Source organism: Vombatus ursinus, unplaced genomic scaffold (genome assembly GCF_900497805.2).
Source record: "Vombatus ursinus unplaced genomic scaffold, bare-nosed wombat genome assembly UNPS02014779.1, whole genome shotgun sequence".
In the NCBI taxonomy this organism is placed as follows: domain Eukaryota; kingdom Metazoa; phylum Chordata; class Mammalia; order Diprotodontia; family Vombatidae; genus Vombatus; species Vombatus ursinus.
The window spans coordinates 13,596,560-13,740,738 of NW_020954557.1; the positions used below are offsets into that span (position 1 = coordinate 13,596,560).

A 144,179-nucleotide genomic window follows, 5' to 3' on the forward strand; every position below is an offset into this window, starting at 1 on the left:
TTAATCCATAAACTTTGTAGCAATTTGCCAGTTTCAAGTGCAGTAGTTTTTTTTCACTGATTCTTCCTCAATTAAATCAGAATACTTCCTTTTTAAAAAAACAAATTAACCACTAGGTTGTAAAAAATATTTTTTACACTATATTAAGAAGTTAAATAGTCTCTTTGGTCAAGAGTAATGCAAAGCAAGAAATAGTGTAGGTCCCAAAGTGAACATAGGCTTAAAATGGGGAATAGCAACATGAGATTTGGAAAGAAAAGCCGATTGGCATTTACTTGATAAGTGGGATCAACATTATGAATACTGTATCTGCTCCTTCTGCCAAAGCTTCTAGGTCAAATGGACCCCGTTCTTCACCTGGGACAGATGTACAAAAAGAAGAATAAGACTTTGAAAAAAAAAATATATATATATATACATATATATGTATATATATCATCAACCAGCTATACACGAGGACCAAAATGCTTCAGTGTCTAAAATGGAAGATAAATTTTTTTTTCCTTCAAAATGGAAGTAAGAAATGATGTAGCTTTTCTAAAAAGTTAAAATGTAAACTTTTTGAGTCTTGGTTGTATTTTACATTTCTTATGACACAGATTTATAGTTGATGGCTTACCATTTGTAACCAATGATGTGTTGACCACAATTTATTTTTTTGCCAAACCAGAGAAAATGTTCATATATACTTTTGATGTAAATGTGTTTATATTTATTTGATGTGAAGCAAAAGCCCAGGAATTTTCTCCGTAGTTATGTTTTAATTGTTGTGTCTTATCTGGCCTATCAAAGAAAAAAATAGCAGGAAAAAAAAATTGACTCTGGGCTAGCCAGAATGCCTGGGGTCCCTATGCCCAGATATCCATTGTTAAGGTTTCCAGGCTAACCTCAGGTTCTTCCACATCTATTAGGAGGGGATATAGAATGTAGAGTCATTCCATTGCTCGCATCCCCTCTCACTGTAGCTTGCAGGGCATTGCTATCTCTCAGTAAGGAAGGCCAAACTCCAGGTGGGTATACTTTAGACACAGTCCTTGAGAGAAGAGAATAGAAATGGATGTTGATGTATGTCAACATTATCCAGAAATGAAAGGTTCAAAAGTGATCCTACTAACCACAAGATTACACATAGTCCCAATAAAAGGATCCTAGCAGGAAAACTATGACTTAGGCTGTTGGCTCGTGCTTTGAGAGAAGTTAAAATCACCAGTCTACATGCTTAGTTTTCCACTTGAGCCAAGAAAAAGGAAAGAAATACTTCTTGAGGGGCTGTACCTTTGATATTTCTTTCTTTTTCTAGTTTAGTCCTGGAAATTTCTATTTTATAATAATCATGAGCATTTTTTAAAAACAGTGTTCTATGAGATCTAAGCAAACTATAGATACTATATTGTGTTTTTCAATAACTGTAAAATACCTTAATCTTTTAGCATCTTAGAGGAGTTAAAAAATTGGAACTCACTTTACTCATCATGAATGAGAACTTGTTCCAAGGACTTGTAGAATTGGTATTAATTTCATTGAAAAAGTTCAATGACACTTTTCTAGAACTCTGAGGAAAAGAAGATGTTTTCTCCTTTTTCCTCCTTAACGTTAGTACTGTATTCCTTTTTTGAAAAGAATGATTTAAAAAAAAAAGAAGTTGCTAACTAGCAATAACTACCTTATCTTTATTAAAGCACTGAAAATAAGGGGGAACCAGCTTTGAAGGAGAGCTGTATACTGTGGTGTCTTTTTCTAGAAGTGACTGGAAATCTCACTAAAATGGTATTTGGTTTGGAATGAAAGGAAGTGGCCTTTTAAGCAGGAAATGAAATGTCTTCTTTTAGAGGGCTAGTGTTGAATTTTTCTATAGAAGAGCAGAGAGAACAGGTAATATTGCAGCAAACCACAGTGATTCAACCTAATCACAGTGGAACTGTATTTTACCTTTCTACTCTATTAAATTGTAAGGAGAACAAAGGAACAAAATTGAAATATGCTTACCAGGAACTGACCATTAAATTTATTTTTTCCTTTTCTTGAGTTGTTTTTGGTGACTACAAAATTTGCTTTATTTAGGACATAAGTAAAGATTGCATTTAGTTTTTGTATCTTCTAAATCTACTGCTAGAAAGAAAATCATTTTTTCAACAAGGCTCACTAAGAAAAAAGGGTTTTTTAAAATACATTTTCAGATTCCTACATCATGGTGTTTATTGCTCTTACTTAAACATTTTTTAAGACTGTATTTTAACCAGAGACATGGGGATTTTTTGCATTGCACATAACTCTTCTTGTTCACCAGTGTCTGCCTATCTTTGATAATATGTTACTATCTCCAAATTGCCTAAAACCTGTTCTGATTCTACAGCAAATAGCTCAGGGGATTTCTATTTATCACTACTAAAAGGGCACCATAGTATGTTTGGTACTTTATGCAGTAAACAGCTGCTTGACTTGTTATTTTATTACTAAATTAGAGCAAGAACATCAAATGAATTGCTGCAGTAGTTATTCTTTGTACTGTTGAGAAACTTGGTTAGCTCTCTGTTGGTTTGGTTTAAGAACTTGCGTCTTTTTTGGTCGTGTAATATGAAGTTAGAGTGCCTTTTTATATTTGTGTATTCTGAAAATGTTTTGTGAAATTTATTGTATTTTTTCCATTTGAGTGTTATCAAAGCAATATAATACCAGTCAGTTTTTATTTCAAACTTTCTTTGAATGTATAAAGTCTTTTTCCCCCATTCCCTTTCACTTGCTTTGAATTTAAAATGAATATGCTAAATTTCCATAGGAATGATGTATGATTTTTTTTTGCAGTGCTAAAAATGCTTTCTTCATACAGAAACTGTAAACCATAGATCAGTGTTAGTGGGAAAAAGCATTTTAAAATAGTGACAATCTGAGCGTGTGTATAAAATGTAATTCTATGCGTTTCTTATGCAGTGATCTAAATATTCAAAGCCAATATCTTATGTTTGGTAGTTTTGTCGACATATTTTATGCTTTAGCATGTGCAATATATCTTTACAAAGCACGATGATATGAATCTGGTGCCAGTGTTATATTTTGCATAACATATTTGTAACAGCAGAAATTATTAGTTGATGGTTTCAGTGGGGTTTTGTCTGTAATGTTTTATTATGTAAATTGGAGTTGAATGACTTCAGTAAATGTCATAACTGTAAAAATGAGGAAAAAAACTTAATTCATTGAATGACTGATCCAATCTGAATCTTCTCAAGCACAGTTTAATATCTTTTTCAACTACTGAATGCTCTATTAATGTAATGAAATACATAACTGTAAACTATTGAAATGCATTCAGATGGTTATTTTTACAAATAAAAACGGTACAAATATTGTTGTGATTTGAGTATGACTTTTATTTTTCCAGATTATGTTGAATTAAACATTTGTCCAAAATACTCGTGCATGCTATATATTCTGCATATTTAGATAAATACTACATGTAAAATATAGTTTATATATTTTCCTATAAAAGATAGAGATTTAAATATACATACATATTCATTATGCATACACACATATATGCATATGTATGTATATATACACTTATACACACCACCTACCTAATTTACTGATTTTCTCCTTAGAAATATGTAATGGCAGCTTTGCACAAGTTATATTAGAAGAAGCAGAATTTATCATCATCTAGATCTGTAGAGACCACACAGATGTGAAAAAATAGTCAGACAATGTAAGCTGTCTCAATCAATCAATCAACAAGCATTTATTAAGAATTATATATGCCAGACACTATACTAAGCACTGGGGATACAGCTAATGTGAATAATGAATCCTACAAAATGGTCATATGTATTTGAATTTGCCCTGTTTAAAGTTATAATTATGTAAAATATAGTCATTGGTTCTAGCCCAGTGGAAATATGAAGCTCAAATGTGAATAATATGACTTCTTCATTGGTTTCATTATTTGCACTAATACAATACAAAGCAAAGTAAGAACAAGGTCCTCCCCCAAGAAGCTCACATTCAACGGGAGAGACAAAAGATATACAGTGTAAATGGGAAGTAATCAGAGAGAAGGCACTGTTTAGTAGGTGAATCAGTGAGGATCTAGAATAGGCCTCTTGCAAAAAGTACATTTTTAGTAGAACTATATTTTTTCCCATTACATGTAAAGATAATTTTCAACATTAATTTTTATAAAATTTTGAGTTCCAAAATTTTCTCCGTCTCTCCTTCCCCTTTTCCTTTCCCAAGATGGCAAGCAATCTGATACAGATTCTACATGTGCAATCATGTTAAACATTTCCACATTAGTTATGTTGTGAAAGAAGAAACAGAACAAAAGGGAAAATTCATAAAAAAAAAATCTGAAAGTAGTATGCTTCAATCTACATTCAGACTCCATAGTTCTTTCTCTGGATGTAGATAGCATTTTCTATCATGAGTCTTTTGGAATTGTCTTGGATCGTTGTATTGCCGAAAAGAGGTAAATCTATCATAGTTGATCATTGCACAATGTTGCTATTACTATGTACAATGTTCTCCTGGTTCTGCTTGCTTTATTCAGCATCAGTTCATGTAAATCTTTCCAAGTTTTCTGAAATCCACTTGTTCATCATTTCTTGTAGCACAATAGTATTCCATTACATTCATATACCACAACTTATTCAGCTATTCCCCAATTGATGGGAATTCCCTCAATTTCCATTTCTTTGCCACCACAAAAAGAGCTGCTATAAATACAAAAGAGTACATTTTTAATTGATTCTTGAAGGAAGCCAAGAAGCAGAAGTGAGGAGGGAATGCATTCCACATATGGGGGATTGCTTCTGAATTTGGGAAATAGTATCATGTGCCAGGAAGAGGAAGACCAGTGTGAACTGGGTGGTAGTGTGTACAGGGAGGTAAAATGTAATAAGACTGGAAAGATAGAAATGAATCAGTTTGTGAAGGGCTTTAAAAGCCAGCTCCCCTTTTTTAATCTGGATTCTGATCTGAAAGGAGTCACAGAGTTCTTCAGTAGGGGAGTGACATGGTAAGACTCATGCTTTAGGAGGTAGCCTGGAGTGGAAAGAGACTTGAAACAAGAAATTTTGTCTGAGACTTAACAGAGCTAAAGACTGCATCTACTAACACTTTCTAAAACTAAAGTACTCTATCAGTCTGCACTTGACTTGGCATGTATTACTATGATGAAAGGCCTTGAGTTTTATGAGTGAAAGTTTCCTCAGATGCAAAAATAGCCACTTATGGCACAAGCCAACCTATACGGTAGAGGATGGGGGCATTTTAAAATGAGACAAACTGATACAGAAATGTTCAACAACATAATTATTTTGATAGACACTAGTCCTCTTCTCCGTGTTGAAGAGAGTATCGCTATACTATGTGGAAACACTATATCTGAGGTTGTTTTTGACAGGCTCAATTTAGAAAAAAATAAAAAAGGAAAACACTTTTCCTGTTAATAGCTCAGGAGAATAGCTCCGAGTTTGCTATTACGACCAGGAAAGTCCACCCTTCACTGGGCCATTCTGATGAACGAGGCATTCAATCGCATGGTGCAATTTGAGGTAAGTTGACTTCATGGTTTCCAAGGTAGCCTTAGCTCAGGCAATTATTTACATGGTGATTTGCACTTGCTATGTGCCAAGTATTATGTTAAGCACTGGGGATACAGAGTACTTGCTTTCAAAGAATTCACATTCTAATTGGGGGAGACAACACATAAAAGAAAGTTCCACTGAGGGAATGGGATTAAAAGTTCTAGACCTGAGATGGATCTTGGACATTATCTAATCCAGATGTGTCAAACTTGCAAAACTCTCCAGTGTAGCCCAATCCATATTAAAATGTAATTGGGAAATGTTTAACAAAATAAATCAAAATATAATACAACACAGTTAATGTTAATTTGCTCTAGTCTAAGTCAGTATGTGGCTCCCACATTATCTGTTCCTTTTGAATCTGACATCATTGAATCCAACCCTGTCATTTTACATATGAAGAGGCTCAGAGTTTAAGTGATTTGTCCAAGATCACCCAGGTGTAAATAGCACAGCCAGGATTTGAACTACATTTTTCTCTTTTTTTAATTTTTTACATTTTTTTTAATTAAAAATCTATGTTTTTCCCTACCACCTCTCCCTCAACTGGAAAAAAAGAAAAAGAAAACCCTTGTAATAAATATGCGTAGATCTAGGAAAACGAATTCCTACATTGGTCGTGTCCAAAACCTTTGTTTCATTGTGTACACTGAGTCCATCACTTCTCTGTCAGGATGTGGGACTTCTGTGTTTCTCTCCATAAAGACATTAGTCTAGTTACTTGTTCATATAGTGGGGGGGGGGCAGACTTTGTAATGAATTTGCTTCATCTGAGAGAGCAGCCTACTGTTTTCTCCTTTTATAATTCAGGGAGACCCTGAGAAGTCCTAAAGAAATTGCTATCATCAAATTAAAAAAAAAAACTTGAAGTAGTTTTAAAATACATAAGCATTTAATATTTCCTGTTCTGTTTCTGCTTCAAATCCTCTTCTACACAACTGCCAAACTGATATTCATCTATGATCATGTCATTCCCCAGCTCAAAGTGCTGGCTGTGGCTACCTTTTTCCTTTAGTATAAAATACAAACTCTTTTGTTTGTCATTTAAATCCCTTCATGGAATGGCTTCAACCTTCCTTTCAAAGCTTATCACACATTATTCTAATTCACGCACTCCATGATCCATCCAAATTGGCCTTCTTGATAATACATAATATTCTGCCACCTATTGCCATGCCTTTGCACAGGCTGTGCACTCTGCATAGAATTCATTCCTTTCCCACTTATGTCTTTTGGAACCCTTAGCTTCCTTCAAAGCTTAGCTCAAGCATCACTTTCTCCAAGAGGGCTTTTCTGATTCACCCCTACACATACACCCCAGCTGCTAGTGCCTCCCTTTCTCAAAAAAAAAAATGCCTTGTATTTACTTTGTATGTAATAGTTAATAGCAAACATTTATATGGCACTTTAAGGTTTGCAAAGCATGTTACAAATAACCAATTTTATCCTAACCACAACTCTGGAAAGGTAGGTGCTGTTATTATCTCCATTTGACAGATGAGGAAACTGAGGCAGACAGGTCAAGTGACTTGCCAAAAGTCACACATTCAATAAGTGTCTGAGGATAGATTTGACCCCCAAATCATTATCCCCCCTTTCTCAAGAAGTTCAGTACCTCACAAGTTTCCTTTCCACCCAAACTCCTACCCTCATGTTCTTCATATGCCCCTTCTACATATATTCTGCTATTCCTTCAACCAACAACCTACCAGGTCCTCAATGTATTTAATTTTCATGTCCTACTCCTCCACTCCACTTCATCTACAAAAGAATGCTCACACCCTCAATCTTGCCACCTCCCATAAGAGTTCCAGTTTCATAATCAAGAACTATGAAATTCTTTATCTAACCATTGCCTCTTATCATTCCATCTCCTTTGTGTATTTCCTTCTCCTAAATTAATTATTCATCCTCACCATGTTCTCTAGTTCCTCCACTGCTCATTATTTTCCCAGGCCATCACCCCTGGTCTGGCTTCATTCTCCTCTCTTCTCAGTATCTATCCTATTGTCAATCAGTTCTCTCCTCTTTTACTAGTCTCTGATAAAAAAAAAAATGTGGCCTTTCCTCTTTCCAAGGCCAAGTCCTCTACATGTCTGCTAAATCCTAACCCTTTATTTTTTCCAGCAGACCGCCTTCACAATCATCCTTTCTTGTACCCTGTAACTACCAGGAAACCCAAGGGCTCCATCATGGGCCTTATTCTCTCAATATACTTCGTCTTGGTGACCTCCTGGGTTTAATTAACTCTATGCTAATGGCTTCAAATCTACATATCCTGTCTTAATCTCTCCCTTGATTTCTAGTATTGCATCTCCAACTGTCTCAAGATGTCAAGATAGATGTCTCAAAATTAGTATGTTCAAAGCAGAAATCATTTTTTTCTCCAAAAATCCACCCCTCTTTTGGAGTTCCCTATTTCTATCAAGGAAATCAACGTCCAGTTGCCTGGGCTTACAACTGTGGAGTCAACTTTAACTTTCTTATTCCACATATCTAATGAGTAGCTAAATCTCATCATTTCTACCTCTACAACATCTCTAGAATTTGTTCCCTTCTCTAACCACACTGATACTACCTTAGTATAGCCCTTCATCATGTCTTGCCTTCAACCATTGTAACAGTCTTCTAATTGTTCTTCAAGCCTCAAATCTCTCACCTCTACAATCTATAAAGTGCAGTTGGGACCACTGCACAATAAACCCCAGTACTTATAGGATCAGATGCAGGGTTAGAGCTTAAAGCTGCACTAAGATTTTTTGGGGCACACTGTATAACCTTATCTTTTTTGGAATGAAAAGGTTTTCACTGCCTAGCTTCAGCTCACCTTTCCAGAGAGAGAGAGAGAGAGAGAAAGAGAGATCCAGAGAGATTCCCTATGCTTATTCTTTGGTCCAGCCAAACTGGCCTTTTAATCAAATTAACTAGTGATTTATCTATTTTATTGTGGGGTTTTTTCCCATAAAACCAGCTCCTAGTTCAATGGATTTTTTACTTTCAATCTCTCTTGATTTTCAAGATTTCTATTTTGGTGTTTAATTGGGGATATTTAATTTGTTCTTCTAGTTTCTTTTCAGTGGAAGACTCAGTTCATTGATCTGATCTTTCTTTTATTGATATAAATGTTTAGAGATATAAAATATCCCCTAAGTATTGCTTTGGTTGAATCCCACAAATTTTGGTATGTTGTCTCATTATTGTCATCATCTTTAGTGAAATTGATTGTTCCTATAATTTGTTCTTCAATTCATTCTTTAGGATTAGATTGTTTAGTTTCCAATTAATTTTTAATATATGCTTCCAAGGACCTCTATTAAAGGTAAATTTTATTGTGTTATGGTCTGAAAAGGATGCATTTAATATTTCTGCCTTTCTGCATTTGGTTGTGAGGTTTTTATGTCTTAATACATAGCCAGTTTTTGTGAAGGTGCCATGCATAGTGGAGAAAAAGATGCATTTCTTTTTATTCCCATTCAGTTTGCTCCAGAGGTCTGTTATATCTAACTTATCTAAAATTCTATTTATCTCCTTAACTTCTTTCTTATTTATTTTATAGTTAGATTTATCTAATTCTGAGAGGGGCTAGTTCTGGAGGCTTGTAAGTTTTCAGTGCTTCCAAAGTAGTGTGATCTGGGGAGAGGTGTGATCTGGGGAGAGGTGTGGTCACGTCTCTGCTCTGGTCCTTACCCAGGTAGGGCCCCTGCTCTTTCAGAACCACAACTCTTCTCCTCTCCAGAATTGTGACTCACATCCAGGTAGGATCCCTGCTCCCTTGCCACCAAAGGTGCTCTTCTCTATCCTGGAACTGCAACCCAGAATTGGGTAATGGGCAATGGAGTTGCCAAATAGCACAGGGTCCTCCACTCAGTGCTAGCACAGTGGTCCCCTGGAATCTCTTTCTGACCAGACATTCAACCCTTTTACCATCTCTGGATGAGAGCTCTCAGTATCATTGCTACTGCTGTTGGTGCTGCCACCTACATACTAGCCTTTTAAAAAAGGCTGTTCCTTACAAACAACATTCCATCTCTTTTGCCCAGGCATCAGCTCAAGTGCAACCTTCTACACAAAACTTTTCCTTATTCCCCAACTTGTCATACCACCCAGAACTTTGTATTTCTTTTTATATTTATTTTTACTGCCAAAGATCATTCCATGCCAGAGAAAATAAAGTAAAATAAGACTTCAGGAGCTCAGTCTTCTGTCCAACATATGTTAAGCATGATGCCAGCCACCCTAAGTAGTGGTCCTATCCTTTCCTTAATTCTATTTTCCCTAACATAGCTTTAAAACTCCCTTGTTGTTGCTCCTACCTTTACTTAGCAATCTCAATTCATTCTGAACTTTAGTGTTCCTGACACTTCTTATAAAAGCAGGTCAAACTTATATATTCACTCTCTATTACCTGCCTTGGTTTCTGTATTCTGTATATGTCTTTAAAAAAAACTAAGGTAATTGATAATTTCCCTAGTCTTCCATGCCAGTCACATTAGACAATTCTTCCCTTTTCTTTCCCATTGATAATTTTTCGATTTTTGTCTTCAGACATTCATTCTTGAGAGGGTATCATCTCTCTTGGTCTGACTATGTTAATTCATAGGATCCTACCTATTATTGATACCTTTCCTAAACCCACTGAAGTCAGTTCTTCCAAAATGTAGGGTACATGTCAAATTATTCATCCAATGTCCAGTTTTCCTCTGCTCTAAATTAAAAGATAGAGTGGTTACTTTTCTCCAAGTTTCCATCATTTCCAGACAGCTAGGTAGCATAATAGATAGTGTGTTGGACCTGGAGTTAGGAAGAACTGAGTTCAAATCCTGATTTGAATCACTTATCTGTTGTGTAATCCTTGACAAGTCACTAAACCTCTCTTAGCTTCAGTTTTCTCATCTGTAAAATGAGGATAATAATAATATCTACCTCACAGGGCTGTTGTGAGGATCAATGAGATAATATACGTAAAGTGCTTTGAAAACCTTAAACCACCATACTAGCTATTATTACCATGCTTGGTATTAGTTGTTCTGTTTGTGGCAAGGAAAGACCTGCAGAGATGAGATAATTAAATTTCTCTTATATAATATCATGCCTCGTTCAAGGCTTAGACACTTCATCTATTTCATCTTTCTGCTTGGGTTGTCTATAGTCTACTCCAAAATCAATATAATTTGTTCTTGACTTGCTTAGTCTTCACCCAGGGGTTCTTAGTCTGCAGCCTTTGAACTTTTAAAAAATATTTTAATAACCGTCTTTCAATAGAATTTATTTCCTTTGAAATCATATGTATTGTATTTTATGCATTTAAAAAATTATTCTGAGAAAGGGTCCATAGGCTTCACCAGACTACTAGAGGGGACCATGACACATATACACAAACACAAAAGGTCAGAATTCCTGCACCAAAACCTCTCCCTCTCTGGTTCCTGCACCTCCTCATGTAAGATTTTAATTTTCAGTGCTACTCCACAACCGTTTACTTATTCTGTTTGTTTTGATTAACATATACCCTTCCAGTGCAATATTTTAGTTATAGGTATCATTCTACCATTTCAACATCCATGAGGTCAAATATGTCACCTCACATTAGGCTCTCTAGTACACATTGTTTGCTATACTTTCAGCTTTTGCATACAGATACTTGAGGCTCCTTTCTGAGACTTTTTCTCTTGTTAATTTCTGGAAGCTCATACTGCTTTTCTTTCATCAGTACAGCTTCTCACTGGCATATCTAGCTTAATGCATAGACATAGTTTTCTCCCTCTCCTGCTATTTTCAATTTAAAGTCATTTTAACTAAAGGTAAGACTGAAGGCAAATGCATTTTTACTAGGCCTTTTTAGATACATATCCTCTATCCTTGGCAAGAAGTCTGTCTTTCCCATATTTTAAGCCATGATCCAGAAGGCTAAATACTATTCTCAGATATATTTTTTCTTAAGTAATTGCTTACTTCCCAAATCTACAATGCAATAATCTCTTCAGTGATGTAGTAGTCAAAAAAAAGCTAATGTAATCTTGGGCTGCTACATCGAGAGATAGTTTCCAGGAATAATAAGGTAATATTCTCAATGTACTCTACCCACCACAGACACCATGGGGAATATTGTATTCAGTTCTGGGTGCCACATTTTAAGGAAGAAATGTCTTTTTTATAAGATAAAGTTACAGAAGAGAGGAGCCAAGATGATGAAGGCCCTTGAGTTCATTACATATAAAGATCCTTTGAAAGATGTGGGGACATTTAGCCTGGAGAAGAGAAGACTCAGGGAAGACATGCTAGCTTTCATCAAGTATTTTAAAGTCTGTCTTGTGTAATTATTAAATATACTCTAATTGGCCCTGAAGGGCCAGACTAAAAGCACTAGGTGAAAGTGTCAAAGAGATAAATTTAGGCTTGGTGTGTGGAAAAACTTTAAAACCATTAGAGCTAGCTAAAAGTGGAATGGATTACCTTAAGAAGTGATGTCTCCTTTCCTTGAAATTCTTCAGGCAGAAGCTAGACGATCACTTGTCACATGTGTCTAGCATATAGTATGTACTTAATAAATATTTATTTATTGATTGATTTCTTTCTGGTATGAATTAAATTAGATGGCCACTGAAGTTCCTTCCAACTCTATCTGTGATCCTGTAGTTCTTCAAAACCTTTGCCTTTAGTTGGCAACAGTGAGGAAAACACCACCTATATTTCTGAGATTTCCCTTTTTTTGCCTGAGACTTTATTATCTCCAGAAATGCTTTCTATCAAATGCTCTCTGGCAGATTACACTCTCATTTATGCCTTCATGAATCAATAGAAGTAGATAATAATTATCTGGTTTGATTTTATCAAAAGTCAAACTTTTGTAAAAGAAGTATTGGGTAGATTCTTGGTTACATCCTGAATACATGACCTGGAAAAATAACAGACCTCTCTTTTGCTATTATCAGAGCAACAAATAAACGCTTCAGTAATCCTCAGTAGAGAGACTCTAGTACCCTCTCTGCCCATTGGCAAATATTCTTCTTACTCTTATCTGATGGTCTCTCATCTGTTAGCAAGTATCTTCCTAGGAAGATAATAATCTGCTTCTTCCTTAGGGGATCATTGTCCTTTCTCCCATAGAAAAGCTTTTTATCCCAGTCTATCCTGTATCTGACTTATGGTGTCTCTATTTTCCTCTGATCAAGTCTAATTTCCCTTTTAAAGACCAAGCCTATTACTCAGGCATGTGAGCTAAGCCATAAACTGGAGGTGATGCCAGAAAAAAGGGCAATAAGAACGTGGCACATGCAGAATTCTCTCCCTGTCTTGGGAATTATCAAGAAGATATCCTAGGGCATACCTATGCACACCCACTACATTTAACCCTGGTATTTTTCCTAGCCAAACTACTCTAGTCAGTCAAAATTGACCACTTCAAAGCCTCTAGTGCTTTTCAGGTGTAGTACTTTTTTTCCATTTTTGTTCTTGTATCCTTTTGTCTTTGTATCTTCTTATGTGTTGTCTTCCCTCATTAGAATGTAGGGACTATCTTTTTGCTTGTGTTTGTATTCTCAGTGCTTAACATAGCATCTGGCACAGAGTAAGTACTTAATTATGCACGTTGAGTGGAATTGAATTACTTTAGGTAATCATGAGTTCAGGACCAGCTTTTTGTCTCAGCTAAAGTTCTGTTCCAGGAAAAATGAAAATGGTCAGCTTTGGACAGAATTCAAATAATCACATTCATTTGTGCTAAATACAAACAGGCCTTGGCTACTACACAGTGGCAGGTTTTTGGACCATATGGTTTAACCTAAAAGTATTGTAGGTCTTTCCAGGAAACGTAACAGATGGGCAGAAAGTACAGTGTGACTAAAAGGATTATGTTGAGTGAATAACTGTTGCAGTAATAGAAGAAACATGAAATATTGAGTCCTTCATGAAGGACTGAAGACTGTTCACTTCCTGGAAGTGGAAACCTAGTGAAAGGAGAAATAAAATCTTGACCAATTGCCAAAATTAATACCTGTATTTCCCTCAGATTTCTGTTTTTGGCTAAAATTATACAATTATTTATTCATTTTTAAGAAACCAGGATGTCTTATTTTTAGGTTCTTCTTTTGGGAATATAGGATTTTTCATCACTTTATTACTATTGTCAAAATTCTAGTTAAATTTCACTTGTTTATAGTTACTTGTTAAATTGATTAATATCCTGGCCCACTTTATTCACAAGGACTCATTCATTAGCATGTAAATTTCCCTGAGACTGCTGGCCTGATTAGGTTTTGGACATCTCAATTTAAAAAGCTTATAAAAGGGCCATTTGGTGCCATCTGGACTGTTTGATTTGTGATGCCATAATTATCAACTAGAAATAAGATTGAAACTATAGATTTTGAAACTTTCCATAGGGTGTATTACATTATGTATTAAAAGAAAACACACATATATTTTTATTTGCTACTATCCCTGGAGATACGAAACTTCAATGTTCATTTTATCTACCGCCAGTTCGAGCTCTTAAAGAATTTTTAACATCTTTGTAGAAGATGTGAATTCAGTTTAATTTAAATATTTATTGAGTGCCTGCTCTGTGCAAGATGCTGTATGCAAAGTGCTAGAGATATAACATCAAAAAAGAAAAAGTCTCTTTCACCAAGAAATTTACACTGGATACACTGATGAATGGTAATTTGAGGTGTGAGATAGTGCTTGCAGTGTTGTGGATCAGGGAAGGTTACTTTGAAGAGATTGCACCTGAGCTGAATATTGAAGGAGGATAGGACTGTGGCAGATAGGAATGATTAAGTACATTTCAGGAATGGGGAACAGCTTGTGAGAATGTATGGAGAAGAAAGGTACAAAGTCAAGTTTGGCAAAGAGCTTGTAGTTCAGTTTGACAGGAACATGGAATGCATGAAAGAAAGTAAAATGTTAAAGGTTGAAGAGATAGACGAGTCAAATTGTGAAGTCTTAAAATGTCAGGTATGTAGCTAGCTGGAGTCAAGAAGACAAGATGAGTTCAAATCCTACCTCAGACTCACTAGTTGTGTGACCCAGGAAAGTCACTTAACCTCTCTTGACCTCAGTATCCTCACCTGTAAAATGGGGAAAATAATAACATCCACCTCTCAGGGTTGTTGTGAGGATTGAATGAGATAATATTTATAAAGTGCCTTGAAAAACTCCAAGCACTATTTAAATGCTAGCTGTTATTGTCTATTATTATTATTATTATTATTGTTATTATTTTACTAGGCTTAAGAGTTTATATTATATCTTAAAGGCAATAGGGAGCAACTGAAGGTTTTTGAGCAGAGGAATGGCATAATCAGATAGGTGTCTTAAGGAGAATATTTTGGCAGCTACACAGAGTATGAATTAGACAGGGCAGAGACTGAAAGCATGGAGACCAATTAGGAAAGACTGTATCAGGAAAACCTTTGTGAGGGGTAATGAGGACCTGAACTAGTGTGACAATGTGAGTAGAGAGAAGGGGATATTTATGACTTTTATTTATACTAGGCAACTAACTGGATAAGTGGTGTGAGGAAGACATAAAAGTCAATGATGATGACTGAGATTTTGTACCTGGTGACAGTGAGGACAGTGGTGCTCTCAGCAGGAGGTGGATTTGTCAATGATAATAAATTATCCTAAACCAATATAGTCACGGTCTATGGGAGGAAGGTAGTGGGAGTGAGAGCAACAGGAGCAATGTAAATGGTAAACTGGTCTTCAGTTTGTTTGTTTTTTAATAATTCTGTTATGAGTTTTTTCAATTCTCTTCTTTCTACCCTTGCTAATTTTGTGGTGTATGGCAACTTCTGTTCAACTTGAGGAGTCCCTGAATCAACTTGATGCAATAGATGCAGGGCATGGACCTTTGTCTTAAGGGTACTTTTCATGGAGGTGGCCATGTGTCTTAGCTTCTTGCCTGGAGGATAGAGAAAACTCCTCAGAATGGTCCCCCGTGACAAGGACTGCCTGTGGGTGGGTGGGTGGAACTCGTTGTAGGAGTCTATAAGAACAAACTCTCACTACAATTTTCCTGTTTCTTTTTTTGTACTTTCTCTCCTTTGGACTTCTAGACAGGGGAAATTTTCTTTCCCTGGATCCCCCATCCTCATCTGCAAGAAGACAAAGGCTCAGCTTGTCTAAGAAGCCCATAGCAAGTGGCCTGAAGAGATTTCCTGACTATTTTCTGCCTTTCTCTTTCCTTTTCTAAGCACAGGTAAGAGATTAACTAGAGATCTTGATGGGTATTTCTAGCCTTTGGGGTCACCTGATGGGTAATCTTATCTTCAAGTGTTCTCAAGTTCAAAAGTTTCTGGGTTTGAGATCTGGACACTAGAGAGAAATTTCTTAATGAGAAGTAGATCCTTTATGGGGAACTAGGTGGATCTAGAGTGCTAGACCTCAAGTCAGGAAGAGTCATCTTCTTGACTTCAAATATGGCCTCAGACGCTTCTAAACTGTGTGACCCTGGGCAAGTCATTTAACCTTGTTTGCCTCAGTTTCCTTTTCTGTAAAATGAGCAGGAGAAGGAAATGGCAAACCACTCCTTTGCCAAGAAAACCCCAAATGGGGTCAATAATAGTTGAACACGACTGAAATGACTGAACAACCACAAGACCCTTCACAGATCATTTTGCTGCTGAAGGACTAAAGCCATGCCATAAAGGTCCAGGAGAGCTAGACCTTGCCAGTCTTCGTGGAATTGCAATAAGTTGCTTAGGTGGTAAAAATCCAAGGTGGAAAGAGGCAGTCCCATAAAGTGTTTTTACTATTTTTTTTGAGGTGGGTGGGTAGAGGAAAGGGGATTTCTTGTCCATACAATGAGTTACGTTTATTGAGTTATTTGAATTATGTTTCTGTATTTGTTTGTGGACTCCCTTAAGTCTTTTGCTTCTTATGAATTTTCTATGATGATGGGCAAAATAAAGTGTTTCTCATCCTTAATATCCATATTGCATATTAAGTATTTACATGGGAGTTGGGGAGCCTGTTACCTGGTTTTGAAGAAGCCCTATGCATTAGTTGTAACTAAGCCTGATTCAGAGTTATTTCCTTGGAGTTTTACTTTGGGGTGGCAGCAATAATCTAAAGAGAAAGAAACTGACCCTTTGGAGTCAGGTTCCTAGATCCATCCTGGTATCTATGAACCCAGAGTCCTTGATGGGGCCCTGGGGATGAATGGTAGCTCCATTTTGGGGTGCTTTTCTTTTTTATTTGATGTAGTGAAAGGGAGCAGTGCCTAGGTTACCTCTCACTCTGCCATCTTCCTACGAGCTCTTATAATGTATTAATAACAGGATTATTTCTATGCATTTATAAGAAGAAATGGTGATCTGTAAAAACCCATATCCCTTCATCAAGAACAGGTTGTGTCAGACTAACTTCATTTTCATTTTAAACAGGTGGCATATCAGAATACTCTGCTTCAAGAGTTCAATAAAATAAACTCTTATGAAGAGGTTGATTTTGAGCATTAATAAGAAATCATAGCATATCAGAATTATAAGGATCCAAAAATAATTGAAGACCAGCTTGCCAGAGCTCAGAGATCATCTAGTCCAACCTGTACCTAAAAATCCAGTAAAAAATTAATAGTATTTTATTTTTTCCAATTACAGGTAAATTCAAATTTTAACATTCATTTTAAATTATCCCCCCTTCTTAAGATGCTAAGCAATTTGATATAGGTTATATATCTATAATCATGTAAAACATAATTACATATTAGTCATGTTGTGAAAGAAGAAACAGATCAAAAGAAAAAAAAATACCAAAAAAAAGTGAAAATAGGATGCTTCAATCTGCATTCAGACTCCATCAGTTCTTTCTCTGAAAGTGGATAGCACTTTTCATCATGAGTCCTTTGAGATGTCTTAGATTATTGTATTGCTGAGAATAGTTAAGTCATTCATAGTTGATCATCAGTGTACTCCTGGTTCTGCTCACTTCACTTTGCATCGGTTCATGTGAGTCTTTCCAAGTTTTTCTGAAATCATCCTGCTCACCGTTTTATAGCATGATAGTATTCCATTACATTCATGTACCATAACTTGTTCAGTCATTCCCCAACTGATAAACATCCCTTCAATTTCTAATTCTTTGCCATCACGAAAAGAACTGCTATCAATATTTTTGTACAAGTAGGTACTCCCTCTAAACCCTTTTTTGGATCTTTATGGGATACAGACTTAGTGTTTTTGCTGGATCAAAGAGTATGCATAGTTTGATTGCCTTTTATGCATAATTCCAAATTGCTCTCCAGAATGGTTGGATCAGTTCACAACTTCACCAACAGTGTGTTAGTGTCCTAATTTTCCCACATCTTCAATATTTATCATTTTTCTTTTCTGTCATATTAGCTAATCTGATAGGAGTGAAGTGGTACCTCAGAGTTGTCTTAATTTGTATTTTTCTAATCAGTGGTGATTTAGAACATTTTTTCATATGACTATAGACAGCTTTGATTTCTTCATCTGAAAACTACCTTTTCAGATGAAAAAATATCCTTTGACAGTTTGTCTATTGGGAAATGACTTATATTCTTATAAATTTGACTCAGTTCTCTCTCTGTATTTTAGAAATGAGGTCTTTATCAGAGACACTTGCTGTAAAAATTGTTTCCTAGCTTTCTGCTTTCCTTAAAATCTTGGTTGCATTGGTTTTGTTTGTGAAAAACGTTTTTAATTTAATATAATCAAAATTATCTATTTCGTATCTTGTAATGCTCTTTATCTCTTATTTGGTCATAAATACTTCCCTTCTCCATGGTTTTGACAGGTAAACTATTCCTTCTCTCCTAATTTGGTTATGGTATCATCCTTTATGTCTAAATTATATACTCATTTTGATTTTATCTTGGTATAGAGTGTAAGATGTTGGTCTATAGTTTCTGCCATACTGTTTTCCAGTTTTCCCAGCAGTTTTTGTCCCAGAAGCTGGGGTCTTTGGGTGTATCAAGCACTAGATTACTATGGTCATTTACTCTGTGTCTTGTATACCTAGCCTATTCCATTGATCTACCACTTTATTTTTAACCAGTACCAGATAGTTTTGATGATAACTGCTTTATTTAGCTTGAGATCTGGTACAGCTGTACCATCTTACTTTGCATTCCCCCCCCCCAATTTCCTTGATATTATTGACCTTTTGTTATTCTAGATGAATTTTATTATTTTTCTAGCTTTATAAAATAATTTTGGGTAGTTTGATTGATGTGGCACTGAATAAGCAAATTGATTTAGGTAGAATTATCATTTTTATTACATTGACTCAACTTACCCATGAGCAATTAATAGTTTTCTAATTCCTTAGATCTGACTTTATTTGTGTGAGAAGTGTTTTGTAATTGTGTTGATATAGTTCCTGGGTTTGTCTTGGCAGATGGACTCACAAGTGTTTTATACTGTCTAGTTATTTTAAATGGAATTTCTCTATCTCTTTTTGCTGGACTTGGTTGGTAATATATAGAAATGCTAATGATTTATATGGGTTTATTTTATATCCTGCAACTTTGCTAAAGATGTTACTTATTTCAAGTAGTTTTTAGCTGATTTTCTAGGATTCTCTAAGTATACCATCATATCATCTGCAAAGAGTGATAGCTTTGTTTCTTCATTGCCTATTGTAATTCCTTTGATTTCTTTTTTTCTTTTATTGCTATAGCTAACATTTCAAGTACAATTTTGAATAATAGTGGTGATAATGGACATCCTTGCTTCACCCCTGATCTTATTGGGAAGGCTTCCATAGTTTCCCCATTACAGATAATGCTTGCTAATGGCTTTAGATAGAAACTACTTATCATTTTAAGGAAAACTCAATTTATTCCTGTGTTCTCTAGTGTTTTTAATAGGAATGGGTGCTGTATTTTATCAAATGCTTTTTCTGCATATATTGGGTAAATCATATGATTTCTGTTGGTTTTGTTATTTATATGGCGAATTCAGCTGATAGTTTTCCTAATATTGAACCAGCTCTGCATTCCTGGTATAAATCCCACCTGATCATAATATATGATGCTTGTGTTATATTGCTGTAATCTCCTTGCTAATATTTTATTTAAAATTTTTTGCATCAATATTCATTAGGGAAATTGGTCTATAGTTTTCTTTTTCTGTTTTAGTTCTTCCTGGTTTTGGTATCAGCATGATATTTGTGTCATAAAAGGAATTTGATAGCACTTCTTTGCATATTTTTCCAAATAGTTTATACAGTATTGGGATTAATTGTTCTTTAAATGTTTGCTGCAATTCACTTGTGAACCTGTCTGACCCTGGAGACTTTTTCTTCGGGAGTTCTTTGAATTCCTGTTCAATTTCTTTTTCTAAGATGATGTTATTTAAGTATTCTTTTTCCTCTTTTGTTAATCTGGGCAATTCACATTTTTGTAAATATTCATCAATTTCATTTAAATTGTCAGATTTATTGGCATATGATTGGGCAAGATAGTTCCTAATAACTGCTTTAATTTCTTCTTCATTTGTGGTGAATTCACCCTTTTCATTTTTGATGCTGGTAATTTGGTTTTCTCTTTTTTTTAAATCAAATTAACTAATGGTTCATCTATCTTACTGTTGTTTTTCTTTTTTTAATAAAACCAGCTGCTAGTTTCATTTATTAGCTCACTAGTTTTCTCATTTTAAATTTTGTCAATCTCTCCTTTGATTTTCAGGATTTCCAATTTGGTGTTTAATTGTAGGTTTTTAATTTGTTCTCTTTTTAGTGTTTTAGTTGCATGCTCAATTCATTGGTCTGTTATTTTTCAGTTTTATTGATGTAAGAGTCCAGAAATATAAATTTCCTCCTATATACTGTTTTAGCTTCATCCCATAAAATTTGGTATATTGTCTCATTGCTGTCATTCTCTTTAATGAAATTATTGTTTCTATGATTTGTTCTTTGACCCACTCATTCTTTAGGAGTAGATTATTTAGTTTCCAATTAATTCTTAATCTATCTTTCCACTGACCTTTATTGAATAAAATTTTTATTGCATCATTATCTGAAAAAGATGCATTTAATATTTCAGCCATTCTACATCTGATTGTGAGTTTTTTTATGTTCTAATACATGGTTGATTTTTGTGTAGGTGCCATGTACCACTGAAAAAAAGGTAGTCTTTTCTTTACCCAATCAATTTTCTTCAAAGGTCTATCATATGTAACTTTTCTAAAATTATATTCACCCTCTTAACTTTTTTCTTGTTTATTTTGTGGTTAGATCTATCTAGTTCTGAGAAAGGAAGGTTGAGGTCTCCCAATAGTATAGTTTTATTGTCTATTTCTTCCTGTAACTCATTTAACTTCTCCTTTAAGAATTTGGATGCTATACCACGTCATACATATATGTTTAGTATTGATATTATTTTATTGTCTATAGTACCTTTTAGCAAGATGTAGTTTCCTTCCTTATCTCTTTTAATTAGATCTATTTTTGCTTTTGCTTTGTCTGAGACCATGATTGCTAACCCTGCTTTTTTTATTTCAGCTGAGGCACAACAGATTTTGTCCCAGCCCTTTACTTTTATTGTGTGTGTCTCTCTGTTTTAAGTGTTTCTTGTAAATAATATATTGTAAGATTCTGGTTTTTTTGGGTGAGTTTACTTCATTCACACTACAGTTATGATTACTATCCATGTATTTCCTTCCATCCTGTTTTCCTCATTTATCCTTCTCTCTCTCCTTTCACCCTTTCCCTCCTCATCAATGTTTTGCTTCCAACCACTACGTCCCCCAATCTGCCCTTCCTTCTGTCAGTCTCCTCGCCCTTTCCTTAACCACCTCCCCTCTTGCTTCCCTATACAGCAAGATAGATTTCTATACCCAACTGATTGTGTAAATTTTCCCTCTTTGAGCTATTTCCAGTGAGAATAAGGTTCAAACAATGCCCATTGACCCCACCCCATCATACCTTCCATTGCAGTAGGTCCTTTGCACCTCTTCATGTGAGATAATTTACCCCATTCTACCTCTCCTTTCCTCCTGCTCCCAATGTAATCTTCTTTCTCACCCCTTAATTTTTTTATATCATTACATCAAAATCACCTTATACCTTTACCCTGTCTATGGATACTCCTTCTAACTGCCCTAATAGTAATACAGTTCTTAAGAGTTATGAGTATCATCTTCCTATGTAGGAATGTAGAGTTTAACCTTATTGAATCTCTTATGTTCCTCTTTCCTTTTTACCTTTTTATGCTTCTCTTGAGTCTTGTATTTGAAAATAAAATCTTTTGTCCAGCTCTGGTCTTTTTATCAGGAATGCTTAAAAATCCTTTATTTCATTGAATGACAATTTCTCCCTTGAAGGATTATGCTCAGTTTCACTGGGTAGGTGATTCTTGATTGTAATCCTAGCTTCTTTGCCTTCCAGAGAATCCAGTCAAATATAAACTCTTTGAGGGCAGGGACTTATATTTTCATCTTTATAGTCTCGAAAATTAGCACAATGCCTTGCATGAAATAAGGGCTAAATAAATGTTTACCGAATTGAATTGTTGTCTCTGACTTGTGATGATCTATCCAGCAAACATTGTCTGAAGAGCTCCAGTAATGGAGAACTCAGTGTTTCTTTGAACAGCTAACTCCACTTCTAGATAGTTCTAATCATACTAAGGAAAAAATCACAACACTGAGCTGGAACCTCTTTCTGCAATGTCTACCTACTATTCTCAGCTCTGTCCTCTGGGCTCAAGCAGAATAAGTCTAATATCTCCTCTACAAAAAGGCTCTTTAACTAGAAGTTTAACTGGGATTTTTAGTGGATTGTATATTTTATGTGAATCAATATTGTAAAAAGGTAGCCCCCCCCAAAAAACCCCAAAAAACAAAAAAATTGGTCATCAGCTGCATTGAGAGGCACAGAATGAGAGGATAATATGAGATGGGTAAAATGGGAGGGTCTTTGTTATACTCTGCTTAGCTAAAATAATATCTATGATATTGTGTTCAGTTCTGGGTACCACATTTTAGAAAAGACTTTGCAAAACTGTAATGTATCCAAAAGAGAAAAAGGCAGCATGTGGTGGTAATCAAGACAATACTAGATTGTAGTTCAGATGATGTGGGTTTGAATATCACCTCAACCACTTAGTGGTTGGAATCTTTAAACTTATAGCTGGCACTTTTTTTTTTATATTTGAATGACAGTCTGCTTAAGATTATTATGATAAAGGCAAATTTCAGAAGGTTATGACTATTCATTATTAAAACTAGAAAAATTGGGTTCAAAATGGAGCTTGACTTAATTTGATACTCAGAAATACAAAAAGAGTCATTTTGACTCTTTACTCCCTCTTCCTTACCAAATTATGTGACAAATTTTTATTGCTTCTGTCTCTATAACATCTCTCACATCTTCTCCCTTCTTTTTAATCCCTCAGCCTCTATCTCCTAGTTTGGGCCCTTAACAACTCTTACCTAGATTATTAAAATAGCCTTTTAATTGGTCTCTCTGCTACCAGTTTCCCCTCTCACCAATCTATCCCATAGCTGAGAAACTGTTATTCTTAAATATATATTTGATCGTCTGTTCAAAAATCTCCAGTGGCTCCCTGTTGTCTTTAAGATAAAATACAGAGTCCTCAACTTGGCATTTAAAGCCTTCCATTATTAATATAGCTCTTATTTAATTTTCCTCTCATTCACATTACACCTTCATTCACTCTCCATTCTAATCAAGCAAACACACTAGCTATTCCTTGAACACAACCGTCTTCCTTCTACCACCATGCTTCTGCCATATCTGGAATACATTCCTCCCCCTCTTCCATCTGATAAAATCTCCAGCTTCCTTCAAAACCTAGCTTAGGTGCTACTTTCTATGAGATACCTTTCCCAATCCTCTTAATTGTTAGTGCCTTCACCCTCTTGAAATTATTTTGCATTTGCTTATTCAGAGGTCATAAATATTATGAGCTAGGAGTGTTGAGGTCTAGATGTTTAGGGGTGTTGGGACCCCAAAATCACACAACACATGGATCCTGCCTGAAAGAATTCTACCCAAGCCTTCTTTCAGTCAAAGACAATGTTTATTAAAGATCAGCCATATAGGCCAGACTCTTAAGAAATCTGACCTTTTGTGACACTGGTAAGGATGAGTGAATATGAGGAAGTCTCATCCCCTAAATGGCGGCCGGGATGGATCTTATATACAGCCAAGTAGTTTGGGGTGACCAGAGGAAAGGCTGGGAGGAGAATCTTGAAGCTGGGGTGACTGGGGGAGGAATTTAGGGAAGATCTTGAAGCTGGGATGACTGGGGAAAGAGTCCTGGGAGAATTCCTATGGTAGTGTCTGGAAGGGTGAATGGGGCATCTGGGAATAGAAAATGGAGGGCTAGGCTTAATTAGGGTAACAAAGAACTGAGAGATTGGGCCTAGATAGATAAGGAAAGGCCAGTTGAGTGGATTATAGCCTCAGCAACCACTTGAGACTTTTTTGACCAAATAAGTGAGTTCTAGGAAAGTTTAAGGGTTAGGCTCCCAAAGGCTCATAGAATGTAAGTTCCTTAAAGGCAGGGACTGTGTTTTTTTGTTTTTTTTCCTTTGTATCTTTAGCACTTAGCACAGTGCCTTGTTCATGTTAGGTGCTTCATAAATGTTCATTTTATTTATTATGCTACCTGTGTGACCAAGGGCAAGTCACTTCATCTCTATGTGCCTCAGTTTATTTATCTGTAAAATGTAGAGGTTAGACTAGATGATCTAAGACTAGTTCCAACTCCAAATCTATATTCATGATTCATGATTCTCTGTATTCATCACATACATTATCTCTTGCAGCATAATAATATTCCATTACATTCACGTACCACAATTTGTTCAGCCATTCCTCAATTGATGAGTACATACTTTGATTCCAATTCTCAGCCATCACAAAATTGATATAAATATTTTGGTGTATATGAGGACTTTCTTCTTATTGGTAAATGAGGCATTTAAACAAAGGATTGATTAAGACTTGTGTAATGGTGACAGGGAAATTGTACAGGGGATTTTTTTATACAGGTACCAGTTAGGTATGTGAATAACAATTAAGATGCCATTAGGCAGAAACAAATGTGTAATATTACATATGCTGAATATATAATGACATATACGTTAAATTTAAAAATTGAATTAAAATGACAAAAATAAGGAGTATAACTTCTGCAACAGCAAATCCTGGCCTTGAATCTTGGCTGTGCTACTTAATTCCTGAATAGTTTTGGGGAGATAATTTCATTTCAATGGGCCTCTGTTTCTTCACCTAAATCATAGTAATTTAGTCTAATGGATAGTCTAAGGGTATTGCCAAATATGCCTCATATAAGAATGGAAGGGCTGGTCAAATATGCAGGTTTAGTTCAAGCAAGGAGGACCACTACCCCTCCTGGGAGACCAAAGAAGAGCAGAGGAGGGATGAGTGAAAACACAGGTTTTGAAGATCTTTTGGAATCATTTTTCCCAGTCTTTTTTTTTTTTTTTCATAAACCAATCCCTTCTCTTTCCACTTTTGCTGGGGACGTTCAGTGCTTTTTAAGTCAACGTTTTTTCACTCCTGGAGCATGATGTATAGAATCCAGGGGCTTAAAAACAAAACCAAAACCAAAACCGAACACACGCCGTTTATCTGCTCTCCAGACCCTCTCTGCCCCTTTTTGTGTTATTTCAGGTGAGGCTGCCTATGGGAGCCTCGGGAGCCTCGGTCAGACGGCTCGGACCGAGGCGTTTCCTAATTGAACTGAAGGGTTTTAAGCCAGTGGCAGAAGGGGAATCCGGAGTGACACCTGATGGCCTCGAGCCTTTTATTAGCCTTTTACTCTCTTCCCTTTCAACCATCTCTACGCCCTCCTCCATTTTCTCTTCCTCTTCCATCTTTACTCTCCCAGTCCCTCTGGCTTTGAACTCTACCAATCCCCCGCCCCCCCTTCGGGTGGGAATTTTTAAGGAGGGGGAGGGGCGGGAGAAAGGAAAACACACATATACACACACATACACATATACACATACATATACATATACATACACACACACACACACACACACACACACACCCACACACACCCACACCCACACCCCCATATACACACACGCACGCGCGTAACCCCCCATTCCGCGCATGCGTGCTGACGGCAGAACAGCCGCGGGGACGGGCGGGCAGGCAGGCAGACAGACCGACGGGGGGTGGGGGTGGGGGAGGGGGTGTGGGAGCTGCGTGGGCGCGTGCGCAGACGCGCTCCTCCGCCTGGCCTCCGAGCCCAGAGTCACTACGGTGTCCGGGTCTCAGTCAGTCAGTCGGGCGGCCGGGGCTGGGGGCGGCTGCTGTCTGTGCGAGATGGTGTCGCTGGCCAAAGCCTACACGGTGACGTTTTATGGGGTTTTGGCGCTGATGGTGGCCATGGGAATATGGGATGTTTTCTTTGGGTACGAAGAGAACAGGTGCAGCATGAGCTATATGTTCGAGTATCCGGAATACCAGGTGAGTGGGGCTCCGCCCCCACCTCGGCCCCACCGTCCCCCAACCCCGTTTTTCCTCCCCTCACCCCAACATACCCCTTCGCTGTGCTCTGAGGCCCCTCCTTTCACAGCGGGCCCATTCCTGTTTAATGGCGCTTGTTGCTAGGTACTAGCCCCTGCTTCCCGCTCCTCGACCCCTCCCCAACATTGCCCCTGCTCCTTGCCTCTCGATAGTATCCGGATCCCAAGCCCTGGATTCTTTTTGGCATGGCCCTACAGAACGCCCCCCCCCCATTCAAACGTTACCCCAATGTCTCCTGCCCCCCCAACAGGTGCCTGCCAATACCTCGTTATTTTAACTCCTCCTCCCCCCAATATCACGCATGACAGTTTTCCCTTTTCTGTAACCTTGCATAAAATGCTGCATAGAGGAAGGGAGTGTGAATGTAGGTGATCTCAAGGCTGCCTGTTGAAGGCATTGTTTTCCTTCTTTGCAGAAACTGTGTTCTGTGGGATTTGATGCATGACTGAATGTGGGGAGAGGAGGAATATGTTTCTCTTTTGAAGCTTTTTGCACAAATATGTCTTATAAGCTACATCTCTTTTCGTATTTGTGTGTGCTAGTACGTTATTAACAATCCTGACCTGTTACTAGTTGCATGCACCACCTGTTCCACAGTGTGGTTATTTTTCTGTTCAATTCAGACATTTAAGTGCCTACTATGTGCAAAAACAGGTGGAGCTACAATGTAAAAGGGACTAGTCTTTTCCTTTAAGGTGCTTACAACAAAGGCCTTGCCTTGCTTATATCAATTTAGCCACGCCCCCTTCCTCTTCAAGGTGTGTTACATCTCAGTTTCCTCACCAATATGGTGTTCTAGAGCATGGGCTTATTCTTCACAGTAAAATGGTTCACTGGTTCAGTGTTAAAATGATGTCACTGTCCTACTTAATTAATCTGTAATCTTTATCCAAAATATGTTTAGCTTTAATTATGGTAATAATGTAGTCGAAAGAGCATTGGATTTGGAGTCGGAAAACCTAGGTTCTTATCTCAATTTCTTATATTACCTTTGTGACCTTGGGTAAGTCAAAGGCAAAGGTTACTTTCTGTAGTTCTCTTAATTATGTAAAAAAGGAGTTGCACTAGATGATGATCTTTTCTGGTGCTTCCATTGTACAATAATAACTCCTGTAATAATTCCAAGAAAAACACCTCCATATGGCTTCTAAAACTATATTTTGGTAAATCAGGGAGGAATGTAGTACCACACATACTCAGTGAAATGTCATGGGAAAGTAGTATGTTTCTGCTATATGCTTTACTACTACTGTTTACAATTCTATACGCTATTCCATCTGAAGTGGTGATCTGTTTTCTAAGGACTAAATTTGTGGAAATTTACATATGGCTTTTTTTTTAAAATGGTTTTTAATTAGTGACTGGCAAAAGAAATGAAATGGAAACATTTAATGATAAATTTTGCTTGGCCTAAGAGGGCAGAACAAGGAATTTAGGTTTGATTACAGTTGAAATACTGGCATTTTAAGATTGCTTTTTTACATTTTACCAGTTATTTAAATGGTTCTGCTTTATTTTGTCTAACTCAAGGGTTTTTAGATTTTTTTGTGTGTATGTAATAGAAACCTTTGACAATCTGCTGGATTCTGTGGAGCCCTTTTCTAAATAATGTTTTAAAATGCATAAAGAAAATTAATTTTATTGAAATAGTTATTAAAATATTTTTAAAACAAATTTAAAGACTCCATGTTAATAACTCTTGCTCTAATTGAATAATTGCTTTCCATTTTGTATCATTTAATAATTAGGAAGATCTCAATAAACTAAACTATGTTACCTTAATTATCTATGACATGAGTTTGGTTTAAATTGTATTACTGTAGAACAGTGGTAGTTTCCATTTATTTTTAGACTACAGACAATAAATGAAGGTATTTCAGTTGTAATAATGGTAGTAAGCAATTACCCTTTCACAGAATCACAGAATTTTGGAATTGGAAGGACCCTCAATGACCATTTAGTCCAGCCCATAATTGGAAAAAAATCCTATAATGTATCTGACTTGTGGTTATTCAACCTTTACTTGAAGACCCTTATTGTAATGAGGAACTCATTATTTCCTGAGGCAGCTCATTCCATATTTTGTTCACTTTCCTCATTATTAGACCTAAATTTGTTCTTTACACATTCTACCCTTTATTACTTGTTCTGCCCTGTTGGACCAAGCAAAACAAGTACCAACCCACTTGCATATTATATAGACTCTCAGATACTTTAAGACATTGATCATGTATCTTCCTCTTACCCCTAAACTTCTATTTTCTTAGTTATACTTCAGATCCTTCAGCTTGTTCTCTTTTAGTATGAATTTGAGTCTCTTCATCATCTTAATTATTCTCATCTAGATGTGTTCCAGCTTATCAATTTCTATCTTGAAATGTGGTACCCTGAACAGAAAACAGTACTCCAGACTTGCTTTGACAGAACAGAGTACAATCCTTATTTCTGGAATCTGTTCCTCTTTTAATGTAACCCAAGATGGAATTAATTTTTTTTTGCCTTCCATGTTACACTCTTGACTCAAATTGAATTTATACTCTTCTTGTTCATTGTTTTCAAAGGGGATCAATGACATATCATTGGTGATATCTTGACTTGTGTGTGAATTGGATTTAAGTGAGGCAAAGTTGCACAAAGTCACCACCCTCACTTTTCCTGAGTCATCAAAGTTCAGTGGCCAGACAAAAGTCAAAACTACTGTAATGAATGGCCCAGGATACAGGGGATAATCTTGGTGTCTTTGATGCCTGACAGAACTCTAAGTGCTTTATTAGCACTGCTTCAGCCACCGTGATGGCTGTTGGAACAAATTGTCCTCATCTCATTCCACCCAGGAATGTTTTCATGTGCTTGGAATAGACATCCCCCTAACTCACGGACATGTTTGAGGCCTATTGGTTATCCTCAACCTGATTTACCCTGTCTGTGAGATGTTTTACTGGGGTGTGGCCTCTGAGCATCTTCTTGGAACCACAGGTGAAAGCTGCTTCAGACAAACTACTTTCCAACCATGTCTTCCTAGTGGTGTTCTTGTAAAGTCAGTTTTTTTAGCCCAAGGGTAAGACTTTATGTCTAATAAGTTTCATTGTATTATGTTTGACCACTGTTGCAGCTTCTTAAATATTTTTTGAATCATGACAGTTTCACCCAGCATCATCTGCCAGTTTGATAAGCATTGATCAGAGTCATTGATAAAAAATTTTACAAGCGTGGAACTAAGCCTAGGTGTCTGTAGTATCCCACTGGAGGTCTCCTTCTGTAGCTGACATTGACCTATTAATATTTGAATTTTTTGGATTTGGATCTTTGGATTTAACCATCCAACCAGTTTTGACTTCATCTGTTGTTTAGCCTGAAGCTCTATATTTTTCACAAGGACAGCATCAAAGACTTTGTCAAATGTTTTGTAAACAATCTATAGCATTTCCTTGTTATATCAGTTTAATAATCCTGTTTAAAAAAAAGAATAAGTTAGTTTGGTTAACTTGACTCTTTCCAAATAGTCTAGAATTTTTTTCAGGAATTAAATCAAACTCATTGATCTATGGTTTGAAGATATCCTTTCCTCTTTTTTTGCAAATAGGGTTAATATTTATCCTTTTGCAGTCTCAGATTGCATTCTTCCCATTATTCCCTCTCTAATTCTTCACTATAAATGTTATTTACTATATTAGTCATTATTTATTAAAGCATTTATTAAAGGCCTACTATGTACCAGGCACCGTTACATTTTATTTACATCAGTGTTCATTAGGGATATTTGTGTCATGGAAAGAGATAGAAATGATATCTTCTTTTTCATGATTATTATTATTATTATTATTATTGCTAACAGTTTGTGTAATATCAGAATTAATTGATAGAATTCACTTGTGATTCCATCTGGTCTTAGAGTTTTTTTCCTTTGTGAGTTCATTTATTATTTGCTCAGTTTATTTTTTTCAATTGGGTTATTTAAATCATCTATTTCTTCACCTATTATTTGGGTATTTTATATTTTATAAATGTTTATCAGTTTGGTTAGCATATAATTCGGCACAAGAATTTCTAACAATTTCATTTGTATATTTTTTTAATTTAAGGTTTTTTTCATTTCTGATACTATAAATTTGGTTTTCCTCTCTTTTTTAATCAAATTAGTTAATCTCATCTATTTTATTATTTTTAAAAACTAGTTCCTATTTTTATTTATCAATTCAATGGTCATTGTTAATTAGTTGGGGATTTTTGATTTGTTGATCGAGTTGTTTTAAAAGTGTGCCTTATCATTGATTTGTTCTTTTTCTTATTGATAGAAGTATTTAGAAATATAAATTTTGTCCTTATAATTGCTTTAACTGCATCCCATAAGTTTTGGTATATTGTCTTATTATTGCCATTGCCTTTGATGAAATTTTCTTTTGTTTCTGTAATTTAATCTTTGACCCACCAGTTGTTTAGAATGACTTTCTTGGGTTTTCAGTTACCTTTAAATTTTTCTTTAAGTGCCCTTTATTGAATATAATTTTTATTGCATTATGATCAGTAAATAATGTGTATAATATATAATGTATAATTTTTTTAAATATTTTTGGTGAGGTTTTTATGCCTTAGTACAGTCAGTTTTTGTAAAGGTGCCATATGTAGCTTAGAAATATATATTACAGTCCCCCACTATTATAGATTTACTATCTATTTCTCCCCAATTCAGTTAACTCTTCCTTTTAGTATTTAGCTACTATGTTATCAGGTACATGTATGTTAAGCATTAATATTGATTCATTATCTATTGTGGTCTTCAGCATACTATAATTTCCTTGCCTCTTTTTATCTCATCTCTGTTTACTGTAGCTGTATCTAAAATCATTATTGCTACTCTTCCTTTTTTGAGTCCAGCTCAAGTATGATAGATTTTGCTCCTGCCCTTCATTTTAACACTATGTGAGTCTTTGTGTTTCTAGTCAGTTTTTTGTAAATAGCATATTGTCAGATTGAGCTTTCTAATCCATGCTGCCACTATTCCATTTTGTGGATGAATTTATGCTGTTTGCACTCACAGTTTTGTTTTTTAGTTGTGTATTTTCCCCATTCAGTATTCTTGCATTTTTTCTTCTCTTTAATTCTTCCTCCCTATTTACAAATAAGAAGATGATAGAATGAGAGAATTTGCCAGATATTCATGATCTTCTAAATGAAACAGCTTACTTCCTCTCTGTTATAGCTCTTTTTTTCCCTCCTTATCCTTCTCCTCATCTTGGGTTTTTTTTTTTGTTTTTGTTTTTGTACTTCTTTTTCTTTTAATCAACATATTATTTCCTCCAATATTCAAGATAGTTTTGCTTATGACTATTTCCTTACCTTTCCTTCTCTCCCTCTTAATCTGTCTTTTTCTCTTTTGATTTTAATATGTTTCTATATCAGATCATTATGTGGGTATTTACAACTGTATCAATCTTCCTTTATCTAATTCAGATGAAAGTGAGATTCATGGGATACTCATTCTCCCTACTTCTTCCTTCATAGCTATATAATCTTCATCTTACATACCTCTTTTATGCAATAGTGATTTCCCTCCTCTCATTGCTTCTTTCCTACCCATCATCATCTCCTGGTCCCCTGTCCCTTTTATTTTCAATTTTTTCTAAGATCATTAAAAAAGAACAAAACCACTTATAGATCCTTTATCATTTTTACCTTTCTCTCCAATTCCTAAAAATACTAGGCTTATAAGGAAACATTTATCTCCTTATTAACATGTAAATAGTTTATCCTCACATATTCCTGTTCAGTTATATGATTATGTATATTTTACTGTGTTTTCTTAGCACCTGCATTTCCATTTCAAAGTGTCTACCCAGTTCTGGCCTTTTTTATCAGGAACGCCTGGAAATCCCTATTCCATTAAAGGTCCCACTTCTACCCCACTGTAAAATAATAGCACCAGATAGATTCCCCTTGGTTATAAATATTTATTTCCTGAATTTTGTAATATATTACAAGCTTTCTCCTCCTTTAGAGTGTCAGCTGCTGGGTCTTGTGTAATCCTTGTTGTGGTTCCTTAGAATATACTCCTTGGCTACTTGTAATATTTTTTTTCTTTGACCTAGAAGCTTTGGATTTTGGTTGTGAAGTCCCTAGGAATTTTCATTTTGGGGTTTCTTTTTGAAGGTGACCAGTAGATTGTTTCTGTTTTCACATTAACCTTGATTATAATTTTCAGACAGTTCAATTATTCTTCATTTCTCTTTTTGATATTTTTCCCAAGTCAGTTGTTTTTGATATTGTTCTTAGATTTTCTTCTGTTTTTTTTTTTTCATTTTTTCATCTTGTTTGGCTCTTATTTAGTCATTACTTTCTACCTGGTCTATTCTCATTTTCAGGAAATTTAGTTTTTGAGTGAGGTATTCTACTATTCTTTTCTAAGATATCAGTTTTCTTTGCCAAGTAAGTACTATTTATCCAAACCCAAGAGCAATCATTATATATAATGAAGAAAAGCTAGAAGCTTTACCAGTAAGATTGGGAGTAAAGCAAAAGATGCTCATCATCATCACTGCTATTTATCATACTTCTAGAAATGTTGTCTGTAGCAATAAGAAAAAAAGAAATTGAGAGAATAAGCATAGAAGAGGAAACAAAATTATTGATTTTTGTAGGTGATACAATGTTGTACATAGAAAACCCTAGAGAGTCAACCAAAATTTAATTAAAAAGTTAATAACTTTAGCAAAATTGTGGGTTACAACATAAATGCAAATAAATCAGAACCATTCCTGTATACAATCAAGAAAACCCAGTAGGAAGTGCTGGGATGAGAAAGTCTCTTCAAAATATCAACAGAAGCAATAAAATATCAGGGAACATGACTGCCAAGATTCACTTGGGGCTAATTATAAAAAGGAATCTAACCATTTACCCTTTGAAGAAATAAAGAGATCTAAATAATTGGTGAAATATTAATTACTTATGGGTAAGTCTAGTTACATAAGTTTTGAAATGCCAGTACTATCTAAATTCTCAAATCTACCTCTCCTGTCCCAATCTCTCTGCTGACCTACAATCTCACATCTCACAATACCTTTCAGACATTTTGAAATGCATATCCAGTAGACATCTAAAATTCAGTATATCTAAAAGAGAATTCATTATTTTTCACCCTATCTTATCCCCTTGTTATCATCATTCCCTGTTACTATAGAGAGCATTATTATGCTCTTAGTCTTTCAGACTTGCAACCTAGAAATCGTCCTGGATTCCTCATTATCTGTTACTCCCTATGTCCAAGTTGTTGCCAAGGTCTGTCAGTTTCACCTTTGCAGCATCTCTTGAATATGCCTCCTTTTCTCCTCTGACACTAGCACCACTCTCTCTGGTATGGGTCCTTATCACTTCATGTCTGGATTATTGCAGTTGGCTGCTGGAGGATCTGCCTGCCTCACGTGCTTCCCAATCCAATCCATTCTCCATTCAGCTACTTACTAAAGTGATTTTCCTAAAATGCAGATCTGATAATGTTACCCTCCTACTCACTAAACTCTAATGGTTTCCTGTTACCTCCAGGATGACTATGAAAATGGTCTGTTTGGCATTCTAAGCCCTTTATAACTTAGCCCCCTCCTACCTTTCCAGTCTTCTTATACTTTACTCCTCTTCATGTACTCTTCAATCAAGTGACACTGGCCTCCTTGCTGTTCTATAGATAAGACTTTCCATCTCTTGGCTCTGGCTATTCTCTCTGGCTGTCCCTTGTACCTGGAATGCTCTCCCTCCTATACTCAGACTATTGGTTTCCCTGACTTCCTTCAAGTCTCAACTAAAATTCTACCTTCTGCAGGAAGCGTCACCCAACCCCCCTTAATTTCATTTCCTTCTCTCTGTTAAGTATTTCCTACTTATCTTGTATATAGCTTGCTTTGTATATATTGCATGTTGTCTATCCCCCATTAGACTGTGAGTTCCTTGAGAAGAGGGACTATCTTTTTGTATCCCCAGCACTTAGCACAGTATTTGGCACAGAGTAGTAGGTACTTAATAAAGATTTATTGATAGATTAAAAATAATTTTCTTATTTGGTACTGTATCAGTTGAAGTCCTAAAGGATATTTTACATCTAGAAATATAGTAACAAAATTCATATGGAGCCAACTAGTGTTTATTAAGTGCCTACTCTATGTCAGACACTGTGCTAAGTACTGGAGATACAAATAAAGGCAAAAGACAGTTCCTGCTGTCAAGGAGCTCACAGTCTAATAGGAGTGACGTGCAAAAAACTATGTACGAACAAGATATATATAAGATAAAATGGAGATAATTACAGAGGGAAGATACTAGCATTAAGAGGGAACAAAAAAGACTTCTTGCAGGATTTGAATTCAGGTCTTCCTGACTCCAGACCTAGAGTTCTATCCATTGCTCCACCTAACTGCCTACTTAAAATGAAAAAGAGGCATACACTTTTGCAATATGTAGTGTTTCTTCAGAGATTTTTTTTTTAGTTCTTTTTTATATTTGATTGCTATAAGGAGTAGTGAGGACAGATTAATTAAAATACTTCTTAATTGAAAAAATAAAAATAATAAACAAGAATCCCCCCAAAGATAATATAGGACAAAAATGATCACTGTCTATGAATCAGAGAATCTTTATTACATAGAGCTAAACAAATTGTATACCTGAAAACCATAACCAAAAGAAATAAAAAGGAACCTGAATATCTTATTTCAAAAAATCATGCAAGATGACTCAGATTTCTTAGAACCACAGGGCCAAGTGAAAATATAAAGATTCCACCAATTACCTCCTGAAACAAACTCCAAAATAAAAACTCCTAGAAACATGACAGCCAATATCTACAACTTCCAGGTCAAAGAAAAAAATACTACAAACTGCCAAAAGGGACGAGTTTAAGTACTGGAGAAATAAAATTAGGATCACACAAGATTTAACAGCCATCACAATAAAGAGAAAGATATCATGGGATATGATATTTCAAAAGGCAAAAGATCTAGGTTTATAACCAAGACTAGCTTACTCAGTAAAATTTAGTATAATACTAATTTTAGGAAGGAAATGGGCCTTTAATGAAATCATTTCTATGCATTCCTTATGAGAGATTGTGTTTCAGTAGAAACTTTAAAATACAACTACAGAAGTAAAGAGAAATATAAAAAGGCAAATGCAAGTGCAGAACTGAAATATACTTTATAAAGATGCAGTATTTGCTTTCTAATGGGGAATGGTTGGATTATTCAAGCATCCCCTAAGAACCTGATATCAGCAGGTGTCATATAGGGAGTCAGATAAAATAGAGGAACTGAGAGTGATTTTTGTTCTTTTGATGTTAAAAAGAAGAAAACAAAAAGGAGGCTGAAAAGCAATAATAGAGAATAAAATGGGAGGAACAGAAGGGTTTATTTCACGTAATTGGGGGCACAAGTAGAAGTATATACAAATGAGGAAGGATTGGGGGGAGTAGGTGTCACTTGAACCTCACTTTGATCTGATACAGAGTGAAGTGAGTAGAACCAGGAGATACTTTATACTATAACAGCATCATTGTAAAAATGAACCATTTTGAAAGACTTAAGAATGCTGATCAATGCAGTGATCCACCATGATTCCAGAAGACTGATAATTTAGAATTTTGCCCATCTCTTGACAGATGATAGACAAGATATGTAGAGTGAGACACACAATTTTGGAAGTGGACATTGTGGGGTTATAGAAATCATAGAGGAAAGTCAGTCAACTAGCTTTTTTAAGTACCTACTGTGCATCAACACTGTGCTAAGCAGTGGGGATTCAAAGAAGAGCAAAATCTGTTTTTGTTCTCAAGGAGCTCACAGTCTAATGAGGGATACAATATACAAGCAACTATGTTCAAACAAGATGTATATGGGATAAATTGGGAGCAATCTCATAGAGAAGACATTACGGTTAAGGAGGACCAGGAAATGCTTCTTATGAGAAGGTGGGACTTTAGCAGAGATTTGAGGGAAACCAGAAAGTTGAGTGGAGGAAAAAGAGCATTTCAAGCATGAGTAACAGCCAGTGGAAACACTTTGAAATTGGGAGATGAATTATTGTGTGCAAGAAAAAGCAAGGAGGTCAGTGTCACTGGATCTCAGAATACATGGTTGAGTGTAAGGTGTAATATCAGAAAGGTAGGAAGGGACCAGGTTACACAAGGTTTTAAAAGCTATATAGAAGATTTTGTATTTGATCCTTGAGGGGACAGGGAGTCACTGAAGTTTGTTGAATGGGGATAATTGTGCAGCTAGACAGTGCAGTGGATAGAGCACCTGACCTGCAGTCAGGAAGACACAAGTCCAAATCTGGCCTCAGACACAGTAGCTGTTTGACCCTGGGCAAGTCACTTACCCTGTTTGCCTCAGTTTCCTCATATGTAAAATGAGCTGGAGAAGAAAATGGTCACTCCAGTGTCTTTGCCAAGAAAACCCCAAATGGAGTCACGAAGAGTCAGACACAACTGAAAAGACTGAACAACAACAAAGGTAATAACTACCAAAATCTCAATTGGGTGATAAATTTGGATTGAATGAACCTCAAAGGAGGGGAGGTTATTTACTGTATGATAGTGACAGAAGGAGAGTCTAGAAATGACAGTGAGTAGCAAGGTATATTCTCACTCCCACCATGACCAGTGAGTGTAGGATATGAGAGGAGGGTGGCCAGGGATGCAGTGGCATTGTGAGGGAGCCAGGTCACAGAGCCAAAAGATGGAGTGAGTGAGAAGAAAAAGTTTTAAGATCGAAAGCAGATATTTCAGAGAATACAGTGGAAGGGACAAGTAGATTTGGAGTGGAATATTTGAGGTACAGGGTTGACGGGAACAGAGTCCATGCGAAAATATTGGTGATTGGAGAGAGATTCATTTAGGGAAATAGATGATTATACTGTTCGAGGCTTAGTCAGAATTGTTATGGTTTAATCTCTTGGCAGGTGGTTATATATTCCGTGGGTCCCATGAGCCCGAAAGGATCTTACAGTAGGAAGGGGCAGGTGAAGGCATACCTTGAGGGTGTATGGACAGGAGGCAGGAGCTTGCAATTTGAGGTGGGTTTTGTCTGATACTTGCCTCTAGACTACTACAGAAGGCTCTGAGGTGAAGACAGAGGCCAAGCACTCTGACTGGATACTTTACTGCTGCAGGGATTCCTGGGAATGCCCTGGGGCAAAGAGGCCAGAGGACAGTGAGTCATCTGCTTAAAGATTACAGTTAAATCCTTAGAAATTAGTGAAGTTAACAAGAAAGTGTAGAGGAAGAATTAGAGAGCCTAAGACAGAACCTTGGGAAACATCCAGAACCTAGAGTCAGGATAGAGTAAAAGGAGTAGTCATACAAGTAGGAAAAAAAATCTGGAGGAGGAGTGTCATGAAAACCCAGAGAACTGAGAGTATCCAGGAAGAGATGGTGGTTAACAGTGCAAATATAGCAGATAGATTGAGAAGAATGAGGACCGAGAAAAGTCCATCAGATTTGGCAATTAAGGGATCATTGATAACTTTGGCTAGAGTAGTTACAGTTTAGTGATGAAGTAGAAGGCCAGTTTGTAAAGGGTTTAGTGTGAGAAGAAAGTAGAGGTAACTTTTTGGGGGGTGGGGAGAGGGAGGAGTTTGGCTGAGTATGGGAGGAGAGATATAGAAAAACAGCCTGAAGGGAAAGTCGTATCTAGTGTAGGTTTTTTAAGAATTGGAGAGATTTAGGCATGTTTGAAGGAAGTGGGGAAGGAATTATTTGATTGGGAGAGGTGAGAGAGAAAAAGAGAATGATTGAGAATGCAGTTTGTTAGAGAAGACAGGAGGGATGAGATCAAGTACACATGTAGAGAAGTTGACTTTGTCAAGACGAGTTACCTCTTTGTCAAGACTCTAGAGTGGGGAATACTATCAAGTTATTTACAGATGAAAAATAGGAAGAATAGGAAGCTCATGTCAAATGGCTTCAACTTCCTTTGTAAAGTAATAGGCGAAGTCTTTAGCTGAGAGGGAGAGAGAAAAGTAGTGGCAAAGGTTTGAAAAGAGAAAATTTGCTATAGCTTCTGTGGGAGGTGAAATACAGAATCAATCAGGGAGGAATATAAGGACTGCCTTGCTGAAGTGAGGGCCAAATTGAAGTTGACTCAATCAGTACAGTTCAGAGACTTCTCTAGCTACGTTTAACAGCTCATGCATCGCAGCAGGTGGAGGGAGTAAAAAAGAAGTTTAAGATTGAAAACAAGTGAGAATAACCCAGGGCTGAAGTTTGGCAGAATAAGAGAAGGTAAAAGATTCAAAAGTAGAGGGTAGTATAGAATTGAGAGAGCTATTAGGTTGAGAGGGAAGAAAGTGAAGGCTTGAGAAAGAACTGAGGGGTGAAGGGATTGGAGGTCTCCATGAGACTGAAGAACAGGTTTAAGAGGGAGGGATCAATCAAGGCATGGGTTGTGGTCACATAGGAGAATGTCAGAGTTTCTAATTAGGGAAGCAAAACACTTGTGGATAAAGGCAAAATCTAGTTGGGTGACCATCCTTGTGTGTGGCAAAGGTATAGAGTGAAAGAATGGATTTTGGGCTAAGGAATTAGGAAATTAGTAATTGAGGGATTGTGTGGATATTAAAGTCCCCTAATAAAAAGGCAAGAATTGGGGAGGAAAGGAAAATGGTGAGCCAGGTACTAGTTTCCTACCAGATATATCAGCAGTTAGGTGCAGGAGAGGTGGATGAGACTCAAATCATTCAGATTGACCTACCTTTCTTAAAAGCTATATGTCAGTAGAGGAAGATGAAACTATTTGCAAAAATGGAATTTGTGGACAAATTGTGTTCTGTTATCTATGCTGTTACTCTACCTGCACTTCTCTTGACTAGATTATTTAGTGTTGGCTGCATATTTATAGATATTTAAGCCTGTCAGATTTTAAACTGTAGCTGTTGTTTCCTTTAAATATTCTTCCTCATTTATTCACGAACATTTAGTGTGTGCTGTATAGCAACCCAACACAGACTTCTTTCTGCTTTCTAGATTTGGACAATTCTGACTAAGCAAAAAGATTGAGAAGTATTGGTTCTATTTTTAACAATGGTATGGTGTTGTCTTTAGATGGGCAGACTTATTCTATGGAATTACGTTATTATGTTTGAAAATTTGGATCAAGCATTTCATTCTTAAGTATGATGTTGATTGAGGTTTAAAAGAATCAAATCTACTGAAGACCACACTTCAGTACTTTATGATTTCGTGGTAATATTTTCTCTAGTGCTACAGATTACAACTTCTCCCTGGCTTTTCATTCCATGTGATTCTCTTTATGTTCTATAAATCATCCATAACAGATCCACTCAAATTTTTTAAAGTAGCTTTGTGCACAGATATATAGTTATAAAACCTATACGTGTAAAATGAACCTATACAGTTTTAAAACTACCTTATAAAAATAAACAACTTTTTACACAGCAAAATTTGGTATACACCTGGTATCAGAATACTAGATTATATTCACTTTGACATTCTTTTTGGTGTTATCATTAGATTTGATTTGGGTTACTTTAATTTTAAGAAGAAAGAATAAAAGTATCTAACAATTCTTTGGATACCTATTAAATAGTAACACAATCTTGAAATGGCTCAATTTTTAAAATAATTAAGAAATTATAGGGAGTTTTTCCTTTTATTATCAAAATTCTCTGTTTAAAAAAGAGTAATGATTAGTAAAATCAGTGCCAGTTCTGTCATGGGACTGGTGAACAAGGTGAGCCAGATACAGTCTATACCAGTCAAAAATTCCACATTTAGGAATATTTGTTTCAACAGAGATATATCTAATAACTAAAATGAATTAGATAATTTGATGTTAGGAAATATATTCAGACACTTTCTATATTTTCTTCATTCCAGTTTCTTTAATTAACTCTTATTTTGGTTTCAAGAGGACATTGCTAAAGTCAGGTATATGCCTCAGTCTCACAGAACAGTTAACAGCTATCACCTTCTATATAAGTACACTCTGCATATTTGCCTCTTTGATAACTCCAATTTTAAATATGTAGAAAAGCATATGTAAGGTTACTACTGACCCCAAGCCTCTTGGGTGTCCAAGTGATATTATCTTTCGATGTTTTGTGAAAACAATACAACACTGGGGCTGTTTACCTCTTATTCTCTTCTCTTGCTATATAATTGACTTTCTCCACTCATCCATATCTTATACCCCTTCTTCCATAAAAGTCACTGTTGGTAGAATCAATGAATGAATGAATAAATAAGAAACATTTATTTATTTTTATTAAGCATTTGTTAAGTGTGCCAAAGTGCTGAGGAATGAGATTTGTCTCTGCCCTCAAATAGTTTACATTCTAATAAGGAGAGTCAATACACTTGGGGAGTAGTGTTTTAGATTGGGAAGTCACTGGGATGACATAAGAGAGTTGATTTGAAGTAACTATGGCAGTTATAGATTTGATCACAGTTTCCAAGAAGAGGTGGCGAGACTACAGTGTTATGTGCAAAGCCAGCAAGGTGGCAGATGGCAAGAAGAAGAGTGGGATAGAACTTGAAGCATGACTTGGGCTGGCTGGATATATTGGGCTATGGTACACGAGCATTGTATGTGACAAGAAGATGGCTGGGGTAAAATGTAAGCTCCTTGAGGATAAGAATTTTCATTTTTGTCTGTATATTCTCAGAACCTACCATGATATCTTGCACTTGATAGATTAACAAGTGTTTTATTGAACTGAATTAGTAATATGGTATAGATAACTTAAGCTATTTTGTGGTGGTAGATAGTGCCATTTGAGATAAGCAGTGGACTTAGGATTTCATTGGCATAGGGAACTTCTTGATGAGAAGACTATCCACCAGTGCAGGTTGGAATCTTTGCCATTTAGTTGTTTAAGGCATTGAAGTTAAATGACTGCTTCGAGTCACACAGCCAGTTTATGTAAGAAGTGGGAATTGAACACAGTTCTTCATCCATCTGTCTTTATGTTTTTTGAACAGTGCTAGATATATAGGCTATGTTGAAATTTTTCCTGTTTGAAATAATAACCAAGTCAAAATACAGACTTATAAACTGCTCAGGAGCTTAATGATAGCTAATTGTATGTGTGTCTGTGTGTGTACGTGTGTGTACTTGGCCTTTAAAGTCAGAAACAAATGCTAATCTCTTGTGTAAGAAATGTAGGATTTTCTCACAAAGCACGGCTGTAGGGTTAAAATTTATTTGCTGGGCCCATTATAGGACAAAGTATATGAAGTAGAGAGATCATAAATCTGCACTATGAAAAATAACTAGTTTTTCTTTGAATTAGGTAGCAGATACAACATATATTTGGATGAGCATTTGGGGATATGAATTATACTTCAGAAAGGGAAGAAAGGATTAGTGATGCATTATTTTGTTGATTTTGTAATTTACTCTACTTGATTCTATTAGTGCTTTGCTGTGGTAGTTAGTAGATTTTCCAAGTATTCAGTGACCTGAATTCTTTAGAAAAGTTAAAGTTATATGGTTAAAATGTTTCTTTCCACAGAAAATCAACCTTCCTCACAAATTGACCAAACAGTATCCAGCTTATGAGTTGTATTTGTATGGAGAAAGGAGCTATGCCCAAGAAAACAAACATCTCTTGTTGTCAGGGATTCCAGTTCTTTTTCTTCCTGGTAATGCTGGAAGTTATAAACAAGGTAAGACTGTTTTAAGTGAATTTTGAAAAATACTGTATTAAAGAATCTTTTTATTTTTACAATGTGGTTAGTACTATGTTAGCTTTGGGGGTAGAGAATCTATGAAATAAGTATATAGCATCCTGTCTTCAAAAAGTTTACAATCTAGTTGATACAGTGTTTACTTTAAAATTAGGGAATAGGACTAAACAGTGTAATTGTGGAATAAAATATGTAGTACATAGATGCTAATTTCTATGGGAGGTCAAAATGGGGAAAGATTATTGTGGGCTAGAGTTTTCAGGAAAGGCTTCATTCAGCACAATGGGATACAGAATAAGAAGGATTTGGATAGGTGGTGAGGAGTAGGATGAATATTGCAGGTAAAGCAGTTGCATATACCCATACTTGTTCCCTGAACATATTGCCATCCAAAAGCAGAATGGGCTTCTTCTTGGAGTAGAGGCTTCTCTTTCTTGAACTAAAGGCTGAATGACAACTTAACATGAATGTGTTATACAGAGGATTCTTATTTAAGTACAGGTTGAATTTGATAGGCTCTGAGGTCCCTTCCAGCTGATTCTGAAAGGAAGAAATGGGCATATTGTGTTGGGGAGCATTAAAGAGGATGAGCTAACTAGAACTGAGGTTGGTGTTGATAGGGAGATGAAGATGATGATGATAGTGGTGGTGGTAGTGGTGGTGATAACTAATATTTATATAGGGCTTTAAAGTTTGCTTTAAAGTTTAAATATAAATATTACCTCCTTTGATCCTCACAACAACCCTGTGAAGTTGGATGGATAAAATAAGGGGTTATAGAAGGCTTTGAATACTAGGATAAAGAGTATGAACTATTTACCTAAGGGGCAGTGAGAAGATGTTATAGGTTTCTTAGAAATATAAATTCTGTGGTGGAGGCTGTGGTTAAAGCCTCTCAAGCTTGGGTAGGACATTCCAGAACTAATATTCTATTGTGAGAGACAAAGAGAATCCAGGGACTGTTTTCTATGTGTCATTGGACTACTGCATTGGGCACTTTAGGGATGAGGAATTTGTATATCGCTTAATTAGTTTCTATGCCCCTATAGGGCTATTAAGTGATCAACTCACTTTTCTCCCTCAATTCTAAACTGCGAGTAATTTCTCTGAATAGAGAGGACGATGCTGCTGGAATGAAGGCATTCCATTGTTGGTTGTTGCTTGCTACTGTTATGAAATATGCTGTTTATGTATGTTCAGGGCCTAGAGGGCAAGTCATTATTTGGAAAAAGGACTTTGTATTGTAGTAATATTTATCTAAATTATTTTGGACTTTCTTAAAATATTTTCCCCTCTTTTCCATTCCAGTGCGCTCTCTTGGCTCTATAGCACTTAGAAAAGCAGAAGACATTGACTTCAAGTACCACTTTGATTTCTTTAGTATAAACTTCAACGAAGAGCTAGTGGCACTATATGGTGGAAGTCTTAAGAAGCAAACAAAATTTGTTCATGAATGTATTAAAATAATCCTTAAACTCTATGAGGTAAGATGTTATATAGCAGATCTTTATCTTCCTTTTTCTTCATAAAGCAGTATATGTTAGTTAAGTAGTTTATGGGTTTTTTCACTTTGAGATATTATTTATTTCAAAGTTATTAAATTCAGAAAAGTTTAAAAAAGTTGTGTGTGTGCACACATGGGTGCGTGTGTGTGTATGTGTGTACTCAACTGTGGTTTCTGAAATTCAGAATTTACACTACAATTTCTTGTGATGAACTTGAATATTTGTTGGGATGGGGATTTTTGGAAATTAGCAGTTAACAGTTATTACTAAGACATGTTATTGCTAATAATTCATTATATTTATATAGTCCCTGATAGTAGTTTTCTTCACTTTAAAGATAAGCACATTGGCCATTTACCTATGATCACATATCAAATTGCTTATGCATCTGATAACAAAATTTAGGCTTCAGTTTACATGGTTTAGTACTAAAAGCAGCATTTAGTAATAAATATTTGAGTGTCTAGTGAGTTACTGAAGAAGCATACATGGGGCAGCGAGGTGGCGTAGTAGATAGAGCTCTGGCCTTGGAGTCAGGAAGACCTGAGTTCAAATCCGGCCTCAGACCAAACACTTGATACTTACTAGCTGGGTGACCCTGGGCAAGTCACTTAACCCCAACTGCCTAAAAATAAAAAAAAAAAGAAGCATATATAAGATACAGTCTTTGCATGGAAGGCATATATAACAATATAGGAAATTACATAAGTAGTGTGGCTATATAATGATTGATTTTTCATACATATGAAAATCAGTTTAATTACTTTATAGTATTCACACTATATACACATATTAAATAGAGAATAAGACAGTATCTAATGATTTTGTAGTATAGACAGTAGGTTAAATTAGAGAAGGAGATTATAGATGGCTAGAGCCAATAGTGAGAACCATAGAATTGAGACTTTAGATAAGTTTTGAATGTACAGGATTTGGATAGATAGAGTGGGAACAATATGAGGAGTTCAGAATGGGGGATTGGGGAGACAGAATCAATGAATAAGTGATAGATCATTTAGTAGTGATAATAGCTGAGGAAATACAGACCTGCATTGGTAGAGGAAGTTTCCTCACTTCAGAGTTTTCTGTACCAGTGACATTACAGGTCTAGTCCCTTTAAACTGATGCTTTCAAAAGTGCCAAGCCTTACTTATACTTATTTATACTATATTTATACTTTTTATTTTTCACAGGGTCAAGATTTTGCACCAAAAAGTGTTGCAATTGTTGGTCATTCCATGGGTGGCCTTGTTGCAAGAGCATTGCTTACAATAAAGAATTTTAAGCCAGAATTGGTAAATCTTCTAGTTACCCAAGCCACACCTCATACTGCACCTGTATTGTCATTAGATAGCTATCTCAATGGTAAGTGTTTGAATAAAAGTTCTCAACTTATAGATATAAGTTATTGATTGCTAATTTATTTAGATTATATATCTAAAGAAGTACCTGTGGTATGTGTTATGGACCAGAACAGAACAATCTTTTGTTTGCTATTTCAGCAATATGAGTACAGAATGAGCGTTTCTCAAAGTTGTTAATTGTTAAATAGACCAAAATGATTTGTACTAATTTGAATTGTGATATATAAGTCAGATAGAAAGTAGAAATATAGATAATACTCTGCATACTGTATTTTGAGGAATTTTGGAACCGCTTGTGTCTTAGAATGAACTTGAACTTTTTAATGAAGCAGATCTAATTTTTGGAATATGACTACTGGCCTAACTAACTGACAATGATTTTGTTAGGTTTCTATTCATTTTTAAAGCAAGACAATGGTAATTGTACATTGTTGAATACAAATCCATTTGAATTTTCAGTTTAATCACAGGCATTACAAAAATGTTATTGTTATATAACATATTTAAGTCACTTTCTTATTAATTTTTCTCTTTTAGATTTTTACAAAACAGTAAACAACTACTGGCTTCTGAATGCTCAGAACATACAGCTAATCACCCTCTCTATAGCTGGAGGGTTCCGAGATTATCAAGTTCGATCAGGACTGAGTTTCCTAACGACACTAAGTCATCAGACCAAGACTTTATCTGTTGTGGTAATCAGTTTTGTTGATTTTGGGTTTTTCTTCTTAGGCTTTACTGGGTTTCTTCCTGATGGCAGATAGAGGGGAGTAAAATGTAATCAGTCACCAAGTAATTAAATTATTAAGCTTTACTATGTGCCCATCGCTGGAAAGACAAATACAAAGAATAAAACAATCCTTCCCCTCAAGGAACTTACCTTCTAATCAGCAAAACAACAATTACATATATAGGTATATACAGAATAAATCTAAAGAGAAAAATACATGTAAGTATAAGGAAGAGAGGGCACTAGCATGGGGATTAGGAAAGGCTTCATTTAGAAGGGTGGTGCTTGAGATGCTTCTTTAAGGAAGAGAGAGGTTCCATGAGTGGAGGGAAAGTAATCAGGGTTGTGGATGGAATTCATTTTATTCATGCAGATAACTAGAGCAGGGGCATCAGTCAATTAATAAACATTTATTAAGTACCTACTAAGCACTGGCATGAGAATAGGAGATAGAATACTTTGTGCGAAGAGCGGATAGAAGGCCAGTTCGCCTGGATTGTAGGGTTTGGGGGAATAATGTCCATTGAAGCTGGAAAATTAGGTTTGGTCTTTAAAAGCTAAACACAGAAATTTATATTTTTATCCTAGGGGCAATATGAGCTACTGGAGTTTATTAAGTAAGGGCATGAGATGGTCAAATCAATACTTAGGAAAATCACTTCAGTAGCTATGTGGAGGACTGCAGTAGAGAGTGACTTGAGGCAGCAGACCAATTATGAGACTGTTGAAATAATCTAGGCAGAGGTGATGATGGGAAATAACATGTAATTCTCCCTATTGCTTAGACAGTAGCATTGAACATATTTGTAGTATCTCTGTTAGTGTTAAAGATGAGTTGAAAAATATAACTAATAATTTAAAAAGGGCTGCTCCCTATAGTGGAACAACTATTGGGAAATTTATGAACAAATAGTTTCTCTGTTTGCAGAGGCATTATAATCATTTGTTATATTTAATAAGACCTATTTCTTTGATTATAGTGGTCATAATAGGAAAATGTTGACTGACCTTTGTCTCTTCTATGAAATTCATTATGTGTAAAAAATTTAACATACCAGTGAAAATTCATAGGCCATTTATTTACAGGCACCAGCCCTTAATGAAGTTATACTATTATTAATAATAAATGATTAGTCTGGATAATAGAAATGTATTCAGCATTCTTATTAGTGAATTTACAAATTATCCTTCCTTGCTAGGTCATCAGATATTTGGATTTTAGTAAGACACATGTCTTGTCCTGATTGAGTTTAATATCACTTTCAGATTAGTGGAGCTTTTTAGTTATGACCATAACTTCTTGATTCACTACATACTTGGTGGTCTGAATACACTAAATACAACTAGTATAGATTGCTTGCGATGCCAAAATGTTGAACTTGATCTGTATTTTGTTCCAAAAAAACTAATAATTATAAAAGTTAGCCTTCTCAGTCCCCTAGTTAGCCTTCATGGCCTCCTGTCCACTCAGATAGATCCTTGGTCTTCTGTCTATCATTGATAATTATCTGGCTTCTTGCATACTTAAGGACATATCCTTATTTGTATGTCTATTCCGGGTATATCTCCAAATTTAATAGGAGACAGATTTTTTTCAATTTCTCATTCTACACTCTCCAGACACATACTTAGTTTCTTGTCCATTTGGGGACTACTCTGGCCTCTCATTTTACCCCTTTCTGTATCAGTCCTCTTGACTGATTCCATTTATATTTGGCCAATTTACTTAGCCATCTGGTCCCTTGACAAGTGAATGCACACTATATGAAGCAAAATTTTTATTAATCCAAATTGTTTAATGACACAAAAAAACTAATGCAGCAACACTAATAGGATGAAATGCAGAAAAATTGCATAGAGATTGTGATGGTGGATACGTTACAGTCGATAAGTCTTGAGAAAGAAGGAATAGGGATTGTATTAATCATTGAATGAATGGGAAAATATTTATAAAGTGCTTATTATGTGCCAAGCACAGTGGTAAGTGATAGAGATATAAACAAAAAAGCAGAAACAGTTTCTAACCTCAAGGAATTTATATTTTAATAGGCAGAGACAATCCTCATAGGGCACTGGTGGCTGAGGAAGAATATTTTGGTTAAAAAAGTTACAGGGGTGATGTGGAGCCATAGGAGAGTAGATTGACACACCCTTTTAGGAAGAATGACAGAGTTGATTTGATAGTAGTCCCAGAACTGGAAAGGGTGAGTTTGGGGGAAGGATACTTTTGTTGAAGCTTGTGGTTGGTGAAGAGAAGTCTAGGGAATGAAATGAATCATGGCTAGATTCCAGGCCTAGATGTGGTAGACAACTGTCAATCAGAATAGCATGGTTCCACGGCAGGAGTTCTGGGGATGAAAAGGCTAAATCCTCCAGGACTTGGTTTTTGGTCCAAGTACATGGCAGCTGGCAAGGAGATGAAGGAAAGTGTATGAAAAATAGAAGAACAAAATGTGTAGTGCCCAAAAAACAGGAACATAATATTACCATCTATTGCTATTAGTCACTTCCCAGTAGTAGTTCCCATTGGACTACATACTTGTCCTCAAAAATTCTGTTTTCTTTTATTCACTCTCCTTGGCATAAATATTCCATGGAGAGAGAAACTCTTAGCTCAGTTTTTGTGTATCTGTTCTCCTCTTAATTGGTCTCTCTAACCTTTGCCTGAATCAAAAAGCCCATGTACATCCACCAGGACTTTTTCTTATGCTTTCCTGAGCTCCATATGTCATTACCCAAATAAAACCAATGTCTAATAACTTAAGAAAAGAGGCACTTGAATTAGATAGAATTCTCAGTTTCTATATTGTTACTTAAATTCACTCTTCAAATGTAAATGGTCATCCAGTTTGATTGGCTTCCTAATTACAGGAACTAATCTTTTCTCTCTACAAGCTCCTACCTGGGACCTTCCTCTTCTCATTCAGCTCTTAATTCTTTTTGGTTCTTTGTGACAGGACGGACTGGTTAGTAAAAAGGGGAGGTAAGCCTTTGAGATTGTGCTGCTTTTCTTTGCTTCCTCCAAGATCCTCGTTATTATTCCCAAAGTGCAGGTTGCACATATTCTCTCCTTTATTTGTCCCTTGACTTCTTACTTCTTTCTTTTTTTTACCTCAAAGCCATGGAGTCATAGAATCACAGTGCTAAAGCTAGAAGGGATCACAGAGGTCCTCTAGTTCAACACCTCCATTTTCTTATAAATTTTTTAAATAAATTTACAAATAAGGAGAGTGAGGCTAAGAGAAGGATGTTAAGTGACTTGCTCACAGTGATAGAGCTTTCAAGTGTTTGAAGTTGGGAGATGAGAACTCGGGTCTTCTTGACTCCAGGTCCACTGTTCTGTCCACTACACCATACTGCCTTCTAAACCTGTTGAGCTTGAGATACTTGTTGGTGTTGTCCAATAGACGATTAATGTTGAAGGACTGAAGCTCCGTAGGGGGGAAGCTAGAAATAATTCATTAAACCTATGGGAGCTGATGAAGTCAGAGAAAACAGAAGGGGTGGTAGGACAGAGCCTTGGGATGTACCCATGGTTAGTAGATATGACTAGGATGATGAAATAGCCGAAGAGACTGAGAAGGGCAGACATGTAGGAGGAGAGCCAGGTTAGAGTATCAGGTTACCAGTGATAGAAGAGAGAGGTTACAGGAGAAGAGGGTGGTCATCAGTGTCAAGTGCTACAGAGAAGGCAAGAATTGAAGACTCACCATTAGATCTGGAAGTTTAAGAAATCATTTGGTAACTTTTGCACTATGAGGTCTAAGTAATTAACTTTTCCTACAAATTGGATTTATCTTTCATCTTCTAACAAATAAGGAACTACAAATATGTAAATTTTCCAGTTTGGTTTGTCTTTCTGGTCCTGTGTATGTCAGTCACTACCCTCTCTAGCAACCTGTCAGCTAAATGTGTCCTTTGTAACAAATCCAGATCTTTCAGACAGAGAATAAGTTAGATACAACTTCAGCTTTGTAGACCTTTGTCTTAGTCTAAAGATTAATTCTGTGTTGTAGTGCATTTTACACATAGCCCCTTAAAGGCCATTTTTATCTTCCTAATTCATCTCTCTCCTTTTTCTGTTATTGTACCAGTTGCCAATTTGTTACAGAAGAGAACTTTTATTTCTCATTTTTATGAGTGTATTTTCTATTTATAAGCTTTCCCAAAGCAAGCTGGTATGATAAATTGCATTTTTTCCAGCGTGTGATGCTATGCTAGTTAGGAGAAATGGCCTATCACCTTTTGCATGTTTCCATGAATATTCATTTCTGAAATAAACACCAAATATATGATAAATCCTGAATAAATAATGACTGCCTAATGGATCCTGGATGACATTGACAGCTTTTGAGCTCTAAAACAATGAGAACTGACATTTTATAGTATGTTAACATTTACAAAATATTTTATATACGTTGTCTTATTTGCTCCTTGCATCAATTCTGTGAGGTAAGATATAGGTCTTATTATCTCTATTTTACAGTTGAGGAAACGAATTCAACAAGAGTATTACTTGCCCATGGTCACAGAGGATACTGAATTTAACTCAGATCTGTTCTAAACTCTCCATTCAGTGATCTTTCCATTATACCATGCCACCTCTCAGTAGAGACCAGTATTATGGCAGCTGTTTTTACATATTTTGTGTTATTTCTCTTCTGTCACTTCAGAATATTTGCCTTATATCCTTTATGATGGTGATTTGAATGAATAAATAAATGAAAAAAAATGAAGCCCTTACCTGATTCTAGGTGTTGTGATGAGTAATTGGCATACTAATACAAGCAAACGAGACAACCCATGCCCTCAGGAAGCTTACATTCTAATTCTAAGATACCAAAAAAATAGTGGTTTTTTGATTACTGTTTTCAGAGCTGGAGTTGTAAGTGGGGAGGAAGCATGTGGCGACATCACATGGAGATGGTCAGAGAAATTTTTTTTTTATGTCATGTTTGTTATCAAGCTCTGAAATGGCCATCTAATGTAATCTTTGTAACTTCATTAACTTAATTTAACTATGCTAATTTATTTAGTATCTGGTAGGGTTAAGACTTAAAGATAGTATCAGATGCTTACATTTGTGAACAAAATGTGGAGTTTTTGCTTATTCCCTATATGCCTGTCTTTGTTAAATCTCAGAGATCATGGTAGGGGCACTCTGTGATTCTGAAAGCTGCTGTTGCTAATGATACATAGTAGGCAGCTGAAGAAACTCTTCCTGCCCCTCAACCTTTTGTGCTGTTTCTTCCCTTGAACCATTTGTCACAATATACTTATATTATTTTATATGACTCATTTTGAGTAAGCCTTTGTTTTGCTGCATGGGAAGTACTTTGTGAATTCTTTCTTAAGAAATTGAGTCAAAACCAGTGATGAATACTTATTGTGTACATGATGCTAAGAGGGATACTGTGAAAATCTAATTCCCAAATCAGTATGATTGCTTACATTGTACCAGGCACAGCCCTAGGATATGGAATAGAATATTACAGAAAGTCACCTTATCATTCACCATTTTGGTTCCCCCGGCTTCTCAAAGAAGAGGACTGTTAAGATATTGTTAGGAAGAATTTTGAAGGCATTTCCATTTTCTAGGAGATTTAGTGATACCATTTGCAGATCGATTATATTGCTAGCTTAGATCTAGCGCATCAGGTAATCTGGCCAACTGCTCTGCACTATGCACTTCTGTAGTCATTTTACCTTTCTTCATATTTTTGAAATCCTGTTCTTTGAATATCAGTTATATCCATGATGTTTTAGGTGACACTGAGTTGAATTTCTTACTAAAGCCATGTAAGGGATAATTTCTAGTAGTCATTAATTAACTTCAGAAAGTAGTGATTTACAGAAGCTTTGAAATTTTAGAAATAAAGGATCATTGAGCTTCACAGTAGTAACATTTGGGTTAGGTAGATTTTTAAAGCTTATTCTTGAAATGCTCTAATACTGTTAAGTCATATTTTTGCCCTTCTGGCACAGTGAGAAGAATACTGGATTTTAGCATCAGGGAATCTTGTTTGGGGTCCCACTTCTGATCCCACCTCTAGGACCTTAGACAAGTTATTTAACTTATCGAGAGTTCGGTTTCCTCATCTCCAAAGTGAGGGAGGCTGGACTCCATAACCCTTCATGTTCTTTCCAGCTCTTAATCTAAGATCCAGTATTCTGTCTTTGGCGGACTGTAATCTTTCAGAACGGACTAGCATTGTATAGTAAAGTGAATATGTCATTTATATGTGTAAATGTTTTCCTGTAAAACACATTTTGGAGGCTCTGAAAATGTGTTTCTTTTGGAGTCCGAGCTTATTTTTTCTCTCCCTTTAGAGCACAGCAGTACCTAGAACTTGGGCTTCAACAGATCATCTCTCTATAGTTTGGTGAGTAAGATCTATAATTACTAAGGCAGCTGTCATTTTTGCCATTCATATTGTGGGGCCCCCACTTACCATTTGGTGCAGTGAAGTGTTACTTCAGCAAAAGACTTTTTTTTTTAAATTAGCAGCCTGGTAGGTCAGATTTGGAAAAGTTTCATCTCCTGGGTCTCACACCTCTCAACCTTAAAATAGATATGATTACAATCAATATCTATTTACTCTTATATAGTAAATATGATAAAAATTATCAAATCATTTTGTAATTTTTCAGGTGTGTAAGGGAGCAGAATCATTCTGCCCTAATTCTGCTAATTGTAGAGTGGCATACCCTCTGAGAGAATAGAGGTACCAGAGAAAGTGGGGCTCATGCCAGCTTGGATATTAATAGGTTTAATTATGGTTAATTAGGTTAATTGGGAGACTTTACTTACAAGAGGCCAGTTGTCCTGGGTGGCAGCAGGACAAAGTAACATTGTGAATCCCCACACCAACTCCAGGTCAGATATTATATAGAAACAGAACAAAGAAGGTATAGTGCCAGGATGGCCCAGGGCCACATGCAAGTTTTCCCATGGGATAGTTGGAGTTTCTTTTGCTCTTTATATTTACTCAAGATAGTTTGCATTCTCTGTGAGATGCAAAGTAATGTTCCTAGCCTCTGGCTACCACTGTACAAGGTGCTATGTTGTATTTAATAATAATGCTTAAATTGATAGAATTATAGTCATTCCTGAAACCAAAGTCATATGACACAAAGCTTTCCTGTTTTAGATTTTTCATTTATAAAATTTTTTTATCAATTTCTTTAGGTGTAAACAATTGCAGTTGTCTACAATTAGAGCTTTTTTTGACCTTATTGATGATGATACTAAACAGGTAGGTATTAGTTAATAAATTACGTATGTATTTCAGTAAATAATTTTTGATATAATAGACTCCTGTACCTTATTGATTTATGGACTTAATACATAATTTATTTTTACTCTTACAGAAATAATAGCCTTCATGACTAAGTAGGATTAATATCAGAAATGCAAGGCTTAGGAAAAACTATCAAAAATGTACAACTTAATATACAATATGAAGCTTTAATAGCTTTTGGTTAAGTTATTTTTCAGTTGTGTCCAACTCTCTGTGACCCCATTTGGAGTTTTCCTGCTATAGCAAAAATGGAGTGGCTAGGTGGTGCAGTGGTTGGAGTACCAGGCCTGGAGTCAAGAAGACCTGGGTTCAAATTCAGCCTTAGGCACTCACTAGCTGTGTGACCCTAGGCAGATCACTTAATCTTGTTTGCCTCAGTTTCCTCATCTATAAAATGAGCCAAAGAAGGAAATTGCAAACGTCAACCACTCCAATATTTTTGCCAAGAAAGCCCCAGAAAGGGGTCACAAAGAGTCAGACATGACTGAAAAAACAATAGCAAGAATAGAAGGATAGCAGGTTCCTGCTCTTGTGAGACTTAAGAGTGTAGTAATTCTACAAACTACATACTCTTCTCTTCAGACCGTCACTAAAGTGTGGTTGACTTAATACCATGTACATAAACCATGAAAATTGTTGCATTTTTCTTTTCAGATAACTATGAAACCCAAAAAGAAGATGTCTGTTTTGAATCATCACTTTGTAAAGAACCCAGCAAAGCTTTTTGAGGAAACTCCTAATATAGTTGCTGATTTAACAGGTTGGTGATGAGAATAGCATATTTTATATTTTAGTAGAATCTAAGAATAATATCTGGAAATGCCATCATTATAGCCTAACAGAGTTTGGGACCCCATGGTGATTAGACAGATAGAGAGATATATAGATGATGGATAGGTAGGGAAATAGAGAAGTAGTAGGTAGATAGGTAGATAGATAGATGATAGGTAAGTAGGTAGAGAAGTAGATAGGTAAAGATAGATATAGACAGATAGGTGTAGATTGATAGATGATAGATAAGTAGATAAAGATAGATAGATGTAAATAGGTAGGTAGATAGATAGATAGATGGATGATAGAACACTTATCAAGCACTTACTATGTGTCAGGTTCTGTGATTAGCTGTGAAGATACAAAACAAGAAAATAAGATGATCTCTACTTTCAAGGAGCTTACATTCTAATAGGGGAAGATAAAACATTAAGAGGAATTGGGAAAGATGGAAGGAAGGTGAAAAAAAAAACTTCCCACACAGGGCCAAGGCTCCTGTGGGAAGGTGGAACAGATTAGAAAGTGACTGAGTCCCAACCACACTGGACATTCTGTAGATACAGGCTGTCCTGTGCAGGTATTTACCTATAAGGAATCAGGCCTTGGGATGAAGTTATTCTTAAATAGACAAGGGAATCTGATAGGAAGGTAGGGAAAGACCGAAGAGTGAACTTGAAGAATTTAATATATTACAACCTTTAAAAAATTCATAGTGAAACAGTGGCATTCATGCAACTTTTTGTGTATTAGTATAATATATACATGGGACATTACATTAATATAATACATAAGTAAGAAGGCAAAAGAGAAAGAATAGAAGCAGGAAATTAGAAAAAAAATTGTCAGATATAGTGGATGAAAATTTTCTTCTGCTGGCAACAGTATTACAAAATAAGGAAGGTGTTTTCCCAAGAAACTGTGGTTCAAATTTAAGTACCAGCTGAAGAGTGGATTTTCAAAGAAAAATAGAGTTAATAGGATGAACATAATAGGTGTAGATTTAAGTAATGATATAAGAAAAGAGCTCAAGATTCCTACATTTCCAGAGTAGGAGACATTTTCCAAGGTAATAACCATCCTGGGTGAGAAATGACCCTGGGTTTTCATGCAGAAATATATCTTAAGCACTTTAGCTCTGAAGAACATAATGGTGCCTTCTTTAGTATAAATAGAGATACTGTGCATAAATACACAGTTAAAGAGGTTACTAAACTTTAGAGAGTGTGTGAAATCTTTGCAACTAACATTTGTTACAAAAGAGAGTTAATAGAAACTTCAGTTCTTTTCCTGGCTTGATAGTGATTGCTACAAAATTTGATTTTACACAAATACTAAGTTTGAAATTTAAAAAAGAAATCCACCTCAGGGTGCGGAATTGTTTCCATATAAAATTAGATCCACATTCTTACAGTTATTGGTACAGAGCAATGATTTACTAGTAAGTTCTGCCAGATGAATTCTGCAATCTGTTACACACAGAATTTTTCCTCTCAATCCTTTCTGAAGAGCCTAAGAGAACTTGCCAAAGCTCAAGTCTATACCAAATTCAATGCAAAAATTTTGTTTCTGCTTTCAAATTTCATGCTTGTTACTAAGCTATGGCCAAGGGCTGCCAATTGAGTATAATGTTTAAGGTACATTCCTTCCATTTTCAAAAGCCAATTCAGTTCTTTCAACTGGAATTTGTGCTTAAGGAGTTATCATAGCAATTTTTGTTCTCATTTAACCACTGAAACTTTTCCTCTGCCAGCTGATCTGAGCCTTCTTGGAAAATTTTAATCTTGTTATCTTATTACCATATCAAAAGCTTAGCCTGCCAGGGCAGTTTGTCAGAGAAGTATGACCCATATTTGCCAATGCATTAAATACTTGTTTCTCATCCAGTTGAAAAAATTAAGTGAACATTTTGTATACCCCTCTCATGCAGGGCATGTAGCAGTACCAGTGGTAGAAACGGCGAAGTCAGGAGGAATAAGCTTTGGGGAAAGAACACATTGTTTGAGCTACACATGGGACATCCAGGCACCATCTTGGAGGCAGTTCAAGACTTGGGTCTGGAGCTTAGAAGAGAGGTCAGGGGTAGAGAAAACTTATTTGTGAGTCATCTGTGGAAATGAATTACTTAAATCCAGATGAGTTAGTGAAATCATCAAAGTAGAGAGAGGAGAAGAGGATGTCTAGCTAAGGAAGAGGAGCAGGTAAAGAAACAAACACAGAACCAGCAGAGCATGTATGCTGTCTCAGAAGCCAAGAAGAGAAAAATTTTCTAGAAATACACAGTGATCTACCTTCTCTCACTCAAGACAGGTCATTAAATTGGGTGATTAGGAGGACTTTGGTAACCTTTGAGAGAAGTTTCAGTAAACTTGTTCAGACAAGAAGTGAGATTGCAACGGACTGAAGAGAGAGCTGGTAAAATGGAAACTTGGATTATAGGCTATTGTTTTGCCACAGTGTGTCCAGAAATGGAGATATAACTTTGTCTTTCTCTGATCATACTACATTGACAATATTGTGTTTAATTCTGAGCATCACATTTTAGAAAAGAGTACACTGAAAGCATCCAGAATGTGATGGACCTTGAGATCCTGCCAGATAAGGATTGTGTAAAGGAAAAGGGCATATTTAGCCTGGAGAAGACAGTACTTAGGGGAAACATGATAATTGCTTTGTCTTTATATCCCCAGTGGTATCTTACACATAGTAGTCACTTAATATATGTTTTTTAAATTAGAAAAAACATCGGCCACAAAAGGGAAGAAAAGAAATGGGATGGTAACAAAATGATTTAGAACGGACATATTTTTCTTGTTTTATGGAAGAAGGTAAATACTCTTTTTTTCCTTTCTGTTGATAGTTCTACAGTGAGAACAAGATATAGTTATTAAATTATTAATGTAGGTGCTAGTTAGTTATGAGTACATGATGGAAACCCATATTTCCTGTTTTAAAATAGCTTATGTTCAGGAATATAGAGCTTGTTTAATGTCATATTATGAAGAATAAATGTTTCTTCCTGCAGCCAGCAGGAAAGCAGTTAAGATTTTATCATTCAGAAGTGAGAATAATTTTCTCTACTTTAGGAACATCTAAATGGGTTCCAGTGAAAGTAACAAAATGGACATTTATGGCTTTTAATGTAAGTACCTAACCAAATATTTTAGAATGAAGATAACATCTACTTTGTGAGAGTGATTGTATATAGTGATTTTCTTCCTCTCTATTTTTTAGGAGTCTTATGCGATGTATTTTGCATTTCCTCTCTCAAATCACAGAAAAACCTACAGCCATGTATTCTGTCAGAACAGTATGTTGGTAAGAAAATGTCTGTAACTTATTTTTTAAAGTTTAAAATGGCTAAAGATAGTTTATCCTTTAGAGCCAATCATATAACACATAACTGTCAAGAATTTCAGAATTTTTGCTTCACATCTAGGCCTAAACTCAAGCTATGTTTCATTTGACTCCTCAGACTTCTTCTCATTAGGCACCATGCTCCCTTGTGAATAACCCTACCCTCTATCCTTTTCTTAGTTATGGAACCATAATCATATCAACTGTCTTTGCTCATGGAAAAGATATGTCGTTCTTCAGTCTACTCCCTTTTGACTCTACTCACCATCACTATAACTTTTCAAACCAAAAGGTTCTTCCCTGGCAGCTACTCTCCTATATGTGTTATCTTTCTTGCTGGAATGTTAGCTTCTTGAGGGCAGGGATTGCTTTAGTATTTGTATTTGTTCCGTCAGTGTTTAGCACACAGCAAGCGCTTATTAAATGCTGTTTTATTCATTCATTTAAGAATTGCCTTCAGCACTGAGAGCTGTAGTGACAAGGGCACACATCTACTAATGTGTCAGATACAAGACTTCAATGCAGATCTTCGATTCCAAGCCAGGAACTGTATCCACAGCATTCTACTGCCATGTGCACACACAGGCATACATACACGCTTTTTATATCATAAATACATTTTACGATATACGCATACATCTGTATAAGTCTCTCTGTAATTACATGTGTGTTTATATACACACATATGTGTGTGAGATGTGAAATGAAGTGACCCTTCTCTTTGCCAAGGCTAGCACCTCTACACATACTCTTAATTCCATCCTTTCCCAGCAGCTTGTCCCTTCAGTCATTTCCTCCCTCTCTCTAATTCTCAGTCTCCCACCTGGTTCCTGGATCCTTGCTTACTACCTTCAAACATGCCCAAGTTTCTTCCCCGAGCCCATATCTTTTACAAACCTTTAGAGACCCTCTCATTTCTTCAGACTATCATATCCTATCTCTCATTTCTTTTTCAGCCAAATTCCTAGGGGAAAAAAGCAAACTCCGCTTTTATTACCTCCACTTCCTCTCCTTCCCTCAACCTTTTGCCATCTGGCTTCTGCTCTTATCGCTTAGACCAGAGGTTCCCAAACTTATTTGGCCTACCACCCCCTTTTTAAAAAAAATTGCTCAGTGCTCCCCTGGAAATCTACTTTAATCCTTTAATGGTTTTTTTTATAATTTGCATCATTTTAAAAAACATAAAATAATTTATTTAAACAACGATACATCTTAAATTTAATAATTTATTGTAAATTTGTGGATTTTTTTCCTGCATTGAAATTTTGATGATGCATTATTGCATCATGTATCGTTATGTATTGTAAACAAGTCATTACCTGCACATATTCCTGCCCATGCATGCTGGACTTCTCGACAATGTGCGACATGCTCGCCTGCCAACACTTGCTTATTGAAACTGGTCAGTGGACATGACCACTGATCGGTTATAACTTGCATTTTGTTGTGTGTTTATTTGGAAAATAATGTAATCTCTATGATTTTAACTCTGTTACACAACAGATGAAACATGTAAAAACAGTTTTTCAAAATTTTCTTATCTTTTCTTCTTTCCTTATACTTTCACCGCCCCCTTATTTTTATTCAATGCCCTCCAGTTGTACCCAAGGCTATTACCAACCCCACCATTGGTCCAGCACCCTGGGGGCAGTATCTCCCACTTTGGGAGCCTCTGCCTCTTAGGCTGTTCCCTCTAGAGTTACCAGTCGTCTCTTAATTGCCAAATCACAGACTTTTCTCAGGTTTCCTCCTTCTTTATCATTCTGCAGCATTGGGCAGTGTTGACCACCCTCTCTGCCTGCATGTTCTCTCCTCTCTGTGTTTCCATGACATTGCTCTCTCTCATTCTTCTCTTACCTCTCAAATCAGTCCCTTTTAGATGCCTGTTACTTAAAATTAGAGATACTTGTGTTTTACAAATAGTATTTTAGAGGATGAAATTTCAAATATATATTTAATTTTTTTTCTGCTTTTTCACCAGGAAGGAGGCACCTATATTATCATTTTGTTTATTGTCCATAAGCATAACTTAAGTCTAATATATGCCATCAACCAATTTCACCTTTCACATATGAAAAGTGTCCTATTTTCAGTTATTGATTCAACTAATGTGTTAAGTGTAAGGCACTGGGCTAGATGCTGAGGGTTAGGGTTAGGTATTAACTCTTCAAGTTAATAAGACATATAGGTACATAGGTCTAGAACTGGAAGGGACTTCTGAGGCTGCCTCTAATCCAACCCTTATATTTTACTGATGAGAAAAGTGAGGCCTAAGGAAGTTAAGTGACTTGCCGAAGGTCATATGGATATTAAAAGACAGCAGTCAGGATTTGAAAACAAGTCCTTGCTCTCAAAAAGCTTATAATCTAGTTGAATTTTTTGGCTGCATAACTTTTTGCAGGGTGTATTATTTTTGTCTTTGCCTCTGTTCTCATGGTTGACTTACTTATCTTGTTTAGAAAAAGCTACCTCATTATTGATTATCCCAGGCACATCTGCTCTAGTCTGCCAACTGTCTTAGTTTTCCTAGAGGTTCACAATTATATCATACATTCTTTGAAGTTATTCATGCATTTCTTTTATCATTTTTGCTTGTGGTTACTCCACTAAAATTCATTCTAAAACTGAAATAGAATATTCCATTATCTAATCTTCTTAAATTGCTAGCACAGTCATATCCTGTTTTGATGAGTATTGCTTCAGTATTAGTATGCTTGAATATATTTTAGGACCAAATATGACATACTTGCAATATTGATAAAATTTATCAGGAAACTGTATTTAATGCCTTTTGTAGGTTGAGGATGAAAAATTGCTTAGGAGATTAGATGACATTAGAGTAAAGGACACTGTCATCCAGGAATCTGATGTCCCATTAATGCCAAACCTGCCTGCCAACCTTCCACAGCACATCTTTACTCCTACTCCCTCTCACCGCCCCCCCCAGCCATTTACGTCCTTTCTTTGTTAAATCATATAAGATACATAAGTTGTGCTGTTGCTTTAGGCTTCCTGCCCTCCTTGTCTTCTTTCTCCTTCCCAAGGAGGCATCATGGGTGGAATTCTAAGTAACAATATCCTCACCTTTGTTGTGTTGCTTCTCCACTCAGTCTCTAGTGGATGTTAAAAAAGTTGATGTTGCTTTTGTCCTTATTTTAACTTTAATAGTTTATCTTGTTTTGTGTTAACTGACAGGATAGACATAGTTGGATTTATGGCTGTATAAACAGTGTTTCTATGTGGTGAGTATGTTAACTGTATTAGAAATGTATCACTTTGCCTCCATTTAGAGTCACTTAGAGACCAAAATTTGTTTTTCCCCCAACATAATTTAAATATTTAAAACCAGCAGACTTTGTTTTAAAATAATTGAAGGTTACATGTATAGTGGAAGAGTGCCAGACTTGCAGTCACAATGACCTGAGTTTGAGTCTTCGTTCCAACACTTAATATCTATGTGACTTTAGACAAGTCACTTAAAGTCTCTGAACTTCAGTCTTCTTATCTATTAAATGAGGATTATAATAATTTCACTACTTACCTCCGGGGATGTTGGGAGTAATGAGTTTTATAAAACTTAAAATGCTATGTAAATGTTACCAATTACATAATTAATGATGGTTGTATACAGATGTGTTACCAGTTTTAAATTCATGCCATGGTTTATTTGCTAATTCTTTGTTGTTCTTGCTGATTGTTTACCAATTGTTTTTGCTTTTTTTTTGTCACATGCAACTGTTATATTGTTCAGAGTCTCGCTTCAGGTATTTATCTCTTCTGATAACAACCTTGTTATGGTTCATTTATAGTACTCAAGGTGTTGATCTGTCCTGGAAAACTGAACTACTGCCAACAATGAAGGTAAATTATACCTTTTTAATTTTGGTTCTTTCAGAGATATTTTGGTATACTTGTAAATATTTTGAAAAACTGTTGCCATATGTGGTTTTAATCTATCTTGGTATTAAGTACTTCCTGCTATTGTAGAATGTAGCCTTTTAGAAGCATTTTCTTAAGGAATATAAGAAGCAATTTTTTTAGTTTCCTTTTATTATTTTTCCCAGTTCACTGTAAATCTGTTTATATGTCTTCCAAATTTTAATGATTTATTTTTATTTTTTCTGTTAATAAACATTTGAAAAATTAATCTGTCCATCCCACTGCTTCCCCCATAGCAAATTAAAAAAAAAAACACAAAAAAATATTTAAGCCTTCCAATTTGTTAAGCCATTTCCCAATAAGAGGACACCCCCTTAGTTTCCAATTCTTGCTACCCTGAAAAGAGCTGCTTTACATATTTTTGCACATATAGATCCTTTTCCTCGTTCACTGATTTCTTTGAGGTGTAAAATTAGTAGCGATATAGCTGAATCCATTTGGCTTGGATATGAGACCTTTACCAGAGAAACTTGTTGCAAAGATTTTTTTCCCAGTTATGATTGCCTTTTAATTTTTATATTAAGTTTCTAAAAAACTTTTTTTACATTTAAAAATTTATAGTGAGTCAAATTTTTATGTAGTTATTTTAAATTGCATTTAATTACTTACTAATTTAATTTACTTACCATGCTTGCAATGAAATATAAAGAACACAAAGGTAAAGCTCCTTTATTGGTCTTAAATTCCTAAAGGAGACATTCGCGGAATCTTCAATAAACATAATTATTAGGAACTTGGTTTCCAGTTATTTTATCATTATTGATAATTTAAAAATACCATCAAGGAAATTTTATAAAGTACCATATAAAATTTGGATTCTCTGTTATAACTGTAAACAGGAATCATATATATTTAAAGCAAAGTTTTATAATATATATCAAATCTTTATGCGCCTGATTAAGTGAAACTCCTTTCTCATTTGTTTCAGACTTTCATGTTGAAACTCCAAGATTTTCCAAAATTGTCTCATGTTGTTGTTTATGTACCGTCTACTAATGGAAATGAGGTAACGTTTTTAAACCATCTTCAACTTGTCTGTTAATATAAAAATATTAATGGAAATAAGATATTCTCAGTATATTTATGATAGTTTATGTAAAAATTTTAAAATGGACTTTATTAAATTATATTTGATGATTGTATTTATTTTTCCCTTGCTTATTTGCAAATAACAAGATGTGCCCCATGTGTATTTAGAGCACTATTTAGAGTCATTTAAAAGCATTAATGCCAATTTTATTCTGATTCAACTTTGAATAAAAAATCTTGTCCAGGTGGGAACTTTCAGTTGCATTTTTCTGCCTTAGAAAGGTTTGAAAACAAAATTCTCAGTCTTAAAGTCTTACCAGGTTCCCATATAACAGATTCACTGTTTTCTTCTACTTAGCTTAAATCAGAGAGGATTCTTAGGCTGCCTTTATCTAATAATCCTCTTTTACTTTCCTTTTCTTTTTTTTTAGGTTTATGCTCTTTTATTTACTACTACTTCTACTACCACTACTACTAATTATTTTTACAAATACATTTTATTGATATCTTTTGTTTTTTACATTGCCTAAATTTCCCCTTGTATACCTCTTCCTTCCCCATCCTAGTGAGTTGTCTTTTATGGACTATAACAATGAAGAGGAAAAAAATACCACCAAAAGCTACAATTACATTTTTTAAAATCTCACAATATATTCCCATGTCCCACCACTTCCCCCTAAACCTCCACAAGTGTTTTTTCATATCTCTTTTTTGGGCCCAAGCTTGTCATTTGTAACTTTTCAGCACTCATTTTGATTGTTTTGTGGTTGTTCTTTCCATTTCCATCCATAGATATTGTGTTTATTGTTTTCTTGACTTTTCTTACTTCACTTTATATCAGTTCATATAGTCTATGCTTCTCTATATTCATACATGTTTCTCACAGCACAGTAATATTCCCTTATATTCATGTACCACAGTTTCTTTAGTCATTCCCCAACTGACAGGTTGTTCTGACTTCGTTGTCAGTTCTTTATTAAGAAAAAATGCTGATATAAATTATTTTGGTGTGTAAGGAGTCTTTCTTTTTAATCAACAATTTTCTTGGAGTGTATGCATAGCATATACTCTGGGCCAAAAGATAAGAACATTTTAACCCCTTATTTGCTAGTTTTGCTTGATTCCAAATTATTTTCCAGAATAATTTTACTGATTCTCAGGTCCACCAACAGTACATTAGTATGCTTATCCTTCTACAATTCTTCCACATTGGTTGTTTCTCTCTTTTGTCAACTTTGCCATTTTGCTGGATATGAGGTGAAACTTCAGGATTGTTTCAATTTGTGTTACTTTAATTATCATTGATTTGGAGTGTTATTTCATATGGTTATTGATAGCTTGCAGTTTCTCTGTTTAGATTTACTTGTTTATATCCTTTGACTACTTGTGCACTGGGGAATGTAAGATTCCTCTTTTGCAAAATGTGTGTCACTTCAGATAGAATTAAATAGTTTTCTAGCCTTTCCTCAAATTTCAACAATTTTTTCTTTATTTCTTTAGGAAGTTTCTTTAGTTTCTTTCCATTTACTGACTTTCTTTTACCTTACAGTAAGCACTGTTATCCTGAAATATTCCATAATTATAAGACCAACCATATACAACTGAGCTACAATAAGTTTGCCAAAACCTTTTATGGTTTGTGTTCTGTATTCACCAAACACAATAGATGTTTCTTATGAGTGTATAAATCAAGCTACATTTTCCTTTTGACTTAAGACTTTCAGTAAAACAGTGTGTTCATTTAAAACTCATCCTTATTTGTTAGTAGCTCCTAAAGTACTTTTGATATTCTCTCCCTTTCCTCTTTCTGAGCCTGTCTGCCAAATATGTGATTATCTATAAATTAATACTCAAGAATAATAGGCAAACTTGCAATTTAAAGAGACGTTGCTATTACTCCATTTATAATGAACATAACTTTAGTTTATAGGGAAAGTTAAATGAAATGTGTTGTATCAACTTTTCTTAAAAGTAGGCACACCTTTAATAAAAGATTTTTTGCAACTTATGTTGATGTTATGTTGAGACAGTTAATGATCATTGGTGTCATTGATATATTACTTGTTTAGAGGCAGAGTTTTATAAACTTTTACATTTTATTTTGTGACTCTTTGCTTGGTTATCACCTTTACTATAAGTTCAGTTTTACCAGTAAGGTTTTTTTTGTGTGTGTTTTCCCCCCAGTTTGTTGTAGACTGTGAATTTTTTCAATTAGAATTAAGAACTGTACATCTTCCTGTAACTCATCTCTTTTCTTTTGGTAGGTATCTTGTTTCTGCAAATCTTGAAAACTACTTTTATTTGTAACAGATTATCTTTAACAGATTATTTTATATTTTATAGTTTCAAAGTATCTTTTACCTGTGTGCCGGATTCCTTCTGACGAGTAAGAGGCACTGGAGCCTGCTTCCTTGTGTTGTGCTAAAAGATTGTTCGCTGTTTAACTGAGGCAGCATAAAAACTGTTTAAAACAAACATAATAATTATGTCTCTCATGTGTATGGTGCACTTATACAACTTCATTTGATGCTAACATTAGCCTATAAAATAAGTAGGACTGATATTATTCCAATTTACAAATAAGAAAACAGAGGCTCAGAGAAAATGTGATTTGCACAGCTCATAAGTAAGAGCACTTAAGCTTGAGTCCAGATCTCCTCACTGACTTCCTGTTCTCCTTCTACCATACTATACTACCTGTGTAAATATCAGAAGTGGCTGTGAATATGAATGCATATATCATGGTGAGCCAGTCCCCTGAAATGGCCTTTGGAAGAATTGTCTGTCTTCCATAATAATCACATTGATTTGCAAATTACATTAAAAGGTGTGTGTTTGTTTTTTTATCGATTTTGTTTTTACATATGTTCTTGTACTATTTTGCCCCATAATAAAACCTTCATTTTCCTCACAACTTTCCAAGATTTCTCTGAAATGTTCTTTACACTCTATGTGAGAAAAAAAGTGCTAGTTGAAATAAAATCCTGTCTCCAAGTTAGGCCTCATTTCTTAGAAAAATACTAAGACTAACTCTTAATAAGAGTATGGCATTCCATTATATAATTTCCAAAAAAAATGACATGGCAAAATTTTTTAACTTGATAAAATTAATCTGTGTTTGATGTTTTTAAGCATGTGTGTATATGATTGAAAAGTTAGTCTAGCTTATTATTTGCTTTTAAATGAAAAGAGAATAAAACATTAAATTGTTAAGTATAAAGATATTAACCCAAATAAAAATCCTAAAACTTAGATCAAAGAAATCAAGACATTAAAAGGAACAATACAGAGTTGACAGTAGTGTTATATATCCCCTGCAGTAGTTTTTTGACTATGTGAGTAAGAGGCCAAGCGTACAAGTAGGTGATATGTAGGCATTCAGTCCCTCATTATTTCCTCTTGGTATTTTTTAGTTATATGTACAATTTTGCGTTCCTACTAAATTTCATCTTGCTCTTATTGGGCATTTCTCTAATTTGCCAAAGATATCTTTATTCCTTAATTTTAACCTAATTCCTTAATCCTGTTCTCTAAATTGCTAACTACATTTCTAAATTAATGTAATAACCTTTAATATAAATGCTGTCTAGTTGTTTATCCATGCCCTTGGTTTAAAAAAATATTTCTATTGGATTCAGAAGGATGTTGTACAATTCGCCTCCAACCTAGCTCCTCTTTTTCCTAGTGAAAACTTCTTATGATAGTACTCTGAAAGGTTATTGCATTCTCTTAAAGTAATCCAGATTTCACCGGGTGCTAGAATTGGGCATAGGGCAACTAGGAGGTACAGTGGATAGAGTGCTAGGCCTAGAGTCAGGAAAATGTGAGTTCAAATTTGGCTTCAGGCACTTACTAGCTGTGTGACCCTGGACAAGTCACTTAATCCTATTTGCCTCATCTCATCTGCAAAATGAACTGGAGAAAGAAATAGCAAATCACTCCTTTGCTAAGAAAATTCCTAATGGGGTCACAAAGAGTTGGACACAACTGAAAAACAACTGAACAGTGAGTCATTTACTCTATGACTATTTCTCTGTCTTTAAAATGAGGGTAGTAATACTTGCACCCTGTGAATCATTTTTGAACCACTTACACGTTCACCCTATGGTAGTCAAGCCTTTGAGAAGTGTAACCTGTGACATAATCTATCAGACTGTTATCCAGTAAACCTTGATTTTTGTACCAATCTGTGCCTTAGTAATTTTCCTTTACGTATAGCCACTATTGCAATCTCTAAGTCAGTTTTCTGTCTTCGTCCATATACTGTTTGGGCATGTTTGGAGAAGAAGGCATTTCAGGAATGTGATGTGATGGAAGAAAAACTTGATCTAGAATCAGAGAACTTGGTTTCAAATGCCACTTCTGTCTACTTGGTACCTGTGTTATAAGTCACTGAATCTCTCTGGGCCTCAGTTTCCTCATATTTAAAATGAGGGAGTTGGATTAGAGGTATCCAAAAGTAGAATATGTTTCCTTGAGTGGTAATGGATTTCCCTTCCCGAGAGGTGTCCAGGCAGAATTTGGAAGGCTACTTATTAGGTATGTTGTAGAGAAGATTCTTATTCTTTACAGCTTGACCTGGATAACCTCTGAGGTCCCTTACAAGACTTAAGATTTAGTGACAAGATCTCTTTTAAACACTGTGCTTCCATGTTAAGTACTCAGACAAGCTATTTACTGGCATGATGATTGAAAAAAGAAGTTATGGTTAATGGTTATTTTATGTCATGTTTTCCCAATTAGTTGCCAAAGGGCAAATATAAAGCCCTACTGAAACAAGGTTTTATTATTTCTGTTATGTCTCCTAAGTTTGTTTTTTATCTCTCATGAAAGGAAATTATTTTTCCCTGAATTCAAGAAGTGATGTTAATTTCATTTGTTACAGAATTGTAGCTTTTAAAAAAGTCCTTTTTCCATTTTTAAAATTGTTCATTCCAAATATATATTTTGTGTACCACCTCAGTTAATATGGTATGAATAAGTATTTCCCAAACTAATTTGACCATCAAACAGTTGTGGGCTTTGAAGTACAGTGACAGAACCTTAAAATTCTGATTCAGGGACTCTATGAAAATGGAGTTTCTCAGGAATAAAGGAGTTTTGGGAACATTTGAGAGTAAATTAGGCAAAATTAAACTTACTTTTATGTAAAGATTACTGCACATAAATATAATACAGAATTTCACATTAAATACTTTAGAGGGAAAATTTTTTTTCATTGACATTTTGTCATGAAATCCCTTTTTCATAATTTATGCAGCATGAAGATTCCACAGAATATGGTTTGGGAAATGCTGATGTGGAATGCTGAATTGTAAGGACAATTGAGTTTGAGTTCTAGTTCCATTACTTACAAGACTTTTAAGCACTTGGGCAAATCACATCAACTCTCAAGCTTCAGTTTCCCCATCTATAAAATGGGGATAATACTTGCACTGCCCAAGTCAGTGTTGAGAGTCTGGTCAGATAATCGGTATGAAAACTCGCTGAAAATTATAGTGTTATATAAATTAGTATGTTATCATTCCTTCATATCTTTTCAGGAATAAAAGCTAAACTCTTTTGACAATATGAATTCTCCAAGAATTTTATCAAAATATCTTTCATGACTTAAGGAACCTTTAACTTAGAGCCTCTTTATTATATTTTGATTTAAGTATTCCTTTGTCGTAGGTATGTCATCTGATCAAAATTCAAATGTTCCTTTTTTAAAAATAAGAAACATGTAAAACCAATATTCCCACCTGACAGAAGGAAAAAAAAATTTGCCTAGAAGTGTTTAAGAAATGATTTTCTATTGTCATTTGTCTCTTGCATATTATAAGACAGAGGTGTCAGACACATGAGGGCCACATGTGGCCCACAACACTCCTGAGCATGGCTAAACCTGATTAAAATGTAATTGAGAAATATTTAACAAAATGAATAAGAATACAAGAAAACATAGATAATATATTTTAAAATTGAGTCAATATACAGCCTGCAGGGATCCTTCTGTGCAGTTAGGGTCCCTCATTTCTATTTTTTGTTTGATACCACTGTTGTAAGAGGCAAAGGAACAGGGCTCTTTCTGTTTGAAAGACCTCTTCTATTCCAGGCTTTACCACTTATACAGAGAAGTAAATACCTGCCTGCCAGTAGAACCTGTATGACATTAGCTAAGAAGTTTCACTTTCCTAGGTTTCAATTTCATCATCTGTGAAAATGAGAGGTTCCCTTTAGCCCCAGATCCAATGATCTTTTATATTTGTTTCAGTTTTTCTGATTTCCTCTGAGTTCATGATATTTTCTTATAAAGCAAAGCCTTACTTATTAAGACTATTTTGGGGAAAGAATTATCTATATTATAGATTATGTTGAATGAAATAGTGTAGTAGTTTTATTATATTCAAATGCTAATAGTAACGGGAACTAATCAGGTGTTGCCTGGTAGAGGTGCTACTTTAATGAAAATAAAAGTAATTTGAATAATTATCAAAGGACCAACTTAAATACTTTTGGCTTCTGCTTATTTGGCAGATCTTTATATGTAAATGAACACTTTAAAAGTTTTCTCTCTTTTTAAGTAAACATTCCTTTTGCAGTATTATTTTTATGTCTTTTGTGTAGTAGGCTTTTATTTCTTGAGTGATTTATTTGCTTACTAAATAAGCAAATTCTTCTTTTTTAGAAATTGCTCAAAGGGTAAACCATGACTCAACACCTGTTAATACTAACACAAATACCAACTTGGTAATAACTAGGTTAGATTGCTGTTCTCTCATTAGTAACTTGTGTCTTTCTTCACTTTTTTAAAAAATAAATTTTGTTAACTGTGTTGACTTATTATTTTTCAAAGTCTGATTCTTTGGTAATCATTCAAACCAGATTTTAATTAATTCAACAGGGTTAACTTCAAGGCAGATCAAATTAAATTCAAATGGCTTATTCTACACTGTACCACTCCTGAACTTTGGACAGGTAACAATTCTAAGGGAAGAAAAAAGAAAGACTCTATATTTTCTATTTAGGATATGTAAATAAATGAATAAATTTTTCTTTTTTAAATTGTACTTAGATATACCAAGCTTTCAAAATTGATATAAAGAGCAAATGCGCATCAACCAAAGGTAATTTTATTTCCCCTAAAATAAGGTGTACGAGAAGAATCATTTTTTAAGCTTGTTTTGATTTTTTTCTTAAAATACCAGTTTTATATATTTCCTTAAATAAAATTGAAAAATATGTAGGAGATATTTAAACTCTTGTTGGACTGATTTACAGTCACATTAGATATCAATTCTTAGTTTAAGAGTTTGGAGAATACTATGATTTATTAGACTTTTATGATAGCTAAGTTTTAGCTATTTGGCAGTTTTCCAGTCTCTTAGTACTATTGAATTAAATCAACAAGCATTTATTATATTCAAATGTGTTAATTTATAAAATCATCACAATTAGTGATATTTTTATAGTCTTTCATTAGAACTGGTAATATTCTTGATGCTAAAAAAATAATAATTATGATAATGATTAGAGAATGAATATTTTGGCCAAGTAAGACTTGTCAAAATCTTTCATATATTTTATTTAAATGTATTTTGAACTACAGTAGATTATCTTAATCTTGGTGACATGATGATAATTGATGGTACATTTTTCTTACTTTTGTTTCAGTAGAAAAAAATAATGTTTTTAGACTCCATATACCTTGGGCCCATGAAGATTTAATGATTACTTCAAAGTAAGTCTCTGAATAAATTTATCTTGGAATTGGTGTTTTTCAGGTAGCTTATATGCTGTTTTGGTTTACTCACTAAAAATTATATGGACAAACCATATGGTATATCTTGCTAAGTAGTATATTTCATTTTCTCTGGTATTTTACTTCATATTTAATATTGTCAGATATGTTATGGTTAACCTGATTTGGAGAATCATCCACCACTAAGAGGAGAGGAAATTTTTGTTTGTGTATTCCTAGCATCTAGCACAGAGCTTGACAATATAGTAGTTGCTTAAGAATTGTTTGTTGAATGAATAGACGAATGAGATAGTATGTTATAATAGAAAGATATGGAAAAATGGAAAAGTGCTGACCTGGAGTAAAGGATGATCTGTTTTATTATTTTTGTGAGAAGGACTTTTCCAAGCCTTAGTTTGCTCATTTGCAAAAAAAGGGATAATATCTATAATTCCTATCTCATAAGATTGTAGTGAGGATAAAATAAAATAGCGTATTAGAATTCTTTGTAATCCTTGACATGATATAGAAATACCAACTATTACATGATATAGAAATATTACTATTATTATTAATGTGAATTGTTTCCAAACAATCCAGTGAAAATATCCACCTTTCATAAGTCTTCTATTCAGATGTCATCATCAGCTCCACCCTAGCTGTAAGCCTTTTGCTTCTTTTGTTGGGAATATCCATTGCCCTTACTATTTATTTTGTACTGAAGGATGACTGATTCACTTTTCATTTCAGAGCCCCAACTTCTACAGAAGTTTCTTTAAAACTTCATGTTGCACAACCAGAAAATGATAGCCATGCAGCTGTGTTTCATATGTTTACATCATCAGAGTGTCGCTATGAGGTAAATAACATAAATACCTAATTCTTATTACACATAAGGGAAGTTTATTTTGTAATATTTGATATATCTTTATAATTTCTTCAGGTAATTGTCTAAAGCATTGGTGTCAAACTCAAATAGAAACAGATCCTCCTGCAAGCTGCGTATTGACTTATAAAACCACAATTAAAATGTTGTGTTTTCATTTACTTTGTTTTCCAGTTCTCAATTTTGTTTTAATCAGATTCTGGTACATTTGGGAGGCTTGACACCTTCTATTTGACATCTCTGGTCATAATATTATTATAGTCATTATAAATATAAATATATGTATTATTATAATCATTATAGATAAAAGCTCACGTGAAACAGTCCCTTAGGTGTGTTTTTGGCATCCTTAATTTTATTTGTTAATATCATCTTCGTTTTTCCTGGATTAAATAAATAAAAATAAAGTAACAGTCATAAAATGAAATGTAAGAATTTGTAGTGATGTATAGATATAAAGTATTTTTTCAATTGTTCTCAACTCTGTCTGCTTTTAAACTAAATATTTGGTTTCTTTGTGGGAACCCCCTTAGGATGAATTAGAATTGGTGTTAAGTGCCAAGGAATACAATTCATTTCTTCCTTGCTGAATGGTAGATTCTTTAAGAGAAGGGACTTATTCCTTGGTCAAAATAAGGGCAGTGTCAATGGTTCAGTTTAGAAGTCTGACCAAAGGTAAGAGGCATCAATGGTTTTATTAACCCACAGTATATTATAGTCTTGTAAAGAATCTTGAATTCTCAAGATACTTCTGAAATGAAATAATTTTGTAATGTCACATTTTAAGTGTATTCTCTCATAATAACGTTTCATGTTATGAAATACTAACTTAACTAAATTTGAGTTGATAAATATGTGTAAAAAAGAAAAATACTCGATTTTGTTATTTAGATAATTGTACTAGGTACTATAACTAAAACTGCTGTATGCTTTTAAAAGCTTGCCTATCTTTATTTTTTAAAAAACCTGAAAAAATTTTAGGACAGCTGTTACCCTATGTTACTTTTACTCTTCTGAAAAAACTTTCTTTTCTCATTCTTAATAATGTAACATGAATTCATTTTCTATGGAAATACAGGGAGAATTAATAATGAGTTTATTCAAACTCTTATTGTAATCTTTAATCAGCCTAGTGCCATTTCTTTTTTACTTTGAATCTTAGCGGAACACTCTTTATAAAGTTTACTCACAGTTAACAGAATTGTGTGCGATATTTATTCTTGACTTTGGATATTGAACTAACTTGATTAGTTCACAAATGACTATTTTTCCCTATAAAGATTTATATACTTTCTAGATTTAATCGTTCAGTGAGCCATCTGTCATGGTCATGGCTATGGAATAATGTATTATTCGGGTTAACCTAACATAATTATTAATAGAGGCTGATTACCAGATTGGCTACAGGACACTTAATTTTTTGGTCACAGCAACTTTTAAAGACTATCTACTAAGTAATAGAAGAATTATAAACTGCATTACTGGAGAAAGTAACCACACCAGAGAAATTGTAAATCACTGAAGTATCGAAGTACCATATATATCAGATTTTGAATCCCCATTTTCAAAGAATTCAAGTGAAAAAAAGTATGAATACGAGAAGATCCACAATTGTCATGGTATGCATGCATCTCTATAAGTTATAGTAGAGAGTTATCCTAAGGTAAAAGGTTAAATTTTCTGTCCATGGTCACACAGCTGGTATCGTTGGAAGGATTTGAATTGAGTCTTCCTGAGTACAAGTTCGGCACTCTAATCATTACACCACACTACTCTTTGCCCCTGAAATAACCCACATGTAAGCATACAACTTGCTACATACAAGCTCTATTTAAATTCTGATCCTTTAGACTGATAATCCTTCAAGATCTTAGAGTATTTGTAGGGTTTTCTTTAGCTGGAACCATTATGCTCATGAGTCATGAGGATTCTATAGCTGTTTGAGGTATAAATTTAATAGCTCTGGTTGACACAATAAGTAAGAGAGTTTATCATAATAATTTCTTCTCTTTATAAAAATAATCCTGATATGTTATTGAAATATGTTTTTTTTAAATTAGATAACAATTAGGACTTCATTTTTACAAATTCTTGGACAGGTAAGAAATGTTTCTAGTTAATTACAGTTTTTCTTGTGAGTTATATTTATACAAGATGATTTATACTTTTGATATGAATAAGAAGTGAAACCTAATTCCTAAGTGAATTAATAAATTCTTTTACTTTATCAGGTATGTAATATTAGGTATTATAAAGATATTTTTATGTTTATTTGTCATAAAATTTTAAAATATTTTAAAGTAACTTTTTATATATTGTATATTTTGGTGAACAGAAGAGATGAAGAATTTTATTATTTGTAAATGTATTGAATCATCTTGAATTTACTTGTGCTACCCTTATATAATTCCTAGACAAGGAGTAGGGAACCTATTACCTTGAGGCTATATGTGGCCCTCTAGGTCCTGAAGTGTGGCCCTTTGACTGAATCTAGACTTCACAGAACAAATCCCCTTAATAAAAGGATTTGGTCTGTAAAACTTGGACTTAGTCAAAAGGCCACATCCAAAGGCCACTTGTGGCCTCGAGGTGACAGGTTCCCCACCCCTATCCTAGACTAATAGCTTTTGTTACAGTGACAGGTTAACAAAAGAGCAACATTGTAAACTTAACAATACAAATAAACTTAGCATTAATACAATAAGAAAACGTAGGTGATGATGATGCCTAATAAAACATTTTTATTTCCCTCAAGCATGTTACTTGAAGTTTATTTTCCATTGTTTTATTCCTTTTTCACTTGTGCTTTGAAAGCTAGATATAGTAAAATCTTTAAAAGTTGTATGTATTGTGTCTGTTATCCAGAGTGAAAAACTACACAAAAACCACACTTAAATCTGCCGAAGTATATATATTAAGGAACTAAGACTATCTTTTAGCTTTTCTATTTGGTTTAAAAGTTCAAATTAAATATTGCCATTCCATTTGATACCATTCCATGGTATCCAGAAGAGCACTTTGTGAAATAACTGGTCTCATTTCTTTTCCTAGAAGAGTTCAGGGTAACAGATAGGGCTATATCATAGACTGTGTATTCAGAATGATATTAAGAGTCATTATAATGTAGCAGAAATGCCTCAGTAAAGAATATGAGAGCAAATATTAGAAAATTGAGAATTAAAATGTGCATCTTTATATGTGCATCTATGTAGAGAGCCTTTTAATTCATGCTCCTAAGTTTGAAAAATAGCGGCATGGATAGTGATAAAAAAGGTTGTGAATGTCAGTGGAACAAACAATTTTTTAAAATGTTCATAAGAATATCTGTAATTCATTGATGTAATTAACATTGTATCTTTAAAATTAATAGTACCATGCTTTGTCAGGATAGAGGTATAAAGCATTCCATAATTATCATTAAAAAACAATATTACATTGTTTAATCAAGTCTAAACATAGGTACACATGAAGAACAATACAGGTATATTTTGAACTTGTTTGGTCACGGAAAATTTCCTGGAAAAGTTGGGTTTCTGGATCTTAATGAATCATGAAGTCACTCAGTGTACATGAGACAGTATGGGTAAAATGAAGCTGGACCAGATAGAACAGCAAGTAATATAGAATGACTAGGGTAGAAGAAGAGAATGTAAACTTGAGAAAAGGTGAAGGAAGCCAAGTAGAACAGGCTGATTGATGAGATTTTAGTTGATTGACTCGGCTATGATGGGCTCAAGGGAGATGGTGGAAAATTTGTGGGATCTGTGGCAGTTTTCTATATACAGGAAAACACGTCTCCTATAGTGGGAGAATGTTTTACTGGAGAAAAGACTGCTGTTTAGGAAAGCAAATTATAACTATCTGAATGAACTAGAGATTGTGTCGTATAAGGGTATAGAAATCAGAAAGAGTATGTGAAAGATTATAGAGGTTGAATTTCTAGAATTTATCAGCTGTTGAATATTATAGCTATGTTGAAATCACTTTGACTATTTAAACATTTTCTTTTTAGGCTCCCAAAATGAAACTGTTTGTAGTGGGGGTGGGGAACCTGCAGCCTTGAGGCCACATGTGGTCCTCTGGGTCCTCAAGTGCAGTCCTTTGACTGAATCCAAACTTCACAGAATAAATCTTAATAAAAGGATTTGTTCTGTAAAACCCCATGAAGTAAGTGCAGTTATTATCCTCATTTTACAGATGAGGAAACTGAGGCTTAGGAGAGGCTGTGACTTGCCCAAGATCACATAGCTAGTAAGTTTCTTTTTTTTTTTCAGTTCTTATAATGGCTCTTTAATAGTATTTTATTTTTCCTCAATTACATATCAAGACAGTTTTTAGCATTCATTTTTACAAGATTTTGAGTTCCAAATTTTTCTCCCTCCCTCCCCTCTTTTGAAAATGGTAGGCAATTTGAAATAAGTTATACATGTGCTATCATGTAAAGCTTATTTCCACATTAGTCACAGTTGTGAAAGAAGAAACAGATTAAAAGGGAGAAAAAACATGGAAAAGAATGAAGTGGAAAAGTATACTTTGATATGCATTCAGAGTCCATCAGTTCTTTATCTGGATATGTATAGCATTTTCCTTCTTGAGTCCGTTGTACTTGTCTCGGGTCATTGTGTTGCTGAGAAGAGCTGAGTTGTTCATAGTTGATCATCACACAATGTTGCTGATATTATGTAGAGTGTTTTCCTGGTTCTGCTCATTTCACTTTGTAGCAGTTTATACAAGTCTTTCTACGTTTTTCTAAAATCCACCTGTTCATCATTTCTTATTGCACAGTAGTATTCTACTACATTCATATACTACAGCCTGTTCAGTCATTCCCCAATTGTTGGATATCCACTTAATTTCCAACATTTTGCCACCACAAAAAGGACTGCTATTAATATTTTTGCACGTATAGATCCTTTTCCCTTTTTTTTATTATCTCTTTGGGATACAGACCTAGTAGTGGTATTGCTGGATCAAAGGCGAGGCACAGTTTGGTTGCTCTTAGGGCATAGTTCCAAATTGTTCTCCAGAATAGTTGGATCTGTTCACAACTCCACCAACAGTGCATTAGTGTCCCAACTTTCCCACATCCTCTCCAATACTTATATCATTTTTTTATTACATTAGCCAATCTGATAGGTTGAGGTGGTACCTCACAGTTGTTTTAATATGTATTTCTCTAATCAAAAGTTATTTAGAGCATTTCTTCATATGCCTATAGATAGCTTTGATTTCTTCATCTGAAAACTGCCTGTTCATTTCCTTTGACAATTTATCAATTGGGGAATGGCTTGTATTCTTATAAATTTGACTCAATTTTCTATATATTTGAGAAATGAGGCCTTTATCAGAGATACTTGCTGTAAAGATTATTTCCCAACTTTCCGCTTTCCTTTTAATTTTGGTTTGCATTAGTTTTGTTTGTGCAAAAGCTTTTTAATTTAATATAATCAAAATTAACTGTTTTACATTTCATAATGCTCTGTATCTCTTGTTTGGTCATGAACTTGTAACTCACTTAACTTCTTTAAGAATTTGGATGCTATGCCACTTTGTGCATATGTGTTTAGTATTGATATTATTTCATTGTCTATGGTATCTTTTAGCAAGATGTAGTTTCCTTCCTTATCTCTTTTAATTAGGTCTATTTTTGCTTTTGCTTTGTCTGAGATCAGGATTGCTGCCCCTGCTTTTTTTACTTCAGCTGGACCATAATATATTCTGCTCCAGCCTTTTACCTTTATTCTCTGTGTATTTCTCTGCTTCAGATGTGTTTCTTGTAAACAACATGTTTTCAGATTATGGTTTTTGATCCACTCTGCTATGCACTTCCATTTAATGAGAGAGTTTATCCCATTCACATTCACAGTTATGATTACTGTGTATTTCCCTCTATCCTATTTTCCTCCTGTTTATCCTCTCTCTCCTTTCACTCTTTACCTCCTTGACAGTGTTTTGCTCCTGTCTACCACCTTTCCTGGTCTGTCCTCTCTTCTGTCAATCTCCCCTGCTTTTTACTTAATATCCTTCCTTCCTACTTTTCTGTCAGGTAAAATAGATTTCTATATTCAACTGATTGTGTATATTCTTTCTTTGAGCCAGTACTGATGAGAGTAAGTTTCAAGGGATGCCCGTTGCCCCTCTTCCCATTTTTCTCTCCATTGTAATAGGTTTTTTGCACCTCTTCGTGTGAAATAATTTACCCCATTCTACCTCTCCCTTCTGCACCCAATGTACTCCTCTTCCTCATCCCTTAATTATTTTTATGTCATTCCCTCAAATTCACCTTATATCCATACCCATTGTCTGTTTATATTCCTTCTAGCTATGCTATTAGTGGTACAGTTTTTTAAAATTACAAGTATGATCTTCCCATCTAGGGATGTTAAAAGTTTAGCTCCATTAAATCTCTTATGTTTTCTTTTACCTTTTTAGGCTTCTCTTGTATCTTGATATTGGAGATCAAATTTTTTGTTCATTTCTGGTCTTCTCCTTATGAAAACTTGAAATCCTACTATTTCATTGAATGACCATTTTTTTCTTTGAAATATTCTGCTTAATTTTGCCAGGTAGTTGATTCTTGGTTGTAATCCTAGCTCCTTTGCCTTCCAGAATATCATGTTCCATTACCTCTGATCCTTTAATGTTGCAGCTGCTAAATCCTGTATAATCCTGATTGTGGCTTTCTAATATTTAAATTATTTCTTTTTGGCCACTTGCAATATTTTTTTCCTTGATCCGATGGTTCTGTGATTTGGCTATAATGTTCCTTGAAGTTTTTATTTTGAACACCTTTCCTGAGGTGCTCAGTGGATTCTTTCAATGCTTATTTTGCCCTCTGGTTTCAGGATATCAGGGCAATTTTCCTTGATAATTTCTTGAAAGATGTCATCCAGGTCCTCCTTCTGATTGTGGCTTTCAGGTAGTTCAGTGATTCTGACATTGTCTCTCCAAATCAGTTTTCCAGGTCAGTTGCTTTTCCCATATTTTATGTTTTCTTCTATTTTATCATTCTTTTGAATTTGTTTGATTGATTTTTGATGTCTCATAGAGTCACTCGCTTCCTCTTGCCCAATTCTAACTTTTAAGGAGCTGTTTTCAACTCAGTTAGCTTTTGTACCTCCTTTTCCATTTGGCCAGTTGTACTTTTTAAGAAGTTTTTTTCAGTGGATTTTTGTATCTCCTTTTCCATTTGCCCAATTCTACTTTTTAAGGAGTTGTTTTCTTTTTTCCAATCTGTTGACTCTTTTTTCATAATTCTCTTGCATCATTCTCATGTCTTTTCCCAATTTTTCTTCTTCTCTTATATGATTTTTAAGCTCCTTTTTGAGCTTAAAAAGTTATTCCATGAGTTCTTTCTGGGCTTGAGACCACTTCCTGTTTTTTCTTTGGGGTTTTGCCCATGGGCGTTTTGACATTGTTGTCCTCATCTGAGTTTGTGTCTTGATCTTCCCTATCACCATAATAACTTTCTATGGTCAGAGTCTTTTTTTGTTGTTGTTGTTGCTTTTTGCTCATCTTTTTTTTTTCTTTGCCTTTTTTCCTTTCTTTTAAATTTGAGGTCTGCTTCCAGGGTGAAAGGGACACTGTCTCAGGGGTCTTGTGCCAGGGGCTTCAGGGCCTGGCTGTTTACCTGGTGCTGCACTGATGTTGCCCTGGAGCCTGCAGGGAACCCTTGTGTCTGGTGCTGTGGTGAGATGGTGGGGTGGGAGTTGGCTGGCATTGCTAGAGGCAGTAGGGGATCTGGCAACTCACATGGTACTAAGCTAAGGTCCTAGTGCTGGTGTGTAGGCCAGTGGGGTGTTTCTTCTTTTCCCCATGAGGTGGTCTGGCCTGCTGGAGACTGCTTATTTGCCTGGGACTATGGTGAAGCATGTGGTGGTTCTCACAGCTTGAGTCTGCCTGTTAACCTGGCTTTGCTGAGGCAAGTGGGGAGTCCTGGTGTTGGCATTTGCCTGCTCCACCACACTGGGGTTCAAGATCTCCAGCTAGTTTTTTGAGGTAGAGCTTACTGGGATGCTTCCTCTCCTAGGCTGCATTCCCCTTTTACCCACGTGAGACAGACCTTTCTTGCCAATCTTCCAAGTTTCTTGGACTAAAAGATTGTTTCACCCCATCTTTTTGCTGGTTCTGTTGTTCCAGGATTTGTTTTGGGGCCCTATTTGATGGTTGTTCAGAAGTGAATGTGGGAATGTTAACAGTGATTTACTGCTTACTCCACCATCTTGGCTCCCAGAAATCTATAACTTAATTTTTAAAAAAAATTTACTAAATGTCTGGCATATAGGTAGAATGAGAGATTACAACTAGACAGTTCCCTTGCTATATTGGAAGCCATATAATATCAGCAGACCTTGAGGAAGACCCTTAGCACATTAGATGGACCCCCTATTCAGGATAAGAGGATGTGGACAGAAGCATGGTTGCCCAGGATGAGAAGGCATAGATAAGATGGCCTCAACACTGTTGGTAGAAGGACCCACTTTGACATAGCAGATGCATGGAAGTATTGAAATGTGTACTTAGGCATTGCACTCCAAGTGTATGTGTAGAAGTCTTTCAGCATGGAAGCTAACTGTTGTTGTTCAGTCATTTTTCAGTCTTGTCTGATTCTTCATGACCTTTTTTGGGTGTTTTCTTGGCAAAGATACTGAAGTGGTTTGCCATTTTCTTCTCCAGTTCATTTTATAGATGAGAAAACTGAGCAAACAGGGTTAAGTGACTTCCCCAGAATCATGCAGCTAGTAAGTGTCTGAGACCACATTTGAACTCCAGAAGATAAGTCTTCCTTACTCCAGGCTAATCCAGTAAGTTTTGCTAAAAAACAACAAAACTTCGGTAGGCTGTATATTAGATGCCTAAGCTCTAAAATATTCAAAGCCCATTTAGTGAAGTGGATAATGTGGTGGGCCTGGAATCAGGAAGAACTAAGTTTAAATCTGGCCTCAGACACTTATAAGCTGTTTGATCCAGGGCAAGAAACTTACCCTATTGGTGTCTCAGTTTCCTTGACTATAAAATGGGGCATTGGCAGTGATTTCTTTTGGAAGAAACTAACAGAACTTGTTGTTTTAAGCTGATAATATGGAAAAGTATTACAGAGGAAAAAGAGCAATAGAATTAGAGGGGTCAGGAGACCTGGATTCCAGTCCCAGCTCTGCTGTGAGGTATATGACCGTGGGCAGTTGATAATCTGCTGGATCTCAGTTTCCTTGTTATAAAACAAGAGGATTGGACTACATAATCCCTGTAAGTCTGTAGACTGTGTGCTTAGCAAAATTGTAACCAGATCAGCAAGCACATGACGAGTAGACTTGTAAGATCTAATCGTCTGCTATTTCTGGTTACGTTGCTGGACTTTGGGTAAGGTTTGAGTCTATCTGTTCTATGAAAGTACTTTTTTTTTCTCATAAAACTACTGAAATTGAGACTGAGTACCATCATAAGTGGTATGAGGAAGAGTCAGGGAGATGTATTCTGTCAGAATACATACCTTACTTTAAAATAGTTCAGTCTGTTAAATAGCAATGTTCACATTGACAACCAGAATGAAGACTCTTTTTGTACAAATAAAGTTGAACAGAAAAAATTTTTAGATTGTTTTTGTTTTAATACTTATCTATGTTTTTTGAATAGCTAACAGGATAGTTATTAATTTAAAAATCACTCACTTAGGGATTCCCAATTAGAAAACTCCCCATGAAAACCTTTGTTGTAGAACTAGGCCTATTTCCTCATTTCGGCTGCTAAGTATAGTATTCTTTATTTCCTTAAAGGTTCCAAGTCAGCATAGATGAATGTAAGTGCATATCTTGTATCTGTATGTCTTAGTATTTTCCTCAGATGATAAGAGTTATCCAGTGGTTATAAAAAATGTAGACTTTTTCTCATAATTATAGGGGTTTTTTTTTGTCTCTAAGGATCTTTTTTGTCTTGTAATGTTATAATGGAAAATAGCTTCTTCAGTAAGCACCCATATTTCAATATTTACTTCCTACTAAAGTTCTTTATCATAAACATGTTACTGTTGCCCACTAAAACATACCTTTAAAATTTTGATTTAATCATGTTTCTGCTTAGTATTAGAGCTTTAAAAAAAACTTAGACCTTTTTTAAGGCAAAATTGAACCCACTTAATCTGAATACAAATTATTCTCTTACTTTTTTGATTTATCTTATTATTAGCTAGATTTGGATGGATCCGTAGAAAGCACTCCTGAAAAATCCCTATTTAATAGGAGAGTTGTTGCTAAATGCATGAAAAAATGAAGGAATGAATAAATTAAATACTTGTTGAGCACTTATGAAGATCTAGTTTATACAAAAATACTTTTTAAACATTTTGTATCTAATGAGATGAAATTGAACAAAGATTACTTTAAGTTTAAATTTTACACTTAAACTACACATTTACAGTGGAAGAGATAGGCAGCTGATCTTTTGAAAAAGATCTGAAGCTTTTAGTGGACTGCAAGCTCAATATGAACCAATTATGTGACATGGCAGTCCAAAACTATAGAAGTGAGGAGGTCAGATCACATCTGTAGTAATGCATTCAGTTTGGACCACCACATTTTAGAAGGGGCCCCATTTAGGCATCCAGAAGTGGGCAACCAGGACAGTTAAAGGTCCTCAAGTTCATGCTACATGAAGATTAGTTAAAGAACCTGAGCATGTTTATCCTGTAGAAGAAAAGAGTTGGAGGTGCAGGAGTGGGATAGGAGAACATGGTAGTGCATTTAACTATTCAAAGGGTTGTCATATTCTGTTTAGCCCAACGAGACAAAACTAGGAATACTGGGTAAAAGTTGCAAAGACATACATTTCCTTGTTCTAAGGAAATACTTCTTAGCAATTGGAGTTATCCAAAAATGGAATGGTCTTCCTTTTGAGGTAGTGAATTCATACAAAAGCTGAACAAGCACTTCTTACAGAGGATGCCTCTGGAGTCCCTTTCATCTTGGTGATTCCATGATTCTTTTAGGGTAGGAATTTTAACCTGGCACCCATGAACTTGTTTTGAAAAAATATTTTTGACAACTGAATTTCAATATTCATAACTGGTTTCCTTTGTCATGCTTTGTATTTCATATATCTAAAAATATTATTCTGAAAAGTAATCCATAGGTTTCACCAGTTTGCCGAAGGGTCTATGACACAAAATGTATAAGCTCAGATTTATTTTGATGCTGGGCCTCTGTACTGTCTTCACTTACAAATGTTTGTTTTGTAGAGGGGACAATGGGATAAAATTGTCTAAAGCATTATGTTAGATGTCCATGTTTAGGAAGTTTTTCCCAGTTTAAAATATTTTGGTTTTATTCCTGGTCAGTATTTTGCTGGCTCTTTTTTGTTGTTGTTCATCTTTTCTGAGTCTTTGATTTTCCCTTCTCTTTTTCATGTAATAGTTTTTTGTCTTTTTTGCTTTTCTTTTAATAGATCAACTTGCTTGGTGGATGTACTTTAATATGGAACTTAATTTCTAGACCTAAAATATCAGTCTTTGCATGGAAAGTACATCTGCCAATCTAGCAGTTCCCTTCCTTGCATTTTTTTTGTCTCTTTTCTCTTATGTTTCACTCCAGCTGTGGAAGTGTCTTGGAAAGATGTCATTGGGCACTTGTAGACCTCAGTTTAGCTACAGTCAGCATGTTTGCATAATCTGGAACTGTTGTTGGTGGAGCCAACCCAGTAAATGAACTGGATTAGTAGATGTATTATTAATATAAAGACCAGTTCACAGGTAAAACACCAACCTGGTTATTCATTGAACTCTCCTTGGACAGAGATATTTCCCTACATGTAAGAGAGTATAAACACATAGAACCAAACAACAGGAAAGTTTAAAGGTTAGAAGCATTTTTACCTTGATTATCTTTAACAGATATGCCTCTAATAAACTAAAGAGGTCAGTTTATACCTCATTTGGAGTATCTTAAAAGACTTTTTATTCAGAGGACCTGCCTGTGTTTCATTATACACATATGTTTTTATAGATATAAGTGGGGGGGAGCAATACATAATAACAGGATGGGGAAGATACCCATCTTAGGGTCATGAAGAAGTCCACGGTGCAACTAGGTGGGAAAAAATGAGATAGCTGCGCTGGGAACCCACCTTAAATGAAAATCCAGAGAAGCTCACTCCTGTCTACCCTTCACCTTCTCCAGTCAGAGGAAGGGAGGAGCCCCAGGGATAGGGGACATTGAGGTCCTGTACACATCAGGGTTAATGTCCTTTGAGATGAAGAGATTCTGGATATCCTTGAGAATATAAGATAAAGAGAGTCTATCAGTGAAATCCAGGAGAGTGTACTGGGGTGGCAAATAATGAGGGGTTTTTGAAGATGGAGGAGATATGAGCATGTTTTTAGGCAGTAGGAAAGCAGCATGGCAAACTAAGAAGTTCATACCCTTTTCAGTAGGCAGAGATCCATTGAAGATTTTTGAGCAAGATAATAACATGATTAGAGCTGAAAATTATCCTCACCACTTTGTGTAAGCTAAATTTCAAGTGGAGATTAGACTGGAGGCAAGGAGACCAAGTAGAAGATTACTGCCACTAGTTCATCCTAGTGAGGTGAACTTGAAAAGGCTAAATTAGCCTGGTGACACAGTGGGAATAGAAAGGAAAGGATGCATGCAAGCTGCATTTCAGAAGGCAGATCGTCAGGTCTTGGCAATTGATAGATTTGATGGGTTAGGGAGTTGAAGGAATGAGAGATGACTATTTTAGGCCTGTGTGGGAGAATGATACTATTAACAAAAATGAACAAATTAGGAGGGGCAGGTTTAGGGGCAAATGACTCGAAGTTCCAGTGGGACATTCAGGTGAAGATTTTTCAACTGGCGGTTTGAGATATAATACCAGAGCAAAGGAAAAAAGTCAGACTTGGAAATCAAGATCTGGATTTTATCTTCATAAAGATGGTAGTTGAGAATAATGGTGCTCCATGAGTTCTTTTAACCAGATGTGGCAATTAGGTTATTTGGAAGTTAGAGTCAGGATTCAGGGATCAACATGTTAGATGTAGAACCTTACTGACCACCTTGAGAATGTCTATTTTTTGGTCATAAAAGGATCATTGTAAATGATTCAGAACAAACATATCACCTATAGCAAAAAAACAAAAACAAAAACAAAGAACATTCTTCAATTTAAATCAGCATTTATTCAGTACTTACTATATGTCACGCACCGTGCTTTATGCTAGAGATACAAAAACAAAATGAAAGCAGTCACTCGCCTTAAAGAGTTTTCATATTGATGAGGGGGAGTAGTTTTACTTAATCCTCTCAAAAATTTACTAGCTTAATGGTGGTATATGTCACTTAATCTCTCTGAGCATCAATTTCCTCATCTGTAGAAGAGGGTAACAAATACCTGTGGTACATTCCTCATTTGGTTTTGAGGATCAAATGAGGTAATGCATATAAAGTACGTTGCAAACCTCAGAGTAATAGATGAATATTAGTAATAATAGTGGTAGTAAGTGAAGGATATGGGAAAAGCTTAGATGTAATAGTCTCAGAATTTTGAAAAATTGTATGTGTTTTCCTTTGCTAAAAGTGATATGGGATGAGGATGAATGGCCTCAAGAGTCCATAATAATTTTAAAAAACAGTGTATTCATTATCAGGGTGAGGTAAACAAAAATACCCAGAAGGTATAATTTTTGTTTTCTATTTGACAGATATTAAAAACGTACATCTTTCTGAAGAGCTAAAGTATTCTTTGTGAGGGAACTATAAGTAATGGCTTTACATTCAGAAGATGGTGAACTTAACACTTGGAAGAAGAATGTTTTATGATTTTCATTGTCTGTAAACTGAGGCCCAGAGAAGTTATGACTTCTAAGATCACAAAGCTAGTTAATGGCAGAGCCTGGACTAGAATCCAGATCTCCAGACTTTCATTTTAATACTTTTTCTACCAAACTAAACTATCTACTTTTGAGTATTTAAGTGCAAGATTAAGACTGATTTTTAGAAGCTGCTAGGTGGATAGAGCAACGGCTCTAGAGTCAGGAGGACCTGAATTCAAATCTGGCCTCAGACACTTGACACTAGCTGAGTGATCCTAGGCAAGTCACTTAACCCCAATTGCCTCATCAGAAAGAAAGATAGAAAGAAAAAAAGACTAGTTTTTATATAGTAATACTCTGCTTGCCTGATGCACAGACATCTGGCATCCTTACCTGTTATGCAGATCCCTAGAAGTGAGAGAAATCTTTAAGCAGAAATACCTGTGAAAAGAATTGAAAATTAAAGAATGTGAATTGTGATTGTCTAGTTAGTTCCCTGAGCCAATAGTATGTTTTTATTGTTTCACAGTGATTACCAAAACTTTGGTGGCGTTAAAACAATGAAAGGGAAGAAGCAAAAAAAAAGGAAAAAGGGAAATGGTGAGAACAAGCAAAAAAAAAGTCAATCAGCAGGCATTTGTTATGTACCTTCTGTGTGTGTATAGGATTCTAGGGATAAGACTCATTCAGTCAACAATCAACAATATTAAACTCCAATTGTGTGCCAGGTACTATGCTAAGCACTGCGTATATAAAGAATGTTAAATAAAATAGTCCCTGCCTTCTAATGGGTGCAACAGCATAAAAGAAGTAGGTACATACAGCATAAAAGAAAGGTTAGAGAAGATTATTTGGAGGAGAGAGGGACAGAATTGGTGTTAGAGTTGAGTCCAGAGTGAGGACAGTAGGGACAATGAGAAGCAGATCAAGTGACCCATAGAAATACAGCCAGCCACCAAGTGGGAGAAAATACCACCTCTAACAGTATTCTGGTGGGCTCCTACTCTACTGCAGGGATTCTTAACTTTTTTTTGTATCTTAGACTCCTCTGGCAATCTGATCAGGTCTGTGGACACCCTTCTCAGAAAGTTTTTAAATTCAGGAAATAAAATACATAGGATAGGGGGCAGCTAGGTGGCGAAGTGGATGGAGCACTGGCCCTGAATTCAGGAGGACCTGAGTTCAAATCCAGCCTCAGACACACAATACTTACTAGCTGTGTGACCCTGGGCAAGTCACTTAACCCCATTGCCTAGCCCCCCCCCCAAAAAAAATACATAGGATTACAAAGGAAACCAATTATATTGAAATACAGCTATCAAAACAGAAAAAAAAAAAAAAAAAGTTCCCATTATCTCAGGATAATATTTCTAAGAACCTGTCCTCCAGTGAAAGGCAAGAGGGAAAAATTTAGGTTGTATTGTTGAATAGAGTTTTGCTAACTTTAAAATAAAACTGAAAATATCTGCATAAAAATGAAAGGGGTACACCAAGACACCTCAGAATATTAGGTCATATTATTTATTTGTATAGTTTTAGTCACCTAAAGCTACTAAGCATAGATTTTATGCTGTTTATAGCTAAATTTAAACTTTTAGCATGAGATTATTGATAGATAAAAGTGTCCCTATATTTATCCTGAATGTTAGTTGAAAAGGCAAAACGCTTTTGTAAATTAATGCCATTGTTGAGATCTTCAAACTGTTTTTCAAAATATTTTTAATCATATACCTTTATGAGTAAAAAATTTTTGAGCACTCACCCCCGATTTATGCATATTTGTACTGCTATTGCATACATTATTAAAATACGCAGAAAGGGAAATTTTAAAAAAGATGAGATAAAGGTGAAATATTAGTGATACAAACAGCACTGTATTGTACTGAAATATCATTAATATTTTGAAATAATATTGAATATGCTTTATTTTTTGAAAATTTTAGTGTAACACTTTTTATGCTAGTTATATTAAATAATGGTCCAATCATATGGTATTTTGATACTTGGTTTTTAATAGTTAACATAGCTGTAAAAATACACTTCACAAATAATGGAAAAGCTGCATTATTGGTTGTACTTTACTAAATTGTCTTACTTATTTTTCATTCCTATCTATTTAAAAGTTTTTATTGAAATTTGTCCACTAAATTTCCATCTTGCCTGTTGACAAGCAATAGTTCTTGAAACTAATCAGAATTCCTTGCATTTTTATATTTTAAGTAAATAGCTTCAAAACCCATTTTTAAACAGGTTAGAAAATAATGCTTTCAAGTTCAAATGTGTACCTTTGAGAGTTTTTTCTACATTATTTTTGGCAACAAAAGCTTAGTTTTTAAATGCTATGCTATCATAATAGCTTCATACTATTATTAAGTAGGGTTTTTTGGGGGTTTTTTTTAGGCAGTTGGGGTTAAATGACTTGCCCAGGGTCACACATCTAATGTCAAGTGTTTGGTCTGAGGCCAGATTTGAACTCAGGCCCTCCAACTTTAGGGCCGGTGCTCTACTTTAGGGCTGGTGCTCTATCTACTGTGCCACCTACCTGCCCCCATTAGGTAGTTTCTAAATGTACTATGTATACTCAGAGCAAAGGTTCTTTGTTAGGAATACTGGGTATAAATCTGTATTTCAAATAATCTTTTGTAAAAAATATCTTGTAGTAATATTTACATAAATCTTACATGTATTCCAAATAATAATTGCGTTCTCGTTATCTTCAATAGAATTTCTTTATCTTTTCTTCCTGAGTTTTGTTAGTAATATTTTTAGTAATAATTTTTTTGTATTTTACATCCTGCTACTTTATTAAAGCTATTACTTGAAACTATTGCTTTCACTAATCCTCTGGGGTTCTCTCAGTAAATCATCCTATCATCTGCAAAAAGATAATTTTTTTTCTTTTTGTTCTTATTTTATTGCTATAACCAGCATTTCTAGTACTACATCAAATAATAGTGGAGATGATGGAAATCCTTGTTTTACACCTGATTTTTTTTTGAAACATTTTTTAATGTTTATTACAAATAAACTCTTAATAAGCTCTTGGTTTCACATATATACTTTAACCATATACAGCAAAGAATTTCTTATTTTTATGTTTTTAGTGTTTTGGGCATAAATGAATGCTGTATTTTTTCAAAAGTTACTGTTTATACTTTTGCTAATGTAGGACCATATTTACAGTCTGTTGTAAAAACAACTATGAGTCATATTTTTAAAAATTCCAATGATGTTACTATAGTATCTTTGCCAATATTTTATTTTATGTTAGTGATATTAGTATATGTATGTTTTTCTGCTTCCTGTCTTCCTCATTTGACTATCAAGACTATATTTGTCACATAAATGGAGTTTGTTATGATGTTATCTTTCTGGTTTTTTTGAGAACCATTTATATAAAAGTTATTTGTTCTTTTTTATAACTAATATTTATATAGTATTTTAAGATTTGTAAAATGCTTAATATATATTATCTCAGTTGATCTTCACAACTCTGTGAGATATGTGCTATTGTTATCCTCATTTTACAGATTAGGAAACTGAGGCAGAGAAAGGATAAATGACTTACTGAAGGACACATGGCTAGTAAATATCTGAGGCAGGATTCAAGCTTTGATCTTCCTAATTCTAAGTTGAGCTCTGTCTACTGTGTCACCTAACTTTCTTGTTTATTTTTTAAATACTTGATAGAATTCACTTGTAAGTTCATCTTGACCTGGTTTGTTTTGAGGGGTGGAGGATAGGATTTTTGACTTGCTGAGAACTATAACTTTCCTAAATTAAGCTACATTATTTTCTGTTTTGCTAATCTGGGTATCATATCTTTGTAAATTTTCATTTTATTCAGAGGTTTGGAGAAGGAGTCATTTGTAATTGAGTATAGTAGTTTCTGACAGTTTCATTTTTGGGCAGAAGGATGAAAGACCATCTACATTTGTCTTAAGTACTATTCTGAAACATAAAGCACCATGTTGAAAGGACAGGAGGCAGCATCTGTCAGGGTCATCAAAACATCACCACTACCACCTGGACCACCACCTCCACTTTGTTGTTGTTCAGTCATTTCAGTTGCATCCAACTCTTCATGACCTCATTTGATATTTTCTTGACAAGGTACTGCAGTGGTTTGGCTTTTCCTTCTCCAACTCAATTTACAGGTGAGAAAACTGAGGTAAAAAGGGTTAAGTGACTTCCTCAGGCTCACATAGCTAGTAAGTGTCTGAGGCCTGATTTGAGCTCAGAAGATGAGGCTTCTGACTCCAGGCTCGACATTCTGTCCGCCTAGCTGCCCATCCATGTCCCGTTAGTCCACAGTAGAGGTAGTCCAGGGCTGTGAATCCAAAAGCCCTAGTTGTAGCAGGACCCCCAGACATCCTATCCTGCTTTTTGTCCTGCCTCTCCAGCCATTCAAAGGGAGCAGTTCCTGTGGAGAATGGCTCTACCATCCTCGCCACCTAATAACTTGAGTAATTGCTATCAACAGACAGATAAGCCAGGGGCCCTGGGAACAGTAACATTGGCCATGCTTCCAGTCCAGTCCCTGAACCTAACACCCAAGTAAGCAGCTTAAGTCCTGTGAATAAGCGAATCAGCCATCCTTTGCTACCTCTAGGACAAACACGTAGCTCAGATGAAGTTGTATAGCACCTTGAGGGAAGGAGAGGAGGAAACATATGTTAGAAGAATCAAACCATCATTACAGCACCACATGACCCACCACTTTCAGCTACTGGTCACCCACCACCTGTAGGCAAGAACCACATCCCTTGTCTCCTTGGCAATCACAGCCATATAAGACTTGGAAAAGAAAGTTCTTGTCACCAGAATCCTTGGCACTGTGAGATGATTCAGCATCAGAAACATTCTAAATGACATTGAAGAAGATGCTGTGTGGGGCAGCTAGATGGCACAGTGAATAGATCACTGGCCCTGAAGTCAAGAGGACCTGAGTTCAAATCCGGCCTCAGACCAAACACTTGACACTAGCTGTGTGACCCTGGGCAAGTCACTTAACCCCGATTGCTTCACCAAAAAGCAAAAAATTAAAATAAATAAAAAAGAAGAAGATACTGTGCCATGTTTGCCATTGTACTCTAAGTAGTATAGGACTTTTCCATTTGACTTGCCACTGAAATGTAATCTTTCCCATATTTAAAATGTGAGCTCCTTAAGATCAGAGAGCATCTCCATTTTTCTATTTATATTCTTAGCTTTAGATATTGTACCTTACATTGATTGGAACAGTCTGATTCTAGTCTATTCTTTTTCCCACCCAGACTTGAATCTCACTGAATCTTCCTCATTTTTCTTCTTCATTAGCCTTTTATTATCATCATTTGTTTTGCTTGATACATTCTTTCCTTGAATCTACCCTTCCACTCAAACACAAGTTCTCATGCTGTATAACCCAGTCCACACTTCTGTTTATTACATTTCTACCACTATACATTTTTTCTAATTTTCATTGTATCCTAGATAAGATTGAAGTTCAGGATACACCCTCCTATATATATATCTTTATGTTTCATTGACCATTCATGTAGTGCCCTCATAAGAAAAAATAGTACATTTCTTCTCCTTTCTCCTAAACATCCATTTTCCCCTCTATATTAAGTAAGCTCAGCTTGTAGACTAAATTATTTTTGGGATCAAAGCATTTTGTCTTACTTTTTTGGGCACGTGATATTCCAAGCTTTTCTCTCCTTGCTATTTATGTTTCTGACTGAAGTTCCTTAGATTTCTTCTTAGCCACTTGCAATGTTTTCTAACTTGTGATTTCTTAAACATTTTCTCTTGCAACACCTTTTTACCTGAGAAATTTTTACATGGCCCTGGATATCTAGGTATATAAAATAGGTGTACAAATCAAACATTTACTGATAATAAATCATAAATTTATTTTAAGACAATTCTTTGTTGTATGTATATAATTTTACCATTTATTAAAGAAGAAAGCAAATTTGTATACTAATGAGATTGATGTGCTTGTTTATTTTTACATGAAAATTAAATCTTGGTGGAATATTTGATACTGCAGGATGTAAAGCATCTTTACTGTTTTCCAGAGTTGATTGATCTTTTGATTTTATAATTGTCAAAGCTAAGAATACTGCTTTGCATAAATATGTAGTACAAAATGGCAAAATGTTTATGCTATTTTTAAGGCCATTTCAGAAATGGTTGGAAATTCTGTCCTAATCCCAAGCCAAAATTCATTTAATGATTTTGTATATACAGTAAAAACACTGCAATTTGTAACACACAGTAGTCTCGAATCTGAGCCAAAGTGTTTCTGGCAGTGGTCACTGGCGTTGTGTAGCGTGACAGCATCTGCAGTACAAAGTGCACATCTGTGTTCAGAACCAAGGCTGCAGTGAAGTTGCATGGTGCAACACAGGCAGGCGCTGCCAGAGCCCGCGGATTCATTATGCTTTTGATTTTGAATTAATTTTTGGTCACTGCACATTCAGAAACCTTTTACTGTTGCCAAATTTTTCATGACCCCCACAGCAACTCACAGTTTAAGAAGCGCTATTCTAGTTGAGCTAGAACACTCGTGCTTGGCAGTCATAGTTCTGGGCGATTTAACCCAGGATGTTCTTATTTAATGGCATCCTATGAGTTTTGCATAGCTTTTGGTTCTAGTACTTTTGGGCAATTGATTTCTAGAAATAGAATATTCATATTTTTTATTTCATTAGATTTTTCTGGGAGGTCCTTGATTCTTAGTTATTTTTCTAAACACTTTTTCATGTTGATTATAACTCTCATGTATTTCAAATTTGCTTTCTAAATTTTTTTCTAGTATTTCTTGTACTGTTAAATTTTTAAATTCATTTTTTCAGGGATTCTATTGCTAACATTCCCCTTTCGAGTTTAAGAACTCTAATTTCACTCTCTTTAGTCTATTTAGTTTTTTAAATTGTAAGCTTTCCAATTACTTTTGGGGGTTTTGTGGCCATTCCCTTTTCTTTTTTGGAGTTCTGGTTGTAGTTTTTACTTAATTTTCTTCTCTTGAATCTTATTCTAAGAGTATCTTACACAATAGTATTTTTTTTCTTTACTCATTTCTTCACTCTCCACTGTGTTGTGTTCCCCCATCCCTCCCCAGCATTGAGGCTTCTGTTAGAATTTCTCTTTTTCATTATTGTAGTTAGTGGCTTCTTTTAAGCTAATTTGCTTTTCTGACTGTTTTGAGCATCTAAATAACTAGAGCATTGATTAGGCACTTATGTGTCAGACAACATTTCATTCTTATTTTTGGGAACCCTTTCTTTTTAGTTCTAGATGGCACTGGAACATTGCTTCTGAGTGTCTTTCATCTAGTGCTACCTAGGTTATAATCCTTATGAATTAGATTTTGCTCAAGTGGACCTATGAACTTCATCTTAGGTTACCTAAGAATGAAGGAATCTGGTTGAATTGCTGCTGAAAACAAACTTTTGAGGAGCTTCAGATGGGGCGGCTTTTGAAGATTCTTGGTGGGAATCTACCCTACCTTCTAATAATGACAGCCCTCTAGTAGCCTCCCTGTAACCACTGCCACCAGCACGTAGAGCATAGAGCAGGAAATACACATCTTGGGGACCCCATTAGTGTGACCCTCATCTTTTTTCTGCCTTTTTCCCCTTTTTCTGTAGTTTTCTAAAAGGCATTTCTTTCTGTTTTGAAGTGGTAAAGAGGTTCTGCTTAGACAAACCTTGGTCATCTCACTAGGCATCTGAACAGTGTATCAATGTAGTTAGTCTAATTGGGAGTGCTTGCCAAGTTTTACCCTAATAGGAATAAGTAAATAAGGTGTTCCTGGGTTTAAACAGAATGAAAGACTAGATATTATTGATGGATTACTGGCACATTTTTACATAAAACAAAGTTACTGATTGAAAAGCTTAGTTACCTTAGAGTTCTCAAAGTTACTATGTGTATATGTTGCTCATAGAGCACATGCAGATCCATAGAAGCACAAAATAATTTTTTTTCCTGATCAGTTCTACTCTAATTTTGTACCCACAGGGAAGGAATATTTCAGAACCATGGCCTTCTCAAGGATAGCAAAGGTAGTCTGTTTTTAGACAGTTGAAGAGCTGATAGTTATACTGACCAAGATTTAGTATTGCCTGGTAATAGTTCAGCCATCTCTGTCATCCCATATTTGTTGATTCAACTTCTGAGCCAGGGTGTTATTCAGAATATAAAATATTATTAGCAAAGAGATTTTATAAGAAAGTTGATTTCATCAGGTACTTACTAGTAAATAACTTTAAATTTTATAACATTAAGAACATAATTTTAATGTTGCTTGTGCCTAGGATTACGTATAAAGTCAAACATAAAGTCAGGTTCTGGGGAAAAATTAAGGATTGTATTATGTTTTCAGAAGCCTCAGATGATGATGATGGTGATTTTGTAAGTATTAGGTTAAGTCTTTGTGAGAATACAGTAGCACAAATTTTTGAGATGATTATTTTGAAAAAAAAGCTTTCATGTCATATTAATGAACTTTACCAAATGAAGAATACATAAGAGGATTCAGGTGGTAGGGAATTTGTATTTTGAAGCTAAAGATGACCTTGCAAAAAACAATACATATATCTGTCAAAGACATGCATTATATATATGGGAAGCAGGAATACCAAAAGCAATTAAGATAGACTAGCAGATAAAGTGACTTGGATTAGATCTTTGAAAACAGGTTTGCAATACAATCTAGCCCAAATAGATTGGCTTGCTCAAATTATTGGGAAAATTCAGGTAACATTTGTAATATAACACATTGACAACATTTATTGTGTCTAGAGCCATAATAGTAGTTTTCTTTGATGAAAGTGATTGTATGACCATGTTAAAAAAAAGATAATGAAGAATAACATTTTTATTGTACATGAAAGTACATTTTCATCAATAATTTGCATAATTAGAAATACTTTGTGATTTATCTGTTTTCTAGGTAATTCGATTCCATGGTGGAGCTCTTCCTGCTTATATCTTGTCTAGTATCCTCCTTACTTATGGAGGACAATTACAGTCCCTTACTTCAGTAGGTAAGAATGTCCATGAAGATTTTTTTGTGATATTAGTCATGAGATTTGAAGTAAAGAAGTTATTAGTCCATTTTATTTCAATGATATTTCAAATTTTAGAACTTTAAAAATTAGCCACATTAGTAACAGATGATTTTTCTTCGACTTCCTTACTTCTAGTAGTCAATTTTTGAATGGCTAACACATTCTAGAAAAATGTCTAGATATTTGCTCCAGATACTTTAGCCATCAGTCCTGCTGTGAGAGTCAACATGATAGAATACTGGATTTGTAGTCAAAGACTAGGGTTTGAATCCTGGTTCTTCCATTTCCTATCTGTGAGACTTTGGGCAAGTCATTTAAACTTTCTGGTCATAGGTCCCTTCATCTGTAATATGAGGAGAGTAAACTGAGATGACCTTTGAGATCCTCTCTAGCACTTCCTCTCTTATCTTTTGATCCTAAGATCCAGAGTTGTGCTAGTAAAATGCATAGACAAATATATTTAAAGGTTGGAAAATAATTCCCTAACATCACCATCATAACTATTGTCTGAAGTACTGATGATGGTTTTCTGAACTACTTGACCCCCACAAAAATTATTTTTGCTTTGCATATTTTCATTAAGCTGACTACATTTACCTTTCTTCCTGAGAGGATGTATGATGCAAAGGGTGGGGAAAGGGGAGAGGAAAACTGAATTTGGAGTCAGTGTGCGTGGGTGTAAATTGTGGCTCTGCTCTGGCTGGCTCCAGGTATGGCCTTGGGCAAGTCAGTACCCTCTCTTGGCCTGTTTCCTCATGTGTGAAATGAGGGGGTTAGACTAGATGACATTAGAGGTTATCTAGTCCAGCCATCTTGTTTAGTCTTAGTTTGCCTCTTTTAAAATCTATTCTTCCTTGATTTAGAGACAGCTGTGGAATAACAAAAATGGCACCCTACTTGGTATTAAAAGACTTGGATTCAAATTGTGTGTCTGCTCCTTAATAGGTTTATGAGGATGGACAATTATTTAAACTCTCTGGTCCTTGGTTGAGTCATCTGCAAAATGGAGATTATTATACTTAAATTCTTTTCATTAGATTGTTGTAAGGATCAAACGTATGCTTTGTAAATTGTAAAGTGCTAACAAATGTCAACTTTTATTATCATTATTTTGTTCATTTAAAAGACTGAATGAACCAGATAGTCTCTGAAATCAGTTAGTTCTGTATCAAGTGTTACTCTGGCAGTTATAGACATGTACTGTCTCTAAAACTAAAGCTATTTTATTTATTGACAATTCTTTAAAATAACTCATGCTTAATTATAATGAATTCTATTTAAATTTTCTCCCAGGCCATTGTTTAGATTATACAATTATGTTGGATAAAGAAGCCAAACCATACAAAGTTGATCCTTTTGTAATAATTATGAAATTCATGTTGGGGTGAGTTACATTTTTCCATGTGGTTTAATTTTCCTTAATAACGAAAACATCATGTCATTTGGTAAACATCAGTTCCCCATGTTATTTCCCTTTCTTCACAAATTGTCTAAAAACAATTTTTATTATGATTTGAAGTAATTCAAGTTGAGCTTAAAATATCAGATTTTTTCTTTGATTTTTAATTGTACATTTGCCAATATTTATAATTATATTTTATAGTATAAAATAAGAAATTAAAGAATTCTGTTTACTATAGCTTTATTTTTAAAAATAAAGTTCATTATGCCTTTGTTCACAGACAGTTCTGGAAGTTATCTGTCTTCCCCCTTCCAAGTTGAACCTTCCATTTTAACAAAGAATGAGTACAACAGAAACAACTGCTAAAATAACCATTTTTTTCTTTTTTTTGATTTTTTTTTTTTTTTTTTGCTTCTTGATGAGGCAGTCAGGGTAAAGTGACTTGTCCATGGTTACACAGCTATTAAGTGTCAAGTATTTGAGGCTAGATTTGAACTCAGGTCCTCTTGACTCCAAGGCTAGAGCTGTATCCACTGCACCACCTAGCTGCCCCTAAAATAACCATTTCTTTCTTTTTTCTTTTTCTTTTTTTTTTGCTTTTTGATGAGGCAATCAGGGTTAAGTGACTTGTCCATGGTCACACAGCTATTAAGTGTCAAATGTCTGAGGCTGGATTTGAACTCAGGTCCTCCTGACTCCAAGGCCTGAGCTCTATCCACTGCATCACTTAGCTGCCCCTAAAATAACCATTTTGACAATGTATACAGCGTTTTTCCCTTGTCATCTCCTGCCTCTCCCTGAAGGACAGGCTTGTATTTCATTATATGTTCTCTGGGAACATTTTGGTTTTTCAGTTATTTGTTTATACTTCCTCTTAGTAACCTTTGTATTGACGTTGTAGTTTTTGCATATATTACTATTTTGCTTCCTTTTATTTTCCTCTGATATTACTCTGAGTTCCTTGAATTTGTCAGTGCTTGTTGCACAGTTACATTCCATTACATCCAAATATCAGTTTTGCATGTACCATTCATCAGTTGATGAGCACCCACTTTTATTTCCAGTTCTTTGCTACCACAGAGTGCTATAATGAATATCTTAAAACTTTGTTTCTGTAGTTGACTGGTATAGCTTTATTTAATAATAGTAATAACTGCAGCTAAGTGGCACAGTGGTTAGTTAGATTACTGGGCCTGGAGTCAGGAAGACTCATCTTCCTGAGTTCAGATTTGGCCTCAGACACTTACTAGCTAAGTGACCCTGGGCAAGTCACTTAACCTTGTTTGCCTCAGTTTCCTCATCTGTAAAATGAGCTGGATAAAGAAATAGTGAACCGCTGCAATATCTTTGCCAAGAAAACCCCAATTGGGGTCACATAGAATTGGATACAACTGAAATGGCTGAACAACACTTATATGGTGCTTCCTATGTGCCAGGCACTGTGCTGCTAAGCACTTTACAATTATTATCTCATTTAATCCTCATAATAACCCTGGGAGGTAAGTGCTATTGTTAGCCCCATTTGACAGATGATGAAATTGAGGCAAATGGGGTTAAGTGACCTGCCCAGGGTCACACAGCTAGTAAGTGTCTGAGGCAGGATTTGAACTAAGGGCTTTTTGACTCTAGGCCCAGTGCTCTATCCATTGTGCCACCTAGCTACCTCCATGCAGAAAGTGGCATAAGTTGTTTGAGACCTTTTGAATCATCTTGTATTTTCTAGTAGAGCTTATAACAGTTTAAATCTCTTCTGAGATAACTTGACTTTGAAGTTGGATACAGCATAGTGTGGTGCATTTGGAATCCAGCAACATTGGGCTAGATTATTTCAAGGATTCACTACCACCTCTCCATCTATGATCCTAATCCAGTGTAGAATCCCAGATTTTGACTAGTCCTTCAGTCACCAAGGATAGCCTTTTCTTTTCTTTTCTTTTCTTTCTTTCCTTCTTCCGTTCTTCCTTCCTTTCTTTCCTTCCTTCCTTCCTTCCTTTCCTTCCTTCCTTCCTTCCTTCCTTCCTTCCTTCCTTCCTTTCCTTTCTTTCTTTCTTTCTTTCTTTCTTTCTTTCTTTCTTTCTTTCTTTCTTTCTTTCTTTCTTTTCCTTTCTTCCTTCCTTCCCTCCCTTCCTCCCTTGTTTCTCTCCTTCCTTCCTTCCTTCCTTCCTTCCTTCCTTCCTTCCTTCCTTGTTTCTCTCCTTCTTTCCTTCCATCAGGATTAAGTGACTTGCCTAGGGTCACACAGCTAGTAAGTATCTGAGGCCACATTTGAATTCAGAGCCCTAGAGAAGAGTAGTCACTTCCCCCTCCATGATCCTACCTTGATCACCAAAAAATCTGGGGTTTTAGGAAGTGCATTTCATTAGTCCTTTGCTGAAAAACTGAAACTTCAATCCTTGATCCTAGGCAATGCTTTTGGTTTTCTCATTGATCTGTATGTAAGTTCCTTAAGTAACAGGCATTATATTGATATTGTTAATTATTCTCACATTAATATGATGATCTGAATTTATAGAAGGCATTAAAGAAGGACATAATGTTGTCGTATTAATTTCCTGATGTGCCCTACTTCATATGGCCTTATTCATGGGACCTCTAGCCCAGGTCCAGCCTGGTTGTCATTACACCAGTTCTTACTATCCGTCTCCAAGATATTTGCACATCCCCTTTCCTAGGGAGTCATTTGGATTTTTGGGGAGCTTCTGTGCACTGCTAGGTTGTCTAGGGGACCTGGCACCATTGTAACTAAGCTGCAAGTACCATAGGAGCCAGAACAGGGTAAAATTGAGTAAAGAAAAAAGATTTGAGTGGGGTGCCCCATATTTAATTTATAAAAGACCTTTAGAATGGCTGATAAAAGGGAAATGCAGTGTTATGGGGATCGTTATGATAAGAAATTTAGAGAAGAGCCACATTAGAGATCAAAGTTATCCTTTTCAAATTGTAAGAGATTTGTAAGATACAGAAATAGGGAAATGATTAGACTCAATACATATTGTTCTTTAAGCTTTTATTAGAGAAAATGAGAGTAAGTACAGAATTTAAAAGCATGATCTCATCCCAGTCTTCTATTACAAAATGATAGGATGTGTGGGAAAGATAGACTATGTGAACTCAGGATAAGTCAAAGTATAGCCACCTTTCATAGACTCATGGTATTTCAGAGTAAAAAAGGACTAATGTTAGAAGTTAGCTCCCACCTAAAAGCTGGATCCCTTCTACAGCCCATGTAATAAATGGTCATCTAACATCTGTTTGATTAAAGGCTTTGCTTCCAAAGACAGCTCAGTCCAGTCAATCTGCCAATAAACATTTGTAAGCCCTGTGAATATAAAAAACAGCAAAAGATAGTACCTGCTCTCAAGGAGAGCCTAGAGTCTGATGGAAGACATAATACACAAACAACTGTGTTCAAACAAGCTATTTACAACATAAATTTGAAATAATCAACAGATTTGTTTTATCTAATGGTAGCCATCTCTAAGGTGGTGGGGGGAGGGGCAGGAAAAAATTTACATGATAACTTTATTATATATTTAAAAGGAATAGAAAGTTGTACATAATAGATTTGCAGTTTCATGTATGTTTTTTTATTATACTATATTATGGAAATGCTTATTTTATTCTATAAATTAAAAATAAAGTAAATAAAAATTTAAAAATAAAATTAAAATATGTGTACTTAAACACCTACACATAAATAATTTTCATTTATTTGGCTATTTTGGTATCTGCAGCACTACTTACTTTTATTACCATAATAAGGGTTCACTGCATTCTTTTATCAGTAATAATGAAATTAAAATACAGATTAGTCACATAGCCATTTAAACAATTACTTTGATAAATGTTTAGAATTGTTCATGGATACCACTACTCCCTAAACTGGGGTTCTTAATATAAACTTGTTTATTAAAATATATTTTTATAGGGGCAGCTAAAAAGTGGTACAGTGGATAGAGCACTGGCCCTGGAGTCAGGAGGACCTAAGATCAAACACTTGACACTTACTAACAGTGTGACCCTGGGCAAGTCGCTTAACCCGATTACCCCACCAAAAAAGCTGTGTGTGTGTGTGTGTGTGTGTGTGTGTGTGTGTGTGTGTGTGTGTACACACACATACATATACACATATATACATATATACGCATATATATATATATATATATATATAACATTGCAGTTCAATATATATTATTTATAATTTCATGTATCCTATTTTGTTCATTTAAAAATATTCTGAAAACAGCTCCATGGGCTTCTTTAGATTGCCAGAGAGGACCAGGACACAAAAAAGGTGAAAAACTCCTGCCCTACACAGTCTTCAGAACTTATTTTACCTGTGTAATTACTTTCAAGTTTTGTTTTGCCTTCATTGAAAATATGTATACGTAGGATGGTAGATATTGGTGCTTTGATTGAGTTGAACTATTGCACTTTTGATTTAAAAAAAAAGAACTGTTCTAAATTAATATGAAGGTTGAATTCTATAAGCCTGTTAAGACTATAGTTTCAGAAATAATTATTTAACATGCGTGGGTCAATCTGAAGTTAAATCATAATGTGTATATGCATAATATCTGACTATAAATATGGTGTTTTAATTACATCATTGTCTTTTCTTTTTCTCTACAGCTATAACTGGTTTAAACAAATTTGGGATAGTTTCTTCCTGCCAGAATTAGATGCCATTTTTCTGAATACACAAAGTATGTGTTTTCCACTTGTGTCTTTGGTCCTCTTTCTATTTGGAACCAGTATTGCATACTGGGGTGGCATACTCTCATCTTTATCTGTGAGGCTTCTTTCTTCACTGTGGCTAACCTTAAAGAGGTAAAAAACAAAAACACATTTCAGTACTTGGTTAAAATCTTTGTTCTATAATTTAAGAAGATTATACATTAAAGTCATTAAATATTTTCGTAAGCTAAAGTTATATTCCTAAAAGAGAACCTTAAAGATTAGTTTGTATATTTCCCTGAACATTAACTGGTTTCTGTAGATAATTTACAAATTAATGACTCTTCACTTTTATCATCAAAGTTAATCATTTTAAGGTATTCTGTATTTGTTTAACAGATATGCTGTAATCTGTGCACATGTTTGAATCTGACTGTCTTGCATTTCTTTCAGTGGGTGGCCCAGTCCTAGGACAGTATTTCTGTATTCTCACAGTCATAGTATAGTGGTTCCCAACTAGTGTTGTACTTATATACCTCAAAACTGTTTTCTGATACCATTTTCTCTCATCTCACCCCTCTAACATCATTTGCTAAGATTTCTGGCAGGAACAAGAATAAACCTAGCAATAGAACCCCTTTACCATTACCATGCTCAGATATTGTACTTTTAGTATCATCCCCTGCTCATTGACTTCATTAAAAACAGTTATATCAGGTTCTTCCACAAGGTTTCAGGAAAATGAAAAATAACCCCTACTCATAAAAAGTATTTGGGACCCTAGGCTCTGAGGTCTCACTTTAAACTAACATGATTATTCTTCACAACAGGCATATAAATAGAATTACAATTTTATGGCTAATTGTCTTCCTCTATTTTATAAATTTACCACTTTGTCCTTATTAGCTATAATATGTAAAAATAGAATAGCTAATATATTTAACTTTGGTTTCTTCATCTGCTTATAATGTGAAACTCTGAAGATATCTCTTGTATTAATTAGAAATTCCTTGAAATAATTCTTAAAATACTTAAAAGTTTTAAGATTCCAACAATTAACATCATCTAGAACCATTGTAAATACTTGGTATTTTCTTAAACTTGCCTTTCCAAAATGCATAGACCATTTAGATCATGTTGTTTCTAGTATATAACCTTATTAACTGCTTAAATTTTTTTTTCAATTATGATAACATTTTTTTTTTCTCCTCACTTCCCTCTTCATCCCATGGGTTGGGAAAGAGGGAATGAAATACAAAACTCTTAAAGCAAATAAGTATAGTCAAACAAATTCCCCTATTGGATATGTCCAAAAATATGTGTCTAATTTTGCATATTAGTCTGTCACCTCTCTGTCAAGGGGTGGATAGCATCCTTCATCATCATTCATCTAGGATCATTGTTGGTCATTGCATTGATCAGCATTCTTAAATCTTTCAGAATTGTTCATTATGGAAGTATTGATATTACAGTATAAATTGTTCTCCTGGATCTGAGTTGCTTTTTAAAGAATTTTAAAAGGCTATATTCTTGTTATTTTAGACCTTCTGAAATCCCTAACGACCCCAGGTTGATAACAACAAGATTATCATTTCTGATTATGCTTCTGCTAATAATTGGTTGGACAACTTGTGGAGCACTTGCAATACTTCTCATCTATCTTTACTATGTGTTTAAGGTATCAACTTAAAGTTTTTTAACCTGAATGCCCGAATGTGCTCATCACTATATCAGATATCATTCCATACAAATCTTCAAAAAGAGTTTATGAATTCATAAGTAAAAATGGTGGGTTTGTACTTTATTTTGCTGGACAGCTTTAAATATTTTTGTTACTATTATGACCATTTGTGTATGTTGGCTTGATATAGCTGTAAGATGGGAATCTGCATCTACAAATAGTTAAGCATAGTAGGATTTGGTGGTTAGAGGCCAAAAAGGGAAAAAGGAAGGAAACAAGTATTTATTAAGAGCCTACTACGTGCCAGGTACTGTGTTATGTGCAACTATTTTCTCATTTGATAAAAGGAGATGGAAGAGGTTAAAATACACCTTGAGATGTGCAGATGGGGACTGGATTTTCTATAGTTGCTATGATGAGAAAAGCATGCTTTGAAATGATATGGGAGAGAATGGCTGATACCTACTTAGAACTGATTGATGACAAATCAAATAATGAAAGAAATTACCTAAAGCACAAAACCATCAAGTTACAGAACATAAAGAAGTTTACTTACCAAGAATGGTTACCCGGGCATTCTGGCTTGCTAGTCTATATACAGAATAGAGAGAGTAGGTAAAAAATAAGGCAATAGCAACAGGAAGATAGTGAAAACTAATAAACTGCTATTTTTTTTGGAGAGGCAGGGGAGTCAGTATTTCTTTTTTTATTGATATGTTTGTTTAATATGTTTTTAACATTGTTAAGCAGTTTTTTGGCTTTCCCTCCCCCCTCTTACTTTGGATATAGCTGTTATCCATAGCAGCAAGTTAGTATAAATGGTTTGCTGTGGAAACTAATACTGCTTCCTTAATGGATCTGCGATCTCATCAATGGGAATGTTCCCTCCAAGAATTCTATTCCACATCCATGTTTTCTCATCACTCTTGTATATGTCCTCCCATAAATTCCCCATAGGTGTCCACCCAACCTGCAAGGAGTCTTCCCCTGGATCCCTTGAAATTTTGTAACTTGAAAATGACTCCCACATCATTTAGTTGGTACTAAATAAAAAAATGAGAAGATATTGTGTGTAATTGAGGCAAATTCAATGTAGTCTATTTAAATAACCTGTTCACACTGAAAAATCGAATAGCATATACTCCTACCATTTTCTCCAGACATTCAAGTCACATTTGTAAGATAAGACAAGGAAACTGACAGAGGATTATGAGCAGTGTTATGGCATAAAACTTCTCTGTTTTAGCAAGATAATTGATAAGAAACATGACGAAGCCCTCACCACAAGAACATTTAGGGATGAAACTTGAAAGACAGAAAACATCAGAAAAGTAAAAGATCTGTGAAGATTTCTGTAACCATTCTCCTTCCATGGCTATGATACACACACCACGTTTAGAATCCACCCTTATAGTACCATAGGTACTTACAGTACCGTATCCATGAGGAAGGAGATCTGGCCCAAAAGAAAGCAAAGCCAGGGAAAGCTGAAATAAAAAAAATACGTATAGAGGAGGTCCATGCTGAAGTAACACAATTTTGAGGGTATTGCATCTCAAGGCACCTCAAAGAGGAGATGATGCTCAATGCTTAGGAAAAATAATATTATTACTTTTTCCAGAAAAGGTGATTGGGAAAACATATGCCTAATCTTCCTCTACAAAATCTTAGTGACAAGATTTACATAATGAAGAATAAAATAGGTAGATCCAGGAGAACTGTATAGAAGATGACTCCTACGATATAAATGAAAACAACACTAAAAGGCAACTGAACTGATTAGTGGTGATCAGTCTTAGTCCTGGAGAACAGGTAGTACAGCTCTCCTCTCAGAGAGGCAGAGGACTAGAACTGTGGTATGTTGCCTATGCTCTTGGACACAGTTGTTCTATTGGTTAGTTTTGTTTCATTGTTTTTCTTCATCACAATGGGAGAGCTCACAAATGATATGTTAAATGGATATGTTAAATGGGAAATGATATGTTAAAAACAAAGCAACCATAAAGTGTTTTTTAAAAATATAAAGATAATTTACATGGACATTGAGAGCAATCTTGGTAGGTATGTAAATTCCTTCAAACTTGAGAGACAATAATCTGCAGTTACAAAATTGACTTAGAAGTGTAGAGAATCCTATGCGATCCTTGACCATAAAAAAGTATTTGTTTTGGAAAAGCAAATACCTTCAACAACCTTCAACAGCTCTTGCTTCAGTAAGGTGTCTTCCTTGCATAAGTCAAAATCATATTAGATTTCTAAATTGATTTAATGGAAATAATTTTGAGCCCTTTGGTTAATAATATCAAGTGAAACATAAAACAAGAAGACGTGCATTTGCCACTATTATATGAGATATTGAGCATGGAGTCCATATGAAGAGAGATTTCCTATAGGTGTTCCTATTTATAGATGACATTATCCTGAGGACAGTTCTTGCCAAAGGGGCATAGGACATAAAAAAGAACCCCTAATATAGATTCATCCCTGTAGTTCAGACCATCAACTGAGGTCATTACATCTTAATGTTAACTAATTCCCAAGTTACTAAGAAGTGAATTTATGTTCTGTCTGGAGGTGTCCCTGAGTTACGAACACTCAATTTTTCTTATGTACATTCCTTATATATTAATAACTGCTGCATCTCATCACCACAACAATACCTTTCCCAAAGAAAACACACACACACACACACACATGCATGCATGCACACACACACATATGTAAACAATAAGTATGAGTAAATATAAAGTAATTTAATACCTTGTAATTTGGGAGGAGAACATTGGCAATTGGGGGAAATAGGAAAAGCTTTATACAAGAGATGGTTCTTGAATGCATCTTGAAGAAAGAAAGGGTTTCTGAGAGGCCAAGATGAGTAGAAAGTATATTCATGGCATGGAGTCTGGCCAATGCAAAGGCAGACACAGAGGACGTGGAGTGCAATCGGTGAACAACAGAGGCTGGCTAGATTGAGAGTGTAGGACAGGAAGCAATTGTCATTGAGACTGGAAAGATAGGTTGGAACAAGCTTGTGAAGGAATTTAAATGCTCAACAGAGGATTTTATATTTCATCCTAGATGCTGAGTTGATTGAGTAGTGCAGTGCTTTCAAACTCAAATAGAAATGGGACTGCTAAACCCTACATAAAGATCCTTGCAGCTCCATAATGACTTAGAAAACCACATATTAGTATTATGTTCTATTGTACTTTTATTTATTTTGTTAAATATTTCCCATTTAAATTTAATCTGGTTCAAGCCTTACTCAAGAATACTCGACACCTCTGCAGTAGGCCAGTCACACAGTCAGATATATGCTTAGTGTGTATTAGTGTGTAGGTTGAGCTGAAATGGTGATATCCTTGAGGCAAGGAAACCAAAAGGCTATTATAATAATCTAATCAAGAGTTGACAAGTCACTTAACCCAAATTGCCTTGGGGGGAAAAAAAAAGAGTTGATAAAGGTCTGGTCTAAGGTGGTAACTGTGTAAGTATTAAGAAGGGGTTGGATGCAAGAAATATTGTGAAAGTGGAAACAATAAGACTTGGCAATGATTGGCTATGTGGGGTGAGGGAATGTGAATCTTAGATAATGTTGAGGTTATGTACCTGGGAGACTAGAAGGATAGTAGTCCCTTCAGCAGAAATAGGGAAGTTTAGAAGAAGGAAGGTTGAGGGGGAAAGATAATAAATTCAATTTTGGACCTGTTGAGTTTAAACTACCTCTGGGACATCCAATTTCAAATGTCCAGTAAGTGTTTGGTGATGCAGGACTGAAGTGGAAAGGAGAAACCAGGGATAGATACATAGATCTGAGAGCATGTGCATGGAGATAATAGTTAAATGCATGGAATGTATAAAGTTACCAGTAGAGAAAGAAGAGGTGGCCATTCACAGTTAGGGAGTGTTCTATGACTGCTTAGCCAGCAAAGAAGACTGAGAAGTAATCAAATATGTTGCAGGAGAAGCAGAGAAAGTAGAGTGAGGAAAACCCCAAAAGCACCCAGAAGGGAGAATATGATGAAATCCAGCAGGTGGGTTGAGAAGACTGAGGACTGAGAAAAATGCATTCGAATTGGCAATTAATAGGTCTTTGATGACTTTGAAGAAAGTAATTTTAATTGAAAAATGAGGTGGAAAGCCAGATTGCAAAGGGTAAGTGAGTATGGACAGCAAGTGGAGATTGCTTTTTCAAGAAGTTTAGCTGAGAAAATGAGGGGAGATATAGGAAGTAGCTAGAAGTAGTTTAGTGAAGGCTTTTTTTAAAAATAGAGGAGACATAGGCATGTTTGAAGATTATAGGGAAGGAAAGAGTAGAGAGTGAGAGACTGAAAACTCAATAGAACATTATTGAGGATGCAACCCGATGGAGAAGGTAGTAGGGGATGGGTAAGTGATTGAACTTAGCAAGAAGAAGAACCACCTCTTTGTCAGATACTGGAAGAAAAGAGAAAAGAGTGGCAGATGGCATGATTTGGGGTATAAAGAGAAAGGGGGAAAGGGGAGCTCACATTGAATGACTTCCGTTTTCTAAGAGGCAAAGTCCTCAACTTAGAAAGGGGAAAGGGGTGAGGTGTGGGAGGCTTGAAGAGGAAAGAGAACGTTTAGAATAGCTTCTCTGGGGAGTAAGAAACAGAATTAATTAGGAAGGAATAGAATCCTGTTGCTCCCTGGTTTTTTAGTCTCCATTTAAAGAGGGATTAAGTGTATTTATAAGTTTTACAAGGACACTCAAATATTTCTTGATCCAAGGCAATTTTGAAAACAAAAATTCATTTCTTTTTCTAGATTATTAAATTGTACTCCAACATAACAACATTGAAAAATAACTCTGATGTGGTAAGTTGGGTTTTTTGGTAAAACATACTACATATTTTCATCATCTTTAGCCATTTATCATTTCAAGATGGAATGACTTTACTACTTAATCATTATGAAAATCATAGATCATTTTGATTACCCCATTTAAAATTATTAACTACTTTCTATGTTCCTAATGTCTTGCTAGGTTCTTTATCCATATTCCCTTCTAGCTGTCCCTCAGAACTCTATGATTATTGTCTCTGGTACCCACTGTTATTCACTTGTATTCCATCTAGTCAAGAGGTAATTTTAGCCTTTGAGCCCCTTAAACCTCAACTGTTCACTTCTTAATTTTTAAGAAAACATGGAAACTACATGAAAACTTACACTTACCTTCTAGGCCCAGTTCTTGACTGCAGTAAAATTAATCATTTGTCATTCTATGAATTGGTCTAGCCAACACTGTCCCTACTAAATTACTTTTTGAAAACAAGTTTGAAAGAGTTTAAATTGTGGTCCTTCATCTTGGATAAAAAATTGAGGAAGGGTCAATGTCTTTTGTTTGTTGTGGATTAAGGAGAAAAATTTTTAGAAAGAGGATCATCTTTTGAGGATGTATTAGCCATAAAATTGAGAGTGGCTAATTCAGAAGACCTAGAAATTATTTCCAGTTGTGCTTATAGGAAGATGATAGATATCATTATCTAGCAAATCTTCAGTTGTGAAGATTGTATTGTATGCATATTTGTTTTTTAAATAAGAGTTTGATTTGAAATGAAACAGTGTCTTAAACCTGGTTTTATGTAAGATAAGGAATAGCCTAATTAATATTTTTATATTCTTGCTTTCTTTATAGATTCCAAATGTCTCTGAAAGAAATGAAAACAATACAAATTCTTCCGTTGGAAAAAAAGAGAACAATAGATCTCAGAAAAGACTTCCTCCAAAACCAGAGATACTTCCTTTAAGCTTAGCCATTGATAATGCTGAAGATAATTTTAAGATGCATATTACTATTATTAACTTAGTAATATGGGTTGTATTACTCAGTATTCCATCCTTAATTTATTGGCTAAAGAATCTCAGGTAATGATACAATTAAATGTTTAGAGTTGTATAAAAATTGTGGTATAATTCTGCCTTTACTTTGGTCTACAACTAAACTATCCATCAATAAAGCGTAAGTAAGATTCGAGATACCCAAACATTTTCTAGTCAGCGTATGAAAATTTTGACTAGAAAAATTTACATTGAACCCATTTATATTTGCCAAAGTTCTTTATCTTATAAACAGAAATTCCCATAAATATTTAACAAAAAGAGAACAGTAGAACTCCTATTGTACTTTATTATAGTAAAATAATTGCATTTGAAAAGTTTAGAAATAAAAAATAGATTTCTGTAGCTTTGTAAGGAGTTCCTTAAGTTGACCTAAAGTGACTTTAGTGACTAAAAAGAATTTATGACTAAGAAACTATCATTTTCTGTCCTTACTGAAGTCACAAATCATACAAAGCATTCAACAGTGCTACTGATAGTTGTTTTTAGAGTTTATATTTTCATGAGCTTTTGAAAAAATGTTTATTTGTTATAGGAGTTTTTTTTTGTTTTTCTTCAGGGAGAGGTATGGTGGAAGGGAAAGATGCTTGTTACTTAAGAAACTTTTTTTAAAGGCGACAAATAAGTGAAACCTCAGTATTCAGTGGATCCTGCTCAGTATAGATTTGAGAAATAGTTGTATACATTTAAGGAGTTCCCTATCCCTCATTGTCATTAAGTTCCAGCCTTTTGGTATTGGATCAATTTTATTTGAAGAAACTACTAATCTTAGTTTTATAAGATTTCAGATAGTCCTTATTTTAAGCAAAATTAAAGAAATTCCCCAAAAGACAAACTTCACCTTTGCAACATCTCCCTTTTCTCTTCTCTGTCACCACCATCACTCTAGTGCAGGTGTTCAGCATCTCACTTCCAGACTATTACAGTAGCCTGCAAGTGGGTCTACTTGCCTCAAATCTCTCCTCACTCCAGTCCATCCTCCATTCAGGCACCAAAATGGTTTTCCTAAAGCATAAGTCTGACCATGCCACTCACCTAATTCAGTAAACTTCAGGAGCTCCCTATCATCCCCAGGATTAAATACAAAATCTTCTCTTTGGTATTTAAAACCCTTTGTTACCCTAATACACTTCTACCTTTCCAGTCTTCTTACACCTTACTTCATAATACCAGTACACTTTGATCCAGTGACACTGATAGCTTGGCTATTTCATGAACAAGTCCTCTATCTCTTGGCTGTAGGCATTTTCTCTGGCCATCCTCATGCCCGGAATTCTCTGCTTCCTCATTTTCCTTGGCTTCCTTTAACTAAGATTACATCTTCTATAGGAAGCCTTTCCCAGCCTCTTTTAGTTCTAGTTCCTTTCCTCTTTAAATTATTTCATATTTATCCCTTTTATAGCTTGTTTGTACCTATTTGTTTGCTTGTTGTCTTCCCCATTAAATTTGAGCTCTTTAGGATTAAAGACTGTCTTTTGTTTCTTTTTGTGTCCCCAGTGTTTAATACAGTGCCTGGAACATAGTAGGTGCTTAATAAATATTTCTTGACTGACTTGCAAATTCTGGGTAGTTTGGCTTGCAAAGCCATTTAAATGATTTAATATACAATAATTTGATTTATAAATGACTTCTTAGGAAAATTGAGTTAAGTACATTTTTGTAGTATCTTTTATTTTTTTCTCCCTGGTATTCTTTTCTACCTTAATTCCTTATACAATCTTATGGATGAAATATGGCCTGGAGAACAGGTATCTCAGTGATAATTCAAGGATAATAACAGTTCACATTCTGTAGCACTCGAAAGTTCGTGGAGTCATAGCAATCATCATAGCAACCCTTTGAGATAGGTAGTGTATCATCCCCACTTTAAACTATATTGCCTCTTCTGTTATTTGTGGGTGTCATTCAGATTTATACGAATTTGAAATAACTATGTCTATGTAACCACATTTTTTCTCCCCTTTTCCCGCATATAGATATTATATTAGACTTAATCCTGATCCATGTAAATATCTGTCATTTTTCCTCGTTCCAACTCTGGGAATTCTTGGGAATTCTGACATTGTTTCAGTAAAGTCAAGGTATAGTACTTTAATCTTTTTTATTTCCCCTATAGATTTCTAGTCCTCGTTTGCAGCATACGTTTCATATTTGATATATAACTTTTGATTACTTTTCTCTTTCTGGAATAGCTTGGAATAGGAACTATGGTGTATATGCAGATTTATACTGCTAACCACTTATAACATTTTTGTTATTAAGTTTGTGTGTATCTTCAGACATTTACATATTAAATTAGCATTGTGCTTTGTTGTTTTTTAAACAGCTCTCTCTGTACTCTCTTCTGTTTTGTTTTTGTTTTAATGTTCTAGGCAAATATTTTATCTTTGGTACACAATTAAAGTAATCACTTTAAATTAACCTACATATTTTGTAGGGAGAACAGGCTATTACAAAATATTTTTAAACTTACAAGTTTTCATCTTTATTTGCTAGTGCTAATGATTTTGGATCATTTAGAGGAGCCAGATATTTTGTTTGTTGGGCCCAATGCAACTAATAGTCTACCTTCAAGATGCAATGAAACAAGCCATACCCAGTATCCTAATACATTCACTCCTACATCTTGTCTTTCCCCTGATCATTTTTCTTTCCATTTGCCATCCAGTCTCATCTTTGGACATATGCCCTCCTTCCTTCTTGGTCGCAGTTGCCCCCAAAAGCTCCATTTTCCTTTCTTCTGAGGTAGGGACATTGTCCATAAAAGAATAACTCTTAGGGAAAATAATCTTCCTGTGTACCACCTCCCCCCACATTAGACCCATTTTTAAATTGCATTTTTTTATATTTTTAAAAATATTTCCTTTGGCTGTACTTCGAATATGTATATGGGCTATACGTGGCCTACAGGCCCTGTGTTTGACCCCTCTGGGGGAGAGTATGTTTTTTGAGGATTGTGTTATACAAGAATAGGGATAAGAACTACACCTGTAATTTCACTGACATAGAGAATTCCCAGGTGAGGAAACTCTCTACTGATGTAGGTTGGCCCCTTCTCTGCCACTTAGTCTTAGCCTATAGAGAACACTGAGAGTTTCAGTGATTCTTTTCTTAGGGTCACACAGACAGCACAGGCTACTATACTGTGCAATCTCTAATATTGTTACTAACAGCTAAGGCTGATAAAAGAGAAAAATGAAAAATACATAAAAATCAGACAAAAGAATTTAAAATTTCAGCAGTTTGGATACATTTTGTATGGTCTCAAGCAGGCCTGTATACCTCAGAAGACCCTAAGGGTCTCACTTTTGCAGCACAAGAAAAGCACAGAATGTTAGAATTAGACATTAAAAATCATTTAATTCAGCTCTCATCATTCACATAAGCATGCTAAGCCCTCAGAGTAACTTGTCCAGGGTAACAGGGTTAAGGAATGGCAAAGCCTCTGTCATAATGATGACCCAAGAGTCCCTAAGAAAATACTAAACCATGTGGTACAGCCCATCTGAATAGTTAAGAAGGCCGGGTAGTGTGCAACATGTTTTAGAGCTATTTTTATCTAAAATGGTAAAAAAAAAATTGTACAAAAAGATTTGATGTTTGAAGAGATAATCTTCAGCATTCTAGAAAACTTGGTTTTTTGGAATAATTCCTTGAGTATACAAAATAGGTAAGACTTCACTGTATAAGAAAAAAATTAATATGTAGGGAGGAGAAATAATAATAATAAATAACATCTACATGGCACTTTGTTTTCCAAAGAACTTTACATACATTATCTCTTTTGATCCTCACAACTACCCTGTAATTTAAACTTCATTTTACAGATGGGGAAACTGAGGCTGAAAGGTTGTGACTTACCCAGACTCATACAACTGGTGACTGAGCCAGGATTTAAATCCAGGACTTCCTGACAGAGTCTAGCACTCTCTCTGTCACTGTACCGTAGGGTCTGTGGGAAGATAAATAGTAGTTTGGAATAAACTGAAAGATGAATAATTGATAATACAAATGACCTAGATGCCTCAAGATCTTGAAGTAGTATATGCAGGACTTATATAGATGCAGTGATTTTTAAAAAATGTTGCTGGTGATTCCCAGCTTCATGTCACTTGCAAGTACAAGTTCATGTAAGAGCTCATGGTGTAGTGAATAGAGAGATGGCCTCAAAGATAGAAGGACCTGCGTTCAAGTCCCCTCTCTGACATTGGGCAAGTCTCAGTGCCCTAGGCTGAGACTTGTATTCACAAAGAAGGTGCCAGACTGTATTGAGAGAGAATTTTCTCATCTGGGAGTTCTCTCTACCATTGATAACACATGTCCAGTTCCCATCCCTAACATCAGCAAAAATAATGTAAATAGGATATGTAGCAGCTTATGTTTTGCAAAGAACTTTACATATATTATGTCTTTTGATTCTTAGAACAACTCTGATTTTAGGCGCATTAGTACTCTGCTGCCTTTGGGGTAGAAAGATCATAAACTTAGAGATTATGTGGTTTGTATCCCTTATTTTAGAGGTAAGAAAATTGAAGCTCAGCAAGGTGAAATGACTTATTCATGATTAAATCACCATGACAGGTGATTTAAACCATGGGCCTCTGGCTCCAAATGCAAGACTCTGAACTTGACCACACTGTCATGAATGTCATACATTCTGATACCATCACTTCTCTGCTCTTCTGATTGGCTGGTTCTGGCACATGTGGGCTTGGGAAAGAGGCAACCGCAATTATTAAAATTGATTGAAAATGAAATGATAGATACTGAAAGAGCTCTCTTCAAGGAGTCACACTTGAGTAGAGTGCCGGGACTTGGTAGCATCCCTTTTGGCTACACAGAAAACTTTTTATTCCTTATCCCTGGTTCTCAAATGTGTCCTAGCAAGGTGAATTTAAGGCAGGTGAAGAGTCAGCTACTATATTGGTCTGTTAAGATCCTCTTATGAGCTTAGTTAGAATGCGGCAATTCTCTAAGAATGCTGGCCTCAGACCAAACGCTTGACACTTACTAGCTGTGTGACCCTGGGCAAGTCACTTAACGCCAATTGCCTTAAAAAAAAAAATTACTGATGTTTTCCTTGAGTATAGGGATAAGGACTGGACCTGTGATATCATTGGTATAGGAAGCTCTCAGGTGAGGAAACTCCATGGACCAATACAGGTCAGCAACTTCTCTGCCATTTATGATCCTAGAGAGTTTCCTGGAGCAACTGAGAGGTTAAGTAATTTGCCCAGGGACACAAAGCTAACATGTGTCAAAGTCTAGACTTAGAACCAGCTCTCCCATTACACCGTACTGCCTTTTTCCTTAATTTGTGGTAATTGTATTTGCTTATAGAATTTTAAGTTTTTTCCGTTTCCAATCCTTATCTGATGTTTAGTATTTCTTATGTTGTATTTTAATTTTTGCCTTTGAAAATCCTGTAGTTATTATTTATTGTTGTGATTTCGTGGGACATATCTCCCTAATCTGTTATTTTCAAAAGTAAAAGGAGTAGAATTCACAGGGAGCTCAGGGACCCTTCTCTCCAACATCCTCAACAAGTGATGGGGAACTCATTACCTTAGGAGCTGGTGTTAACTGTAGCCCATTCCACTTTCTGTTAGAAAGCTTTTCCTTTACATTGAACCAAAATCTGCTTCTCTGTAACTTTCACTCATGATTAGAATGTGATCCCCTGAGAGCAAAGAGTGTCTTAAATTTTTATTTGCATCCTCAATGTTTTGCACATAGTAAGCACTTAATGTTTTTTCATTCTTTCATTATTCACTTCACTTATTTATACTCTCCAAACCTGCCCAGTGAGAACAAGTCAAATCCCTTCCTCACTTTTTTCCTCTTTTCTGGGTTTTTTCCCCTGCCTTTTAAAATTATTTTGTTTTATGCTTTATGTTCCTTCCAATTTTAACATACCAACAGTTTTAAAGTTTTGTTTTTCTTTAAGATGTTTTGGTTCCTGTTCTAAACTGTATACAAGTTCTTGGTTTTGTATGTTTGTAATAATTAAGTATTATAAAAGGATTTTGAGACCAGTTTTGCAGAAGATAAAATAATGAAAACCTTTTTAAGGGACAAGACAACTCAAAACTTGAATGTCAAGAAAATTCTAAAAATGCCCCAATTGTGAAATAAGTAATTTTAGTTAGAATTATAATAAAATTTACAAATATAATATTAAGTATGATTAAGGTTTATTTATTGATATGTAGTTTTATATTATATACAATATATGTTTGTATATGATATTTATTATGGTTAAAGTAATATTTTTCAAAGTCAATCTGTTTTAATATTTGGAGTCTTTAATTTTCAGAATGTATACATTTTTTATTTTAAAAATAAAACCTTATATTACTACATTTATTAATTTCACAATATTTTTATCCTCCAAAATTAGTATATTCGTAGAAATATAATTTGTACAAAATCATAATATTCTTTCCTTGTCAATTAACTTTGACTATTTTTAATTGTGTAAAATGGTAACCTAAGTAAAGTGTAGTACAGTGGTAAAAACTCTGTATTTGGAAGGAGAAAGCCTATTTTCAAAACATGATTCTGCTGCCTTGTGACCTTGGGCAAGTCAAACTTTCTTGGCTTCAGTTTCCTCAACTATCAAAGGAGGGAGTTGGACTGTCTAAGGCTCCTTACAGCTCTGAATCTGTTATCCGAGTCATTTTATAACCAAGTGACACTGACACACGCATTCTCATACCCATATTTTAACGTTACACATATACGGAGTGAAACCAAAGCCATATTTTAGGAATTCAAACTCCTGAAAGCGTTCATTGTATTTAAACATGAGTAAATATTGAAGCATTTTAAGCATCCTTATAAGCTTACAGTGCTGATAAAGTTATGTTTTGCTTTGTTCTGTTATGTATATACGCATGCAGTCAATAACCACACTTGCCAGTTATTTACCATATTATTCCTACACATACTGGATTGCTTACAAGTCACAGGTATTGAGTCAGGATGGGTGGAAAATTAAGTTTTCTGAAGCCTATCTTGCTGGTTTCACCAAATGAAAAGTTTTTATGTGCCTGTTACTATCAGTACAGTTACCTGCCTTTTTCATTAGGTTTCTAACAAAGCTTTAACTTTACTGTAAAATTGGCATTTGAAATATTCTGGATCTTACTTTCCACATTTATTTTTCATTTGCAAGTAAAATTAATGTGTCAGTGTGCAAAGACTTAGCTGTAAGTTAAGCTAAAAGATGACTGCCTTTCAAAGCCCTTCATTGTCTGACTCCTTCCTACCTTACCAGTTTTTTAACACTTTACCGCTCTGCGTATATATATGGTACTCTACAATCCAGTGATACTGGCTTCCTTGCTGTTAGTTGCACAAGACGCGCTCTCACCTTATTGATTCTGTGTATATTCGCTGGTTGTGCCTTATACCCAGAATGCTCTTTCTTCTTACCTTGCCTCCTGACTTCTGGGCTTCCTTCAAGTCTCAGCTAGGTTCCCATTCCTCTGTAAGAAGTCTTTACTCATTTCCCTTCCCCTTCCCCCGGGACTATTTCCAATTTGCCCCTTATATGCCTTGTTGGTACATAGTTTGTGTGTGTCTCTCCCATTAAAATCTGAGCTTCTTCAGGGCACGAACTCTTTTTGCCTTTCTTTTGTATGTATCCTCAGTTTTAGCACAGTGCTTAGCACATTTTAAACAAATAATAATTATTGTTTATATAAAGCTTATTGACTATCTACATACATTATGTCAAGTTCGTCATTCTTCCTTCCCCCAAGTTTTTTTTTATTTGAGGTTCTTTGTGCTTTTATAATTTTTTCCACTATTCATCATGATTGTCATATGTAAAGTTGAATATAAAATGAAATTTGGCATAAATTATAGTAACAGAAATAACTAGTGCTATCTTTTATTGTAAATTTCCTATGTTCAGAGAATTAGTACTTTTCTAGTGGTACAATTTTAGAAAGCCAAACAAAACTCTGATTATAAAATGTAATTTTCAAAATCAATATTTTTAGCCTTTTGATATAGAAAAAAAATCTGCAAATGAGGGAAGCTTCAGTGATAGCAAAATATTACATTTAAAACAGCATAAATTTTTTTCTCAAAATCATGTATAATCTTGGCTTTACAGAATTCTAATCTTCCTTCAAGTTTGTAATCATCATAATGTGTAATTATGTTTCTTTCTTTTTGCAGTAAACTGTTGAAGACTGCTGCACAGTTTCCACTCATAGTGGCCATTGGTGTGGTTGCCTTTGGGTCTACACACTTATACAGAGTGCCATACTTTGTAGTCATTCCTCTTGTACTCCATATGTTGTCTAGTATTTGATTTGAGAAATATTAGGGGTACTTTGGCTGTTTCGGAAGGTGACAAGAAAGAAAACACACAGGCTCATCGACTCAGACTGCAGGATCGTTTGGAGAAGACGTCTATTTTTACAGTATGAAAATTCAAAACTAGTTTTATAACCCCTGAGGAAAGTATTTGAAGCATGGTTTTGGTTTTGTGGTGTGATATTTGTCTACTGATCATTTTGAAAAAAAAGGAGTTTAGTGACCAAAATCTTTCAAAATTTCAATTTCTGTGCATACAATCTATTTGGTTTATGATACTTGTGATGTTTTTATAGTCTAGATTCAGTCAATACAGCGTTGTTTGTATTGGCATTGCAAACATTTTGTTCTTTCATCCAGTTTTTCTACTGAAATGTGTGTTCGTTTGTATTTACTATAGTTTGTATATTGAGAGTTAAATCTTAAAGAGGTGGATGAAATTCATAATATCATAATTTCCTCAGAAAACAAAATACCAAGAGTACTTTTTGATCAGTTTTGAAAAACCATATTTGTGAGGTGTATTGTTAACATTCTTTTATGTTTACAAGGTTATACTCACTTTGAATTTTTCTTGGCTTTCTGACAAGATATTTTTCAGTAACCTTTTAAAATTGATTGTTAAAAGCATCAAGAGCTCAGAAGTTAAAGAAATGGCCTTTTTGTTATTTGTCAAATGCTGACTATCATTTTGAATTCATGACAAATACCTTAAGTCTCCTAAATAATGCTAGTGTTTGGTCATAAGAAAACAATTTTTCATAGTTATTCACTTACTGGCATTGAATTAATTATTTCAGTCTGTGCCTTCATCAAACCTAAGTTTGGCTCTTTGCCACTTTCGTCCATTACTTCTTGTTCTGTCCTATGGGGCCATACAGAATAAGCCTCATCCATCTTTCACATTATGGCCCTTCAAATACTTGAACACAGTTATTTCTCTTCTTCCTTACCCTAGTATCTTCTATCTCTGGGCTAAACATCTTCCGTTTCATCAGTCATTCTTTATGTAACATAGCTTTAGTGTCCTTAATTTTCCTGGTTGCCCCACTCTGAACACTGTCTAGTTTATTGATGTCCTTAAGTAGTGTTGCCTGGAACTGGACACAGCGCTCCAGATGAGGTCAGTGACGGGCTAACATGGAGAGACGATAACCTCTTTATTTCTGGAAACCATGCTGCTCTGAATGCAGCCCAAGATCACTTGAAGCTTTTTAGGCAGCCACATCACACTGTTGACTCATATTGTATTTGCAGCGCATGAAAACCTGTGGATCTTTTTCGGGTAAACTTGTCTATTCGTTTCTCTCTCATCATGTATTTGTGAAGTTGGGGGGGGAGGTTTGTACCCATTTATAAAACTTTACATTTTTGTAGCCAGTAAAATACCTTCCAAAGTCCATCTTATTAGATTCAGCCCATTGCTAGTCTGTCTTTATATTGGATCCTGACTATTGTCCACTCTGTTAGCTATCCCTCCCAACTTTGTGTCACCTGCAGATTTGATGAGCATGCCATCCATACCTTATTTTTTAAATAATAATTTTCCTCCAATTACATATAAAGACAATTTTTAACATTAACTTTTTAAAAGTTTTGAGTTCCAAATTTTCTCTCTCACTCCCCTCCCAAGGCAGTAAGCAATTTGATATAGATTATACATGTTCCATTATGCAAAACCTATTGCTATGTTAGTCATGTTGTGAAAGAAGACACAGACCCAAAGGAAAAAAAAACATAAAAAAATACAGAAAGTGAAAAAATAGTATACTTTAATCTGTATTCAGACTCCATCAGTTCTTTCTCTGGAGGCAGATAGTGTTTGTCTTGGATTATTGTATTGCTGAGAATAGCTAAACTGTTCACAGTTGATCCTCATAGAGCATTGCTGTTACTGTATACAATGTTCTCCTGGTTCTGCTCACTCCATTTTGCATCAGTTCATATAAGTCCTCCTAGCTTTTCCTGAAACCATCCTGCTTGTCATTGCTTATAATACAATAGTATTCCATCAAAATCATATACTACAACTTGTGCAGCCATTCCCCAACTGATGGGCATCCCTCAATTTCCAATTCTTTCTCACCACAAAAAGAATTGCTATAAATATTTTCGTACATATAGGTCCTTTTTCTTTTTCTTTGATCTCTTGGGATACAGACCTACTCGTGTTATTACTGGATCAAAGGGTATGCACAGTTTTACAGCCATTTGGGCATAGTTCCAAATCGCTCTCCAGAATGGTTGGATCTGTTTACAGCTCCGCCATCAGTGCATTAGTGTCCCAATTTTCCCATATCCCCAACAGCATTTGTCATTTTTCTTTTCTGTCATGTTAGTCACTCTGATAGGTATGAGGTGGTACCTCAGGGTTCTTTTACTTTGCATTTCTATAATCAATAGTGATTTGAGCACTTTTTCATATGACTGTAGATGGCTTTAATTTCTTTAGCTGATAATTACCTGTTCATATATTTTAACCATTTTGACTGATTGGACCAATAATAAATTAGATTTTTATATTACATGATTTCATTATAGTATAACATACTGCATTTCACAATTGGGATAGAGACTGAACATTTGATTTCATTGATAAAGGGTACTTCCAGATGAGGAAATTCCTTCTACCAATGTAAGGCGATACTTTCTCTCCAACTTATAGTTTGAAAGTTGCACAGGATACTGGAGATTAAGTAACTTGCCCAGAATAACATAACAAGTCCCAAAAGTGGGACTTGAATCCAGGTGTTCCTGGTTCCAAGTCCAGTTTTCTGTTTTTTGTGCCAAGTGGCCTCACATATTTTGTAGTAATGGTAAAGAAATAGATGTAAAGAGGACTATCAGAATCATAGATTATAGAGAAGTTTATCCTAAGACGTAGAGGTTCACAGTAACAAATGCTTACTTTATCAAATTAAATTTATTAAAGTTTTTAATAATAATCCACAATAAACATGATATGTGTGTGCATCATAAAGAGAAATAGGGAATTAGAAATATTCACTTAAGTTGAATAATATTGGCCACTTACATGGCCCAAATTCATAGGATCATGGTTTGACTGTCTAATGAAACTAGACAAATAGTTTCAAATTTTCTACTTGGATCTAAGTAGATGCAAACTAAAAATGCTGGTATGTTTAGATAAGTTTAGAAAATTATTTCTTCACCTTTATATCTACAAACAGTATTTATTAAAATTCTAAATATTTCTATACCTTTGATATAAATGCTTATTTAACTTAGTTACAGAGAAAGTCGATTTAGTGGAAAGTACAAAAGAAAGATAATCAGGAGACATAGAATCCTGTATTTAGAGCTGGAAGGGGCCTTAGAGGATACTGAGTTCAACTCTTCATTTTATAGATGAGGAAACTGAGGCATAGAGAGGTTAAATGAAATATGTTCTTGACTTAGGCCTGCTATTAACAACTCATTTAGCCTGTTCTTAACTTTTAAAAATTGAATAAAACAGGGAAAGCTGAACTAAATAGATGATATCTAAGTTTCTTTTCAGTTCAAAATTATATTCTATCTTGTTTTGTTGATTTTTTATCTTAAATTTTTTTTAATGAATTAGGATGCACTACTCTGCAGTATTTGAGACATCACCTAGGCTTATGAAGTTAACTGGAAAAAGGCATTGTGGAATATCAGTCAACAAGCATTTATTTAGTGTAGCTATTATATTCTAGGCACCGTGCTAAGCACTGGGTATAGAAAAGAGGGCAAAAGGCAGGCTTGGCTTTCACAGAACTAATTGTCTAATGAGGGAAATATGCAGGAAGCTGTGTACAAACAAGATATATAGAAGAATAAAATTGAGATAAATAATAGAAGGTAATAGCACTAAGGGGGATTTGGATCTTCACAGTAAGGACATATTAAAAGTATCTTTAGAAACTTTATACATGTAATCAAATTATACAAGAAAAAAGTTTTCCACAAGCAGAAAAACTGTGTATGTATGTTTGTATGCATGCCCACATACACATGAATGTTCTTAGGTAAAAGTGAAATGATACTTTTACAAAGTAGAGTCAGTATTTTGCTTTGGAATCAGAAAATTTACTTCCATCTTTTTGAACAGAAAGTACCGCTTTGAAATCAGAAGATCTGAGTTCAGATCCTGGCTATCCAACTTAATGCCTGTATGACCCTAGACAAGTCACGTAATGTCCCTGAGTCACAATTTCCTCATCTGTAAAATGAGGGGTTAGAGTAAATGACTCTTGAGGTCCCTGCTAACTAGCTCTAATTCTTATGATCCTGTGATTCCTTGCTTCAGAATTCCAGGCTGTTTTTGTAATTAGGCATTTAACACTTCATGTCCTGTCTCATTCCAAGAAAACATCAAACTCAAAATTCTAGCCTTATGTTCTTTTTAATTTATAACAATTAGAAAATAAGATTCAGTGATGCTAATTGTATCAAGCTAAAACATTTTAAAAGTAGATATATGCCCAAATCTCAAAATTAATAATAATTTACTAAGGGTGGACTGATTTTCATTTGTAAATTAAGAAATTTTTAAAGAGAATATCTACTAAAGAAAATTAATCATTGGAGGGGGAATAAATTCATCTAGAGTGAATAAAAAACCCACAAATGTCTAAAGCCACCACTATTCTTTTCTAACATAGAAAATGATGACTCGTATTTTGTTTTGTTTTCCAGATCTCTCTCTCTGTCTCTGTCTCTCTGTGTGTGTCTCTCTCTCTCTGTCTCTCTGTGTCTCTCTCTCTCTCTCTCTCTTTCTCTCTTTCTCTCTATTGCTTTCAACTCGTCTATCAGTGCTGAAAGGGAGGCTTTTTTCTTGATGTAAGCCAGCATTATCAGTTCTTTTTATTTTTTTTAATAATGCCTAGCTTCCAATTGATTATTGAGGGAGAGCTGCACATTTCCCTTCACTAACGCTAGAGATGTTTCTGGGCGCTCTGCATTAACAACTAATAAGGGTGGTAGAAACAGGAACAAAAAGCAAGGGGACCTTAGTTGCTGACTTGTTTGGATTGTCAGGGCTTACTGTATTTGAAACCATGAATCCTGAACTCTGAATTCTTTCCTATATGAAATTATGGCACATGAACAGAGGCTTGCACTGACCTGGATCCTGCTTTGATAGACTAATTGCAAATAATTCTTATTCATTAAAAACCCCTCTTTTCAGCAATGTTTGGTTAATGGAGCTCTAGTTACTGAAGTACTTGATTGTGATGAGGCATCATTTTATTCAGAAAAATCTTTGCTTTTAGTTCACAGTGTAAGTTTTCAAGATTCTGTCATAATTGGTAACATATGACATTTTCAACACTTGATTCATAAAAGGCATTGCAGTAACCACACAGTTCAAAGGAAAGACCAAATCAAAGTATCCTGTGGTTGAAGAGGAAAATACCATATGAAAAAATATGATTGATCTAATAAAATCTTTTTGTTAAATCTGTTTCATTGAACTCGAAATGCAAATATCTGGTTCTTTGTTGTTTATGAACTAAAGTATAAAGCTGTATAAGGTTTAAAGAGAAAATATTAGTGACCATAGATTTCTCAAGATAGATGTGAAAGAATGAGGATCATTTCATTATAGAATGAATGTAGACAGTGCGCCTCAAATATGGAAGGAAAAATATTTATCACATCCTCATTTAGGTTCTTCACAGAGCTGTATCTTGATGATAGAATTTCATTTTTCTATGATCTTTTCATAACTTTGTTTGGCATGATGTATTGCCAGTAGTAATTATGTTTTAAAATGCCAAATCACAGGTTAAATTGCTGATGACTTTTTATAAGACTTGATAGATAGCAAGTCACAATCAATGTGTCTTTATTCTGTAACTTCTAACTTTGAACATTTGTGAAGAACTTTGTTGATTTATTTTGTTTGGGTCAATGAAAATTTGCTTCTGAAAACACTGAGAATAGCCATTTTATAGGTTTATATTTGCCTTTATTTTTTTAAGTTACTTTGATTTTTAGTATTTATATGGTAACAGAATTAGTAAAAAAAATATTGATATGTTCACAGTCTTCAAAAGGGCACATTTTATATTTCACATTACACTTGTTCAGTGTCATATTAAATTTTTTTACATCCTTTTGTAAGGAAAAGTGATAGGTTTTTTTAAAGTTTGAGCATAAAGCACTGAATTGGAAATTATTGAAGAGTATTCATAAATTTAGCAGAATGCACTTTTGCCACCAAAGCTACATGCAACTGCAATATACCTCTGGATTCTTGTGCCAATGAACTATATTTAGAAAACAAATGCATATTGGGATAAAGCAAAAACAATTTTTCACTTTTCTAAGCTAGTACTTATAATAACAAATATGTAATTGGCAAAAACTTGTACTTTGTACCTTTGTTTTTCTATATGTTTAAAGATTTTAGTATAGTATCACAACTTTATTTGATTTCTGAAATAGTGGTATCTGGTTCTTCATTTGAAGTATCTAATTTACATTATTTGATGGTAATTTGTCTTAATTTTTGTATCACTTGATCTTTTTGTTATCAATAAAAGTGTCCCTCATTTAATGGAATACACTAATAGTTACAGGGAACTTTGCTGTAAAGCAGATTTGGTTTATTGATTACAATTTTTCCAAAAAGCATTTGACTGCCAAGATAATAGTAAATGTGCTATGTTAGGGGGAAAAAACACAAAAAGTTAGAATTGGACTTTATAGGTATCCCTCTTGTTCTACAGATATTAAAACTGTTGTCCCAAGAGAGAAAGTGACATGTAGTTATTCACCTTGGAAGCAGTTCACCTTTTAGATTTGGGGTTAACCATAATGACTCTGCCAGCAGTTCAAATTGCACATGCTCCCAAAGCAACGTCAGTCATTCAGTTCAGGAAGCATTTCTTAAGCAGCTACCATGCGTTAGGCACTGTGCCAGATTATGGAGAATTCAAAAACGAAAAGGAAAACTCCTCCTCAGTCCCTTCCAGCTCTTAAGATTCTTTGGCTGTGGCACTACCATGAAGGAAACTTGACACAAAGAGCATACTAGATGTACTCAAATAAAACTTTAATTTTTTTTAAATATCAAAGTTAAGGGAAAATCAGGATGCCACGTTAACCGTGCTAACATAATAATTCTACTGTTGTATTTAATTCACAAAATAGAATTACTAAAACTGAAAATGTACAAGTCATACTTTGTCTCCAGTGTCACCCTATAGATGCAGTAGATTTGCTTTTATGACAGGCTCTAACACTTCTGACTGCTCATATCAGGCAATCTTGCCTTATTTTTTCTACTTTCACATCATGTGACTTCACTGGCTTCTCACTGCCTACTTATACTTGTACGGTTGAAAGGTCAGCAAGGTTTTGTACTAAGAGCTACTGACTGGGAGTTAGAGACCTCTTGCTCTATTCCTGGCCTTGTCCGTAACCTAGCTGCATGATCTTAACCTGTCTTAACTGCAGAACCTCTCTAGGCCTCAGTTTCATCATGTACAAAATGAAGGGGGTTGGACTAGATGATCCCTAAAAATCCTTTATACCTATCATATTTGATCCTATACCTTGTCTGACAGCTACTTTGACAACAGTTAGTAGATTATGTATAATTGTTTGTTTAATTTAAAAATTTGCTACTATCCTCATGTTAGGATAGTATTAATTGGGTTCAGCAACATTCTAAACATTGTTAAACTTTAGCAAATGCTATAGTTTCACTGTTATGCACAGATTGCTCAATAGTTATTAGTGGCAGCAAGGACCATGTGGAAGTAAAGAAGCTATAAATTCAGTAGATAATGTTGCAGTTTCACTAATTCTTAAAGTGCTTTGGAAACCTTAAACATTGTAGAGATTTGAGCTAAACTCCAGATTAATGTTGTTAATATTGTTAAATGGGAAATATGTATTTCATGTATTTATGTTTTGTATATGTTCAAAAGTATATTTTTAAAGTACTCCAAACTTTCCCGTGGTGGATTTTTTTAACGTATTGTAAATTTGGCAGTCATACAGTTAGATTTTTTTAAAAATGCAGGTCATCTAAATGTTTTATTTTAAATATAAGGTATTATTTCTAATATAATTTTAGAACAATAAGAATTTGACATTTCACTAACTATAAATGTGGCAAAATGCATCGATCAGTATGACCTGTCCTCATAGGAAAATCAGGCCAAAACTGGGCTTATATTCTCTCTATGACCTTGGATTTCTAGTCTTACAGGGCAAAATAGACTGTGCTTTAAAACAGTAAAGAAGAATGCCCTATGGTTTTTTAGAAACTGTAGGTTTCACTATGGATATTCATCTCAAATTGGCCAAAAATCTTTTTCTTCAAGGTCAGTGAAAAAGGGCTTTAAAAATATGAGCTACCCATTTCCTTTGTATTTGGGGAACTCCCTTACTTTCTAGGGAGTCCATTTAAAATTCAAATGAACAGTCATAATACAAAGAAATAGGAAATTGATAACACTAAATTATTAAATTCTAATTTTGAAACAATTGGAAGCATCTATGCCCTTGCCTTTACATGTGAAAATCTGAATGTTAACATGTAATTGTTGTCTTGAAGATCCAGCAGTCATGCATTTCTTCCCAGGATTTACCTTGGCCAGGGACCTCTCCCCTCAAAATATTTAGAAGCATGTGGTATGTGAGCATTTAAATGTAATTCAGATTAAAAAAAAAACTTCAGTGATTCTTAATCCAAACTTACATTCCTAATGTACCTGTTTTGAGATTCTTTTCCTTCTCCACCTCAGTTACCAAGACTGAATAGGTTTTTTTTAAATTTATTTTTTTATTTTTTTTTTTACTTTTAGGCAATTGGGGTTAAGTGACTTGCCCAGGGTCACACAGCTAATAAGTGTCAAGTGTTTGGTCTGAGGCCAGATTTGAACTCAGGTCCTCCTGTCTTCAAGGCTGGTGGTGCTCTATCCACTGCGCCACCTAGCTGCCCCTGAATAGATTTTTTTTTTAATCAAAGAATTATGTGTGTGTATTCCTAAGACAATAGATGTGATTCCTGTTTGAACTCCAAGTTGTCTTTTGATCTGTATTCTTAATTGAAATTTCTCCCATTTGTGGACTTGATGGGCCAGTTCAAGTTGTTTTTTAATTCATGTCTTTTCATACTAAATTTCTGTTCTCACTGATTTTTATGGAATGATAAGATTCTCTGAAAGTCTCTAGAGATTATACCTTTCTTGACTAAATTGAAATGGAAGCAGAGAAAATGGAAAGTAATAGAAGAAATTCATTCCAAGGCCCAGTGCTGTCCCATATCAGGCTTTCATACTTTAAAGTTAGGCTCAAAGAGAGGCTGTATGTAATGATGAGATATGAGATGTAGAAATCTTTTTGCAGATAATGTTCATATACAGACCGTGTAGTGTGTAGTAACTGAACTATGCTGTACATTCACTCCCATTCAGTGCAAAAGGTTACTATACCACAGTAAAACTACTAAACTATATAACATGGACTAAAAAGAGAACTCTCTTCCAAGTATTGGAACATGGACATGCATGCTTTTCTTCAGAACTTTGTACAGTGTTTGTTGTGCTAAAGACACATTTGTGTGTCCTTGTTTTGTATGGTATAATTAACATTATTACATCTGACTTGTAATTCACAAAAAGTGTTACTTACAGTGTTCTATATAGTGTTGTAAATGGTTTTTTACTTTGTTTCAACTCTCTGCTATTAGATGTAGGGTGCAGTGTGTGAATACTTCAGTCCTTGCTCAGGTATTAATGTGTAGCAGTTTTTGGTGCTTTTTAACCCATCATATTCAGTGTTCTAAATGTTCAACAATAAATTTGATGAGAAAGAGACTCTGTTGTGTAAGTGGCATTAATTACAACCTCTCTTCCTAAAGATCCTTAGTGCCAGACTTAAAGTAATCTGGATTTTTTTCCCCAAACTTAACAATTTGGAACATTAGTAACATGGAATACAATGATCAACACATTATAGGCAATACAATTGTGAATAAAATTACCGAAAGGATGTGCTATGCCTATGAGATGTCAAATCAACTTTTAGAAGGGAAGCAAGAGAAGTACTTTGTCGTAGTGTTTTTTGGCCTTCGTGTCTGGATAATCAAATTCTTTTCATATGTCCCAGGTACATTTTGATTGAAATTTCATTGTTATTGCACTTTTTAAGGACTTTTCTCATTTCTCAGAATCATGTACATGCTTCCCCAAAACAGATTTGAAATATTCATCATTACCTAGAACTAGGGAACCAGTAGGCCAAAAGTCAAAATTCCTTTGTATTTAAATTACATGTCAGGTTGGCTATGGAGTCAGTGACCTGGGGGATTCAGTTAGCCAGATTTTATTATAGAACTGATTTCATCTGGCCCTGTCTGTAATACTTAACCTTAGAACCTACTGATTCTCGATTATTTTATCTTTTTCTTTCTCAGTCTTCTACCTTTTATATCCCCGTCTTCCTTTGAATGGGTACCTTTTGTCCCCCTTTCCCTTTCTACATGTTTTCCCATCTATGTGTTTGTTGCCCTCAATTAACCTCCCAAATAAGTTTTATATTCTTGTAGTTCAACAAGTTTCATGCTCCCTGTTCTTAATTTGAAAAGCACATGTTTATTTCTCAAAATCTGAAGAAAACCAATTTTACCTTAATTTTTTTCATATTTCAGTAAAAGGTTTTAAGTAAGCCATGAAATGGGGGAGGGAAAAGTTCAACCCTAAATTAGCCCTGTATTTGGAGTGAGAATAATAAGGAAGGGAGGGCACATATCCAAAATAAATTAAAACTTACCATTCCGGAATGGATAGGGGGCATGAGAACAGTGTTAGGACAGCTCCTGCATTTCTTTGCCTTATGACTAGATCGAGACAAGAAAGGGCTAGGAGGATTCAGGGAAGACAAAGTTTGTCTGTTGGTCTGAGCTACCACTGCTGATGAGCAGGCCATATTTCTTCTAGCAACAAGACTAACCAACCACCTTTTACTAAAACAAAACCTGCATATAAATCTCCTTATATTTCTGCCTCGAACTTCAAATGCATAGTAGGTTACAATCTTCCATTCTAAAAAAGGATGATTTAATTATAATATGCATATTGCCACTCTGTCACTGTCATACAAGTCTAAGGGAAAAGTTCCCAAGATAATTTTTTTCACTTTAAATTACTATAGAGAGCTTTAGGTATCCATGTAGTCATAGGCTCACTTAAATGTTAAAAATCCTAAGGGATTATGAAAGGTAGCTAGGGGTAGAAAATAAAACGCTGGACTAGGAGTCAAGCCACTAACTAGCTGTGCAAACTCAAATAAGTTCCTTAACTTGTCTGGTTCTGTTTCCTCATCTGTAAAATAAGGGGTTGGAGTAGATGGTCTTTGAGGTCCCTTCCAATGCTGAAAGTACTATAATTTATAGATGACAATAATAGCTAAAATTTATATAGCACTTAGTATGTGCCAGGCACTGTGCCAAGTGCTTTGCAGTGATCACAACAACCCAGGAAGATAGGTGCTATTATTATCCACATTTTACAGTTGAAGAAACTGAGGCAAAGGTTAAGTAACTTGCCCAGGGTCTCATAGCTAATAAGTGAGATTGGATCTCAACTCAGGTCTTCACAAATTATTCGTTCCTAAAGTGGCGTCAAAAGTTATTCCTTAAAGTATGTTATTGTAACAGTTGTACTGTCCGACTGGAAATGTCTCAAACCATGATTGATGGTATACCAGTGTGCTGCTCTGATCATTGTACCTCAGGAAAGACAGAGCCATTCGTTGAAAAGCAGCTATTGTGCAGAGGCTGGTAGGGGGTGCAATGGCTAGAGTCAAGAAAATCAGCATTCAAGTCCAGCCTCAAATACTTACCAGCTGTGTAACCCTGGACAAGTTACTTAATCTCTCTTTGCCTCAGTTTCCTCAACTGTAAAATAGGATGATAGTACCCTGGAACACAGAAGGCGCTCTATAAATGTTACTCCCTTTCCCCTTCCACTAAGAGGACACACTAAGACTCCTCTGTCTATAAAAACCAAATAGAATCCTAAAATATTGAAGGGCCATTGTGGATAGAGTAACTATAGAAATGTTTAATAATTCAACCCTGAAAGTTGGGAATTTTAAAGGTTTCTTTTTTTTAACTGTGTAGTACATGTATGGAACTCATTACCTCCAAGAGTCAGGAATGGGGAACAAATGCTAAAATACATATACTTCTAGTTATGGCAAATTGAGAGGGGACGAAGGGAATATAAAAGACCAGAGGAAGGAAAAGACAGTGGGAAAGAAGACACATGGGTATTGGGGAAAAGGAAAGTAGAGATAGAGACAAAAGAATTGAGAAGTTTAGCATCTCCAAAATGAGCATGTTGTTGGGAATTAAACTGTTCTCACATATTCTGTTCATGGACCATAAGACTAAGAGAAAATTGTCATTATGAATCATCAAATGTTAGAGTGGAAGGGCCTTTAGAAATAGTTTGATATAATCCTTTCATTTTTATCAACACATTTGAAATGGTGATTACTATCTATAATTAAGAAATTACTCTGAAGGAAATATCCATTATCAGCACCAAGACAATGTGATATACTCATGACAAGGATTGTGGGTGAGAAGTAGTCTGACCTCTTAGTGTCTGGATGACATCAAGGTGGAAGGCTAGAGGTTCCCTACCCTAGGAACACAGGCTGAAAATGGAAATAGCTGCTGCTGAATTAATTAGTCACTGCCTATCGTAATTTTTAGCATCTTTTAAGCAGAAGAGAATTTTAATATTCTTAGAATGTTACTATTTGAAGAGAGTCATTATACATGCATATTTTTCACATGGGAGAGTCAACATTATTTTTGTACTTTTAAACTTTTTATTATTTAATTTATACAAGAGTTTTAGGAGATTAAGCAACTTAGAGGTGATCAGGGTCTCCAGGTCCAATGTCCCCACCATTCAGCAGGCAGCACTTTTTAAATGGGTGATTTTGTGGTAAGTCACTAGGTAACAGCAGACAAATGCACAAAACAACATCTCTGAAGCCAATTAATTGGAAAGATATTTTTGAGGTGCAGTCAGCTGGCCTTCAGTCTCATGGCCTCCAGGCGTTTCCAGTAGAGGCCATGTTCTCCATTTTCCATCAGTACCTCCGCTTGGTTTCAATTCCATGGTACTTCATGCTTCCTCAAGGATAAGCTGATCACCTGAAATCTCATGCAGATTGACTCAGTTTTTGATACTCAGCACCTTCCTAATTCCCTCAACTGTCTCTCCTTTCCCTCTGATTGGAAGAGGGAACATTAACCTCCCAAAGCCTTCCTATACAGAGGGCTCAGAATGTTCTAGGTAATTCTCCATTTTCTGTCAGCAGCTGTGTTTCGTTTAGATTCCACAGAATATGGGTACCCTTTCTTCCCCCCCACTACCTTTTCTGCTTCCTTTTTTATGTATTGTCTTCCTCTAATAGGTTGTAAGGTCCTTTAAAGCAGAGACTCTTTTCTTGTTTCCCTATTGCTCAGCACAATGCCCGATACATAGTAGGTGCTTAATAAATTGAATCAAATTGATTTGAATATCCTTTTGGCTCTGCAGATAATCTTTGGCTTTGAACCTGCTGATGCCACAAGGGAAAGTACCAAGGGCTGGGATGCAGGTTCGTGGAAAGTCATAGCCTGGAGATGAGGTTCCTGGCATTCTCTAATATATGGTGACCTTGTTTCCTCAAAGAAGCTGTCATATTCCTATCTGTTCCTCACCCTTTTACAGGATTTGTCTCATGTGGTTCTTAAAGGTCAGAGGCCAGGCTTAATTTTAACTTATATTTTAGATTATAATATAATTAAATTATATATAATATGATATAATTTAACTTATAGATTATAAGATCTTGACTCCATTGAGCTGGGGCCTTGGTTTTTGAAGAGATATTCTTATTAACCCATTGGCCTAAGGAAGCAGAGGGGTTCCTCCCCATGGCTGTTCAATATGTGAGCCCATAACTTCTGTTTGGCAAGCCAGGAGGGCTTCCTTAGTTTTTAGGAATTGAAGGTGTCAATAAAACACAAATAAAAACAAAAACAAAACAAGACCATAAGGGTATTTTTAATAAAGGCAAAGTATAAATTTATAGATATGGATTGAAATATGTTATATGTATTACCAATATAAATAAATGTTTCTAATTAAAATCCTCCAGAGTTTAGTATGCAAGAGTTGATTAGCACAGTACTTCACAAGGAATCTATTAGTCTTTCAACAATTCCAGTAAGATCAATCAATAAATATTTATTAATCACATACCTTTAGGCAGAAGAAGCTAATAGGTTTATTTCCTGTACTTTGGATCAGGCTAGTTTAACAGAAGAAAAATTAGAACAAAAGCAGAGCCAACACAAGAATTCTTACATAAGTAGATTTTCTATTTTCCTAGCAGAAGGAATTTCTTTGGAGTGAGGTCTTACACTTACACTACTCAGTGGTGATGAAATAGAAAAGACACTCAACCAAAGTAATACACAAATATGTCTACAGGCATTACCACCAATACCATTATTAATACACTAATGATAAAGGTAGGCATCTCTAGTTATTAAAAATGTCTCTGGTTTATTATTTTTTAAAAAGTAAATGTTTTATTAGAAACTTTGAGTATGAACACAAATGCATGCTAACAACTTATATTTAAATTAATTCATTTTGCTGCAAAAAAAAACCCCAAACATTTCACCCCTTCCCTCTAAAGTCTCTATCAAGATTCTTTTTCATTTTATTCTCATTCTATTTTCCTCATATGTTTATAGTTAATATACATTCCCTTTTGTTGGTGCTTTTTAAACTTTATATTATTTCATAAAGAACTTTCCAGATTCCTTTGATTTCCTCATACTTGTCCACAACTCCCCATCTCTCCCTAGATGGGTAGGGCTCAGAACTCCCTCTGCTTGGCCACATGACTCCGCTCTCCCTCTGGCTTCTCTGGGAGAAACCAGTTCAACTGCCTTTCTGGGAGCTTTCACACCTCATCAGTACCCTCTGTCCCTGGGATCCCTCTAAAGGGAGGGTGGAGGACCTCCATTTTAGGAAGGTCCCCATGCCAACCTGCCTCTACTCCTTTGGACTTCATCGGCCCTCCTTGCTTGGGTCTGTCCCTCAACCTCTGACCTTTCATCTTTCATTAGACTGTAAGCTCCTTAAAACAGGGGATATCTTTTATCTTTCTTTGTATCTCCAGGGCTTAGCACGGTGCCAAACATAGTAGGTACTTAATGTTTTTTGTCTGACGTGTTGCCATCTTTTGGGCCAAGAGGCTGCCATTTCTTGGGCTAAAGGAATTGGTCTGTACCTGGGGAACTGTGCCAACATGCAGTTGCTACCCAAGGACCACGGCCCATTCCTAGCTCTCTGACTCATTCTTATTTCCCTTAGGATCTCTCCAAAAGGGGAACAGGCAAAAGGGCATATTACTGCAACTTGCGCATTTATAAAGGAGTGTCTTTGTAAAAAGAAAAAAAGTCAATGCCAACCAATTCCCCCAACAAAGGAGACATGAGATGTCCTCATCCTCATTTTCAATGAGGCATTGCCTCATATATGTTCCCCAGTCCTCTGGAGGATTTCAGTGGCTATATCCATACCCTCCGTAGAGATTTTAATACAATCAAAATCTGACACAAAGGCTTAAACTTACCCAACTGATCAAGGAAGCTCCTGGATTGCCCTCCAGCAACTATAATAGAAAGACCACATTATTTACCACCTCTAGAACAGGAGTGCTCAACCTAGGGTCTGTGAACTTTTAAAAATATTTTGATAGCTGCATTTCAATATACTTGGTTTCCTTGGTAATCCTATGTATTTTATTTGTGAGTTTAAAAACATTATTCTGGGTGGGGAGATGAGGAGGGGATTGGCTTCACCAGACAGCCAAAGGGTTCCATTGTACAAAAGAAGGTTAAGAAGGTCCTCGGCACTCAAAATTGTTAATAATCCAAAGGGCAAAGGGAATGATCCAAAGGTGCATGGAGTGCACAAACACACTGTACTATATTTCCTAAATAACTTAATGAATGCCATGGAACAGTTATATGATCAGAAAAATAGGTGGGCCTTCTAGGTGTAGGAGAAAAGGATTAGATGAACAGCCCAAATGCTGGACTGGTACCTATGAAATGTAAAAAGACCAAGAAGAAGGCCTCTAGCACATTCAGGAGAGCTTTGTGGAGGATCTATGAGACACCATGGACAGTAACAGTACAATGGGATAAGGTACAGATGGGCTGCAATCAGCAAGGTTCAGGGAATACCCACATTGATGAAATCACAGAACCATTGAAATAGAAAGCTTTTTTTTCTTCAAATGAAATGAAAAGCCTGAAAGACAGAGTTTCTGGGTAATTAATAATCAGTTTATTAATTAGGTTAGCAAATAATCAATAAATCGATTATTAGTGATCTCTCTCGGCAACCAACGACAACTAATGGAGGGAGATACTGAAGGCCTTAATGTACTTTTAGAAAAGGGGATGCCCCTGACAGGTGAAAATCAACCCTGATTGGTGAACAATTAATGAGGGGGTGGACTTTCAAATGAGGATGTGGCCTGAAAGCCTTCAGCTACTCCTGCTGAGAATGTGGCTTGATCATGAGACTCAACCACCTCCAGCAATTTGGGCAAAAGAAATCACTCTAGTTGGTTTTCTCCTTCATGAAGCTGGATTACTTTAAATTCCAATGTGGGGGTGGTACAAGAGCAAAGACTTAATGCTTTAGGGCTGCAATTCACCTAGATTAGATTCTGCTCATGCTCTAAACAGAAGTAAGGTCTTCCAGTTGGGTGGGGGCCTGCCCAAGATGGAAGAGCAGCAATTAGTAATTAACAATATCCCAACAATTGGGTCAATCTCATGTATCAGCTTTGTCCTTCAGAGAATGGATGGATGACCGATGGGAGCTGGTCCCTGAATGAGGAAATAGAAAGAAAAGGGTTTAATTCTAATTTAATAATCAGTTATTAATATAATAGAAAAATAATCACTTTTCCCATTCTAATGTAATAATGGCCTAGTACAGGGGTGGGGACAGGGGTCTAGGACAGTCAAGTGCACTCTTTGACTGAATCCAAACTTCACAGAATAAATCCCCTTACTAAAAGGATTTATTCTGTAAAACTTGGAACTCAATCAAAGGGCTGCACTTGAGGACCTAGAGGGCCACATGTGGCCTTGAGGCTGCAGGTTCCCCACCCCTAGCCTAGGAATTTGAAAGAGAACCTTGTCAAGCTTCTTCCTTTAACGCATTAGCACAATAAGATTAACTAATTGTCAACTTGACAGAGATTGACCGTGAGGTTAATTTAAGGATAAGATGAGTGCTGTTGTTGTTGTCGTTGTTCAGTCATGTCAGTCATATCAGACATCTTCATGACCCCATTTGGGGTTTTCTTGGCAAAGATATTGGAGTGATTTGCCATTTCCTTCTCCAGCTCATTTGACAGATGAAGAAACTGAGGCAAATAGGGTTAAGTGACTTGCTCAAGGTCACACAGCTAATAAGTGTCTGAGGCCAAATTTGAACTCAGGTCTTCCTGACCCCAGGCCTACCTTACACTCTACCCATTGCGCCACCTAGCTGCCCATAAGATAGATAACTGGCCTTTTTTTTTTTTTTTGAGAGGGAAGAATGTTGTAATGAGAAGCATAGTAGCAGGAAGTAGACGGAAGTTGCCAAAACAGGGGAAATGACTAAAGAGAGGAGGCTTTTATGAATTGATGTAGTGTACCCTTGGTCAGGTGTGGTGTCTAAGGTCCTCGAATGAGGTGAGTTTATGAGTACTGGGAGCTGATCGTCATGGAGGGCTGTGACTCATGGCAGGGTAGGTGAAGCTTCCACACGAGGCAGAGGTTGAAGACATAGCTGGCCATCCACCCTACCCAAAACACCACGTTCATAAACTTGGAGTCATCCTTAACTCTTCCTTCTTCCTCATCTCTACAATGATTCATCAAGTGTCACGTTTCATTGATTCTCCTACCACACAATCTCTTGCATCTGTTCCATTCACTCCTCTCACACAGCTTCTATCACCATTCTCCAAACTGGTTTGCCTGACCCTTTCTTCCCCACCTTGTCCGTGGCTAGAGTAACCGGGGCTGAATGTCCCTCATTCCAGTGAGTTTCTAGGTCCCTCACTTCCCGCAGGCTCAGGAGGCCTTATGAGCTGGGTTCCTGGGAGTCCCCCTTTCTCGATGAGTTTGCATTTTGTCCCACTGCTGAAAAATAGACATGTAACAGTGACCCACCTGTGTGGGAGAAGCCTGCTGAAGTTATGGGATCTGCGAATTCTCTGTCTTCCAAAGAGAGAACAGACTAGTAACCTTAGCTTAGAGTCAGTCAGAATCCTAGCACAAGCTATTGGAGAAAGAGAAAAAGTGGAGGGGGGTAAGGTGGGAGGAAAGAAGTTTGTAATTGTTCCCAGAGCTTAAGTTTCTGCTAAACCCCTGTTGGATGCAGGGTGAAAGTGGGAGGATGATATGGGACCGCAGAAGGGATGAGGTGGGGGGTAGGGGGAAAGAAAAGGTTGGGAATTGCCATCTGTTTTGACACTGTCACATGGAAATGAGGCATTGAGAAGGAGGGGAGACCTGGCAAGACACTGCTTTCCCAAACTGTATCTCCTAACATTTCCCAGTTCTAATCTCCAGAGAAAGAATTGGTAGAGTCTGAATATAGATCGAAGCATACTTACCTTTTTATTTTTCTTGTTTTATTTTTCTTTTTTTGGTACGTGTTTTCTTTCATACTGACTAATATGGAAATATGTTTTGCATGACTGCACATGTGTAACATGTATCAAATTGCTTGCTTTCTCAACGAGGGGAGAAGGGAGGAAGAGAGAGAATTTGGAACTCAAAATTTTAAAAAATGAAGGTTAAAATTGTTGTTACATGTAATTGTGAAAAAACGAAATATTTTAAAAAAGATTCCCCAGCTCTAGAAGTAACGGAGTTTTTATATTTAATCTGGATGGGATTCTTCTTGGACAGAGGTGCCAAGAGGTATCGGGAACACAAAATCCCCATCTTTGGGGGAATTCCCAGGGACCCAGCTCATAGGCTAACAAAGTTAGCCCCATCAGCTAACAAAGATCCCCACCATTTTATATGATAATTTTTATGTAATTATTTTTAGTATATTTGACAATATTTATACACTATTTTTTCTTTCCAAGACAGCTCATGTTAAGGGTGCAACCTATATTGAGACCAATAAAATATTTGAAATATAGAGCTATATAGTAGATTCCAACATTACATCTCTGAGGTTAACTCCAGTTTGTTCTGAAGATAGATAGATAGATAGATAGATAGATAGATAGATAGATAGATAGATAGATGAATATAGGTAGATAGACAGATAGAGAGAGAGAGAAAGAGAGATAGTTTGTACATGGTTGTTTGCATGTTATCTCCCCCTTAGAATGTGAGCTCCTTGAAGTCGTGAATTGTGTTTTTTCCTTTCTTTGTATCCCTTGTGCTCAATACGGTGCTTGGTATATTGTGGGCACTTAACAAACACTAGTTGACTTGATTGAGCTCCTACAGAAACACCTGTAGCTCCTGCCAGAGAAAGGGAACTCTTGAGGCTTTTTTCCCGCCTTTTTTTGAAGAAAGGAAGAAAAAGTTCTGCCTTGGCAGGGAAGGCTTTTGGTATTACCTGGTCAAAAGAAAGCTATGTAGACATGAGACACTGAGAGCCCCTGCTGGGAACAAGGGTGAGGGAGGATGCTCCAGAAGGAGACAAACAGTGTCTTGGCAACATCAGTCAGGAACAAGAACGGCAAAAGGATCAGTCGGAGGACAGCTGAGAGCAGCCCCCTAAGCCATCTGCTTGGATCTACACCAGGAGGGGAACCCTCATGTTTGGGATTCTTAGGGAGTCTATAAAGAAAAGACCATTTTAAACTTGGAAACACTCTGCCCGGCCGTCTTCCCCATTCTTTAGTCAGATATGGTCATTTCTTTTTTTTTTTTAGCCTAATTATTCATTATTTTATTGATTCTCTATCAAACTTGTCTTCTTAGGACAAAACATAGTGTGTCTATCACCTCCTGTCTAAACAGTGAAATTGAGAATAGATTGACATGGGACCTTGAACAAGGAATTTTACTTATTTCTTTCCATTTTAGGAGACAGAAAATGTAAGACTTCTTCAATTTATTGAAAAAATGGAAATCAAATGGAAGTACTCATTTTAGGAGACAGCAAATGTAGGATTTTTCCCTTTTTACCTCTTTAATAATAATAATAATTATATAAAAGTCATGAATTTCAGGGCCAGCTAGATGGTGCAGTAGGGACAGCTAGGTGGTGCAGGCAATAGCCTGCTGGCTGGCCTCTTTGCTTAGGTTTTTATTTTTTTTTATACATAATGCTTATCAATAAATTTATTTATTTTTAGTTTTCAACATTTACTTCCACAAGATTTTGAGTTCCAAATTTTCACCCCATCTCACCCCTCCCCCACCCCAAGATGGCAAGCATTCTGAATATCCCTTCCTCTAATCTGCCCTCCCTTCTATCTCTCCTCCCTTCTCTTATTCCCTTCACCTTCTATTTTCCTGTAGGGCAGGATAGATTTCTGTACCCCATTTCCTGTATTTCTTATTTCCCAGTTGCATGTGAAAACATTTTTTTAAACGTGTTTTTAAAATTTTGGGTTCCAAATTTTCTCCCTTCCTCCCTCCCCACCCACCCTCATTGAGAAGGCAAGTAACTCAATATAGGTTATTCATGTGCAGTTATACAAAACACTTCCATGATAGACATGCTGTGAAAAACTAACACTATTTCCCTTAATCCTAGTCTGCCGCCCTCATTTATTCTTTCTTTTGACCCTGTCCCTCCTCAGAAGTATTTGCTTCTGATTACCCCCTTTCCCAATCTGCCCTCCTCTCTATCATCCCCCTACTTGCTTGTCCTCTTCCCCCCCCCCCCACATTTTCCTGTAGGGTAAGACAGATTTCCATACCCAATTGAGTGTGCAGTTTATTCCCTCCTTAAATCAAATCCTATGAGAATAAGATTCCCTCATTCCTTCTCACCTTCTCCTGTTTCCCCTCCACTGTAAGAGCCTTTTCTTTTCTTTTTTTTTGTGAGATAATTTACCCCGTTCTACCTCTCCCTTTCTCCTTCTCCTAGTATAATCCTCTCTCACCTCTTAATTTTATTCTCCAGATATGACCCCTTCATCTTCAACTCACCCTGTGCCCTCTATCTATCTATCTATCTGTACATACATATAATTTTTTCCTTCCAAATACCCTAATACTGGCAAAGGTCTCGTGAGTTACAAATATCATTTTTCCATGCAGGAATGTAAACAATTCAACCTTAATAAGTCTCTTTTGATTTCTCTTTCCTGTTTACCTCTTCATGTTTCACTTGAGTCTTGTCTTTGAAAGTCAAATTTTCTATTCAGCTCTGGTCTTTTCATCAAGAATGCTTGAAAGTCCTCTATTTCACTGAATGACCATTTTTTCTCCTGAAGGATTATACTCAGTTTTGCTGGGTAGGTGATTCTTGGTTGTAATCCTATCTCCTTTGCCCTCTGGAATATTATATTCCATGCCCTGTGGTCTCTTAATGTAGAAGCTGCTAAATATTGTGTTATCCTGATTGTGTTTCCACAATACTTGAATTGTTTCTTTCTGGCTGCTTGTAATATTTTCTCCTTGACCTGGGAACTCTGGAATTTGGCTACAATATTCCTAGGAGTTTTCCTTTGGGGATCTCTTTCAGGAGGAGATCAGTGGATTCTTTCAATTTCTATTTTGCCCTCTGGTTCTAAAATATCGGGACAGTTTTCCTTGATAATTTCTTGAAAAATGATGTCTAGGCTCTTTTTTTGATCATGGCTTTCAGATAGTCCAATAATTTTAAAATTCTCTCTCCTGGAACTATTTTCCAGGTCAGTTGTTTTTCCAATGGGATATTTCACATTGTTTTCTAATTTTTCATTCTTTTGGATTTGTTTTAAAGTGTCTTGATTTCTCATAAAGTCACTAGCTTCCAGTTGCTCTATTCTAAGTTTTAAGGAAGTATTTTCTTCAGTAATCTTTTGGACTTCCTTTCCCATTTGGCCAATTTTGCTTTTTAGGGCATTCTTCTCCTCATTGGCTTTTTGGACCTCTTTAGCCATTTGGGTTAGGCTATTTTTTAAGGTGTTATTTTCTTCAGTATTTTTTTGGGTCTCCTTTAGCAAGCTGTTGACTTGTTTTTCATGATTTTCTTGCATCACTCTCAATTCTCTTCCCAATTTTTCCTCTACTTCTCTTATTTGCTTCTCAAAGTCCCTTTTGAGCTCTTCCAAGGCCTGTGACTGATTCATATTTTTCTTGGAGGATTTGGATGTAGGAGCTTTGACTTTGTTGTCTTCTGGTTGTATGTTTTAATCTTCTTTGTCACCAAAGTAAGATAATATAGTCTGACTCTTTTTTCACTGCTTACTCATGATCCCAGTCAATTACTTGAGTTTTAAACTCTTTGTTAAGATAACAGTCTGCTTCCAATGTGGAGAATGTACTGTCCCAAGCTTTGGGGGTTTGTACAGCTATTTTCAGAGATACTTCTAGAAGCCTGTAAATTTTCAGTTCCTCCAAGGTGGTATGATAAGGGGCGAGGTGTTTCCTCCCCACTGCCACAACAAGCTCCACCATGCCAGCACTCCTCCTCGCCCCAGGACCACCCCTCAGAACTATGACCCAGAAAAAAGCACCGGCAAAGCAAGAGATTCCTGCCTCAGCACTGGCAAAGAGATCCCTGCAATCCCCCTCTGATCAGCCATCTGATTCCTCCTCAGTCTGTGGGCTGGAAGCTCAGGAGGCAGCTGCCGCCCCGGGGCCGAGCTCGGGGACTGGAATTGGAACCTCGCTGTACTTCTTTCTCACCATCGCAGAACCAGACTTTTCCCACTGACTTTCTAAGTTGTCTTTGGTGTTCGTGGGTAGAGAAGTCTGGAAACCACCACAGCTGCCTGCAATTCAGTCCTCTGAGGCCTGCTCCAGGGTTGCTGAGGCCTGTGCGCCCACACTGAACTGCGCTCCTCTTCCAGCCAGGTGCGATATACCTTTCTGATCAACCATCCAGGCTGTCTTTGGCTAGAAATTTGTTTCCCTCTGTGTTTTTGTGGGTTCTGCTGCTTTAGAATTTGTTTAGAGCCATTTTTTTTACATGTATTTGGAAGGGGTTGGGGGGAGGGCTCAAGCAAGTCACTGCTTTCACTCTGCCATCTTGGCTCCTCCCCCAGATATGGCCATTTCTAAACTCAGTTACGATTACCCTCATGAAGGAGAAGGTTTCTAATCACCATGTACCTCAGAAGGGAGCTCTAAAGAGATGAAGCCCAGGGCCTGGAAACAGACAGAAGCCTGATGGACCATGAACCCAGTGGAGAAAGCCAGCAGCAATCAGCGCTGAACGGAGACAGAGCATGCTCAGCATTGACCAAGAGGCCAACCAAGGCCATAGGCATCCAGCAGAGGGTACCAGCTGACTACATCCCCAGAGACATCAGCACTGCATTGATCAGATCTCTTTCACCCAAACTTTTATCTAGCCATACTTCCTTCATTTTGTACTTGTATGGTTGATTTTTAAAAATCCAAATGTAGGACTTACCAATTATTCTTGTTAGACATTATCTGATTAGATTTAGCCCATTATTTTAGCTTACCTGTGATATTTATGTTTTCTGTCAACGCACCTTAGGCATCCTGGCTAGCTTTATGTCATTTGCAAATCTGATCACTTGGTTGGTTGTTGACCTTTGTTCTCTTTCTTTTCTTTTTTTTTTTTTTTGGTGAGGCAGTCAGGGTTAAGTGACTTGCCTTGGATCACACAGCTTGTAAGTGTCAAGTTTCTGAGGCTTGGATTTGAACTCAGGTCCTCCTGACTCTAAGGTCAGAGCTCTATCCACTGTGCCACCTAGCTGCCCCTGACCTTTGTTCTTGAAGACCAAACACTGTATCACAAATTTGATCAGTATTGGTACCCTGGGAGAGGTAGTGATAGGGAGGTGTCGTGTGCATAAGGCTGTGAGCCAAGAGAAGGAAAAAAATTCATCAAAGTGTCATGAGGGGCCCATTTGTGTCCTTGGAGTCCCTGACACAAGGAGTTAGACCTCGATCATTACCTATATCTATGTAATTTAGTTATTCACTTCATTTGAAATAGGAGCAGACTTTTAGAAGTAGTTATCATTTCCATTCAGAGCCTAAAATATTAGCTCATTTGACTGAAAATAGATAATTGGTGGAAGATGGAATTAGCTAAGCTGCTATAAAATTGAGATTTCCGCAAGTTCTGAATAGCAGGACAGACGTAGTTTGAAGAGAGCATATTTGAGGCAGGATGAGAAGGGTTGCTCATTTTTCCATTTTGTCTAAAAGTAATTGGTACCAGTAGAGTCTAGACTTTCAGGATACTACTAATGGGCTCCAGGAAAAACCAGAAATGAGTAAGAGAGGTTTAAAAAAAAAAAAGCTGTTTGGTTCCATTTCAGGGCTGATAATTGGTAAAGAAAACTAAGAAAGGGAATCATGTACTCAATTGTGTGTCAAAGCCAAAAAGAATCCAAAGAAATATCCCTCTGCTGTCATTGCTTTTCCTATTTGGTGAAACTACCCAGCTTTGTCACAGAATGATATACGCATGTGAATTTAGCTAATATTTTACAAATCATGGTTGGTTCCATTTTCCAAGGACTTTAAGAACTTATGTAATGGTTAGAGAACATAGCCAGTGATGTAGTGATGTGATTCATGGATTAGGTGAAATATGGCATGGGATTTTGTTCACGCCTAATTTAGCTATTAGCCAACTAAGAGTCATTTCTTTGTCCCTTTCTATAACAAAGGCCTTGGAAGATATAATAGTATTAAAATCTGGTTAATTAATGCTTATTTCTATTTGAACAGTTGTAGAATCATAGAATCTGAGAAGTGAAAGAGACTTTAGAGGACATCTAGTCCGTCCTATAGCCAAACAAGAAGGGTTCAGCAGGTAGATTTTGACTAGAAACAAAACTCAGCCTTTCCAAAAAAAGAACATGGCATCTGGCACCAGGGTCTCGGTCTGCAATGTGCTGGGATCAGTGGGAGAGTAGACAGCTGGTTGCTCCTCCTCTGCAGTGGGTTGTCTTGATATTATGGAATCCTCCAGTAAAATGAGGGGGTTGAACCAGATGATGTCCAAGCATTTCTAGTACTAACATTTTAAGATTCTATAATTCTATTCTAAGGTTCCAGACTATTCCCAAAGCCTTCCATCCTAGGGGATCCCAGTCCTCAGGGAGGCCTCAAAACATGATCTGCCAGAATCCTCCAAACCAGGGCTAACCCCAAAATATACAACACTGAGTGCGCTAGTATAATCCTGTCCCAAACCAGATCTCTCTGGGACTAGCACTTAAACTACTAAATCATGGGTTCTTAACCTGTTTTTGTGTCATGGAGCCCTTTGGCAGTCTGATAAGATGTATGACCCCTTTCAGAATAATGCTTTTAAATGTATAGAAGAAAATACGTAGGATTATAAAAGAAGCCCATTGAAATAATTATCAAGTTTTGTTTTTAAAGTTCACAGACTCAGGTCAAGAACTCATGTCCTACCAGGAAGGCACCTTTGAACAGCTGACGAGGAAGCTGATGGTAGAGTTGTTCAACTGTCTAATTGACAGCCAAAACAAATATATCTTTGATATCCCAATGAATCCACAATCACATCAACATGGGCATTTCCTCCAGTGCAAATTGCTGCCTAACCATGCCTTCTCAGCCTGTGAGATCCCTGTACATGTGGGGCTAGGGACTAGACCTGGGATTTCATTGTTTTAGGGAACTATCAAATTAAGAAATTCACTCTTCCAGTGCTGGTTGGCACATTCTCTGAAAGTTATAACCATAGAGAGGCCCCTGGAGCACTGAGAAGTTAAGTGACTTATTCAGGGTCTCACAGCTAGTACATGTAGGAGTCAGCATTTGAACTCAGGTCTTGCTGGCCCTAAGGCCAGCTCCCTATCCCCTGTGCCATGGTGTCTCACTATTGCCCACACATTCTCAAAAATCCTCTGAAGCAGATGCACTCGATATGCTGGAGGCCTTTCTTTGGATCAACGGTTCATCTCTTTTGTACCTGACACCCCTTTGGCAGGTTGGTAAAGCCTACAGACCCCTTCTCAGAATAATATTTTTAAATCCACACACTCAAGTAGGAATAAATGGAAAACAAATATATTGAAATCCAGTATCCAAAATATTTAAAAAAAATAAGTTCATAGACTCCAGGTTAAAAACCCCTGCTTCAGATCTTTTAAATTTTATTTGCTAAAATAAAATAGCTCATAAAGATTTACTTATGGATAATAAGCTTTAAATGTACACTCTATCAGAAGGCTAGAGGGCATCCAAATTGTGCAAGAAGCAGCCTCCAAATACAGTTTTGAGTTAAGTATGTATGTAAAGTCAAGTCCAACAAGCATTCATTAAGTGCCTACTTTGTATCTAACACTGTGCTAAGCACTGGAGATTCAAAGAAAGGCAAAAAGAGTTCCTGCCCTCAAGAAACTCACAATCTCACAGGAAAAGGAAGCAAATAAGCACTTATTAAGCGCCTACTAAGTGCCAGCCACTGTGCTAAGTGCTTAACTCATTTGATGCTTATAACAACTCTAGGAGGGAGCTGCTATGATTATCCCCACTTTATAATTGAGGAAAAGAGGCAGACAGTGGCTAAGTAACCCTCGGGTGGGCAGCTCTTTCTCATGGGGGAGATGACATGCAAACAGCTATGTACAAAAGAAATGCAGACAGGATAAATTAGAGATGATCTTAGTAGGATGGCACTAGCATCAAGGAGGGCCAGGAAATGCTTTTTTCAGAAGATGGAATTTTAGCTGAAGCATAAAAAAAAGCCAAGGAAGCCAGGAGGCAGAGCCCAGGAAGAAGAAGACTGCAGACGTGGTAGATGACCAGTGAGAAGGAATGGAGTTGGAAGATAGAGCATCTGTAGGGAGGAGGCTGGGGTGTTTGTAGCATAAGGGTCTGTATTAACTTTGTAACCTATGGCCCAGTATACCCTAAACTCTGGCCTTACATGGCCTGGGTCCAATCTTGAGGGCCCTTGAAATAATTTCCTTCATTTGTTTGCCCCCACCTAAGGTTTCCTCTAGGAATTGGAATATAGCCCATGTTTAGACCTGCACCTAGGTCGATGAAAGGGTCCCAGATCCTATCCAAGCAGTCAAAGTAACAATGAATACTGGATGCAGGACAGCCTTTATTTCACCCACATACACAATGCAATAAACACTAACGACTCCCAAGAGCTCATAAATATATTTAGGTGTTCCTGCTTCCCTCTTCACTGAGAAAGTCACTCTTCCCCAAGGGACCTATGCATTATTCCATATTAATAACAATGTCTTGAGTTGTGGACTGCCCCTTCCCTCCCCCTCTTCCACACTCCCCTTCTCCCCTTCACATATGAGGTTGCTAGAGGAACAGGTAGTCTTTTCTTCAATTGAGGCACTTAACATAGATCCCTGGCTACATGGTACTTACTACCTTAAAGGTCTGCATTCCTTCTTGGAAGTAAATGCACTTGAAGTTGCTGGAGAGGCGACCCCCTTTTCCGTCACACCTGTCTCTGAGACAAAGTCTAGGGTTTTTGCTGCTCCTCCAACTTTGGGGGTCATATTTGTGATCTTTTTCTCCCCAGGAGGCTGGTGCTTTCAAGGAACTCCCTTAACTCTCTATAGGAAGATAAAATCAAAGTCCCAAAGGTCCCCCTCCCCCAAATCTCCCACCCTGTAAAATCAAGTTGATTAGGAAACTTCAATATTCTATACTTTGTCCCGTTTTAACTTACTTCTCTTGTCTCAATCTCCCACCCCAAAGCCTTGAAAACACATTGTTGTGAACAGAATAGTGCTCCACACTTAGGAGGACTCCTAGCTCAAGTCACCAAAAAAAATTTTATTGAACAATTTTAACACATCATCAATAACTCTGCAGCAATTTGCTAGGACCTACCTCTATACCTTCTTTTAGAGGCTACTTCTCTACAGGCCCCATTCTGTGGGTCACTTATTACCTCGGGTAGCTGCTGTCCCCAGTCTTACTTCATTGCCAGAACTCTGCCTCCTCAGCCCAATGTGGTCCTCTGCCTCCCTCATGTCCTAGTGTGCTTTTTTCAAGGGTATTGCCTTCCTCTGACTTCTTAGTTGATGAGGATACATATGGCCTGATTCAGTCACTCCTTCCAAAGGTTTACAACTCTCCAGAAAGGAATGTGGGAGTCCAATACATGGAAACACTGTCTAAACTTTAAAGTACTATACAAATCCTTTCCCCTCCCCCATTACACAAGTCCATGCCAACCAATTCATCCCCCAACAAAGGAGACTTGGGATGTCCTCATCCTCATTTTCAATGACGAATTGCCTCATAGATGTTCCCCAATCCTCTGGAGGATTTCAGAGGCTGTATCCACACCCTCTGTAGAGATTTTGATCTGACACAAAAGCTTAAACTTATTCCAACTGATCAAGGAAGCTGCTTGATTGCCCTCCAGCAACTATAATAGAAAGACCACATTATTTACTGCCTCTAGAACAGGAGTCCTCAACCTAGGGTCTGTGAACTTTTAAAAATATTTTGATAGCTACATTTCAATATATTTGGTTTCCTTGGTAATCCTATGTATTTTATTTGTGTAGTTTTTTTAGGCTGACTCTTGTAATATTTTCACTAATGAAATTCTAATTCACAAGGCACAAATGGCTTTCTCCTGTCTAACTACTTCCCTTATTAGCAATTAATTGAATGTTGATTGTTAAAACTCTGTAAAAACTTCTTGGTGTCCTCAGTACTTTGTAGATTGAAAATAATAATTTTGTCTCTAACAAAAGATGTTTTAGTTAAAAAAAAATACTCCTTCTTTGAAATATCTTGAG

At 35.7% G+C, this 144,179-nt stretch overlaps 2 protein-coding genes across 7 annotated transcripts in view; both read left to right on the forward strand.

The window, feature by feature from the left end:
* Positions 1 to 3,331, forward strand: part of ANKRD44 (ankyrin repeat domain 44) — a 373,934-nt gene extending 370,603 nt beyond the window's left edge. For 2 of the 4 annotated variants that reach the window (XM_027865874.1, XM_027865875.1), the window contains exon 28: positions 328 to 3,331. In XM_027865874.1, the coding sequence (XP_027721675.1) occupies positions 328 to 386 (59 nt within the window). In that variant the 3' untranslated portion in view covers positions 387 to 3,331. The other 2 variants (XM_027865872.1, XM_027865873.1) reach the window with 1 other exon arrangement.
* Positions 3,332 to 25,801: 22,470 nt separating this feature from the next.
* PGAP1 (post-GPI attachment to proteins 1) lies at positions 25,802 to 116,715 on the forward strand. Of its 3 annotated transcripts, none has more exons than XM_027865971.1 (27): positions 25,802 to 26,027; positions 41,601 to 41,754; positions 43,084 to 43,259; positions 44,474 to 44,645; positions 45,182 to 45,339; positions 51,705 to 51,757; positions 52,564 to 52,630; positions 53,330 to 53,435; positions 56,530 to 56,585; positions 56,678 to 56,761; positions 59,996 to 60,042; positions 60,610 to 60,661; positions 61,668 to 61,745; positions 63,953 to 64,028; positions 68,655 to 68,728; positions 68,826 to 68,877; positions 69,425 to 69,491; positions 70,242 to 70,350; positions 72,438 to 72,476; positions 93,126 to 93,219; positions 94,537 to 94,627; positions 99,278 to 99,475; positions 100,865 to 101,000; positions 105,792 to 105,842; positions 106,663 to 106,892; positions 108,842 to 108,946; positions 115,056 to 116,715. In XM_027865971.1, exons 1-27 carry the CDS (start codon positions 25,884 to 25,886, stop codon positions 115,189 to 115,191), a joined length of 2,805 nt encoding a protein of 934 aa, XP_027721772.1. In that variant the 5' UTR covers positions 25,802 to 25,883; the 3' UTR covers positions 115,192 to 116,715. The 3 variants fall into 3 exon arrangements, with proteins under 3 accessions (XP_027721772.1, XP_027721774.1, XP_027721775.1); XM_027865973.1 differs by having other exon boundaries at positions 69,428 to 69,491; XM_027865974.1 differs by lacking the exons at positions 25,802 to 26,027; positions 41,601 to 41,754; positions 43,084 to 43,259; ... (3 more) ...; positions 52,564 to 52,630; positions 53,330 to 53,435 and adding an exon at positions 56,211 to 56,271.
* The last annotated feature ends 27,464 nt before the right edge of the window (positions 116,716 to 144,179 follow it).

Coding starts and splice junctions, on each gene's coding strand:
- PGAP1 (XM_027865971.1), top strand. CDS start 25,884: ATGGTGTCGCTGGCCAAAGCCTACACGGTGACGTTTTATGGGGTTTTG. Junction 52,631..53,329: donor TTGATGATGATACTAAACAG/GTAGGTATTAGT, acceptor TTTTCTTTTCAG/ATAACTATGAAACCCAAAAA. Junction 70,351..72,437: donor CATCAGAGTGTCGCTATGAG/GTAAATAACATA, acceptor TTTTTAAATTAG/ATAACAATTAGGACTTCATT.